The 144,179-nt window shown below is 40.3% G+C and overlaps 2 protein-coding genes across 2 annotated transcripts; one reads left to right on the top strand and one right to left on the bottom strand.

Annotated features, from left to right (window-relative positions):
• Nucleotides 1–17,831: 17,831 nt before the first annotated feature.
• Nucleotides 17,832–103,898, bottom strand: LOC124274125 (rhodopsin-like). Its single transcript, XM_046709447.1, has 2 exons — nucleotides 103,726–103,898; nucleotides 17,832–20,993 (listed from the first exon to the last, which is right to left on the bottom strand). Exon 2 carries the CDS (start codon nucleotides 20,798–20,800, stop codon nucleotides 19,676–19,678), a length of 1,125 nt encoding a protein of 374 aa, XP_046565403.1. The 5' UTR covers nucleotides 20,801–20,993; nucleotides 103,726–103,898; the 3' UTR covers nucleotides 17,832–19,675.
• Nucleotides 57,511–58,218, top strand: LOC124274551. Its single transcript, XM_046709917.1, has one exon. The coding sequence runs from the start codon at nucleotides 57,511–57,513 to the stop codon at nucleotides 58,216–58,218; it is 708 nt and encodes a 235-aa protein (XP_046565873.1).
• Nucleotides 103,899–144,179: the final 40,281 nt, after the last annotated feature.

The raw sequence follows: 144,179 nt of genomic DNA on the forward strand, positions 1-144,179 counted from the left end.
GTGATAAGGTAAAAAACTATATTACACGGTAGCACATGTACATTTGGGGAAAGAGCGAGTGAAGATTTCTACGTCAAGTTTATTACGAGATATGTAATTATCAGATGTCAGGGAGAAATCAGCCTTGATTGTGCGTTGAAACAGATTATACAGAAATCCATCTTCTATGCACGCTATCCCAAAGACACATCCAACACAAAACCAGTGAACCAACCTTCTTCTGTCCTTTCCATCCATTGATGACCCGTTATGTTTTACACATGAATCAATCAATCTGCTCAGATTGGCCAAATCAAACCAAGGGGACGTGACCAAGAAATAGGACATAAGTTACTGGAACATATGTATACTGATTTTCTTCCACTTATTCATTGACCGACAGTAACCAGGGAAAAACAATTAGTGAGACAGCCTCATGATATATTTAGATCTATGAATATAGATTTAGTTGTCAGTTAGGTGATCATTAGACTGCGTGACTAGTCCAACACGTGGCAGCGTTCGCATGGAAATAAGACAGATTTTACTTGTGTCCGTTAGGACGACCTTTAGCGCTAGGTGTGCTAAAGATGCTGTCAGGCCTCGATTTGGGGAATTAGCTATAGGGAGCGAGCCTTGAAACAAGAAAGGAGAGAGCTGTGAGTTCCTTCGGTTTATTCAAGCAAGTGTCTTGCATGACATTCAAAATACATCAATTCATACATAATAATGACATACAATAATAGAAATAGTAATCAATGATATCCTAATACAGTTTAAATCTAAGTCAGGTAATACAAGCAATGTGTGGTACAACAGGGTATGTACGGTAACTGCTTACAGAAACATAATACAAATAATACAACATTTCCTTGAGTAACTACGGTACTGATAAATAACATAACCTGACGGATAAATTAATCATCAACCACAATTGCAGAGGACAAGTACTGAGTGGAGCGCCCAACGGTTTAATTACAGTAGTGCCTAGTTCTTTAACTGCTGTACGGATTTATGACTATTACGTTATGTCGCGCCTAATGCGTTAACTACGGTACCGATTTATGACAATTACGGTATGTAGTGCCTATTGCGTTAACTACGGTAGGAATTTATGATTATTACGGTATATTGCGCTTAATGTATTGACTACGGTAGGAATTTACAACTATTACGGTATGTCGCGCTTAATGCATTAACTACGGTAACGATTCACGACTAGTGTAAGTAAATTTCAGTTATAAAAATACATGCCTTGAGCAAGTACGGTAAACGGCTCAAGGAGCTCAGGTTTGACATATACCATTTAACAACGGTATTGACTGTACGCATTCTAACTGTAATGTTAACATTTATTTTCTCATTACAATAATTTCGGCAGATACGGTAAGTGGAACTAGAGAGTGATATAAATATGTGTAACTACGGGGACAGACGATATAGTTTTAGCTAGAGTACTACTACTTTGTTCCATCCTGCATTATTTGGGTGACTACGGTAAATGTATTTCGACGGAGATGTTGTTATTGGCAACGTGCAATTTCGACATATGCGGAGTTAAGCCATGACCTAGAATATATGTAATGCAGTAGTGCTACACTTAATCAAGGGATGTACCCGAGAAGAAAGGCCGGAGCCGACACAGCCCACTAACTTCATCTTTGATTAATTAGTTAAAGGTTGGCGTGGACGCGTTTGCTAATTGCCTACTGCTGCGCTTAACATGCGGGCTATAAACAAGACAGACTATGCACAGCGACTTGTACCTATACAGATTTCCTTTGTTATGAATAATTTGTGAAAAATATACAAATGTATGAAGAAATATATGCACTATAATAGAAAGGAAGGCACAGATGCACTACTTTGCTTGCGGAGAAGCAATGAATATAATTTCCATGACACAATTGGGTTCACACGTGAATGGGCACTTCTCTGTCCAAACATTTGAACTTGTATATCGGTGATCGTCCAATAATGTTGACAGAACCAGTCTGAGTTGAGCAACAAAGAAACGAAACCATTCCGTACGATGATTTGTTTCATTGTTAGATCTAGATTCAGACTAAATATTACTGTCCATCAACTAGACCGTTTGACAAAAGAAACTTCAACTTTCCAAAAGTCATCTTACCCCTTATGCCATGAAATATTACAGCAGCTGCAGCCTTTGGTGTCTACGTTCAGGTACAACCGAAAGTGCTCTTGCCACGAGACTTTAGACTTCACAGAGTCTCATGTGACTGTAAGCTCAAACTTTGTTTGATGATGGTTTCACCATTCAAGGCCGTTGCAAAGAGTTTGAAAAGGGTATTGTAGTCATGTGCAGCACATCAACACATTTGACGTATCAGAGATCAAACGATGTCAATTTGTAAGGCGTGTTACCATATTCGTTTGTAGGGAAAAATTGACTTGGCGTTGAATGTGTTTGTGACAAGATGGGTCAGAACATGGTCACAGTACTGACATCTTTATCACTATGAACGATATTGTCGGAAACGCACACAACGTAACAACTACTTGTATACATACAATAAACTTACATGCGTTCACATGTGACCCTAAAATACATTCACCCCACCCATAAATACATTGTACGATTCAGTAAATAAGACCGCGATGAGGTTCCACATTAGAACTGGCATTGTGATAAGTACTTCATTAGAAGGTATACCAGTCGGTAATGGTCCATTATCAGCTTGAAAGCGTTACTAGAACCGATAATGGCCAATTATCGCCAGGCGTTCCTTCTAATGAAGTATAAAGCCATCTGTGTACTAAGAACGCATGAAAATCACAACATTTCGTCCCAAGCACGTATCAATAGATACCTCAGTCACGTTTCCCGGCTGGCTGGTGTTTTCATATTCCGATGGCTTCTTGGAGCTTCCTTGGACGCCATTTGTTCTTGTTGATTAAGATTTTGGAGGATTCCACTTGATTTTTTTGATGGGATTCTTGATAAATTGTTCAGAGATAGCTGGTTTCATGTCTGATATTTGCTGTACACAATATCATGATGCTTTTCACCATCTGCATTGTCCATACTTTGCTTTCCATTGTGATACAATATAAATGTATAAACCCATGAAGGTCCGGGTTAGAATTGATGTTCAGCAACCCATGATTGTCGTAAGAGGCGACTAACGGGATCGGGTGGTCAGGCTCGCTGACTTAGTAGACGCATGTTATCGTATCCTAATTGCGTAAATCGATGTTCATGCTGTTGATCGCCGGATTGCCTGGTCCAGACTCGATTATTTACAGACCGCAGCCATATAGCTGGAATATTGCTGAGTCCGGCGTAAAACTAAACTAACTAACTAACTCTAACTACTCACTAACTAACTAACTAACTAACTAACTAACTAACTAACTAACTAACTAACTCACTCACTCACTCACTCACTCACTCACTCACTCACTCACTCACTCACTCACTCACTCACTCACTCACTCACTCACTCACTCACTCACTCACTCACTCACTCACTCACTCACTCACTCACTCACTCACTCACTCACTCACTCACTCACTCACTCACTCACTCACTCACTCACTATGTATATGGGCCGATGTCCTGGATAGAATATAACATTTAGAGCCTTATCTTGATATAATGTTGTTAAAATTTAATTTTACCATTACGTCGAGTCAGAAGAGTGGAATAATTTTACCACATGTAGGAACTTTAATATCCTGTTGATAAATATTGTAATATTAATGTCACAACGGTTAAATACATATTTCCGAAACTGTATATAGCATCAACGAGACGACTTTGTATTTTGTTGTAAATATTTTTCCAATGTCTTTTCATCCGATTAATTCCTGTCATTTGGCGATGAAATTGAAAAAAACAATATTGATGGTTGTCTTTCGTTCGTATTATGGCCTGGACCATATTTTTTATTCACGAGTAAAATAATTGAAATAATTTGTACTTCGCACATCGACAGTAAAATAATAGCATATCTTGAAACAAGTTTGAGGTAAAATTTATTTTAAACTGTAACTTGGTTCAGTCTGCTATGTTTCAACATTATCTTTAGCATCTAGATCATCCGTATGACGTTTAATTTGATTATTTCTCTTTTCCTCTCTCTCTCTCCCCTCTCCAAACCCTCCCCGACCCGCCACACACCCACACCCTTCGCCCTCAACATTCAGCCTTATGCCTGGTTATGACTTCGTGTTGATGCCTGTCATGGACTGTGTTGTATTACTGTCATTACTGAAAGTATTACTTATAGAGAACTGGAATAATTCGGTTCGTCTTCCTGACCCATATTTTCATCAGTCATTGCACGGTATCATTAGACAGCGACTAGACGGTCGTCATGATTAGGACTCTGTAGGCAGAATTCCAAAACTAACATTAAATTGCCTCAATTAAAATCATAGTCAATTACTGTCATTGAACAAATTGCCGACTCCGCGAAAAGTAATGTGATTGGCAGTTTTTCGAATTCTTATCGAAACGTGCTTTTTCAAATGTTAGAAGATTGGTATGTTTCGGAGATGTCGCAGAGTTGATGCCCATGTTAGAATATGCTGAGAATATTAATTTTCAGTGTAAATTCCGCGTCACGTAGAGTGAAGTTTCTTTACGTCGAAGTCATTGGCATTATAGAGCTGCAGAATTTCGCGTCACGTTGAGAATAACTTTATGTCGAAGCCCTTGACATTATACAACCGGAGATATTCATAGTTCCATAGTACCAATGTTTCTGCTGGGTCCAATTAAAACTGTTCTCACTGAAGTTGCGGCGTCGATGTATTTAGGTTTGAAACGAGGGTCAGAAAGTGACCTTGGTCCAAAGCCGCTAGATCTGAAAATCATGACCATGCAAAAATATGCTGAGAATGTAAATTTTCAGCATGAATTTCGCCTCACGTTGAGAGGAACTTTATGTCGAAGTCGTTGGCATCATACAGCTGGAGATATCCATAGCTCCAGACTGCCACTGAGGGTTCTGCTGGGTCTAAATTCAAACACATCCTCAAGTTAACCGACTCCGGCGTGAGGTGTCACTGTATTGGAGGTGTGAAGCGAGGGTGAGTAAGTAAGCATGGCATAACGCCGGTATAACCTTTATCACGGTCCTATCAGGGCAAGACTTGCGACGAACACGCTATGTGATGTAGTAAGTGTTAGAGATTGAAACCAAGCCTACAAGCATGGGTTTTGTGCCGATGAAACGAGGAATGTTATCAGGGCCCGGGTCCTCAAAGCGATCGTAGCGCTACGACAGTCGTAAGTCTAATTCAAAGTTCGGGAGTTACAATCATCTTAGCGCTACGATCGCTTTGTGGAACGGGGCCCTGGACGAACATGGACGCTGGTGGTCAGCGAGCCTGACCACCAGCGATTGTTCACACACTGAATCCAGAGTGAACATTAATGCCTAAAAGTACTGACATGTGCATTTACAGATTTGAAATTCTTTTGTAAGAATCTTTTAAAGAGCCCTAGTTCAAAACGCCAAAGCTAGACATAGCCAGTCTCGGTTATCCAACGAAATATTGAGGGACCAAATGCCGCTTTGAACATCGATCGTTGCTTTATGTTGTGACGTTCCAGCTTAATGTGGGAGGTGATCCTAAAGCGATGCAAGTCTCAGCCATGTGTCATCCAAAACTGTGTTCCACAGGAGATATCGCTTGTGTGAGATCATATGATATCTCCTAGGAGATATCGTTTTGACAGTAGATTTTGTACAATGCCATGACGTCATCAACTTGATGTCGTCACAATGCTATGACATCGCTGCACTGCAAGTCTAATGGTAGTACAGTGTTGAGAGATGTACATTTTTCATTGAAGACTAATGAAGAATGATTTTTGATGATAATTAGAATCCCCCCTCGTGTCTACTGATATCAATTATATCAACACTCGTTGATAAAGGTAAAAATACCCTCGGCAATCCTCGGATATTTGTAACTTTATCAACTCGTGTTGATATAACTCATACAGTAGACACTTGGGTGAGATTTTCTATGTACCACTTTGATAAAATCCATGAGCGTGGATGTGATGTTGACAAACAAAGACACAATTGGACGAACCATGATTCTAGCCCGATGTCATATCTGATGGTGACGTGGGGATGATGTTGACTCACCCTGAAACACAAATGGATCGTACCAGGATTCAAGCCCAATGTCAATCCTACGGGGACATTTCCTTTTGGTATAGACTGACTGACTGAGTTTGGTTTTACGCCGCTTTTAGCAATATTCCAGCAATATCACGGCGGGGACTACAGAAATGGGCTTCACTCATTGTACCCATGTGGGGATTCGAACCCGGGTCTTCGGCGTGACCAGCCAACGCTTTAACCACTAGGCTACCCCACCGCCCCTTTTGGCATAGAAAATAAAATAAAATAGTGGTGAAAAATATAATGGCGGTGATAGGACAACTGACAATGTGGGAAGCAGTCAGGTGTTTGCAAAAAGGGTGAGCATATCCTTCCCTACTGACAGCACAGACAGCACACTCGACTAACACTTTGTCCATGAATATATAATATTGATAGTAACAAATACACCTATTTGAATGAAAAATGAGCCCCAGTGAGCTGGGAGATTCAGGACCTGGTTAAATCTAGACATGCTTCATTAAGGCACTTAGCATTGCAGGGAGGGTTAGGCAGTAGGGAAACTAATGTGGTTCAGGGGCTGTGAGAAAGACTTTCACCTCACAAACTGCATGAATAAGATTGCTTTGTACCTGCGGTCATATTGCACTTCTCCTGTTTCACAGGCCGGTGTATTCCAGTGGTCGAAACACCTCTTTTACCCATTTTAAACCACTGATGTTTACAGTGGTTTTTTGTGCACTTTTCCTCTGCATATTTATCACCAATAGATGTCACTTAGTACTTTTGTGTTTGAAGGCTTACGCTGAACTGATAAATGTTTTCTGTTTTTTTCATGCTTTATCCAGTTACTCTCAAATATATTTCACTAAGGCGATTTACTATAGCTACCAAGGTCATCAGCCTCACGATTCCATATGTCGTCCTAATAGCATTGCTGGGAGTGATAGATTCACACCATGCACGAAGAAGCACATTTAACACTGTGTGAAAAAGGTTATATTAAGTACTACTCTATATCTGTGACGTTGTTTCATCACATATATTGATGTGAGAAGTACAACAAGTAACACACCAATGAAGAAGCGATCAATTTCGGAATCAGAAGAATGATTCCAAATAAGTCAACTGATGTTGACTGGTTCGTTAACTCATTTTTCTGTCACAGATGTTTGGTACCAGTGGAACCATTAGTCTGGTAATCACTGGCTCAACGGTATCAAATATGACCGGTACGTATTCTTCGTGCCATCCTAAGAAACCCGTCAGGACGTGAACACGACACGAGGAGTCCAAATGAGGCATATTGGTGTTATGTTATTAACCTACGGCGTCCAGGTGATTCAGCTGCTGAGAATCTCATACATACTGTGATGTGCATGTCTAGGAGAACGTTGCATTGCAAAAGGCCGATTGACATGAATACATGTATCTAAAACCATTATCAGGTGTAGTTATCGCTCGCATGTGTCAATACTGTAGCGCGTGGTATTTGTGTATATCAATGAATGTACACGTGTGTAGCTTAAGTAGCTGATAAAATTGTGTGCAGACATTTCGTTTCGTAATGAGAAAAAAATAAATTTGATCTGAAGACGCTCTTTCACAGCACATTGCTTAGGGTTTTTGTTTCTATGTCTCATTTTTGTAGCTGCAAATGTTTGCTCGACAAACGGCAGTGATCGTTTCCAAAGGATAGGCACAAAAATCCCATTCTTCAATAGTTAAAATCCTGAAAGCGACACGCCCATCTCAGTAAAGGACACTAACACCCGATGGCATAATGTGATATTCAGCTTGTCTTGTAATAGCCCATTATCCTCCAGCTACCATAGGACATAACAACCAAAAGAATACACGGTAAACGTTTTAGTTGACTTAACGTCAGTTCAATAACGGATTCAACAAACACGCATGCTTTGTCTAATAAGCTTAATAAAATACTGACAAACACATTAAGGTTTTCCATTTCTAATTTCAGGCACGCCCCAGGAGTTTCCATGGCGACGTTTTAATCAGACGATAACATTGCCAATGCCGAATAGCCATAAGGACGAAATAAATAAATGAATTTTGGCGATTGTCTAGTTAGGTAAAACGCTGATTAATAGGTATAAATAAATGCAGCAATGACTACAAAAAGTATTAATGAACTGTGTCTAAGCATCCAATTGCAATGTTATACGATTTGACAGTATGAGTAGTTGTGGGCGCTCTGTAAGGTGAGGAACATAGACCGCTTTTCGTTGTGTTTAAATCTATGTTTGATTTAAAGTATGATCAACACATGTAAGACAGTTGTCTCAGTTGGCGTGATTGACAGTTGTCTCAGTTGGCATGTATGACAGTTGTCTCTGTTGGCATGTATGTCAGTTGTCTCAGTTGGCATGTTTGACAGTTGTCTCATGTTGGATGTTTGACAGTTGTCTCAGTTGGCATGTTTGACAGTTGTCTCAGTTGGCATGTTTGACAGTTGTCTCCGTTGGTATGTTTGACAGTTGTCTCCGTTGGCATGTTTGACAGTTGTCTCAGTTGGCATGTTTGACAGTTGTCTCAGTTGGCATGTTTGACAGTTGTCTCAGTTGGCATGTTTGACAGTTGTCTCAGTTGGCATGTTTGACAGTTGTCTCAGTTGGCATGTTTGACAGTTGTCTCAGTTGGCATGTTTGACAGTTGTCTCAGTTGGCATGTTTTTGACAGTTGTCTCATTTGTCTCAGTTGGCATGTTTGACAGTTGTCTCAGAGAATGTTTGACAGTTGTCTCAGCTGGCATGTTTGACAGTTGTCTCATTTGTATGTTTGACAGTTGTCTCATTTGTATGTTTGACAGTTGTCTCAGATGGCATGTTTGACAGTTGTCTCAGCTGGCATGTTTGACAGTTGTCTCAGTTGGCATGTTTGACAGTTGTCTCATCTGCATGTTTGACAGTTGTCTCATCTGTATGTTTGACAGTTGTCTCAGTTGGCATGTTTGACAGTTGTCTCATCTGCATGTTTGACAGTTGTCTCATCTGCATGTATGACAGTTGTCTCATTTGTATGTTTGACAGTTGTCTCGGTTGACATGTTTGACAGTTGTCTCAGCTGGCATGATTGACAGTTGTCTCATCTGGCATGTTTGACAGTTGTTTCAGTTGGCATGTATGACAGTTGTCTCATTTGTATGTTTGACAGTTGTCTCATATGGCATGTTTGACAGTTGTCTCAGTTGGCATGTGTGACAGTTGTTTCAGTTGGTATGTTTGACAGTTGTCTCAGTTGGCATGTTTGACAGTTGCCTCAAGAGTTGTACATTGTGTAGTTCATTTGCACAATCCCTCTCTGTCCGTGCTGTAGTACTTATCAAAGCAACTTGAAATGGAACACCGGAAGATTCATCTCTTTGATGTGTAAATATAGATTAATGAGATACCAATGTGTGAAGTATGTGATCGATAACTTGAAGCCAAAAGTACGATTACACGATTATGAATACCTTTTTTCTGACATATCCATTTGTTCATTGCACCATTAGTCCGTTTCCTCGAGACCCTCAGAACCTTGTTTCTTTCTTAAAAGCGCGTAGCCTAATTCAATCAATCACCCATCGTCGGCTCTTCTTAGACTTCTTACACTTGAAATAAATAATGATATTGGTGACGAATTTCATTATATGTTTATATGTACAAAAGGTAACCTCATCAACCTAGTATACAATTGCTCGATGTTCATTGCACCTATCATATCGTGTGTATATAACTTTAAGTTGTACATTCGTAGAAATGTACATGTTGTTTATGTGTGTCTTATGCTGCAGGTTGCAGCCTGAGTGAGTTTGAGTAAGTTCAGTTCAGTTCAACGTGCTTTACTGATTGATTGGTTCTGCTGTAAAAGTGACACTTGTTTAACTGAATTCTACAATGAATGTAGTGTGTACAGCATTGTGACAATAGACGTGTACATTATTGCTATCATCCACGTAACAGTACACATATTGTACAGTAGACAGCGGCATCATTATATTATAAGTTGTGCACTGGTCACGAGGGGGGCATGGGTTGATGTACCCTCGATGTTTGTTTATGTTCCCTGACCCCGAACCCATGGGCCCCGAGGGATCAGTGAACAACGTAATAATAGTATGACCAGAAATTATTGAGACTTTTAGGAATATGTTTATTTGGATTTCTAGTATAAACAACCTTGACAAGCTATCAAGTGCTTGGTTTCATTCAAGAGAGACAACTCCTTTAAAAAAATTCATTAGTTTGTGAAGAGTTACCCCCCTTTGTTTACTTGCTAGCAGACGACATGGATCAGTGATCCTCAGAATGGATGATATAGAGAATAGGAAGTTGATTTTAGAGTATTATAACAAGGACATCAGATCAGCTAAAGTGATTTCAAGTAGAACAGGCATCTCTTTGACCACTGTATCGTGTTTTGAAAAATATTGCAAATGGATATGGCATTGAGCACAAGGGAGGCGCAGGTAGGCCCAGAAAATTGGCTGTCGGTGACAGGGGGCGGATTGGTATTCTTGTTTCTAAAAACATACGAAGGGGTTTAGAAAACTTAAGGCTGGATATGATTGATAGAGGAACTGTGGCTGTCTGTAAGGAGACAATTAGAAGTGAGCTGCATGCAATGGGTTTGCAGAAAAGTCGAGGAATTCCATCACCGATCATGAAACCTGAACAAAACGAGCGAAGGTTGAACTGGTGCTTACAGCATAGACATTTTAACTGGGGCAATGTGTGTGGCTGTTTCCTAATACACTGAAATTGTGGACCAAACAAACTGAAAAACCTTTGTATCAGCGCCCAAAGTACAGTCCGAAAGTTAACGTGTGGGGTGGCATATCTGTGTTAGGGTCAACGCCCCTCTGTGTATTTGAAGGGAATATGAACAGTGAGCGGTACACAGACATTCTCGAGGGACATTTTCTCCATCTGCTCACGTGTTCTATGGAAATGTTTGGATTTTCCAGCAGGACAACGACCCAAAACATCGTTTAAAGCATTCACAGGCCTGGTTTCGGACCCAAAATATGACATTATTAGATTGGCCAAGCTATAGCCCTGACCTAAGTCCAATAGAAAATGTTTGGGGACTTATGAAGGAAAGTGTCAATAAGAAAAACCTGACAAATATTGCTGAAATGAATGAAGAGGTGGTCCGATATTGGGACAGCATGGACCACGACTTTGTAACTTCTTCAATCAGTAGTATGCCCCGCCGCATTGAAGCCTGCATTGCTGCCCATGGTGACTTGACAAAATACTTAGGAGATAACCTAGTGTGTTTGAAAATCAGAGGCATGCTTTACTGAATTGATGGCGACTAAATTTCAATTGGAACCGAACGCGTAGTCTCTGATTTTCAAACACACTAGGGTTATCTCCATTCTACCATGACCAATTTAAAATCGAACTTCCTCGCTCTGCGGAAGACACTGGGTAATCCGGCATGGGACGAGAGGCGAATTGAACTGGTCTGTAAAGGGAGCGGTAGGTGCCCTTCGTATTTGTTTAACATTACAACATAACAATATTCTGTCCAAAGAAATAAACTACTGTTTATTCAATGCAATTATGTAATACCCGAGATCTTGTTTTTTTTTCCATCCCAACTCCACACGACTAAAACCAGCCTATTGTTTTGTGTGCAGGGAAACTGTACCCCCCTGGCCACACTATAATGGAATCGTCTGACCTACTTATTTTCTTCGAAGTACACAGTTACGCAACAGTTTGAAATGGCGGACGAGCCAGTGTTTACATTTTGCGATAGGTTGAAATTTGAAGTGACAGTGGACAATACTTGACTGACTGATGAATCTGAACCCTGCAGAATCGAAGAATAGATCCTTTTCTGATCAACCTACGACCTGTAACTCATCAAAGACTGTTGATTTTTATGACCGGCCGATCATGATTTCACGAACTGCCTCCACCCCGGCATGCGACAAAAGAGTGACAGTGCTGCTGCTTAGTGTACATGCGACTAACTTGTGATTCCTTGGAACTTTGTTTTCATCGTTTGGGACTGGACTGTGTCCAAGCGTTTTTCAAAGTAGATGAACATAACAGTGACAACCTTGCGGGGGAAGCTGGCAGAGAGCAGAATTATTTTGTGAACGATGCAACGGGATATGATGGAGTATGACTATGAGTGGCATAGATGTGGTGTTTCGCCAGACCGTTAGATCTATCTTGCAAATTTCCCATTCTAAACGGAATTAAATATACCATTTACCAGGTAGGTAAATGTTTACTAATGTTTTGCTGCATATTTTGTATAGATAGGGATGTATTTTTACAAGGCTTTCTGATTTATATGTTAGATATTGTTTTGTTTATGTTTGGGGCTGTGTATTGTAATTGAGTTTGAATATTTTTATAATAGAAGGTAATATGATAGTGAGGTTCCCTCATAATGGGGAAATCATATAATTGTATTTTTCGAGTTTAAATAAATGTTTTATCAGCATTTCCATCACGTCTGTTCTGTTGATATTAGTCATGTTGGAGGTCAAGCTGAAGTAGTGCGGCAGTGTTCTATACGTGCGCAGTGAAGCGCAATGAAATCAAACGTATTTTTAATCCCCAAATTTCCAATTGCCTATGTGGAAAATTCGAAAGTCAGCGTCAAAATCCATGGAGTTGTTGTTATGATCCGCCATCATTGTGGTCAAACGGAAGTAGTTCTCACAATAAGATTTGTTAATGCGCAGTGAAGCGGCCTTACAATCAGATGAGCGTCAATTCACAATTGATGCCGTCTGATTTTTCTGAACAACAAATCAGAATCTAGTATTTTCTTGATTCATGGTAGAATAAGTGTTCACCTGTCTTTGAATCTGGAGTTATGTTCTGCTAATATTCACATTTAATACGTGAGTAATGAGTGAAAAAAACAACAACATTGCAATCTTTAATTTCTCAATAATTTCTGGTTGTACTGTATCTTACCGAACACCTTGATGTGAATTTTGAATTGTTTGAAGCACGGGTACAAATCTATTTGTAGCCATCGCTAGATTTTGCTGACAAGAAAAACAAATTTAGAGTTATCTCCCTTCCATCGATTTGCATTCGCAAAACATCGGTAATTCCCGTACATCAAACGTGATTCAATGTTATTCGAGGTAAATATTTACTACCACGAAGTACAGAATGAGTTGCCATTGACAGCGGGGTACATTGAAATGTTACTCGCTTGTAAGCGGGGTACATTGAAAATAATTGAAGAGCGCTCAGCCAATCAGAAAGCGACATTTATGTGTGAGGTAAGATAATGCATGATGTTCCATGACATCAGTAAACTTCACATTGATAACACTGTTGGAGCAGAAGTCAACATCTTGGGGTGGCCTTGACTACAATACAACGTGGACAGGAAAGCCTGTCGCTACACCCCAACCGTTGCCATTGATCAACCATTGTTTGCCGTATGTTCTTTCACGGGCCGGGCCTTACTAGCCCGTCCTGAATGCTTTTGATAGGCTTCAAGTCTGGAGACTGGAAGGCCAGTCCATGACGTCAACTCCGGCGTTACGTAAAGGGCTGTTCGTCAGAAGTGTTGTATACCTTGTTTAAGTATCAGTCCTGGACTACTCTGTAGATTGATGACTGACAAAAAGACAGGAGTGCAATCTTAATCCCAATAATGATCGCATACAGCATCTGTTTCACATTCTACACAATCTCCCACCAACTCTTCCCCAAAATACACTCAAGATCTACATCCTGGACTTCTTCAAAACCCTCATAATCTGCGCGTATCCTTACGGCCATGGACTTGTTCGCAGTTTTGCCGGACATATCGGACATTGTGCAGTGGCTGTACCCTTAGTGATGTTGACGATGCACACATTCAAAGATGGATCATCATCACCGCTGTCTTTGTTTGAAGACATCCTTGCCAAAACGTTATCCCTGTTCAAGACTTGTGAGAATCGTAACCTGGAATAAAATGCGATTGGCCGTTGGCACAAACAAACACGCTGCTCCCTCGAAGTCAGCCAACCACGAGCACAACAATGTATGTGTGTTTCCCACTCTTGCTATACACCCTTCTCTAAAGCCTTTTTCTACAACAACAACGATACTTTCAGTGCTTCCTCTGTCTTCCTCTTCCAGAGCACGAAGAAATCACAACAAGACACATACTATGATTAATATATTTTATTCAAGTATTGTATTAGAGAAAAGGTTATTCTTAATGTAAGGCCACGGGTGTACACGTCTGTAATATGAGGCTGGAGAATTACCAAAGGTTATTTACAACCCCGCGTTGCTACACATCCAGCTGCAATGCTCCTATTGCGTTAAGGAACATCGCAACGAACTTCACCGAGATGAAATAATATTGAATTCTGCGTTCACATAAATTCTGAAGCAACCCACACTGCAATACAACATCACCTTCATAATATTTCGAAGGTTGTACACTCTGATATAAACTTATTGTTACCATTAATTATGTGATGTTTTGGGCTTGTAAACACCTGATTTACAAGCATTGATAATTTAGTAAAGATATATATGCCTTTTTCGGATGGCGGTCGTTGTTATCAAAGTGACATAGCCCATAGTATCATTACTTGGCTAAATATCCGGAACACTAATATTATGGAGAATTATCTCAGGAATGTCATGAGCTTCATAAGACTTTCGTTATAATTACTTCATGTTTATACATCATCGTGGGCAAAATTCCTTTTAAGGGCTGATGCAAATACTGAGGCCTGGAAGCAATCGTAACAAGTTATATAACGTCGGATAAAAATAAATACTCTATCACCACGTATAGTATGCCATTAAACGTATTGAAACTGGAATGTAAATCCAAAGGACGTATAATAAATGCTTTGTATTATGTGCTGATATTGAGACTCGAATGCGTGTGCGGGACGTTGAAGCAACAAAGCGCATGCTACGTAGCATTAAAATACACTTTATGCAACTACAGTTACATCAAACTCAAAGAAACCCCTTAATTTTAGTTTGTAATGTAAATGTGAACACAAAGCCTGTATATCTTCTTGCCAATACATAATTAAAAAACTCATAGGGGACGTTTTGGCTATAAAGCTGAATTACCTGGCAAAGGAAAGTATACTCTTCAAAACTGTATTTGACAAAAAAGCACAGATGTTGTCCAAGCTATGCAAGGTTGAACACAGACGAACCCTTAAAGTCGAACTATAACTATGATCTTCAAAGTCATCACCATTCTATAACCCTATTTGTTTGTTTCAGTTTAGTCACCAACAAGTATGGGTGTATACTTTCTTTTCCCGAGTAGTATATTTCAGCCAGTCCTCCCCAGCGTCTGTAACACACAAATAGAAGCATTCGAAAAGCAACACCTTTACAAAATAAATCCCTGTGCATTCAGGGATGGTTTGCCGAATATTGGCAACATATGTTTGGTCTTGCAGATGTCATCTTAACCTAATAAAGAAACAGTTCACAAATAAGTACTGGGATTGTTTTCTTCGAGTGTGCACGTGACTTCGGAACGTGTTAAATGACACGTGTCGGGCTGACTGTGTTTCAGTGTATTATTAGACAGCTAGTTGGTTTTCAGAGTGGTCAACGAAGTCATTTGTTTAGATTCCGGCCTTCATATTAAACAATGTACAGTGAGTTACATGGATCAATGGTTGTATGGACCCAACTGTGCTGAATATGGAGCCACGGGAACGAAAGTGGAGAGGTGTACACGCATGTTAAGAAACTATGCATGTTAATGATCACGACACTACGCATGAAAATACTCAGCCAGGACAACACGTATGACAAAGAACAAGCCGGGACTGGACTATATGTATGAAAGTGATTAGCGAAGACACAATGCATGCTAATGGTCAGCTAGGACACAATGCATGCTAATGGTCAGCTAGGACACAATGCATGCTAATGGTCAGCTAGGACACAATGCATGCTAATGATCAGCTAGGACGACAATGCATGCTAATGGTCAGCTAGGACACAATGCATGCTAATGGTCAGCTAGGACACAATGCATGCTAATGATCAGCTAAGACACAATGCATGCTAATGATCAGCTAGGACACAATGCATGCTAATGGTCAGCTAGGACACAATGCATACTAATGGTCAGCTAGGACACAATGCATGCTAATGGTCAGCTAGGACACAATGCATGCTAATGGTCAGCTAGGACACAATGCATGCTAATGATCAGCTTTTACGCAATGCATGCTAATGATCAGCTAGGACACAATGCATTCTAATGATCACCTAGGACACAATGCATGCTAATAGTCAGCTAGGACACAATGAATGCTAATGATCAGCTAGGACACAATGCATACTAATGATCAGCTAGGACACAATGCATGTTAATGAACAGCCAGGAAACTATCAATTTCAATGATCAGCCTGAACATTATGCATGTTATATTAATGATTTGACAGGAAACTATGCAAGTTAATGATCAGCCAGGAGACTATCGAAGGTAATAATTATCTATGCATGTAATAATGCATGTAAACATTATGCATGGAAATGTTCAGCCACAATACTACTTACTATGCAAGGAAATAATCAACGATGCTCTTTATACTAATGATCTGAATGCTAATGATTGGCCTGGACATTATGCATTTTAATGATTTTTCACAACATTACGTATGGTAATGATTAGCGACAACACTATACATGCTAATGATCAGCCAGGACACTTTCAATGTTAATGCTTGACCACAACTAAATGCTGTATATGCATGCAAGTATTGCATTCAAGTAGTAATAAGTCGTCAGGAAAATATGCATGTTCAGATGGGATATTTGGCATGCTCATGACCTGTCAAGAAAGAAGTCTACTTGCAAATATTTTCCGAACGATATATTATAAGAACATTAACATTTACAGACGTTTTCAGACGTTTTCTTGCAGGTAAAACGTGTATTCGGTGTTATATTGACAATTAAAATTGTGTCTTTTATTCAATTCATTTGCTGTTTATCAAAAAATTGCTGGTCTGTAACGTGATACATATATTTCTAATACCATGATGCCGCTCTAATAATGTACTGACCGGTTCCATAGATATATTAATTAACATTTACAAAATTCAACATTGTTTGACTATCAAAAAGTAGCCGCAGGATGTGAGTGAGTGAGTATGGTTTTACGCCGCTTTTAGCAACATTCCAACAATATCACGGCAGGGGACACCAGAAATGGGCTTCACACATTGCACCCATCTGGGGCCCCTGGACGTAAGCCACCCACCAGGTTATAGTGCTGCCTCCCCGCAACAGCGGCATATACGCTGATGCTGCGTTAGGCAATATTCACTCACAATACTCTCCAAAAATGTGGCCTTCGTTTCAGTGCCCTGCCACGTTAAATGATTACTGTTATTTTTCCATTCCGCCATTACAAATGCTGTAGAGGAACAAGTGGTCACTGTCAAGAGGTCTTGAATGACTTGAATACAAAACGAAAATAGACTGTCAAGCCTTATCAAGTGAATATCATTCAAATCTTACGATATCATGATATGAATACATGAGCCTCGAGACCGACAATTTATATATCCTTTGTCTTATAGCAGTGATGTAATCCGCTTCAATCACAGAATATTCATATCTACCGCCGTTTGTAATCATAGAATATATGTACTTTTAAGGTAAATGGCTAACATTACGAACAATTGCTATCAGCTGAAGGAATGGTATAAATCCAGTTAGGGTCCATGCAGGAAGCAAATATACTGTACGCCGCGTGGTCCCTAGTATGATTACCTGCCTTCAGTTGTTGGCAATCTAGTTTTTATATTGCCTTGGCTTGTATAGTTAAAATACTTTAGATTAAATTAATATTTTTAATTTAATATCTGTGATAATCTTCGTTGACAGATTTTTTGCATTTACCTTCAATTATTATTAATCTATAGTTTGATTTAGTCACGATATGGCTTAAATATTGCCAAAGTGACTTTAAAACTTAACTCACTCACACAAATAGCATCTTCTAAACAATGCCAATCAAGCACACACGTGTAGTTACCTGAGATTCTCAGGCATAGTTAATGTTTAATATTGTTACATGGGGACTGGAGTTAATGTGGATCTTCTGACCGTGATGAAGGTATGTATATGACAATGTCATTGCGTGGAGGTGGCAGATGGAATGTATTTGTATCAGACTTTTGAGTAATTTTCGGTACAACTAAATAATTGTAATCATAAACATCTTGGATTTGACATTTCTGTGGAGAAGGACCAAAAATCAATTACGAAAACGTCATAGCGTTTTTGCGCAATAACTCAAAAGATGGTGAGTGGTGTTTGAGTGAAACATATTACGTAAATGTATTACCCAATCATGACATCTGTTGTGTTCGCATAGCCTTGAATATTCCCATTTAGTTGGGTGCTGTGTCAAATATATTATAATAATTACCTGTCAGCTGTATAGATATTCCTTTCGAGTTAAGAGTATATAAGAAATGTGCTGACCACGCTTAGAAAGGCAAACCAAAGGAAAGACATATATCTTGATTTAGTCACGATATGGCTGAAATATTGTCTATTTGACTATAAATTTTAACTCATTGACTTAAAGCAGTGACAGAAAAGAACTGTCAAGAAATATCATTAGCGAGAAAATTGATTGCACGGTCCCTTAATCAATGGTATATCACAGACGTCTTGTCAGTGCTCGTCACAGGAATGCTCTGTTGAGAGGGGTTAATGTTTAATACATAGCTAACACATCGGATGCATAGTATGTCTCATATTCACATATTTCCTGACTTAGTAGATGACCATTCACCACTCTCGGGGAACGGAGATGAGGACAATCATATCATCTTCCTTCAACTCCTAGAAAAATAATTTGATTCCTTGGGTTTAATCAAAATATTGTTTCACTGGATGTTTGGAAAAACAGCATTATGCTGGCTCCCAAAATTGTCTCGCTGTTCAGAGAAAACGTCTGAGGTTTCAAGTGCCGACTGATAATTATAATCTGTCTCAATTATAAATCTCACCCCGGCAGGTTTAAATGGTTGACAACTGACAGCCTTTCACATTCTTCCTCTGTGCATGCATGAGTCCATGTAAAGTAGAAATATCTAGCTGCTCTTAGTTGTGACCATTGCAATTAACGTCACATTGTACGTACAAAACTCCTTCTTGGTGATACTTCAAGTTGAGACGTTAGGCTGCAATCAAAATCGATCATATTGATAACTTTGTCTCGTGATGATCCTGATCAAAATCACAATCATAATAATCCTTCGAATTGATAAGATGGCACAGCAAATTCCTTGAATGGCACTCCATTACGCCTGTAGGCATGATTCAGCTCAAGCAGCTTTGCAGACAGAGTATAGGCTCAACTACAATTACCCACAAGGAAACTGCTCCAAAGAAATGTCCCAATTTTCCCGCAATAAATTGCTTCACTTGCAATATTATCCCACTGTTAACCTAAGCGTAAAATCTTGACTCCAGAAAAGTCCGCACGCAAAGTTATAGTTGATATAATCATACGGTCCAGATACCAGCTCAGAATGGCAGAATATATAATACGAACATTTTTGACCAGCAGACGGAGCTATAGATAGTTACTGGGACACATTGCTGCACTGTTAGTACTCGGGTTTCCACGACGTGAGCAGGTCAGAACCTTGAGGAAATTGCGTCTGAATTTCCGGGCACTTAGGAAATATAGATAAAAGTTGACGGCATGGCTGAGATCACAGAGAAGGTAGGCGACGTCCCTGAAGATGCTCTTCCATCCCTGTTGGACGCTGTATGGGGAGACGTCCCAGTAGACGTTCACGACGTAGTAGACACACACCGGCAACGTCAGCACCACAAAGACTATTGACGCCGTCAACAACATCGCTGTGATCTGGACGTTGAAGTTACTGCCTCTTCTGGAGTTTACGCTGTTGGTGAGAAGTGTGCGTGCTTTCAGGGAATGTGTAGTGTCGCGGATGATGAGGACGTTGAGCGTGAAGAGGGAGATACACGGGATGACGGCGTATACGACGGAGTCGATCCAGTGCCATATCTCCTCCACGAAGTATCGGTACTCCTCCGGTTCACCGCACCGCATGACGTTCAGGTAGGAGTCATAGATGTAGGAGTGGGTCCACAACACAGGGGCAAACACCCAGAACAAGATCCCTGCCTCCACGGACACAACAAGGACGGCTTTCTTCATCTTAAACTTCCGGGTAGATGTCTGAGAGAAAGGAAAATGTATGGCTATGAACCGTTCCACAGCAAGGGTGATGAGCACCCAATTCGCGAACGCCACAAGGAAACTTCCAAGAAACTTCAGCGACTTGCATCCGGATACTCCAATGGGAACATTGTACATTGCCAGTTGGTGATACAGAAGTTTCACCACGATGGCAAGGTTGTCGACGACGGCTAGCAGTAACACGTAGAAGGATGGCGTCCCCACATGGCCGACACGAAGGATGGTGAAGATGGTGGCGATGTTGCCAGGGAACCCAAAAGCGACAATGAACCACAAATAACGCTGGTCTATGTAGTACGATACTGTTGCCAGTTCAACCCACTCGTCATATTCTGCATACATTAAACGTGGGTCAGAGTAGGAGCTTGTCGTGTGGTTATCGTTCACAACCGTAGCAGTGACGTTTGTCTCCACCTCCGGGTACATGGTAAACTCATCCATTGGCAAACTGGTTCCATTCAGTATCATAATTCATACATCTCGAGTCTCTCCCTGGAGAGGACGGTTGGTAGAATATCCTGGCGAGTTTGCAACTTATACTACTTCAAGAACAGCCTCCGTGCACATTGGTCCCTGGTTAATCGATTGCATCTTTGTTGTAAGCTGCATCAACACTGCATCAATGCTTTTATTGGCGTCTGAACACGCCGGCAGCAGCCAACTGAAAAACACAAAGCAGAGATGAAAACAAGCTTGTTATCCTAGTCGCAGATCCGCGATAAACTTGCCTAGGGGCTGGAGGTTTTCATAAGTGTCTCTAACTCAATTTCCCTCATCATTTTTCAACTAGTATACACTTGGGGTGTTTCCATTTACGCTCGTGAAGACATTACTTTTGTGATTTTAAGCAAGCGATCACTTTAATTCCTACTCGCTGGCGTCCAGTGTCAACTGTCGATCGATCTCATACTCGATCTCAATCAAATATTAATGAAACACTTTCAGGATTGACAAGACATTTGTTGTTCAGTTCTCTTAATGTGTTACATATCTGTTAGTATTTACGATAAGTGATATTCACGATAAATCACAAACGCAAATGTTATCTCTGCTCGAAAGCTTCTTACGTGAATTTGTGAGGAATGCCCGATGAGATAAGTGATCGTTGGACACATTGGATTTACGCTCTGGCACTCACAAGATACAGTTTCACAGTGTCAAAAGGATGCACTGTTACACTATCCCATAACATATGACCAGTCACACACAGGGGATACAGTGTCACAGTCACAGACATGATACAGTGTCACAGTCACACAGGGGATACAGTGTCAGTCACACACAGAGGATACAGTGTCACAGTCACACACAGGATACATTGTCACAGTCACACAGAGAGGATACTGTCACAGTCACACACAGGGGATACAGTGTCAGTCACACACAGAGGACACAGTGTCACAGTCACACACAGAGGATACAGTGTCAGTCACACACAGAGGATACAGTGTCACAGTCACACACATGATACAGTGTCACAGTCACACACAGAGGATACAGTGTCACAGTCACATACAGAGGATTCAGTGTCACAATCACACACAGGGGATACAGTGTCAGTTACACACAGAGGATACAGTGTCACAGTCACACACAGAGGATACAGTGTCACAGTCACACACAGAGGATACAGTGTCACAGTCGCACAGAGAGGATACAGTGTCACAGTCACACAGAGAGGATACAGTGCCACAGGCAAACACAGGATACAGTGTCACAGTCACACACAGAGGATACAATGTCAGAGTCACGCACAGATGATACAGTGTCACAGTCAAATCTAGAATATACATCCAGAGACCGTTAAAACAGTGTTAGGCAAGTTTTCTATTAAAATAAACTTAATGTATGTGCGGAACATTTGATAGTCTGGCGCCCTTATTCCTCCCCACGGCGGATTCCGTCCCATCCGTGTATCAGCATTTATTACCAACATAAATTTATCGAATTCTGATTGGTCAATAGCCAAAGCATACGAAACCATCTAGGCGGATTTGCCCTGGTGTACGAACCGTACACCTCGTAAAAATTTTCGCAGGACACAATACACTAGGGTGCGTTCCTTTTGCACAAAGTGTTTCGTACGAGCGATGAATTTCCTAATCGAACGGCCCGAGCATCTCTCGCGTGCGTACTCTCGAGTGCCAAGAGGGCCCTCCTACAAAATCGAGGATGGCGATCGTGAGAGCTGTGGAAGTACGTCATTTGGCGTGGTGTTTACAAAACATAGGTGAGTAGGCCAAAGACATTCGACCTTACCGAATTACTTGCACCAATGAACAAATTCGTAAATAAATCAAGGTGTTGTTTTGGATCTTGGTTAATTGAATTGATCAACAGATGGTCGCAAATGGCTGTTACAGACCCGTACGAGTCATATTCGGACATGCATCATGTTTATATCTGCAGACCACTATTATTAGCAAGAAAATAATTTTGCAGACATATTTCAATTGGCCTAAAATTATTCTCACACTCAATATGAGCTTGTAAGCAGTTAACCGAGTGTGTCACCCAGCTGGGCAATGTGTCGTTCGCGCTGTAAGACCCTTGGAACTTCCGTAGTTCCTGAGGCGCCGTCTTACAGTCCCGCACTCCCTTTGAAAACGCCGTGGAACTAAGAGTGTATGGATCTAAAATGGTCAATTTCCATTCAATCATCGTTGTTGTATTTCCAGTCCGTGAGTTTGGTGAAATGTATACCGAGAATATAAAGCGCCAGCCTATTTCAAAACTAAGATGTGAAGCTGTGAAAATGTTAGACTAAAATAATTGGGAAGATCAATCAATATATAGAGAAGGTTCATCTGGTAACTGATTTAGAGATATCATGATCATTTGTATTTACAATTAAAGGAAATATTGTTAAAGATATGATGGCACTGCTTTTTAAAGCAAAATAACTATTTCTATTCTGCTTATAGAACACTTTTAAACTTAGGTTTCACTTGTCAAAAATGACAATCATGTGACCATAGAGGGAGTCATTTCTGATTTTCACTTTTCAAAAGAAGGTAACCTTTTTGAGGAAAACAAAATGCATGTTTTCCAAAAGCGCATACATCCTGTTCAAAGTAAAAGATAATTTCCATAATGGTTTTGTTTTAAACTAAAAGTATTCAACCAATTATGATAGTTGTTTTATTCTGAAAGATATATACTGGGTTGCGCTTAACTTTTTATTCACAGTAAATATTGATCCACCGAAGCTCACTTGAATTCGAGATATAGATTTTCTTGACCCTTCATGATATTCTGTTCAAAGCCCAAGCGAAATGACATTTAGCTTGTGTAAAGGCTCTCGACTTCAAGAGGTTCCAACTTCAGACAACATCGGCCCGTGGCTAATACACGCTTGATTCGCGACTACACTTCAAGTAGGGTGAGTGAGTGAATGAGTGAGTGAGTGAGTGACTGATGTTCGTCATTCGATGGTAGGCCTTGGTAGGGATCATATATTCCCAAGAAACAAAATTACATCACACAGCTTAGGGCCCAATGCCTTAAATCCCCGAAACTCGTTCTTAACTTGGTTTCAGGAAGGCAAGAAAATGTTTCTTTCATCTCAGCTGCCCAGGCAACTTCACAAACAACCTACTGGAGACCAGGCTAGCGCCAGAGGGAGACACTCAACCCGTCCAAGAATATCCTGGTAACACCAACTGAACTGTACACGTCTTCAGTGTGCTAAATCAAGAGAATAGCCAGACACTCCACGAGCGGATGGCAAACTATTAAAACAGTACCAGAACACAACCATGTCCATGTGTGAGCTAACTGTCGATGCTCCCGTGGGCTGACAAAATGAAATCCCTGATGCTTGCCTCGAAGATTTTAGGTTTTCTCCCGAATCTTAGCCCTTGTCTGTCAATGGCATCTCTAATGTTTTCATGTCATTGTATTATCAAATCTGTGATTAACGGATTGGGAAAAAGGAAGGCCAACTGAAAACTTAAACAAATAATTCTCACAGAGTCACTTTGAAAGGTTACAAGACATTTTTTTTTGCTTGATATTTACTGCTGGTCCTCGAACACTGGAGGAGCTGCATAAAGACGCCAAACTAAAATGGTTATATAATAGAAAATCCACAAAAGTAAAACCAGTTCCAAACTGAACTAACTGAAACAAGGAAAGATATATCATGGATAGGACTTTACTTTAAATTACGTTCCCTGGGGCAATCAATTTTAAAACATCAAAAATCGATTTGGAGAATAATCTAAATCAAATTTTAAGGATAAAATCTAAACCAAAGTATTTGATGCCCTGAAGGGAAAGTTAAATATATGGACAAGACCCACCATGAATTCCAAAGTTTTTGAGAGCAGTTATGGATTATAACCAGGAGCGGCAACCTTAACAAATTAAAGGTTGAGTACAGGATTACAAATGAATGAAAATGTACATGGATAAAATATTATCTCTGTTTGTGCTTTTCTTTACGTCTGAGTCCCTGGAAGAAGTAATTAAAATGTCAAACTCAGATGCGGGACCGGGGTCTGATGGTTGATAAACCGGTAAATCTGCTCCATTATGTACTAAAAAATATTTCTTCACTGTTTTAATTCCTTCGTGAATACAGGGTTTGTTCTACTTTGATTTTCCTCCAATGGCTAAACACTACTTCTCACAAAGAAAGGAGTCCCAAAACATTCAAAGTCAATTTAAATCAATCCAACCTTTTTAATCGTAGAATATGTGTGTTTTTAATATATGGCTAAATGTGTCTACACCGCTAACGGCTGAAGGGATGGTGTAAATCCAGCTAGGGTCCATGCAGGAAGCAAATGTACTGTAGGTCCCCATGGTCCCTAGTATGGTGATCTACCTTCAGTTGTTGGCAATATATAGCCTGTTTTTACCGTGTATTGTCATCTATAGTTACACTGTTTTAGATTTAATTGCTAGTTTTAAATTCGAATCTGTGATAATCTAGTTATTTTACTGTCCTTCGTTGACAGGTTTTTACAATGTAGCATTTATTACTATGTATAAAATTAATTGTTCTCGTCACGATATGGCTGAAATATTGCCGATGTGACGATAAATTTTAACTCACTCACTCACTCACTCACCAAGAAAGGGATTTGACTGTTTCTGAAAGGTTTCGTCCGATTATTCAATATTTAGATGTTGAATGTCATACAGAGCTTGTGTCATCATATTTTGCTCCAATGACATGTTTTTTTAAATGCACAGAACGAGCCAGAAAGGAGCGATGCTGCGTTTGCAAAGATGACTTCTTGAAAACATTATCCTTGAAAACCGTAACCTCTTAATGCGTTTGCCAGGCTACACTAAGGTTTAAGTATCTGTACCTCATGTACGCATTTTGAGGTTACTGGAATATATTGACCTTCCTAGGTGCACGATGTTTCTTGTATACAAGACAAGGCCTCATTGTCCACAGTACAAATGATAACAAATAATACAGAGTTAAGTGTTTGGGTCGGGGGCTTTTCAACACACCCAAAAACAACCATAAGGAATTTTACAACATTTAACAGTTGATTGGCGACTGTTTAATGAATTTACGAATACTCATAAAATTATCGATATTTCAATTTAGAATATCCGCCATATAGCTGGTATATTGCTGAGTGCGGCGTTAAACAACAAACCAACCTTTATAGAATAAACATTTCTCAATCTTTCGCAAATCGTTTATTATATGCAGCTCCTTTCCAATAGCATTGCAATGTTAACGTATAAAACATTAATCATTAATCATTTAATCATTTTAATCACATTTAAACATCGTTGAAGTTTGTCTCTTCATGTGATTTAATATCTAACAGACATTTTTCGCAACTTATTTTCTGGAGATTCGTCTATTAATACGGCAAGATTACTTACACTACCCCAATTTCATTAATGCATAGTTGGTTTTCTAGTGTAACGCAGACACCACCTAAAGTAAGTCTTTTTACCGTCTGTCTTTTTCGCAATTAGAAACATATCATCGATCCATTCAAGCACATGTTGGAAACAAGGAGCAATTTCAACTTGCAAAAACAGAGCTAGACTTCCAATATATTTCTGCTAAGTTTCTTTTCTTTGGAGATTGGAACCCATTCATATTTCAGGGAGATTCTTTAAGTCCTCTGATTTTCCGTTTTCCACTAAATCCTTTGTACTTTTTTGCATATAAAAGTGGAAGAATTTATTCTCACAGTTTCATTTTAGGGTACTCAGGGATATATGTCCTCCGGAAAACTCAAGGCGGGTTCGATTAGGCATCGATCGCTTCCTAGGATTTGCTGTCTGGGAAGGGGGCAAGAGCCCTAACTTTGGGATAAGCCTAACAAGCCTGACTGTACCAGGGAGTACCCGAACAATCTCTACTGCATCTATTTTAATCTGTGAATAATACAGTAAGTGAATAATAGTCCAAAACTGGTTGTTTGCTTTTTAGGGGAAAAAAAATGTGATATGCTAATACTTCCCTGAGAGAGACACTATTCGCTCTAGCCGTGTAGAGCTGGGTTACAAGTTATCTTCAGCCACCCATGCTTGTCACTAGGCCACTAACGGGATCGGGTGGTCAGATTCGCTGACTTGGTTGATACATGCCATCATTTCCCAAATGGGCCGATCATGTGCTCATGATGTCAGTCACTGGACTGTCTGGTCCAGACTCATTTATATAGAGAGGGCCATCAAGCAGCTGTAATATTGAGTGAGGATTTTAGCAACACGCAAGCAAGTTATTCGCGCTGTTGTGTTTCTGATGTGGTGACGTTCGTCCAAAATAGGTTTGAGGGATTGGAGGTTGTAACAGTAGTCAGTTCATAATTTTACCCAAATCTATTAAACTCTGATCTGATCTCTCCCAGTATTAAGTAACTGCATAGAGTATAACAGTGTTAATGACAAATCTGCGAGTTTCTGATCAGATTAGGAACAATTATGGCCCCTTGACCCTTCACATTATAATACACTCTACAGAGGATATCAGAAGGGTTATCTCCGCGTTAGGATGTGCGTTAAACACTGACTGGCGTTTCGTAAATACTGTCTCCTGCAAAATGTGCGGAAACAGCCGACAAGGTTATTCAGCAGATATTGCGATCAGTCTGTGCTGTACTTCGAGGCATGGTCAAAAAGTACCATATTTTAATGTCATTTGGTATGACATGGCCATCAGTTCAAACAACCGACCTTCCGCTCCTAGACAGACGCTCTGGCCATTATTTAATGAAGGCAGCCTTCCTCCACAAAGAGTAATCCAAGACTGTGTAGCTAAGGAATCTGCAGTTGATAGGAATGATGCATCAAAGGTATTGATCAGCTAGAAGACAGGTTAGTAAAGATATTTTGTAGCGGATTTCTTTTAATTTAGAAAATAAATAATTCCATTTTGTAAGTACCGTATGCCCCACGGCTCCTTGCAGATACGTTCGGATCACGATGCATCTCAAATTGATCTCCCTCCTTACTCTTTCGGTTCTTAGCCTCTCGCTTTTGAAACGTCTGAAGTGAATATATTCAGACGGTGTACAATATCCCCTCTTAATCGGTACAAAGGTACAATGTAATTCTTATTCTGAGGTCCATAAGTTGGTTATAAAGGCCAAGACATGACCATTTCTGTATGTCCACAGGTATTTAATTTCATATGTTCACTTTAATATAAGAGAATAATTTGAAGTGCTTCATGTTCTCGTGTACAGCGAGCATAAAGAAAATAATACATCGAGTATCCAGTACCATGTCTCGGGATAACAGAATTCTTTCACCTCTTTATTTGCATCTTCGGCTAAATTACCTATGTCACCTAACAAACCGTACAATGTTCCTTTACAATTTCTCATCAGTTATGAGGTATGAGACCTTTATCAAAATGAGATCATTTTCAAGTCTATATTTTTCAGGATTTATAAGCAGTTTCGTCCAGGGAGATTGGCATGATAATCTCCTCTTCCTATGCACACGATTTTCCACTGGAACTGAGTGAGTGAGTGAGATATTATTTAACGTCACATCGGCAATATTTCAGCCATATCGTGACGAGAACATATGTGACATTGAAATGGAAAATATGTATATTATACAAACCTGTCGACGAAGGATAGTAAAACAACTAGAATATCACAATTACAACTAAAACTAGTGTGGAAAGTTAAAACTGATACCACTATTTGGACAATACAATATGAAAACAGGCTATAGATCGCCAACAACTGAAGGTAGATCACCATACTAGGGACCATGGAGACTTACAGTACCTTGCTACCTGCATGGACCCTAGTTGGATTTACACCATCCCTTCATGAAATGTTAGCCAAAATTAAAATAACAAGACTACTACGTTTAAAAAGCATGGTAAGTTTGAATTGACTTTGAAAGTTTTGGGACTTACGTACCCCACTGTAACTGATATATGATCATGAAAACTACAAGCAATACAGACAACATCTAATGCTGTGAAAGTTAACCCGGAAGGTGTACAACAGTACATACCTGTATCTGTATGATATAGTGACTGTGGCCTATCTGTAGTGCGAGATAATTGCAGCATATTAATTGATAGCTTGCTTTCCTTGTCGTTATTCGTTAAATACTTAATGAAAAACAACCATTACAAAGGAACACAATCGACCGACAGTACATTTGAGGATGGCTAAACATGTTTATTACTTATTATTTATTGCTTTCATTGTATATTGTTGTATATTGGGGATCCTGCAATTATTGATTATGAACAAATTGAGTTTTCTGTCAAAACCTTTTGCTCACAGGTGCGTTCCTCAAGAGTCTGTGAGTGAGTTTAGTTTTACCCCGCTTTTGGCAATATTCAATACCCCGAGGGACACCAGAAATGAGTCTTCCCCGTAACGGTGTTCCTTGGATACACCCGGAGCCAAAGAGAGTGGATTCCAATTACCAGGTGATTCTTGGGCTGAACCAGAACTGTAACTAAACCTGCACCACGTCGAGTTATATTAACTAAATCAGTTGACATATCTTGGTACTACTGTGATAGTGTTCAACGCGATTTTAAACGGAGCATATTTTGCTGGGCACTAAGCATCTGTGAGTGAGTCTAGTTTTACGGAACTTTTAGAAATAAACAATACACCGAGAGACAGCTGAAATGGTGTCCGCGCACTGTACCCATGTGAGGGATCGAAATCGGGTCTTCGGCGTGACGGTGTCCCTTGGATACAACCGGAGCCAAAGAGAGTGGATTCCAATTACCAGGTGATTCTTGGGCTGAACCAGAATTGTAACTAAACCTGCACCACGCCGAGTTATCTTCCCTAAATCAGTTGACATATCTAGGTATTACTAGAATACCGTTAGACCTATTCTAAACCAAACTCTTCTGTCGCAGATATCCCGCCGTGATATTGCTGGAATATTGCTAAAAGCGGCGAAAAATCCGACTCACTCACTCACTTTTAAAGCAAACATATCAATCGCAGATGCACGGTTTTATGGTAATGTTCATACCTTAGCAGAACAGTTTACAACAGTTTTTAAGATTTAATTTCAGCTTAGTTCAAAGAAATCCAATTATATGACAAAATATAGAATTTTATCTCACTAGTTAGGTTATATCTTTGAGTGTGATCTTTGCCTTAGATTTTTAGTGAATTACACGATCACTCTTATTTGTATCCTTCATATATTGTAATATACGTATTTCTCGCCACGAATAGCTACAAAATTGCTCATGCGGCGTAAAACATTTTTCACTCACTCACACTATCGCAGATATCATTTTGAGTCTTTAGCAGAACATGATCGTAGGGCCATCTACCTCCTAGCTCTTAGTTGGCATTGATGAATTATTTGGAGAATGTAGTTCTGTGTGTTGATCCCTTGCTACGGTCTCTTACATCACATTCTTCATAAATATTTTGTCTGTAATGTGCTACATTTCCCGGGGGTCGTTAGTCATTTCTTTTGGCAACGAGGGCGTACATATATGCCAAACATAAGGTAGAAAATCAGGCCCATGGGAAATCCTTGTGTGTGCATGCATAAAAATATTCCAGTACCGATATATCATCATTTCCTTCTCACTGCGGATGTTCCACAGTTCCGAGATTTAGAGACACTAAATAGAATCTGGGAGGTATAATAGCGGCCAGAGGATATTTGGAAACGGGGAGGTCTTGCCATAAATATGGATACTATAATCCAGTCCATATCACGTTTTCGACGTTATACTTACGAAGTATAAAACACTACGTGTTGTCAGGCTTGGTGGCTGCTTGCTGTCCTGCATTTGTATCTTGACGGTGATGTAAGTGGCCCGTCACATCGAACAATTGCCTTGACTTAAATGCTGCCAGCCTAAAGTACTAAGTGTGAGTGAGTGAGCGAGTCAGTTTAGTTTGACGCCGGACTCAGCAATATTCCAACGGCGGTCTGTACATAATCGAGTCTGGACCACACAATCCAGTGATCAACAGCATGAGCATCAATCTACGCAATTGGGATACCATGACATGTGTCAACCAAGTCAGCGAGCCTGACCACCCGATCCCGTTAGTCGCCTTTTACGACAAGCATGGGTTACTGAAGATCAATTCTAACCCGGATCTTCATGGGTCAGCGCTTTGTTTAGGTTCACTGATGGATCGTGAATCCTATGACGTCCATGTGAACTTGTTCACCCACCCTCCAAGAAGAGGCGTGGAAAAGTCCATGGGAAAGTCCACCTAAAAGATCATATTTATATATGTGTACAGACTCCAGTCCATCGTAACGGCACATATATCGTTACCAGATATCATATGTCCCAAACGCAAAGAGATGATGGGATGAAATGGGGTTTAACGTCGTACTTAAGAATATTTGAATGACGACGTGCATGTATGTATGGCTGCTTCTACTAGCCTAGACTGAAGCTGGTTTTATAGTGCTAGCCCACTGATATACCATGCTGAAGTTAAGCATGAATACCCCACTCAGACACATTATACTGACTCCGAGCCAACCAGTCCTTGTTGTACCCATTAATGCCGAGCGCCAGGCAGGGACCAACAAGTACCATATTTTAACGTCTTTTGGTATGACGCGGTCGGGGATCGAACCTGCGACCTTCCGCTCTCCGGGCGGACGCTCTAGTCACTACACCACGGAGGCGGTCTCACCGCACTCAGCAATATTCCAGCTATATGGCGGCGGTCTGTAAATAATCGAGCCTGGACCAGACAATCCAGTGATCAACCAATGACATGTGTCAACCAGGTCAGCGGGGCCTGACCACCCGATCCCGGCAGTGGTCTCTTACAACACGCATGGGTTACTGAAGATCAATATTCTAACCCGGACCTTTACGGGTCTGCAGCTTCAATATTTCTGAATGTATGTAATCGCCATTAAGATCATTTTGTCACATATAGTGAAAATATATGGTTCAATTTGGTAAGTGTATGAAGCAAAACATGAAATATAGGTTGTACCAAAATGTTTTTAGACATATATGAAGTGAAAATATAGTTATAAGCGTTCACTATTTCTTTTTTTCAGTTACAATTACAATTATAATTACACATTTTTTCTGTAACAAGTAGAAAACCGAATATTATAAGTCGAAGAACTTTAGACACTGTGGCGTAGTAACGCCCACAAGAACTAACACGCTCCCAACCCCCAATCTACGTCATTAATAGGGCGACACATATTGTCGTAAAATGATCATTGGGAAAACGAATTTCAGAGTCGCATAGTAGTGTTAACCTAAACAATGAGTCAGCTAATATACCATCTGAACGAAATACACACGCTTGCTGTAGTCTTCCTCTAAAAATACATGTTTTACATGCTTTAATATTCACTTCAGTCTTATTACCGATAAATGTCGCATTTTAACAGAATACACAGAACATGATACAAAATTGTCTAGAGCCGTCAGTTGCTCAGGTTTTCATGTTGGCCATGTTCAACCGTAGGCTTTAATCGAATTGTCAGCCGAATTGTAGGGACAACAAGTGCGATACAAATCAACCGCCATTTGCTTAAACGCGCGAGGACGGATAACGATTGCTACACCAACAAGGGTCATAGGTATGGTAAATACAGGATTCGAACCCAGAACATGCATATGTAGGCACGTCTCGGTTATGTAGCGGCTTGTTGTGCCTTGAACGAGTTAAGTCTTCGTGGTGTGATCAACAGTAAGATATGTTTGAATGCATTATACGTTTTGTAGATAACAACTTCTTTTTTATTCTTTGTACGACGTTTCAGAGCTAATTTGTGCTCATTCATCAGGTGAATGCTGAGTCAGTGCACAGAGTGAATATATATATATAGAAAAACATGTTATGCAAAATAATTTCAGTAAGATATGGAGTTCACTCTTCAGTAAACAACCCTTGATCAATTTGAAATTATAATTTTTATTTTTGTCTGTGTATATACTGTGAAAAAAACAAGGTTGGAAAAGTGTTCAGGTGAGTGTTTAACCCCTGGATTAATTGGATTTCACTGTATGTCAACTATTGAGTATAACTGATGACAAGTCAAGCGTTCGCACTCACCCGTCTCGACCATGGGTTCACCCAGTTTAACTTTAAGATGGCAGTGCTGTTACCTAAAATACTATTTCTGGGTTTCTGCGAAAATTGCGATCATTTAATGTAGACACTAATATTTTAAAATTATTCTACCAAACATTCATTAATAGTATTTTAACTTTCTGCTTTCATGCCTGGTATGGCAATCTTCCTCTTACACAGAAAAACAAACTTGACAAAATTGTAAACATATCAAGAAAAATTTGCAGCTTCAATTTCGAACCTCTACCTTTTCAGTCTGAGTCAAAAGTTAAGAAGAAAGCTCTGACCATTCAATTGGATCCATCACACTTTTTAAATGAATGTTATGAACTTCTGCCTTCTGGCCGCCGTTTCAAAATCATGCATTACAAAACTAATAGAACTTCCAAATCATTTGTCCCATACAGCATAAAACTTCTAAATCTTCCTTCAAACTTGTAATAGTGAAATCTACGATGAGGCACGAGTGATTATTATATCATGAACTTTGATTATGTTATAATTCAACATTATATTCTGATTAGCTTGGCATTGTGTACATATACTTTAAATTATTTGTTGTTATATGCTTGTATTGGCTCTTTGAATGCAGAACAAATTTCCCTTGCGGGACAATACAGTTTATCTTATCTTATTTTAGTCACATGTTGACATATTTATAACCAGCAGGACGAGCATCAAAGCAAGACATACACATCAGTGACATCCAAGATTCAATTATCAGCATCGTTGAGCCAATGATAAAACATGAACACAGACTCTTGTTTGGGATGGGCAGTTAGGGATGGGCATGTGCAAAGAGAACAAGATGAAAGCATAGTTCGCTTTAAGAAAAACCGTTGTTTATGTGTTTAAGGCAACTATCGAAGCGTTTATACTCCAATCACTCTACAGATACATGTCTGAGTCTACATTATACAATCACTCTACAGGTACATGTCTGAGTCTACATTATACAATCACTCTACAGGTACATGTCTGAGTCTACATTATATCACAATCATGTCTCTACATTATCCAATCACTCTACTGGTACATGTCTGAGTCTACATTATCCAATCACTCTACAGGTACATGTCCGAGTCTACATTATACAATCACTCTACAGGTACATGTCTGAGTCTACATTATCCAATCACTCTACTGGTACATGTCTGAGTCTACATTATCCAATCACTCTACTGGTACATGTCCTGTACATGTCTGAGTCTACATTATCCAATCACTCTACTGGTACATGTCTCTACAGACATGTCTCTACATTATCCAATCACTCTACAGGTACATGTCCGAGTCTACATTATCCAATCACTCTACAGGTACATGTCTGAGTCTACATTATCCAATCACTCTACAGGTACATGTCTGAGTCTACATTATCCAATCACTCTACAGGTACATGTCTGAGTCTACATTATACAATCACTCTACAGGTACATGTCTGAGTCTACATTATACAATCACTCTACAGGTACATGTCTGAGTCTACATTATCCAATCACTCTACAGATACATGTCCGAGTCTACATTATCCAATCACTCTACAGGTACATGTCCGAGGTACATGTCTGAGTCTACATTATACAATCACTCTACAGGTACATGTCTGAGTCTACATTATCACTCTAATCATGTCTCTACAGGTACATGTCAGTGTCTCTATAGAGTCTACATTATCAATCACTCAATCACTCTACATTATCCAATCACTCTATAGATACATGTCTGAGTCTACATTATCCAATCACTCTACAGGTACATGTCTGAGTCTACATTATACAATCACTCTACAGGTACATGTCTGAGTCTACATTATCCAATCACTCTACAGATACATGTCCGAGTCTACAGTCTCACCTTCTGGTGCATTATCCAATCACTCTACACAGGGCCCTGTGTACATGTCTGAGTCTACATTATCTCAATCCAACGATAAAGATATTGTTAAAAGCTAAAATCAGATATTGTTGCGAAATTTGATATACTGAATGCTAAGTTGCATGTCAGGTATATTGATGTTGTTTCCACGAGTGAATGATTAATCTGGGCTTATGTAAATTTTACAGCATTTTAGATATATCATTTTCTTAATGTTTCTAAATACTCGATTCGAACCGATTTGTTGAACGCCAAAAGCATGTCTATATTTATAACATACCAATGGTTATAACAGGTGAAAATCTGAGATTCAAACTCAAAACAAGCGGAAGGTGACACGACGAGGTAAGTTGATACAGAGGAAGTATTAACAATGGATTATCATTAGAAATATACCCTTAGCATGTTTACAAAACATTTGAATTTTAAGCTACTTGTTGAAAAGGATGGATGAAAGCTGCTTTCCAGTAGACGGATTCCAAATATGCAAGGACCAAATTCCACTGCTTCAGGTAAAGCTATGTGTTATCTAAGGGGTACAATTACATGCCACACAATGACCATTATCTACGGACTAGCATGTACATGCCCCATCATCTCCATTGTCTAAGGACTTGCAGGTACATGGCCAATAGTCTCCATTATCTATGACTTGCAGGTACATGCCTGAAAGCCTCCATTATCTAAGAACTTGCAGGCACATGCCCAATATTCTCCATTGCCTATGGTCTTTCATATACATGCCCTACTGTTTCCATTGTCAAAGGAGATACATGTAGTCTCCGTTAATCTAGGACCTACATCCACATGTCCAATGGTCATCAAAGTTATCAAAGACATACAGCAACATGTCATCTAAGTTCCTTATCTGAGAGCTAAAAACTGCTTAAAACAATACTCCCTCACTTATTCTACATGCTTGCCACTTACATAATGGTAGAATTAGAGAGTGAGAAATGTTAATAAAGTAATTCAGACAAGCTACTAGACAGTAATACATGCAACATGCATTAAAAAAATGGACAGAAACTTGCTGCATGGACAGGATTGAGTGAATGGGTTTGGTTTTACGCCGTTTGTAGCAATATGCCAGTAATATCACGGCGGGGCACACCAGAAATGGGCTTCACACATTGTAACCATGTGGGGAATCGAACCCGGGTCTTCGACGTGACGTGCGAACGCTTTAACCACTAGGCTACCCCACCGCAGGACACGACATGTAGATCTGAACAACAATATGTTAATCGGTGTTCTTATATGAATGTGTTACATTACAATCAAGGAATACACCTTCCTGGGAATTTCAAATGAAAAAATACATCTAATAATTTTCGTAATTATTGGATCTTTCGAGAAATGATAAGCAAGGTTGAGTGACCTCTTTGAGCGGTATTATAGAAGTAAGCAAGCACAATATAGACTAACTTTATGTCTTGCAACTTCTTCATTTTGCGAGTGATACGATTCGACACAGATTCTTGTACCGCTGTCAAGCAGGAAGGTTGAGTGAGATGTGTTAACTGCATTCCGTAAATCATAAAAAAAAATGCCTGGACAAAAAAGTTCTAAGACCTTTCAATTTTGTCCCACCTTTCGTTGTTGCTTAATGCCGCACGCAGTAATACTCCCGCAATACGACGGCAGCCGTAGATAATGGAGTCTTGACCGTCCAATGATCAATATTGTGAGCTCGATCCACGCGTTTGGGGTACGACGACAACCAAGGTATCACACCGAACGGTCCGGTCTAGTTCTTCTCCTGTTGTTCCCCAGGAGCGAAGCGTAACAAATGATTTTCCTTTAACACCACTAAGAAATGTTTTAACGATTGGACGTCGTCTTTCAGCACCACGTGGAAGGGAAGGCGAATTGATGCATATATTATGTGTTTACCACTATGGTGAAACCCATGCTGGACTAACACACGATTGATGTTGTCTTGGACGACGAAAGGACACCAGTGTGATCCGCGAAATTCGGCGCCATAGACGAAAGGGTCGAGCATGCATTTCCTCACAATCCCTCCAAATTCTTGACTCATACGAAAGCATCATGTTTCACTTTGGTAGCCTAAATTTCTTTTTAATCTGAATTTGTCGTTATTTCAAATATTTAATTGGCTTTTATTTTCATTATTTTCTGACAGTTTATATTTTCGATTATCCTTCTTCAAGTTAATTCCGATAACTCGAAATTTCAATTGTTTGCTAGTTGCTTCGATTATGGTTTTCTTCATTTTTCAATCATTTATGTTTCGAAATTTCTTTTCAAGTTTCTTTAAGTTAACTTTCGATATTTTAAGTTATATTTTATTACTTCCTACATTTCGTCGATATTTTAAGTACCTTTCAGAATCTGGAAATTTCAAGCATTTGCTCGTATTTGCGATTATGTTCTCGAATTTTCCAATTAAACTTGAAAAAGTAAAATAACGGTTAATATAATTGAAGTTACCGGAAAGTTTAAATAACAATAATATGATCAAAGCAACGAGAAGAAATTGAAATTTTTCGCACTTTTGAATAAGATGCGATTCAAGATTGCCTTCGAAGTAACACGAAAATACTCGAATTTAAAAATGATAATACATATTTCCAAAGCGGCACCATCAAGCTGACCGAATGTAATACGCTCACACTCAGGGCCGTATATTAGACTTCTAAACGTTTGCTTCATGTCATGTGTAGATGTAAATCTAGTATATTATAGGGTGTTTTAGAATTTCAGCTTCATTTCCAAATCATGTCACTGGCCTTATCAGTTTTAAACAAAATCATCGTCCCCCTGAGAAAGACGCTCATTCATTTAATTGTTCCATTTAACTTATCGCGTGTGACCGCCATTTGCATTGGCACATGCAGTGCAACTCCTCCTCATTGAGTCAATAAGCTTCCGAACAGAGCTCGGGGGGATGGCATTCCACAACTGCAATAGTGTAGCCTCAATGTTCCTGGATGTTTCGCATCTGTTGTCGCCGCGAAAGACTTTGATCAATTTCGGCGGGATGGCATTCCACAAGTGCTCAATGGGGGATACATCTGGCAATAGTACTGGCCAGTGAATTCCCTGGATGTGTTGCAGCATGAAAAGACTTGTTGTGTACGCTCGTGCGTTGTCCTGTTGAAAAGTATGGACATTTTGGTTGTGATTGCAGAATGCTACGACGTGATTCTGAAGAATCTGCTCACAGTAGTAAAGGGCATCAACTCTCCCTTGGCAGACATGAAGGCAGTCCTGTAATTGTAACTTATTCCACCCCAGACCATGGCACTCCCACCACCCCAACGGTCTGTCTGAACTCCACACCCATCATAACGTTCACCACGTCTACGCCAAACAGGTAAGAGGCCGTCAGCATTACGTAGATGAAGACGTGACTCGTCAGTGACTACCACACCATGCCATTGTTGTAACCGTCACTGAACATGCCTGTTAACCCATTGTATACGCTCATTACAGTGTCTGTCAGTCAGAATTGGTCCAACGCAAGGACGTCGAGCATGGAGCCCTGTAGCGTGTAGACGGCATCGCATGATGTCAGCGCTGAAGACCCCTTGAACTAGTGCAGCAATCCTGGCAGTCGGCAGTATTCGATCACGGATATGGTCAAGGTCAATATGGCGATCCTGACGGGGCGTCGTGACACGTTGTTGCCAAGGTCGTTGAGGGTCACTGATGCTGCCTGTCTACTGACGTCGTCTATGAAACCTAACGATGGCGGAGTGGCCAAGTCCAAGTTGTGACAATATCCCTGCTGCTGGTGCCAACCTGAATCATGCCTGGTGCCAATCCGAATCATGCCTAGTGCACGTTCTTTTCGTGAGGTGTTAACCTCGGCATCTCTGTACTCGTTTCACAATCGTTAGTGAAGCAATGAGAATCGGTTCTCATACACCTGCTTTTATTGTCGCAGTCAGAATGATTTCAGAATGAAATCCGCGCTTTTTCATGGCGTGGCTGCATGTTGATGCGTTTTGGGAATTAAGAGTCATACGGCGAACAGGAATTCGTTTCTAAAACATTTTGATCCCTGCATGCTGAAATCCATCTTGATGAAAATTTGGACAATTTTAGACTTGTGCGTTTTCAATGTTGGTGAGTATATTTAGATTCACCGCCTTCTTAATCGTAGAAAAGTAAGTGATTCCATTTGTCAGGTGTTGTTAACTTCTTTCAAGTTGCAGAAGTTCTGTATGGTGGCCGACTTTTGACCTTTTATCCATTTATAATATATTGTGGTATATATAGAAACATGTTTTATGGTTGCATAGCTGTTTTAAAAAGACATCTGTGCAGCAAAAGAGAAATAAGAAATAGGATATTTCTGGCCATAAGGAACAAATAGGTGATACATGAAACGATTGTATATAATGAACGGCAGTAACTATAGTTCGTCCCCTATTACCTGAAGATTGTTTAGCACAATTTTTTCAGGAATACGATTTGCGTCAAAGGTATTTTGTATCATTTTAAATATAATACCTGTTATTTGACCTTTAATGTTCACGATGTTTCCAGTAAGTAATGTAAATCGACTCAACAATGTCGTGATGTGTAGATATTGCCAGTTTTGGCTTAAAAAGTCATGATCATTACGTTTATAGCGTGCTTGTTAAATTAAGGTAATAGTGAGTTATTTTTCTAGAAAAGAGATGTGGTGCGACATAACAATTGAGCTATTATTGTATGACACATTAAGCCACATTTTCCAACTGAGTGGAAAGGAACAAATGTTCTGAACAACATATGTTGCTCATACGTTGGACTTGCTCCAGCCAGGTACATTTGAACTCAAATGACGATATTTGGATTTATATACGGTTTAGAATCTCTGCAAGAAACTGGACGACTGACAGCTACATAGTTAGTATGACTAATGACTGCATGACGAGTGTTGTCCATGGCTATGGTGACTAGGACCAATGACTGCATGACGTGTGTTGTCTAATGGCTATGGTGACTAGGACCAATGACTGCATGACGAGTGTTGTCCATGACTATGTTGACTAGGACCAATGACTGCATGACGAGTGTTGTCCATGGCTATGGTGACTAGGACCAATGACTGCATGACGAGTGTTGTCCATGGCTATGGTGACTAGGACCAATGACTGCATGACGAGTGTTGCTAATGGCTATGGTGACTAGGACCAATGACTGCATGACGTATGATGCTAATGGCTATGGTGACTAGGACCAATGACTGCATGACGCGTGTGTCCATGACGATGGTGACTAGGACCAATGACTGCATGACGAGTGTTGGCCATGACTATGGTGACAAGGACCAATGACTGCATGACGAGTGATGTCCATGGCTATGGTGACTAGGACCAATGACTGCATGACGAGTGTTGTCCATGGCGATGGTGACTGACGAGGACCAATGACTGGACATGACGCATGACGAGTGTTGTCCATGACTGGTGACTGACAATGACTGCATGACGAGTGTGGTCATGACGAGTGTTGTCCATGGCTATGGTGACAAGGACCAATGACTGCATGACGAGTGTTGTCCATGGCTATGGTGACACGGACCAATGACTGCATGATGAGTGTTGTCCATGGCTATGGTGACTAGGACCAATGACTGCATGACGAGTGTTGTCCATGACTATGGTGACTAGGACCAATGACTGCATGACGAGTGTTGTCCATGGCTATGGTGACTAGGACCAATGACTGCATGACGAGTGTTGTCCATGGCTGATGGTGACACGGACCAATGACTGCATGACGAGTGTGTTGTCCATGGCTATGGTGACACGGACCAATGACTGCATGACGAGTGTTGTCCATGGCTATGGTGACACGGACCAATGACTGCATGACGAGTGTTGTCCATGGCTATGACTGCATGACGAGTGTTGTCCATGGACCCAATGACTGCATGACGAGTGTTGTCCATGGCTATGGTGACACGGACCAATGACTGCATGACGAGTGTTGTCCATGGCTATGGTGACACGGACCAATGACTGCATGACGAGTGTTGTCCATGGCTATGGTGACTAGGACCAATGACTGCATGACGAGTGTTGTCCATGGCTATGGTGACACGGACCAATGACTGCATGACGAGTGTTGTCCATGGCTACTGGACCAATGACTATGACGAGGACCAATGACTGCATGACGAGACGAGTGTTGTCCATGGCTATGGTGACACGGACCAATGACTGCATGACGAGTGTTGTCCATGGCTATGGTGACTAGGACCAATGACTGCATGACGAGTGTTGTCCATGGCTATGGTGACACGGACCAATGACTGCATGACGAGTGTTGTCCATGGCTATGGTGACTAGGACCAATGACTGCATGACGAGTGTTGTCCATGGCTATGGTGACAAGGACCAATGACTGCATGACGAGTGTTGTCCATGGCTATGGTGACTAGGACCAATGACTGTGACGAGTGTTGTCCATGACTATGGTGACACGGACCAATGACTGCATGACGAGTCCATTGTGACACGGACCATGGCTGATGAGTGACTAGGACCAATGACTGCATGACTGCATGAGAGTGTTGTCCATGACTATGGTGACACGGACCAATGACTGCATGATGAGTGTTGTCCATGGCTATGGTGACAAGGACCAATGACTGCATGACGAGTGTTGTCCATGACTATGGTGACTAGGACCAATGACTGCATGACGAGTGTTGTCCATGGCTATGGTGACACGGACCAATGACTGCATGACGAGTGTTGTCCATGGCTATGGTGACAAGGACCAATGACTGCATGACGAGTGTTGTCCATGGCTATGGTGACTAGGACCAATGACTGCATGACGAGTGTTGTCCATGGCTATGGTGACAAGGACCAATGACTGCATGACGAGTGTTGTCCATGGCTATGGTGACACGGACCAATGACTGCATGATGAGTGTTGTCCATGGCTATGGTGACACGGACCAATGACTGCATGACGAGTGTTGTCCATGGCTATGGTGACTAGGACCAATGACTGCATGACGAGTGTTGTCCATGGCTATGGTGACAAGGACCAATGACTGCATGACGAGTGTTGTCCATGACTATGGTGACTAGGACCAATGACTGCATGACGAGTGTTGTCCATGACTATGGTGACACGGACCAATGACTGCATGACGAGTGTTGTCCATGGCTATGGTGACACGGACCAATGACTGCATGATGAGTGTTGTCCATGACTATGGTGACAAGGACCAATGACTGCATGACGAGTGTTGTCCATGGCTATGGTGACACGGACCAATGACTGCATGATGAGTGTTGTCCATGGCTATGGTGACACGGACCAATGACTGCATGACGAGTGTTGTCCATGGCTATGGTGACACGGACCAATGACTGCATGATGAGTGTTGTCCATGGCTATGGTGACACGGACCAATGACTGCATGACCAGTGTTGTCCATGGCTATGGTGACAGGACCAATGACTGCATGACGAGTGTTGTCCATGGCTATGGTGACAAGGACCAATGACTGCATGACGAGTGTTGTCCATGGCTATGGTGACTAGGACCAATGACTGCATGACGAGTGTTGTCCATGACTATGGTGACACGGACCAATGACTGCATGACGAGTGTTGTCCATGACTATGGTGACACGGACCAATGACTGCATGACTGAGTGTTGTCCATGGCTATGGTGACACGGACCAATGACTGCATGGCGAGTGTTGGCCATGGCTATGGTGACTAGGACCAATGACTGCATGACGAGTGTTGTCCATGGCTATGGTGACAAGGACCAATGACTGCATGGCGAGTGTTGTCCATGGCTATGGTGACTAGGACCAATGACTGCATGACGAGAGTGTTGTCCATGACTATGGTGACACGGACCAATGACTGCATGACGAGCATGATGAGTGTTGTCCATGACTATGGTGACACGGACCAATGACTGCATGATGAGTGTTGTCCATGGCTATGGTGACACGGACCAATGACTGCATGGCCGAGTGTTGTCCATGGCTATGGTGACACGGACCAATGACTGCATGACGAGTGTTGTCCATGGCTATGGTGACTAGGACCAATGACTGCATGATGGCTATGGTGACTAGGACCAATGACTGCATGACGAGTGTTGTCCATGGCTATGGTGACAAGGACCAATGACTGCATGACGAGTGTTGTCCATGGCTATGGTGACTAGGACCAATGACTGCATGACGAGTGTTGTCCATGACTATGGTGACAAGGACCAATGACTGCATGACGAGTGTTGTCCATGGCTATGGTGACAAGGACCAATGACTGCATGACGAGTGTTGTCCATGGCTATGGTGACTAGGACCAATGACTGCATGACGAGTGTTGTCCATGACAATGATGACTAGGACCAATGACTGCATGACGAGTGTTGTCCATGGCTATGGTGACTAGGACCAATGACTGCATGACGAGTGTTGTCCATGACTATGGTGACACGGACCAATGACTGCATGACGAGTGTTGTCCATGGCTATGGTGACTAGGACCAATGACTGCATGACGAGTGTTGTCCATGGCTATGGTGACACGGACCAGGACCAATGACTGCATGACGAGTGTTGTCCATGGCTATGGTGACAAGGACCAATGACTGCATGACGAGGTGACAAGGTTGACGAGTGTTGTCCATGACTATGGTGACTAGGACCAATGACTGCATGATGAGTGTTGTCCATGGCTATGGTGACAAGGACCAATGACTGCATGATGAGTGTTGTCCATGGCTATGGTGACACGGACCAATGACTGCATGACGAGTGTTGTCCATGGCTATGGTGACTAGGACCAATGACTGCATGACGAGTGTTGTCCATGGCTATGGTGACTAGGACCAATGACTGCATGACGAGTGTTGTCCATGGCTATGGTGACACGGACCAATGACTGCATGACGAGTGTTGTCCATGGCTATGGTGACTAGGACCAATGACTGCATGACGAGTGTTGTCCATGGCTATGGTGACACGGACCAATGACTGCATGATGAGTGTTGTCCATGGCTATGGTGACTAGGACCAATGACTGCATGACGAGTGTTGTCCATGACTATGGTGACTAGGACCAATGACTGCATGACGAGTGTTGTCCATGGCTATGGTGACTAGGACCAATGACTGCATGACGAGTGTTGTCCATGGCTATGGTGACAAGGACCAATGACTGCATGATGAGTGTTGTCCATGGCTATGGTGACACGGACCAATGACTGCATGACGAGTGTTGTCCATGACTATGGTGACAAGGACCAATGACTGCATGACGAGTGTTGTCCATGGCTATGGTGACACGGACCAATGACTGCATGACGAGTGTTGTCCATGACTATGGTGACAAGGACCAATGACTGCATGACGAGTGTTGTCCATGACTATGGTGACTAGGACCAATGACTGCATGATGAGTGTTGTCCATGACTATGGTGACACGGACCAATGACTGCATGACGAGTGTTGTCCATGGCTATGGTGACACGGACCAATGACTGCATGATGAGTGTTGTCCATGGCTATGGTGACACGGACCAATGACTGCATGATGAGTGTTGTCCATGGCTATGGTGACAAGGACCAATGACTGCATGACGAGTGTTGTCCATGGCTATGGTGACTAGGACCAATGACTGCATGACGAGTGTTGTCCATGGCTATGGTGACACGGACAAGGACCAATGACTGCATGACGAGTGTTGTCCATGATGAGTGCTTGTCCATGACTATGGTGACAAGGACCAATGACTGCATGATGTCCATGATGGTGACTGGACCAATGACATGATGAGTGTTGTCCATGATATGGTGACAAGGACCAATGACTGCATGACGAGTGTTGTCCATGGCTATGGTGACACGGACCAATGACTGCATGATGAGAGTGTTGTCCATGACTATGGTGACACGGACCAATGACTGCATGATGAGTGTTGTCCATGGCTATGGTGACAGGGACCAATGACCAATGACTGCATGATGAGTGTTGTCCATGGCCATGGCCATGACTGCATGACGAGTGTTGTCCATGGCTATGGTGACCACCAATGACTGCATGATGAGTGTTGTCCATGGCTATGGTGACACGGACCAATGACTGCATGACGAGTGTTGTCCATGACTATGGTGACTAGGACCAATGACTGCATGATGAGTGTTGTCCATGGCTATGGTGACAAGGACCAATGACTGCATGACGAGTGTTGTCCATGGCTATGGTGACACGGACCAATGACTGCATGACGAGTGTTGTCCATGGCTATGGTGACACGGACCAATGACTGCATGATGAGTGTACGGAGGAATGTGACCAATGACTACATGTACATGACGAATACACGGATAACCACTGCATAACGAATATCCCAGTGACTGCATGATGTGTATTACAGATGACTGCTTGAGTGTTACCAATGAATTTGGTGAATATTAACAACGACTGTATGAACAAAAACAAATGTGACTATGGTATTGACTACAGTGACAATGACCAATGATTGAATGGCGCTGTATCCAATGACTATGACGAGTATAGAGAATGATTACATAGCGAATACGACGACGGTGAGTATTCAGAATGAGGTGATTAGTGGACTGGCTTGATTAGTGGTGGCTATGGTCAATGACTTTGGTGCGTATGACCAATTACCTTCTTAAGTACGGCCAGTGACAATGATGAGTATATTGAATGGTTGCAACAAGGACAATGACTGTATAGTGAATTTAGTCAACGACAACTGTGACTGTGGCACCAGCTTAACCCATGACTGCATGGCGAGTATGATCTATGTGGCCAGTGACTATGGTTTGTATGGCCAATGACTGTTGTCAATGGTTATGACTTAAATATAGTGATATACAATGACTGCATGTTCAGTTAGACAATACTAGCTTGTTGAACATACACAGTGACAACTGTGACTATGACTGTTGACAATGACTTTAAGATGAGCATGATCCATCAGAAGTATAGTCAATGGAGTATAGCGAGTGGGTATATGACTACACGATCAATCAAGATTTATTCACATCTTGATGGAAGCCTAACGGTGATGCTTTACATGAATGTGAGAATTTGAATTGTAAACTTTAATGGATCTTGACAGCGGTGTAGTTTTTTTTGAACGATTGGCGTTTACTTATAAACTAGGACATGTTTCCAGTGGAGGAACGAACAAAAGAACAACATTAAACGTTTTTTGTGCACTGTAAGTTTTGTTAGTTACCTGATTACGGTGTTTTCTCTCAAAACCTCTCCAAGAATAAAAGATTGACTCCGATAATTGATATTTTGCTTTTGTAAATATACAGGGCTGGATAGGTTCGGAAGAAACTAATATAAAAAGAATTTTCGCTTGAGACTTATTTGCGAAAGACGGAATGGTAAGCATTTTATCCTATTTGAATGTGAACATTTCTACACAATGCACCGATATGGTCGAATCTAACAATTGTACAATCCAAGGTATTTCTGCTCTACACCAAGGAAAACATACGTACACGAGAGCTACAGCGACATTTCAACTGAAAATATATCAGCTCAGTAAAAAAGGCATGTCAATGGTAAATAGGCTTGTCATACAGACGTGAAAAGGATGTCTTGACTTCCATATTGCTTATACTCTGACAGACATGTAGCTGATATTCAACCAAAAAAAGGTTTTAACGAAAATCTCCGAAGCTCTCTAAAACATAGGTGATCCTTTTTGCAAGATTACGAAATTGATCCTCCTATCCTGGAACTCGATTCGACCGAAATTCTACCAGGAGTTTATGTTTCAGTAAATATACATGTAATTCAAAATGTCCGACGACACTGTAAGGGATAACGATCAAGGCGGCCGGCCGGCACACAAAACATTTATTCACGACGACTAGACAGGACAGAAGACAAGGGGAGACTGATGCATACATGCAGCACGGACGACCCGCTAACAATACTCAGACCTGATTGGCTCACCGTGTCACGTGTGCGATGCACGGGTATTGCAATACTCAAAGGGACCATCCGTCTCATGTTTACATCTCACATTCCTCCCCTCCAGTGGGATTTAAGATTACAAGATCTTTACTAACCAAAATATTTCTGCGTCGTGTAACAGCTGTTTTAGAAAATCACCAATTTTTTTACTCACAACAAAACCCCTTTGAAAATGTTTCTTACGAGATTTAGGACCAGTTAGAACTTTAACTGCAACGTTATCACCTATTTCAAAGTTTCTCGATTGTCTGTCACACGTTTCTTCTTGACGTTCATGTTGGCCTGAGCATGTTTCTTTGAACACAGTTCCCACAGACAACTCATACCTGGTACTTCATCCCTTCCAGAAGGAACACTGCTGTAGAGACGACACACGTCACTTGATCTGCCAAACATGGCGAAATAAGGTGATACTCCAGTTGTTCTATTTGGACACGAGTTATGACCCAACACGATCTCGGGTAACACTTTGTCCCAATTCTTGTCACTGGTTGCAGCTTTCACCATAGATGATTTCAAAGTTCCATGTGCCCTTTCCACTGGATTTGCTTGAGGACGAGATATCGGGGTAAAACTGAGCACAACACCCCAATGATCCATGAAATCCTTGAATTCAGCGGACGTGAAAGTTGAACCATTATCAGTGTGTAGTGTATGTGGCGGTCCAATGATGGAAAACAGTTTTTCAAGCGCATACATTGCTGACGCAGAGGTAGCTGATCGTACGGGAAACGCAAACACCATACGTGTCAGATCATCCAAACATGTCAACACGTACTCACAATTTTTCGATGACGTGGGGAGCGGTCCGACAAAGTCACAGTGGATAGTTTGCCATGGTACTGAAGCTGTCCGAGTTACACCAATGGGACTCCGGGGCACGCCATGAGGGCCTTCTATACATGCTGAACACTGACTAACGTATTCTCGAACTTGGTCTCTGTGTAATGGACTTGTCAGTCATCCTTGCTAAATTTCATGTACGTATCACACCAAAATGAGCAAGATCATGAGCACGCTTGATAACTGCATACTGTTTATCTGTTGATAGGCACATATAGGCAATTCCTCTGAATCTTCCATGGGAAATCTTGACAGAATGTCACTTGGAATGCTATCTTTCCCAGGTATATATTCCACATCAAACTGATAATCTGAAAGTTCTAAATACCATCTTGCGCATTTATCAGATTTTGGTGACATAATAAATGTCAAACGCCTGTGGTCTGTTTTGATTACAAACTGCCTACCATTAATATATTCCCTAAACGTCCGTACTGCCCAGATAAGTGCCAAAGCTTCCCTATGTACAGTGGAATAATTCCGTTCAGTTTTTGACAACTTTTTCGAAGCATAGCAAATAGGATGATCATTCTGCAGAAGTACCCCTGCTAAACCCGTTTTACTGGCGTCTGTCTCAACAACAAATGCAGCAGCATTAGGACTAAAGTCAGGATGTGATAACACTGGCGCCTTAGTGAGAACAGTCTTAACTCTGTCAAACGCACTCTGTTCACTTTCATGCCAAACATACGTACGAGATTCTACCATGCGACTGAGTGGCAACACGAGATCGGAAAAGTTGGGAATAAATCTAACAAAGTATGTAGCCAAACCAAGAAATGACCTCATTTGCTCCCATGTACAAGTAACCGGATAATTCCGAACCGCCTCAATACCTGTTCTACCAGGACCAACTCCATCAGTAGAAATTGAGAAACCAAGATATTCTATAGTATCCATAAAGAAATGACATTTGGAAGGATTTAATGTCAAACCAACGGACGTCATTCGCTCAAACACCTCACGCAACATTGACAAATGTTCATCGGCCGTGAACGAATGGACACACACATCGTCCAGATACACCAAAACGTGATCTTTCGACAACCCACTTAAGACAAGATGCATAGTGCGTTGGAATGCTAAAGGAACAGTTTTTAAGCCAAAACACATACGTGAGAACTGCCAGACACAAGACGAGGTCTCAAATGCAGTCAAGGGCCTAAAAGTTTCATCCAAAACAATCCGATTATAAGCAGAGTTCATGTCAAGAACACTCATTTATTTTGAATTTTTGAATCTCATCAGTGTCTCATTAGGAGTCATTAAAGGGAAACGTTCGTCAAGCAACTGATCATTCAAATTTCTCAGGTCCAAACAAAATCTTAAGCTTTTATCAGCCTTCTTAACCAAAACAATTGGTGAAATGACAGTTGATGTACTAGGTTCCACTATACCTTGATCCACCATTGATTTAGTTTGTTCATCAACAATCTTATCTACATGAGGACCAAAACGTTTGCGACGCTGCGTAACCTTACTCAAATCTGCGTTCGGTTTAAGTGTAAGCTTGAATGTATGGCCATTCACCTTGCCTAAACCTGTAAACAGTGTGTCTTTGTATTCTCTGAGCAATGTTATCAACTTTTCCCGGTGTAAATCATCCACTGGTCCTATGTTAAACTCAGGATAACTTAACTCCCTCTGTTTTACAGTTGAAACTGTATCTGAACACACAGATTCCTTACACTCCCGAGCCTCACCAAGAGTCTGACATCTCTACAACTTCTTACTCACTGGTTCTGGATCATTACCAACGCACACAGATTCCCTGAACTAACAACAGACCTGGCTACAAACAATCCTGTCTTGGTTTCAAAATTCTCATTACGTTAAATCATCATCTGTTCACCATCACTCAGGTTCCGACTAACAGACAACCGCAACACTTTCTGACACCTTGGTGGTATAACGACACATTCAGTCAAGTGTACTGTAGAAACCCTGTCACCAGACTCGATGAAGTTACCCAGTTTGACTTCATTATGTTTAGGTACCAGAGTAACACTGTCAAATTTTGATAAGAAATCCCAGCCAAGCAGAACATTCTCAGTACTGTTTTCCAACACATGGAAAGTACCCTCGTAGATACTACCGTCAATACGGACACGCGTATTAACTGTACCGATAGCATCTAATGACTCGCCAGATAAACTCTTAAGCTTCGACTTCGTTTCCTGTATGGACACACCACTAGGAAAAGCCTTCTCCAACGAGCTAACACTAATGCATGACACACACGCACCTGAATCGATGACTGCTTGCGTACTGAGCCTACCAATGTCAACAAGTTTGGATGGTGAAGCAAAAGGTTGTACGACATTCACTCTCTTACGACAGAATCGTGCAACGTGACCTCGCATTCCACCCTGGTAACACTTTCTCTCATCTTGCGTACCTCTCCTGGAACTCGCTGCACCACGTGACCAAAGGACTGTGACATAACACCAGAATGTGTACCCACGTGACTAGAGGCTAAGCGTAATTTAGCAAATGATCAATAAGCCTCGTCTACGTTTAAAGACAAACGATGCGCAAATTCATCAATGGTTTCAGAAACCTTCTGTGACAAAGTATGGAAATCACTAGCTGCATTTTGTTTACGTTCAACAGTTCTGTCAATTTCTTTTATCAAATACTTCTTGAAAGTTTCATAGTCAGATTTTGACACCGTGTCACGTGTGTGATGCACGGGTATCGCAATACTTAAAGGGACCATCTGTCTCATGTTTACATCTCACAACACATAATAATTATATGTTATTTACACGGATGCGAATGTCATCGAATGTGTCCTTGTAATGGACGTATCTATTTCTGATGCAGCTGCGACACTTCTCCGCAATATGTTGTCATTTAAAAAATTATAAACAAACGTCATCAGACACGGTAAGTATAAAATATACAGGGGAGAACTTCTGTCAGATCGTTGTTGATGTCTAACATTTCATTTGTATTAAAATACCTTCGGATAATCGAGGGCTGTAAGTATCATGATGAGTTTATCGTCAGGGGAAGTACGTTTGCTCAACAATAGAAGGAAGACACATCATGAATCAACTTTTCCTTCACCTACTGCATCTGAAAGGACTGTTTCGCAGAAAACCGAACTCGTAGTGTTTCTTTCGGTAATTGATTCAAAATGTCTTTTATGAAAACACTCCTGCTTTGAAGCTTCTATATGTCTTCCCATTATTGCGATTGGATAAGAGCAACTGTGCTAAATCATCCCCAAAGTGCACTGGCTTGATTTTACCGTTTAATACTGATTCATTTGCAAGACATCTGATCATAATAAAACCTTGTAATGAAACCTTGCAATTAAAACTGCAACGTAGCACACAGTAACCTCTCAACGTCATGCTGCGTTTCTAACATAAACATTGTGATACCCGTAGGGTGCAATGTCATGCGGACAAAGGGATCGTTTGCATCCCACATAATCATAATAAACAACGCGTTTGGATACTGCCCATTTATGATTTTGAAAGTGAGTGAGTATGGATTTACGACGTTTTTAGCAATATTCCAGCAGTATAATGGCGGGGACATGGCATGGGCTTCACACAGTGTGCCCACATAGGGAATCGAAACAGCAGCTGTACAGCGTTGTCTCAACGACCATTCGACATGGCAAAAATGACCTCTTAATATGAAATATTGTGTGAGTGAGTGAGTTTAGTTTTAAGCAATATTCCAGCAATATCACGGCGGGGCACACCAGAAATGAGCTTCACACATTGTACCCATGTTGGGAATCGAACCAGAGTCTTCAAAGTGACGGGTGAACGCCTTAACCACCAAGCTACCCCACCGCCCCCACGCCTGGAAGAAGGGGAGGGTTACCAGTTTTGAGTTTTTAGCTAGTTGAGGTGACTCACCGTGAACGTTTTCCAGTCACGTGTGTATCATTGTAGGTTAAATAATTGATAAAAGTGAGACATATCTGAAATGTATAAATGTTTTTTTTTACATTATGACTTTTTAAAATTATCCGGATTTTAACTATGTAAATGCATGTAATGTAGAGTTTGTGACAGATACGAAATGAATGCAAGTTTTCAAATTTATTTTTTCAACAGACCTAATATGTTCCATAAATATTTGAATGACGTGAAAAAAACACATAACATTCATAAACATATAATTCCCATTTCACAGGTAAGTTTCACATATTGTTCTTGAGGTTGTGGTGTTTAATGTTCTCTGAAATATTGGGCCATTTTGGCTATCGAAAAATGGGGTCGTTTCGGCCGTTTTGAGCAAGTGTGTTACTTACACTCAAACTCAAGCAAGCAAGTGACGAATTAGCAAGCAAGTGACGAGATCGCAACACATAATCAAGAAGAAATATTATGTGAAATTATTCACAACTGAACAGCATTATTCTTCCAATTTCGTTTAAAAAAATACTCTTCTGATTCGTGCCAAACTTCGCAAATTGTATATTTCATTACGTTGGGTGCACCAGAAGCCTGTAAAACGTGACATCGTTGCATATGTCGCGTCAAGCACTAAATTTACCGTAACCAAAGTAAAAACAGAGCTCCAAGCACCTATTCATGAATAAAACGCCTAATTCACCATCTGATTTAGGCACCCATGAAGGTCTGGGTTAGAATATTGTCCTTCAGTAACCCATACTTGTCGTATGAGGCGACCAACGGGTTCGGGTGGTCAGGCTCGCTGACTTTGTTGACACATGTCATCGTATTCCAATTGCGCAGATCGATGCTCATGTTATTGATCACTGGATTGTCTGGTCCAGACTCGATTATTTACAGACCACCGCCATATGACAATATTGCTGAGTGCGGCGTAAAACTAAACTCACTCACTCTCATATAGGCCACCGGTGAACAACGTGTTTCATAGTCCATCCTAGCAAAGTTATCCGTGCCTTAATGTCTCTTAAGTAGCTCCATTTGTACCATTCTGTTCAATATATGAGTAATGGGGCTGTATTGTGGATATAATTCTTTTCCACAGATCTACTTATTGCTTTCCTGGGAAATGCCAACACTGGATTTAATTACTGCTGTGTCATCAGGAAATACGGTGATGCTCGTGATCCACTAACCCCGAGGATACATATACGGCGTAAATACATTGCTTCTGGGTATTCAAAGGGGAAAATAATCTTAGATTAATGAAACCCATACTGCTTGAAATAGATTCATACAAGAGATGTTGATGAGGCGTCTCCCATAGGTGTTGACATGGCGTCCTCTTGTATTTACATAGCTTATGGTTGGAGGCATGGTCATGTCCTATATTTACTTGTGTCCAGGTTCACTAGTCACGAATTATCAAGAGCTGATGGCATGGCCGTTGATGTGCCCTACTTTAGATCAACACGATGTCATGGCATGGCCGTTGATGTGCCGTTCTTTAAATTATCCAGATTTCATTGCATGACCGTTACAATGCCGTACTTAAGATTATCAAGATTTCATGGCATGGCCGTTGATATGCCGTATTCGTGATTATCAGTGGTTGATGGAATCTAAGTAGCATATGTTATATTTGGTATAGCACTTTCTTACCAAAGTACAGATTCTAGTACCTTTTGGGTTGAGTCCCATCCGGGATTCGAACCCACACCATCAGAGTCAGACACCTAATCGCCAGCACACAAAGTCAGACGCCTTGACCGCTCAGCCACCGCGGCTTCCACAAAAATGGAAGTCGGACAACTGGTAGTCTAGACTGCGGACTTTGTGTACCCCTCTGATAAGTGTTAATTGGCACGGCTCCCACGGCCGAAAGCTATGAAATACACAATGCCATTATAGAAAGTGGTGAAATGTAACATATTCTATATTTGGGATTACACTTTCTGGATGGATTCAACGTTGTGTATTTTAGATCACCAAGGGAATTGATGTGTGTGTGTTTTTATTATCAAGGGTTGATGCCGTTTTTCAGAATGATAATGGCATGGGTGGCGATGCGTGCATGATGTTCATCAAGGGTTCATGACACAAACGTTGATGTGCCTTACTTTAGATTATTAGGAGTTGAGTCCCTGACTGCTGATGTACAGTACAATAAAATATAATATGAAAAGTTGATGGTCTAAACGTGGAGTGCTGTATTTTCGATCACCAAGAATTGATGGATTAATTTGTTATGCAGTACTTTCGATACACTAGAGCTGTTGGCATCTTGGCTTTGACGAACCGTAATTTAGATTATCAATAGCTGGTGACATATTTAGTTTGATTGGTTGTGCTTCATGTTAATCATCAAGTGTTGATGGGCGATGATGTGCCATCTTTGTGGGTGTATGCACTGACGTTGATGAGCAGACTTCCGGGTCAATGACTAGGATGTCGGATTGCCTCCCCACTATATGGCCCATGACTGACAGTAAGACGTCGTCTTTCCGTTTTGGCTAAAGACTAGGCTGGCGTCAATCACAGAACAGAAAATTTACAGATCTACGTACGGCTGGATAGGACTTATTACATAGTGCTGGATACAGAAAGTACCAAACCACGAGAAGCACACTTATATCTCCTCGAAAGTAAAGGAAGGTTTGTGGCGATTGCATTGTCATATTGCACAGTCGTGATGACGGTGCCTCTGTAAATGAATAAGAGTTAGTGATGCCAGTATGTTGAATATCCTGGAATGGGAGAGGTGTGACAGACCAAATGCTTACATGTACTTACACAACCCAACAATTTCGTTCGAAATGTATATTTCTTTAAGAAATAAGAAATTACACATATCAAGATAAGACCAAGGAAGGCACCTGGTGCGACATCCCTACCTCACCTAGACAGGCCACCTTCATGTAGGACGACTGTCAGCATCAACAACGTTGCAAAGTGTCCCTATGACTTGATTATATCAACTGCATACTGTTATGAGAGAGTGTTTTTTGTAATTTGTATTATCATTGATTAGCGACACGCCTTTTTGATAACGCTTCAGAGTTACCTCCCTCAGCTGGCTTTGTTTTGTTTTGACTTGCGGGTCTTGTCACGTCATGTGTTTTCCATGTGGTTGCATGGCATTCTGAGAGAATAATGATGCAGCCTAGCTTTGCTAGAATGCCCGAGAACTGTGTATGAGCTATATAAAGGCTGGATGGTGAGTTTTGTGACGGGACTTATCACATGACTGCATTTATACACATCTGTCTGCCAACATCAAGTTGTTAAACGTGCTTGTCTACTCAACTGCTGTCGTTGTAAACAACCTTCAATCAGTACATCTGTTCTCACTGTAAATGTCAAGACTGGTGAGTTTATATTTTATATTTGTGACTCAGTTGCATTGTACTAGAAATCTGTGTTGTCATTCATTGTAGTTTGCTAATTGTTTATTCAATATATTAGTGAATATTTTAGACTTGTCTGTGTTCTATTTTGCTGGTTCAAAGCAAACTTTTAAACCTTTTGCCACGGCAAATTATTAACCGTAACAATACTACAGAAATAATTTGGTTGACACATATATTATTGGGGAAACCAGGACCACAGGAAAGACTAAAAACATTTGAAGGATGCAACGTGTAGCTGATTCGACAGAAATACACATATCACAAATGTGAGCCGCTACTCCATTCAAGCAACATATGAATTTTGTTCTGCAAAAAAATCATCACTAATGGAGAAGTGTAAGAAAGAGACGAAATCCGAACCTTTTTTAATCTTGTTTTTTTCAGTAATTCCAATCTCCCCTAAGCATTAATACACAAGCTGAACACTGCCAGTGGCATTTCCGTTATATAGGTGCTCTAAAAAGACTACTTTTTGTAACCAAATGCTCAAGGAATCAACCAATTTGCCCTAAAAGCATCCCTCGCTTTCAACATGTCGGAAATCTTAAATTTCGAGATTAACAGTTTTTTGCATGATATGCATGTACATAGTGACCTGGATATCTTTGATGTAATTTAAGTATGATGACGAGTGTTCGCATGCTTATCAACCGATCTACAAAGTCAGAATCTCATTCTCAGACGAAAACCGGAAATAGCTCCTTGCTCACAACAGGGGAGAGGGTTGCAATTACATTACTGAATAAACATATAAACGAAATGTCCGAATGAAAGTTAAACGAAATAGAAAAAATCATTCTAAATCTACGTAAGCACATATGATTAGGTTTGCGTCCTGCGTCAATCAATGCTTTGGCCCGAATACCGCGTACCCAAATTGGGTCGTCTGCCTGGCGTGGACACAATTTGGCGAAGCTGCCTTACTGCTCTGTATTGTAAATGAGAGAGTAACTTGACTTTAACGTCTATCGTTAGCTTCAATGAAGACGTATTATACTGAAGTATGTAAGTTAGTTGCGTGTAAGGAGATGTCAGGTTGATGTACGAGAAAAGCCCAAGGCGATTCAGGTCGGAGGCTTTTACCACTTTGATCCGTGCGTGAGTTTAGTCTTACGTCGCACTCAGCAAGATTCACCGCTATATTGCGGCGGTCTGTAAATAGTCGAGTCTGGACGACACAATCCAGTGATCAACAGTATGAGCATCGATCTAAGCAATTAGGATACGATGACATGTGTCAACCGAGTCAGCGAGCCTGACCACCCGATCCCGTTAGTCTCCTCTTACGACAAACACGGGTTACTGAAGATTAATTCTAACCCGGATCTTCACGGATTTTGATGAAAACAACGAGCACCGGCGTAGTTCTGTCAAGCATAGGAACATAGTCAGGACAAACTGGGATTCTAGCGTTTCTCGCGTGCCCAGTTGACGCAATTCTTGAGAAAGAAATTGAATCCCTTCCACGAGTTACCCGTACTCAGCTGCACCGGAATAAAACAGAAGGGTGCGTTATCTTGCCGTACAGTTCTGTTATTTGAGGAAACGATTGGATAACCTTCTGGGTAAAATGTTCGTTCGTTAGGAGGAAGGTCCGTTCCCAAGGTCTGGATCGTTCCGATACGTTTAACAAATTGAATATGGGACATCACTTAATTCAACGTGAGTGCTATATAAATGGGTATAATGTGTGAAACTCATGTCCGTTGTGGGCCACCTTGCTGCAGTATGACCTAACGAGGCGTAAAAAGATATTTATTCACTGTCAGTTACCAAACAGCTAGACATGCAAGATGAGATAGGAATGTTCAGTACGAAGAGACTGTTTACTTCAGCAACCGTAGGGCGTTATGTCTGTCCAGCGAATCACTTTCATTATCGATGGTTATAGATCCAGCACTCAAAACGTGGATTTTGCTTTATGAAGCCTCACAAAAATATTTCATTTCATTTTAGTAGTACTAACTAAATTGAAATGTTATTCAAAAGTTCGTTCATCAAGGAGGAACTGGCGTTTGTAGATGAACTGTGTAAAGCTCATATTCTTCATTACTAAAAACGTCGTAAGAGTGACTCAAGCTGGCTGAAAATGAACAGTTTTTTCAGTTGCAGTGTTTGACAATATTCCAGTGGTATAAGGATGCTACCAGGAGGGCGGGCCAGTTGTATAAGAATGCTTCCAGGAGGGCGGGCCAGTGGTATAAGGATGCTACCAGGAGGGCGGGCCAGTGGTATAAGAATGCTTCCAGGAGGGCGGGCCAGTGGTATAAGAATGCTTCCAGGAGGGCGGGACAATGGTATAAGGATGCTACCAGGAGGGCGGGCCAGTGGTATAAGAATGCTTCCAGGAGGGCGGGCCAGTTGTATAAGAATGCTTCCAGGAGGGCGGGCCAGTGGTATAAGGATGCTACCAGGAGGGCGGGCCAGTGGTATAAGAATGCTTCCAGGAGGACGGGCCAGTGGTATAAGGATGCTTCCAGGAGGGCGGGCGATTGGTATAAGGATGCTTCCAGGAGGGCGGGCCAGTGGTATAAGATGCTTCCAGGAGGGCGGGCCAGTGGTATAAGATGCTTCCAGGAGGGCGGGCCAGTGGTATAAGGAATGCTTCCAGGAGGGCGGGCCAGTGGTATAAGGAATGTTCAGGAGGGCGGGCCAGTGGTATAAGGATGCTTCCAGGAGGACGGGCCCAGTGGTATAAGGATGCTTCCAGGAGGGCGGGCCAGTGGTATAAGGATGCTTCCAGGAGGGCGGGCCAGTGGTATAAGGATGCTTCCAGGAGGGCGGGCCAGTGGTATAAGGATGCTTCCAGGAGGGCGGGCCAGTGGTATAAGGATGCTTCCAGGAGGGCGGGCCAGTGGTATAAGGATGCTTCCAGGAGGGCGGGCCAGTGGTATAAGAATGCTTCCAGGAGGGCGGGCCAGTGGTATAAGGAATGTTCCAGGAGGGCGGGCCAGTGGTATAAGGATGCTTCCAGGAGGGCGGGCCAGTGGTATAAGGATGCTTCCAGGAGGGCGGGCCAGTGGTATAAGGATGCTTCCAGGAGGGCGGGCCAGTGGTATAAGGATGCTTCCAGGAGGGCGGGCCAGTGGTATAAGGATGCTTCCAGGAGGGCGGGCCAGTGGTATAAGGATGCTTCCAGGAGGGCGGGCCAGTGGTATAAGAATGCTTCCAGGAGGGCGGGCCAGTGGTATAAGAATGCTTCCAGGAGGGCGGGCCAGTGGTATAAGAATGCTTCCAGGAGGGCGGGCCAGTGGTATAAGGAATGTTCCAGGAGGGCGGGCCAGTGGTATAAGGATGCTTCCAGGAGGGCGGGGCAGTGGTATAAGGATGCTTTCGGTTGCTTAGTTGTTTGTTTGTTTGTATTTGTTGTTTAAGGCTTCACTCTGTTGTTTGGTCCTAGTGAGTATCCTCCCAAAACAATTCGGTGATCCGCTTCGTGCGTATGAATCATCCCGTTTCAATGAGAAACATCTACCTTGTGTGTTTGTTTTGGCAGTGCCACTGTGTGAACTTGCACCCTTCGCCATTGACCCTATAAAGAATTGTGGCTGGCGTCACGTTAAAACGCTTTCAGAGCCTGTCCTGCCTGTCCTGCCATTGTGGTTGACCGATGAATACCAATAGGGTTTGTAAAACAACAAATTGTCATGTTAAAAGTTTGGATCAAGGCATAGAAAATTCAAAATCCCTCAATACTATTCTGGTGTCAAACGTAGTTGTATTGGGTTATCGACATTTTTCTGGCATTATCTGTATTCCCGTTTTTGTGAAAAGGTTTAAATATGATACCTCGTTTTAGTCAGAATCAAGAATTCTTCAATTCGTGGAAGCATCAAAGGCGCCAAGTGAACTTTATCCAGCGATAAAGTACAACTCTTAAGTGACATCGTAATGGGCAACCGTCAGGTTTCCATTCAAATTATTTCCCCCGTGATCTATTGTATCCCTGGTAACGTCGTGCGTCTAATACTGCCAAACATAATGGCATATCCATATCACTTATCGGTGAAACATTTTCTTTAAATTTGTCAAATATTTAAATTTTATACCAAGGATGGGTAATAGGGCAAGATGATGTCAACCGTCTCTGTCCGCACCACAGAAGCCACGAAGTTGTTCCATTTGATGCTGGTGCCCCAGGAATAATGGTTGTCTCTGGACACAGAGGAGAGGTGGTATAGCCTAGTGGTTAAAGCGTTTGCTCGTCACGCTGAAGACCCGGGTTCGATTCCCTACATAGGTACAATGTGTAAAGTCCATTGCTAAAAGCGGCGGAAAACCATACTCCACTCACTCTCGACACAGTTAGAAAAAAAATCCTCAAAGATTTTCATAACCACATACATCACGTGCTCGGTATATAAAATTTAGCAACATAATTACTGCACGACAAAATGAACACCGTAGCTCTTAGTCCGTCATATTTGTCTGTCGCCATGTTAAGCCAAAAGTCCGTGGATTCACGTCGGCTACGGTGTCATTTAATGACAATTAGGTATACATGTTATTACATGGTTTACATTTGCCAGCTAGCGGTTGTCAGCGTAGGTATCGTTGTCAATATCAGTCCATGCATGAGTACCTCTGTTAACACCTTTAAACTGACTGACTCAGTTTGGTTTTACGCCGCTTTTAGCAATATTCCAGCAATATCACGGCGGGGGACACCAGAAATGGGCTTAACACATTGTGCCCATGTGGGGAATCGAACCCGGGTCTTCGGCGTGACGATAACACCTTTAAAGATCCTGATTAGAACTAATAATCAGCAACCGATGCTTGTCGTAGGAGGCGACTAACGGGATCTGATGGCCAGGCTCGCTGACTTGGTAAACACATGTCATCGTATTCCAATTGTGTAGATCGATGCTCATGCTGTTGATTACAGGATGGCTGGCCCATGTTCGATTATTTACAGGATGCCGTCATAGCTGGAATATTTCTGAGTGCGGCGTTAAGCAACAAAACAAACAAAACAAGCATCTGTTGACGCATAAGACTGAGTACAAATGTATTTGGCTGGAGTCATATTAATCAAATACGCCTTCGGTTCCTGACAAACACAATGTTGATAATTTAACGGTGAATTCTTTCTTATACAGTTATATCATGTCTATCTTGTTAGATGTTGTTCTGCACACGGTGCTAATACAGGCAGTATGGCTGGCTGTCGAATCTGTTTTCTTGTAGATTTGATAAAGATGATGCGCATGTTTGTTGCATATAGTCATTGATTCAATATTTGTCAGAGACATGACGCCGTATGGATAAGCTAACATCCAAGATATACATACATAGAGCATCATGAAAGCCAAAATATACAGTCGTTTTGTTGAGATTAGTATCTCATAAGAAATGAAAGAAGCAGCATGTCCACTGAAAGATCGAAGAGGTTATGCTCATTATGTCGTTCAGCTATCGAAAATGAAATTCGTTTTACTTTTGTATGTCCATTTTGTTGTAATCCGAGAAACTATACCAGAACGATATCTGTCAAATTATCCTGCATCTTCTTTCATTGCTCTTCTCTCTTCAAAAGTGAAGTTATTGCATAAAAACCGGTTATATATGTTAAAAATGCAATGTATCCAAGATACAACTTTTTAAACATTACTATATATCCGGGGCGGTGGGATAGCCTAGTGATTAAGGCGTTGGCTCGTCACGCCGATGACCTGGGTTCGAATCCCCATATGGGTACAATGTGTGAAGCCCATTTCTGGTGTCCCCCGCCGTGATGTAGCTGGAATATTGCTAAAAGCGGCTTAAAACCAAACTCAGTCAGTCAGTTACTATATATACGAATAAGTTAAACTATTTAGATGTAACTGCTTTGTATATGGGCCGGAACATGCAATAAATATATTTCATTTCATTTGATGTCAACCTCATAATATTTACTTTGTAAACCCACAGGACAAAAGATATTTCATCAAACAGAAGCAACAAAAACAAAATCCTTAATGAAAAGACATGTCTGCTAAATATTAATTGTGCAATTCCAACTACTGATAGTAAAAAGTCAAGCAACCACATAATTGTCAGACGGTATGGAACATGTACCATTTTTACTGCCAACGCTTTATGGTGACACACACATTGATGGATGTCTATCAACCAATACTTAAAGGTACTAAACATCATTACAAGACATTACAAGACACACTCCAGTCATTATGGTGTACTTTTAATCTGTATAATGTTGAAATGGTAAATGTTTAGGCAAACAAAGATCTAACAAATTTGGGGCACACAGGCAAACTTTTAATCGTAAAGTGGGGTGTGTGACTGTTCAGCATTAACTGTAAACTATGGACTGTTTGATGACAAGTTTTCACAAGGCAAAATTGACATAATGACCGTCAGTAATGGGTGTAACGACATCGGCTGTTTATCACCTCCGGACATCTTCGCCTCACAGAGAGGACCAGATTACGCATAAATCCCATTGGTAAGTTGTTCCATTCAGTACAGCATTTCTAAGCTCTTGTAAGAGGTCGATCACGCCGGTTTACTTGTCTACAAGTCTCATCCCATACATGCTCTATCGGGTTGAGATCAGAATTCTGAATTGGCCAAGGAAGACACTCAGTTCTGTGCTCTTGTTTGACTTCCTGAATTACAATAGCACGATGTTGACTTCCTGAATAACAATAGCACGATGTTGATTTCCTGAATAACAATAGCACGATGCGGGCCAACATTGTCCTCTTGGTAAATGAATGCTGTGTTAGGTTTGGCGTGATGGAAAGGAATAATCGGATTGCGATACTTTACCTCTGTCATTGTTCCTTGGACAACCTTAATGTCCACGTTCTCGTTATAATTAAATCCGGCCCATACCATTACCGAGCTGCCCCCGGCGACAGTAGGAAGTACACCCATAGGGGTTTAGCTCATCCCTGGTTGCCCGTCTGGCACATAAACGACCGTCAGCTACGTACAAATAGTAGCGTGACTCATCCGCCCAAATTACTCGTCGCCAAGTTGGAATGTTCCAATTTTCACGTTGTCTAGTCCAAAGTTTCTGGTCTCATTCTGTTTGTTGTGTTTGATTGAAGAGTTTATGTATCTTTTTATGTGCAAACCCACTGGGCTCAAATCTAATTACCTACGAAGAAATCAACATGTACATACAAGGTTGCGTGAAGATCACATATACTCTAGGGGGGCACAAATACATAAATAACTAATTGGCATCGTTATAAATGAAACCCCGTCATTAAAACTACTCATTACACCCTTTAATTAACTTTTTGACAACAGGGCATAATTCTCTCCCGCGAACGAAATTTCAACCAATCAGAGGGGCGCGTCTCCGTGACGTAATGTGAGGTATACATACGACGGACACTTTAGAATTCATGTACATTTCCGGGGGTAAATTATCTTGTCTACGGGTTTGTCTAAACCTGAAATCGTGACAATTGTTGTGAAAAGTGAAAGCTTTATGTTTTCACAATCTACTGTCATTTAATTTTGTCACCTTCTTTATCTTGCTTCCGAGTTACTTGTTTTCGTAGACGATTCTGTCAAAATCGCGTGTTGTCGCTAGGCCTTATTTAGTCGAACCAGACGCTAGTGATAGTGGCAACGATGATCAGCTTCGCCCATCACGGTTACAGGAAGAAGATCGACTAGTATCTACATACTGGTGAGTGGACGTTAACCACGTGAATGTAGCAAGAAATTTATCGCGCAATATTGTCACTTCGACCCCCACCTCGCTTCCGTGGAAGAAATCGATATGTTAGAAGTTTTGTCATACAAAATGCTTTAGGTCATGATTCAAATACATATTTAACTACGAGTCGAAGGTAGTTTTGATTGTGCTAACTTGATGAAAACAAAACCATAATCTCATTGATTCTCGAACAGACTTTAGCCCGTGACGTCACGATTTTTTAAAAATGGCAGCGCCCTGTCGTGAACATCCGCCAGTCTGAGAATAAATGCTATTTAGGTTTGTTTTCACCGAGTTACAAAATCATACCTACTTTCTACTGGTATTAATATATGTATTTGATTGATGGCCAATAGGAATTTGCATGACATAGCTTATAACACAACAATTTCTCTCTTGGAAGCGAGGTGGGTGTCAACATAATACTACTTACAATATTATTGTCACTTGGAGCACAACCTCGCTTCCGAGGAAGAAACCGTTATGTTACAAGTTGTGTCATGGAAAGGCTTTATGGTGATCAATCATATACATATTTTACTACAACTAGTACGTGAAGTACGAGAAGTGATCTGAACACAAGTAAAATATCGTTCCAGGCTTCCACAACGCTCGCTTCGCGCTCACAAACATAACCCATTTAGCACGAACTGCGAGGTTCTGTGGAAATCTGTGCATGGTGACACCATGACCCGACCCCTGGGAGCAATTGACGGCAACACAACGATTCGTGCCTGTCTTCGTTGATGCCGAGAAATCAGCAAAATGACGAGCTTGTTACACATTTTATATACAGCTAACTGAAAAGCCTTCCTCACAAAACGTCACTTCCGGTTCGCTGCAGTAATCTGGCGACAGAGTTACGTAACCTCTCTGTGGTTTCGTTGGCGGGCGAGAGTGACGCAGACGAATTTTTGGCAACTTGTAATCGCTCGGTATTAATTAGCCACAAGCTTTTTAAGAATGAATTTGGTGTTCCGCCTAATACTAACCACATGTCTTCCATATGTAATGATCAAAAGAGTACAAAAAACAAAAGTGTATTCCACTTTTTACCATCAGTATATATCACAAGCAACTATTGTATAAACCACGAAGCATTTAGGAAACTTGGAAATATCTGTTTTGCATCAGACTTTGGTCTATTCGTCCGTTAAAGGTCACATGCAACGTAAAACACAACTTTGCAGATTCTGATACCTTTCGGTATGGACGTACCGAAACAAATCATCAAAAATGATTCAACAGTGGTTTCAACAGCTGTGCTGTGCTCATAGCACATGCGCAGTGAGATAGGTTCGCGCAGCTTGGAAGCGGGTTGTCCGGTGGATACTCGGTGAAGGCTTTGGTGTGGGCTATTTTTCTAATGTTTTGTTGATATTTCACGGGCGCGAGCTTTTTATATGTTATGACAGTAGATTACCGATGTAACTGTTAATATAATTTCATTTGTCTATTTCAACACACGTTCTTGTTGCCAAGTCACGTTCTCAGTTCGATACTTAATAGCAATGTCATTTTTTAGCGTTGACAGAATTTCTAACTGTGATATAGATATGTCGTTGTCACAGAGAAAACTCAATGTCTGTTTTATTGACACCTATGCTAATGACAAAATTCAATACACCACTTCGATCACTGACCACATGCAATTTGAACTTAACACCTATCAGGCTATACACCATAAACAAAACGCATTGATTTATGGCCCGAGTTCGGTCTCTGTCACATTATGTAATTACACAGACAGGCAGGTGTGATACTTGTACACATGACATGTTATGATGTCTGTTGATTGTAAAATGTTATACACAAAACATGAGCATGTATTTACAAAACCCAACATCTATATATATACACACACAATGAGCCTTGAGGGCATCTGCAAATGAACCAGCCGTTACACTTGAGTGCACACCCACCTGCTCTGACTGGGTTCGGTATCCCGCCTGCTTCGTTTCTTGGGAAGTCAACCCAAGTACAAAATATTGCACTTTTTGATTTGCGAGTGTACGCTTATAATTTTGTTTATATGTTTTTTCATATTCAGCAATGTATATTATATGTTATGAATAAGTGATAATTGTGTTTTAATTATGTTTGATTGTTTGGTTGCATGTGACCTTTAAAGTAAACGAGAGCGCACTGTATCTGTAAATACTTAAGCAAGGAATAGACTTTTTGAACATATTGCACAAACAACGTTCCCATGTCTCATTCAGTACTCATTATAGATATGACTAAATCAGTGTCATTGAGAAATATATGGTCAGTCGATCTTTATAAGAATATGACTTTGCAATCTTTACATTAATCCAAATCGCGACGCGATACTCTTATATTTTCTCTCCAACCTTCAAGTAACTGACGTATTGACGTCAGGGACATTTTTCATTCAAAGTTGAAATGAATTTATACCATCGGTTTGCATAGAAAGAGATGCAACTTAAGCCTGGTGTATTTAATGATGGCTCAAAAGGCTTCAGTGATCAAAAGAATATCTCGTAGTCAAGTGGATTTCCAAGCTAGTCATATTAATGAACAAGCGACATTTCTCGGTTATGTTTCTCTGTGTGATTTTGTCCATGCATATATTTAACTTGCCTTTGTATCTGTTTGGTGTCCATGAGGGACCTTTACCCGAAGTCCTTGAACCCTGTGTACTTGATATTGATCATAAATACATAGTCAAGTCGACTAGGACAATGAGTTGTACTTTGTGCTGATGTTTTCAATGGCAGTGGCATGGGGTTTGCCATCAACATTTAGATAGAAACCATTGGGATCTTAAATGGTGCAAATAGTAATTACATATATCTGGAAAGTTGCATATGTTTCTTGCCATGCGGTATTTATATGGAGCTAGAGGTAATGTTGTTTACGCCTGTGTCTACTGCTTAACATCCACATTGCAAATGGAAGATGTGGTACAGACAAGGGTAAAGGTGACTATACCTTTATAAGTCACGCAGGGTGTAGTGTGATTGACTATGTCATCGGGTCAGCTACAGTATTTAATCAGATATCAAGATTTGATATTGTCTCCGTCGTAAATCACAACATCTTCCGATATCGTTTTCTCTATTGTCACAAACATGGCAAACAGCTAGCTACAAATGAAGTGTCTATAAATACACTATTGTTAAGTACACCCGGAAACCCGAAAAGGAAGGCGAATTTGTTTCGAATCTTTTGAACTTGTCAAGCGAGTTGGAGAATGCAACAGAAGTAATGTGTTCTGACTGTGAGCTTGGTATACAAAGTTTAGTGATGTAATAGTCAAGTCTGTGGAGTGCATGAAGAGCACCATTACATCGTCAAAACGAAACACAGATTGGTTTAATTATACATGTCTAGCACTTAAACGTCAGCGATGTCATTACCTTAATAGATTTAGAAAGCATAAGGACACACCTTCTCGAGATTTATATATTTCGTCAAGAAATATCTACAAAACTGCGTGTAGAGATGCAAAACGTAAGTCTGAAAACAGAAATATGAGTGAGCTCTAAGACTCAATTACTAATCCCCAATTATTTTGGCGAAAGCTAATATACATCTCGTGTTCACGTCAAATTAAAAATAACATTACAGTAATTTCATGGCACGACTACTAAGAATCTCTTTGATTGGGACTCCATTGTGACTTACTGTAGAGCTCTGAAGAAGATGGTAACAGCATATTTATACCTGAAAGCCAGGCACATGACATAACTAACGATATATTCAGTGCACCCATTAGCCAGAAGGAAATCCAGTCAAGTATTAATAAACTTAAATATAATATATATATATAACTGCTGGGGAAGACCTTGTAATCTGCGAGTTCTTTAAGTCCTCTTGTCATATCATCATACCTTACCTCGAAATCATATTCAACACATTGTATGATAATGGATCATTCCCTATAAAATGGACAAAAGCAATAATTGTGCCAATACATAAAAAAGGCGATATAAACAAATCCAGAAAATTATCGGGCCATTTCCCTTTTAAGTATTTTTGGTAAAATTAATACAAACATTTTAAATAACCGCTTGGTATTCTGGTCGGACAGTTCGGATATGATAAGTGAAGAACAAACAGTATTTAGAGTAGGCTATACTACCAGACAATATATTTATTCTTCAATAAGTAATTTGTAAATATGTTTCCAAGAAAGATGGCAAACTGTGTGCATGTTTTGTAGATTTTGCCAAAGCATTTGATTGAGTACAGAGGCACAAATTACGGTACGCCTTTAATAAACACGGTCTCTATTCAAAAAGGAAAAAAAACAAACTTTAAAAAGTATTTATGAAAATGTTAAAGCCTGTGTTAAAGCCCTTTCCTATTTTCGTTTTTTATCAACGAACTATTGTCTGAGATTAACCGTTCATGTTCCACTGGTGTCAAATCAAATTATATCCTGATCTTATTGAAATATTTATTTTGATGTTAGCCGATGATGTGGTGTTTTTCTCAGTGTCAGTAATTGGTCTACAGAGGCACATTAATGCTTTAGAAACCTACTGTAATAACTGGGCCTTAAATGTTAACCTTGATGAAAACTAAAATTATGATTTTGACAAAAAAGATCTAAACTGTCAAAATCATTATCAACTACTCTTGAAGTTACATCCATACATTCACTCCTAGTCAAAAAGGTAAAATACGCGTTGGGAAACGTCGTTCCGGAAGCCAAGGTTTCTGGTTCCGTTATTGTTTGAAGATGTTATTGTCCTTGAAACCGTCAGCTTGTTTGTCAAACAAGGGCTTTAGCTTGACTTAACAAGTATTCCCAAACCTTTTTCCTGTCACTTGTCTGGTAAAACTTATTAGTACGTGAACGATACGTCCAGGACATCGTTCACGTAGACAACTGCAACTGAATTCGGTAACATTTAGCAATACGTTGCCTTCCAGCAACAAGTATATCTTATGTCACCATCAGCCAAGCGATCAATCTCACAAACATTAAAGGCTGCTCATGATGGAATCCAACAATAATTGGAGATCGGGATTGCAACAAAACAACATCCATCATTTTCAATGCAAGAGATGCGAGGCGACTTGACTATTATGTCGTTAATTGGCATCCTTTCAAAATTCCATGTCATTTTCAACACATTGTATTATAGCTGGTACATGCTGTCTGTACGTGTAACTGTTCTTACCTCTTATGCGTCTTAAAATAAAGACAGGCAATTTAGTTACTACGTAAAGTTTGTTCCTTAACCCCTCTGTACTAATTCTGCGTCCTTGTGGTAGATTACGTTTTCACAGTTGAATTTTTCAGAGAATAATGCAGAATTATCATGAAAGAGGAAGCGATAAGGATATCAAAGATTCCGTTGTTGGTGAAACCCATTGAATGTTCTAGGCTTTCAAGACAAAAGCAAACCTGTTTCTTAATGGTGGTAGAACATAAAAGAAAGAGGTTTGAATGGCTACATGTAGGTGTTCATTGAAGCTTAAATAGGGATAGAAATACATGTTCATAATACCATTATCGATGTAAACTTTAGCAAATTCACGAGTTGGTTCAGTATGCAACAGAAGAACATAGCAAGCGTTGATATGTTAAACGGTTGAAGGAAAACGACGCTATAACGAGACGTCGAGAAAATATATACATGTACATATATCATAGCATGGGGTTTAATGAAATCGTCAAGATTAATGTGGAAGTAAGATTCCAATTAACATGACTGCGTGGTCACCCTGGAACGTATTCCAACAGTCAGGGTGATCTTATATCAGGACGCAGGTTTATGATCACAGGATTTAGGTACGCCACTACTCTGCACAGAGAACTGTATGGGTGAGATGGAAATGATTGGTGTGGACATATGGAAACTTAGTAGCAACACTTCATGCTATACTACTGATGCATTGCTACATTTTACTTCAGTTATTTCAAATAAACATAACATGTTCCCAGCAAAGGGAAGCGACAAATTCATCTCCATATTTATGCAAACATTTATGCAAAAGCCCTGATAAAGAATGCAGAATAGAGTTTTCAACTAAAGTGAGCTCTTTTGTCTTCTTTAAACATGCCTTGAAGACATGACACTATCTATGATAGGGCTGACCTTATCATATTACCACACGTCTTATATACTCATTGAAACAAATAAGGGAACACATGGAAGTACAAGTGTTCCTTTATGCTTTTCCAGGTTTCTTCACAAGGTATGTATTGCACTGTGGGTGAAATTATGGTAATAAATAAAGGGACACTTGCACTTTCATGTGTTCCCTTATACGTTTCTATGAGTATATGAATATGCCAGTAAGGGCAACTGCCTAGCTAAATATAGTAGTATTCCGTTGTCATTTCCAAACGAATCCTTTGTGATGTGTCAGACCTATCTCTGTACCGTATCATTTTGTTAAAGCTGTGTTCAGCATTGTAAGTCGTCAATCAGACAATCCTATTGTGTAACCCAGAAGCTAACTTAAGTTATCTCTGTCAGAACCAGAACTTCACGTGGGATGAGGAACTAAGTGCACTTACACAGACTTTAAGATGCGCCTAGCAGTTGGTTAGAGTGTTTTTGCTTTTGGTCAAGGATTGTTAAGTGGCACAAAAAACAATATTCTCTTTCATTGGAGATATTTAGATAATCTGACTGATTTGAGTCAGGCATTGAGTTCAAAGATGCGAGGTACTTTATGATAAATGCCCTGGTACGGTCTGGAACAATTGGATTCAATTGTAATAAATCATTTCATCTTCCAAATATCTCGGCTAGTGCTCTTTTAAGGGAAATGTAGATTTGGACGTTTTCGATATGGTACTTGTGCGAATCAATTTCAAATACTTTCAATAGAAATACATTAAAAATGAGTTATATCATTCGCAGTTGTATTATACCATGTTAGAAATCAATAACCCGTGAAGATCCGAGTTAGCATTGGTCTCCAGAAACCCATAAAGTCATTTTCGATCTTGTCTGTGTCCACTGTAAAAGGATTTTGTACATGTGTCCAATGTAAAAGGACCTTATGATCTTGCCTGTAGACGCGTCTTGCCTGTGTCTAATTTTAAGGCATCTGCTCATCTTGACTGTGCTCATTGTAAAATGATCTTGCGGTCGTGTCCGTGACCATTTCAGTGGAATCATGTGATATTGTCTGTGTCCATATGAAAGGCATCTTTAACAAGCTTATAATCTGCTCTGTGTTTATTGTAAAAGTATCTTGTCATCTTCTCTGTGCCCACTGTACCGTGAGTTTGTCTCGACCAATTATGGTGTGATTTATGTGAAGTTTAGGGGTTACTGGGTACCAATGTTCCAGCTCATAAACAGCTAGTTTTCAAATGGACTAAATCTCCTTTCAAGCTTCCGTTCAGGTAACGAAACCAGAACAAACGTAACTTTTAATATATTTCGACGTTCAAAGAACCGTGTGCTTTGTCTGCGTCAAGTTCGAGTGCTTGCATATCAACAGCTTTAATGTTTCTTTGATGATGACATAAAAGTCACAAAATCAAACCGAAAACCTTTCAGATCGATGGTTGCACTAAATAAATGATGAGAAACAACTCCAGTGTTGAAAGATCTGGATAGTGAATATATATTTGCAACACTGAAACATTGTAAACTAACATGAACCTGTAGGAGGGACGGAGCGCGCGCTCGTGTGTGTGCATGCGTGTGCGTGCGTGTGTGTGCGTGTGCGTATAGGAGTCTGTGTTTACACCTAACAAACCAAGTGTGGTTCTAACATCCTGTAAAAGATATTACTAGAAAATGTTAAACCCGCAAACGCATTATGAATCATTACTCATAAATGTCCAGCTCATTAAAGTCTCCTTTGCAAAACTGAACGAATCGTAACACCGTGAGTTCAGAAGGCCCAAGTGAATACATGACGTGACGATGAATCAATGTTCAATTTATCTCCCTGAGCTGCTATTGTTCCAACAAAAATATGCTTCAATTACCTAATAACTTTTAAGCATTCCATCTATTCCATTACCGCGAACTTCAGCTGGTAATCACATACACTTTAGAACCAATCCTGTATCGATTTCAGGTAAAATTAATCTTAATGGGATATTAAAGAAATATTTTTATGAAACACTATCCCGCATCTTCGACCTTCATCCAAGCTATGGAATATCACCGTTACATAATCAGGAAATGGTTGCATAGTTTCTCTTGACAAGACGTATAGCATAAAATGTTCCATTCCCATATGTAAAATTCAGATACTGTAATGATATTATGCAAACATGAATCCGTGTGGAGCTCACTCACTCACTCACTCACCCACCGACCCATAACCACCAATCCACCGACCCACTCACTCACCCATAACAATCCACCCACCCACCGACCCACTCACTCACTCATAACCACCCACCCACTGACCAACTCACCCATAACCACCCACCCACCGAACCACTCACTCACTCATAACCACCCACACACCGAACCACTCACTCACCCATAACCACCCACCCACCGACCAACTCACCCATAACCACCCACACTCCGAACCACTCGCTCACTCACTCACTCACTCATAACCACACACCCACCGACGCACTCACTCACCCAAACACCCACACACTCACCCACTTCCCACCCACTTACCCACTGATTATGAAACATATTCATGATATAGTGTGAAGGTAAAACGAGCTGTCATGAACTTGCTGGTGTTAAGCATGTCAAGAACACGACTCTCTGATGTCAGTACACTATTGCTGAGATAAATGTCGCCATTATAGCTGAACTATAGCTGAATGCAGCGATAAAGAAACAAAGAGTTTGCCTAGGCGCTCCAGTATGTTTTGACATAACGTTCATATGAAAGATCGTAGCAAACGTTTCATAACAGCAGATCGGTACATCAGGCAATTACAAAGTCAGTTCATGGCATCAGGTCAAGCATATTGGATGAGCCAAGGTACCTTCGTGAACCTTCCAGGACAAACGATGAAGTCAATTATTTTAATCCTAACATACCACTTCATAACCCCTCGAGTTCGTGAAACTTTAGCAATACAATGCAGTGTCACAATGACCAGATTGCATGACTTTTCATCCATCACTCTCAAAAGTAATTGTACAACCCAATCCACATCTATCGACGTCGTTATGATTGATGAAATCATTTGAGGCAACTACCATTGTATGACGATTTGCTAGCAAGACCTGCGCTTATTGGCGGATCGTAGTCTCTGAAGATGAAACCCTATTATTGCCATGTGACACGAGGTACTGGGATGTTGAAGCTTGGTGGAATCAGTTGTGATGGCACTGATCGTAGCGCAAAGTGGAGCTGGAGACCAGTAATTTGGTTAATTCTGGGGATCAGTACAGGGTGATGATGCAGTACAACCTACACACACGTCAGCAGCCAATCGTCCTCTTCCGGACTCGACTGCATCATACTGTTAAGAACTCAAATCGTTAAGAGGTTTCATGGAGATGGTTGGTTGTTGTTTAACGCAGCACTCGAAAGGTCGAAGACCTCAGGCCGAAAGCTAAATTGTGAAACACGGATTTGAATAGCGAACAAAACAATAATTCTGATTTTACTACACATCGCATATTGCCTCAGTACATGAAGTTGTTCTTTAACTATCTGCCCGTTTATGACAACCTAGATTTCTTCAAGGTGAAGGATTTGCTTGAAGTTTTTACGATTTCAAAGAATTTGTTATTGTGTTTGCTTTTTAACGCCGCACTCAAAAATGCCCGAACTATATGGCGGCAGTCTGTAAATAATCGAGTCTGGTCCACACAATCCAATGACCAACAGCATGAGCATCAATCTGCGAGACTGACTAGCCGATCCCGTTAGTCGCCTCTTACGACAAGCATGGGTTGCTGAAGATTCTAACCTGATCTTCACTGATCCTTCATGAAGAAGAGGACGATCATTGTCAATTGAATCTATGCTGAGATTATTTCAATTTTATATGTTGTAGATGTCAACCTTGGTGACTCATTAACGACTACTTCATGCTGCATCTCCAACAGGTGAGAGTTGAATTTAATTAAAGGCCGTGTTTAGTTTAATGAGGAGCTATACCTGAAGTGATGCACGTTGGCGGAGCCAACGAGTGCGAAAGTGGTGCTGACATCCAAGGTCTGTCATCTGTAGTAATCTGGAATTCAAACTAACGGTAAGCGGACTCCAGCAGTGACTCTGTATTGTTTAATATGGCGTCTTAAAATACTGGACCCATTGTAACTGTTTAATGGTCCTTTGGGATTCCTGGAATGAAGCACTGCCTTCAAGTTATTTCGCCACGGAGAATATTTAATTAAAGTCATTTTGGCTAATAATCTTAACGTTGCTTTTACTAAAGTACCAACTAATACTAGTATTCAAAATAATACTCGCAAATAGCACATTTCAACGTGTTTTAATACTAACATAGTGTTATTTGAGACGTAATGTTTCAATACAATGAAACCACCCTGATCCCTCAGACAGGTTAATAATAGAGACTTTGTACATCTATGTCATATATTTCTTCTTAAAAGATTAACAACCTCCGCAACCTCACATGGCCAGAATTTCACGTTATATATAATGAAAGTGCAGTAATGTTGAAAGGGTCGCTTTTGATTTATGATCGTTAGGCATGATAGGAAGAGAATACTGTCTAGCTCTGTCAAACAGCTCTGGAATAAATGATGAGATGTTAGTAATTACGATACCAGCCGCACTCATAAATAAATGGGCTCTGTCTAATGAATATATTCCAAATATATGTTGAAAATCACATTTAGATTTGTATAGATCAAACAATGATAAGTCGTGAATACATAGAATCATTTTTTTTCTGTCTGATAGAAAGGAATATTCCTTCACACAATTAACAGAAAGGAGACCAATTGCACGTATGGCTACGTGATCAAAGACTCATGGTATATAGATGTTTAAATGTATATCAGAATATCCACAACCTTTCACTTGATAAACGACTTGGGAAAGTAAACTGGGTTAACACGTAATGATAATACGTTTGAAACAATAAGGACAGAAATGCCATGAATAATGATAGGTACGCATCTTGCTACAACTATCGAGGTTTAAGGATTAGCTCGTCTCTTTTAATCTTGAATGTTTAACTTGTTTTAGTCACGATATAGGTGAAATGAAGAAGAGACCAGAAATCCTAAAGTACATGACAACTTGTTTGTCAGGATGTTAATTCTGATGTCAAAAGCATACCCAGACTCGAACATTGTAGGGATCAGATTTAAAAGACAACACAGCGATGCCCATTAAAGAATGGAACACTATAGATCAATGACGACACCAGATGTTTCAATCTCCTGATGTTACTGTAACTCCTGCCAGTCACAAGAGTGGCATTACAACAGTACGTCTCTGTGAATGTTAGCTGCTATTCAGACTTGCACTAAAGCAGTAAGTTATACTGAGTAACCCCCGCCAGTCACAAGATTTGCATTAACACAGTAACACAATAAACAACTGGAAATCAAACAAGCTGCCCCAAATGAGGTACATGTCAGTGTACTGAAAGCACGAACGGAAGACAAATCCTACAACTCTTCGATTTGATACAGTGACCATTCTCCTGGTTGTCAGAAAATGGTAGATTCCATACATTCTCAATTGAGAACAGCGCAACAATAATGATGAACTCTGATATAAGTAAAGATTTGTGAAGTTATGTCAGTAATGCCAACAGGCATGTGTATGAAGTAGAGAGTTAATCATTAACTGTTAACCTGAGAAGTCATTTGTAGTGTTACTTTAATAGTTGAAACTAGTTTCTAGTGTTCGTTTAATTATTGTGTTATGTTATTGGACTGTTGCTGTTTTTCATGATAGTTCCAATGTAACATTAGTTTGCAAGAAAACACTGAAATGTGAATTTAAAAGAATATTTATGTTTATTATTTCTTGTGCTAAAAAGAATTATAAACACTTATGCATAATAATAAAGAATTAGTTTTTCCCTACCTAAAACACAAAGCTTATGAATGGTATTTTGAATGTGTTTAACCTTTTTCTCAAACGTCTATGACTTCAGGAGGAATATGATGGTAAAATCAAATTCAAAACTCAGCATTGTAATTCGTTTCATTTGACAGCAGGGATTGACCATGAGCATTTTGAAACCTTTGGGAAAAGTTAGTTGTGAATTTTGGTGAATTTCTTTATCATGTTGAACTCATGCATCTATCATGATTCTAAATAGCATTAATATTCAGTACTATTATCCATTATTCAGTATGAATCATGTAGATTTTGCATTCTTATGCATACTTGTATTCAGTTGAATATTTCACGGGATTTTTCGGTAATGCGGCATATCTGATCTTTTGAGCATTAATTACCCTTCCTCCAAACCCAAGAATATACACTTCAGTGACTGGTAAATGGGTTGTTCCATTATTTTGTAGGTTAAAAATCAATTCCCTTTCCGCCTACAGTAATTTTTGTAGACAAATTGGGACTGAAGGCAGAATGGGATTTACCCTGTCAGATTGATATCATACTTAAGATGTATTGTCAAAAATGTTAGCTAATGTTAAAACCTTTCTTTAGAGGGAGGGTGATGTGGCGGTTATGTCAACCCGTCATGTGTATTTCCTACTTGGATGCATGGTTTTTGTGCTGATAAATATACACTTTGCTATTACTTTTCCGTTATTATGATGTGAAAGGGAAGTAACTCCAGTTTTGGTTTATCGTGAGACTTTGGCCCAATGTAACAACACTCACTCAGAATAAAGAAGAATGTTACTCCCAAAACGGTTGAGGTGTATTTAGATACAAATGATACAGAAACACAGCTGTCACAATATCGTGAATTAAAGAGTTAAACCAAACATGACATAATAAAATCGTAAATAAATAGAAAAACGATTGTTGTTCTGTTGGGTTTTTTTCACGACAAGTGCCAGAAACCTGACTCCAAAATGAATACTTGCGAATGATGGCGGGGGTTTAAGTCCACCGTACTGGGAGAGCCGTGTTGCACCAATAATGTTAGCTGTCAGTATAGACAATCATAAGCGTAATCTGGAAGGAGAACCGTTTAATCATAGCTGTAACGTACCAGTGTCGGTTTCCTAGCGGGAATTCAAAAGAGTCATGTTAGTACCACAGCTGCGAGTATCACTTGGTAACAATCAATTATCTCAAACGTGAGGCCATTTGATTGTTTGCCCTAAAAAACAAATTCATATTTTTGTCATCGTTTCCGAGAGTATACATGTCATGAATTTGTGTCGAAGCCTATTCACATGAATATTACGAGAAACATTGTCATAAAGTATTTCAGTACTGTGTCATCTGAAGACAAGAATAGTCAATATCTTGTGATTCAGTGTAATACTAGTAATATCTGTCTCCTTATTAATCTGTACCATTTGCAAGTATCACCTTCATTTCTTGTGTAGGGACGGTGGGGAGCCCAATAGTTAAAGCGTCCGCTCTTCACGCTAAAGACCCGGATTCGGTTCCCCACATACACGATTTGTGAAGCCCATTTATGGTGTCCCCTGCCATGATATTGCTGGAATATTGCTAAAGTAGCCTACTCAAACACTCAAGTCATACTCACTCGCTCGCTCATATTAGTGTGAGCAGGTATAAAAAAATGGTTTTTTGTGTGTGTGTACCTTTAATAAAGATCCAGTCTGAGATCAGTGGTGCTAAATGAAAGTTCATGTTTATCATTATATCAATAACAACAAAGAAGTAGGTATATAGAAAATGTTGTTTTTGTTTTTTTCATCTGTATGAAGATCCAGTCCGAGATCAGTGGTGCTTAATGTCTATCATTATATCAAAAACAACAAAGAAGTAGATATATTAAAAATGCAGTCACAAACGAGTGACGCCGTGTATGGCTTTGCACAAACATTTCTATTGGTTTTGGTTTGGACAGTTTGTCGAAACAAAATCGAAAGAATAAATAAATCCATGGCTCTTACATTATGACGGGAATGATGTCGGTTATTGCGGCTACATGCGTGACATTACGACATCTACATACATAACTAGTATCAACAACATCTATTATACTGTGAAATCATAATGTAATATTAGTATTTGATAGTCCCATTTATTTGTTTATGGATCAATAAGCTGAGACACTGTGCTCATGTAGCCCAAATTCCCTTCGGGACAATAAAATGTTATCTCCCCATCCGTGGATGTACAATTCTCATTGCGTTTGGAAATAAAATTGTTTTTTTACATGCCATAGACACGCGATGCCTTCGCTTCCGAATTCAATTAAGCTCCGACAAATTGATGTTTATCATCTGAATATAACTAACTCCCTCGGGGACGACACTGGAAAATGTTCCAGAGGCTGTCATTGTTTTAATTGTGTTTACTTTTAAAGGCGTTATCTTTGATGATGCTTGTTGAACGAATTTAGGTTAATTGAGAACATTGAAAAATCAAGACACATGTCATAAAGATGAAGGAAAACAGTTTGGAGTCAACAATGGTGATAAGATTTCATGTCATAAACTCATCAACGAAGGACGACGTGTAATTACAGATGCATATCGTAACAGAAGGTAACATGTTTGCTTCATCTGATATATCATGTTTCTGCATCTTTTTCATCTGGAAACTCTCATGTCCTTAATAATTGAATACCTTGAAGCACTCGATGGTGTGAGCAAACCCGTGGTGAGCGAGCTGGCTAAGGCGCCAGGCTAGTAATCCAGCGAGCTTGTGGTGCCGGAATCGAGCCCACCTGTGACTGGGACTCTTGATAATAAAAATAATAATACTTACNGAGTCAACTTTGTGGGAGACTAACATCATATAGATGTATTGCTGAGCGCGGCGTTAAGAACCAAATCAAACAAAACGATGTTGTAAGCAGGAGTCACGCCGTCGGGATGAGATGCCGCGCAATGAGCGAGGTCACCAAGTCTCGCCAGCTAAACCATTTGGATGTCTTTACGGCTATGGTAGATTGCTGGGGACAAAAGGTATACCCAAACCCTCACGGGTCCCGAACGATATGAACGCCTACATGCGCTGTTGTTGCTACAGATAATCTACCTTGGAATATCCTAGAGGTTAACCTGTCTGAGAAGTGGCAACAGGAATATTCGTTTTTATGCCACTTTTTTAACAAGGTGTATACGGAAATTTGTATTGCTGCTCCTATACAATAATGTTCTTTCAAAACTTAGAAATAAAAAAATATATAAATGATTACCCTTTTTTCAAATAGGCTATGCCGTTAATAAGAAGGTACGACAGGTCCAGCTACATCTAGGGGCCCAGTGTTCATGAAGAGCAAAAAGTTTTTATTACTTTTGCCTGGAACAAAGATAACTTTGCGATTCTTGTTTTGTTTCAATATTGGCCAGAAAGTGTTGAACATAAAGTTTACAGGTCTTCATATCTGTTGACAATGCGATATTTTCAAATCCTCACAAAGACATTTACATCCGAATGATGTCTAAATTTGAATTAGGTATAAATGTACACCCATTTTCATTAATGTACTTAATTTACATCCTTGTAAATTTTGAAACGTGTATATGTTGCTGGTCATATAATACTTGTGCTGAATGGTGAGAGTTGTGTCCCTTCACCCTTGTCAGGATCCTAAAACCGTGGGATCAGTGACCGATGTAATATGGTGACCACATTCAGATCAAGGGTCTGTAAATAATTGGAATGTGCCAGACAATTCCGAACATTGACGTCATAAACATCGATCTTGTTATTTGGATACACAGCATGAACCAAGTCAGCATGTCTTCAACCCTCGATCCCATTAGTCGCCGTTCATAATAAGCATGGGTCCGTAAATACGAATTCTAATCAGAGGTGGAACGCCGTGACCATACAAAGGAATGAGTTTAAATTACGTTTGAGTCGCTCAAAATGTTGCATGATTCCCTAGTTAGCTAGGTTTACATAACAATCTGTGGAACACTGATTCGGATACCTCCCCGATGGGAACATAACACAGTAAATATTAAGACGTGTCAGCTTAAAGTTGCATATAGGCGAATAATATACGGACTTGTACTAGACTTGCTTAGTCTATGTTAAATCTGTCTTGTTACATGCAGCCTTGTTTTGCCTTGTGCAAACATATGAATAATCGAGTCTGTCCCAGTCACTATAGTGACAGGAATCATGATTATTGGACCTTGCAATTAGACTAAGAGTGCAATTGTTTAATGTTAATGTGATAAAATATTAATTTATGTATTAATGATAATATTAATATATTGAGCAATATACATGTCAGCTCTTTCTTTATCGTTATTACACAATGGATCAGCTGGAAATAAATTACGTTTTCAACTCCCTGGGGAGTATGCAGCACACTTTGATGGTGAACAGAAGCATCTCTTCAAATCACTATAAGTCTTGCAACATGTGATTCAGTGGAGGACTTGACTTAAGACGGTGCATCTAATAGCTTCCCCACCGCGATCACTTCGTGGTAATCGTCTCTAAAATGGAGATGCTTCGAAGCTTCATTCCCAGAACAAGGCATTCATCATCATGCCTTTCCCTGCCCGGCAGTTACAACACAGGCGACTCCAGGAATTAAAAGCTCTTTGTTAGTTTAGGTCCTCAACTCTTTTGGTATCTATCGATGACTTCGCTGATTAATGATCTCTACACATTTGATCTGCTCTAAGATTGAGGAGCCTTTATACCCAAGGCTGCAGATAGTCGATGTGATGAGAGACATCAGAAAAGCGATTGAGTAAGTTTAATTCCTAATCGAATATCCACGTTATTGAACGCGAGTTACTTGATTGGCAGGGCAATTATTTTCATATCAGACTTCAGAAGGGGGTAACCAAATGGAAATAGATAGCAGTGAATCTTACGTTAAAACAGTCGTGCAATATTGGTTTGGGTGTTTAACTTAACAGTCGCAACGTTAAAGTGTGGAACGTTCTGGTACCTGTGACCTTTGAGTTATTTTTGCGTAAGGAAGAGAGGTATTTGGATGTCATCTTTTGTATCAAGGGAAACCCAACATTTCGGAGTATATCCGTACTCCTTCATCAGGTGAGTGAATGGTATGAGGCAGAGAGCATATATATGTACATGTAAAAGTAATAAGTTAAAGACAACAAAGATGCAGGCTAAACAATGGAAGCCAGCAGTTAACTGGCGTTGGCAAAGGACAAATGGAAGCCAGCACTTAATCAAACAGTTAATTAAGCGCTGAACTCGTTGTACTTGCAATCCGTTGTACGTTTCCGACCATATCATAAGACTGTGGAGAGGTGGCGAACCTGCCCCACCGCTGTCGATCACAAATCCATACAAAGGCAAGTCAGTTGTTCACATATCGGCGTTCTTTTGTATAATACATATGTACATATCATGAACACTGTTCGCTCGTCTCGCTGGTAGTCCGAGTTCTATTCTCAACATAAACGGTAGATGTGTAAAATCCATTCTTAAGACCTAACCGAGAAACAAGTTTGTCATCACAAACATCAGAACAAAGCTATTTCTAGAGTCTAAAACAAACCGTCTGTTGTACCATGAATTTACTGCATTCATGCACGACGGACTTGTAATCCGATTGTGAACAGAGAAGATGTGGGATAATCGTATCAAAATTCATCCCAACAAAGTAGACAGAAGGCATCTGTAGTTTAGTAGACGTAAGACAATCGCCTGATGATGATGATGATGATAATGATGATTTTTGGAGATTTCAGGTGCAATCACTTATTGTGGGAACATTATACCCTTCTCAACAATGACGCGCTGTGACGTCACATGGCTTCAAATGACCATTCCGCAATTAAAATGGCTCAAATTGCAAATGTAATTCTATACTCATTTGTGATATCGATTGATAGGCATCATCTTTATCTCCCATATGGCAATGTCAACTTGGGTGACACGCCAAATATCTCATGTTCGACAATTGAATTGTAAACATTGTGTTTACGCAATAGTACTTACTTACCTACTTTGAGAACTGTGGCTTGATTTCGAGTAATAATGTGTTCAGTCAAACACGCACAAATGTATTCGGTCGCTGTCCACGTATATTCTCAGAAGAGCAAGTAGTTCTTGCTAACAGTAGACGTATTTATTACCTACGAGGACGAAAATATCGGGGTTCATATTTTTCATACGATGCCCTAGGGCAAAATATCACTTTGTCATGGTGACGTGACGTCATGAAAAGTGCTATGACGTCACGTTTCTTCTGTGACGTTGCGTTCTACCTGCAGCGACGGCGGGTAGCCAGTCTATGTTTCAAAGTAGATTTGAGTTCATGTTCCTCAATTTGACGACTTCGGTACTAAACAGAATATTATATGAGTGCCCATATCATACTACGTTTACGACAATTGTGCCTAAACATCGGTATATCCCTCGCTCTCACTCGGGAAATACCAACATTTATGCACTCGTGTCGTAAACATAGTATGACATGGGCACTCATATAATATCCTCTATATACTATACATGATTAAATAACGAAACTAAAGTTCTGTCCTCGTCATACGCAGTCCCTAATACTGATAATAGAATTCACATTGCAGACTACACAAAACAGTGGTTGTCGGACGAAATGCTCAAGTTTTACACTGGCCTAGCTACAGCCCAGCCTCTACAGAGAATGTTAGGGGACTAATGAATGACAGAATAAACCAAAAGGGACCGAACACTGTATGGAGATAATTTGTATTTTCCAGCATGAAAACGACCAAAAGAAACCCACTGCGGTCTGCACAAAACAGTAGTTGTCGGAGGAAAATGTTGAAGTTTTAGATACAGATGCAGCCCAGATCTTAACCATATTGAGGATTTGTGGGGGACTAATGAATGACAGAATAAACCAAAATGGACTTAGAAATATTGAGGATATGAAGAGTGAATTGCTCGAATATTGGGATACGCTGTCACACGATTACCTACAAACTTTGATCGGTAGTGTACCTTGGCGCATTCAGTCGTGTATTCCATGACAAAGAGTTCTCACAAAGTACACTTAGACTGTTAGAGTTATATCTCAGTATATTCATTTAAGTAGAACTTCTATTAGATATTTGCCGAAACAACTTTCTCAATTATTTCTGGGAATACTATAACTGTTGCCCTTCTTGTTGTAGACTTCAAATAATATATACATACATGTAATTGCATGTAATCACGCTTTGATTTCTACTGTAGTTTATGGGCATGTGTTTAAACGATAATACATCAACAGACAAAAATGTTCAAGTAGCAAAACAGACAGCTGGATTACCTACAACGTTATCAATGACTGTCAAACATACTACGACTAGCACAAGGAGCGCAACTGTCCTCGAAAGCAAAGTTAAATGGATGAGGTAAAATCATCGTTCTGTACAATGATTCCATAAAAAACCCAGGCCGATATAAAAACCGAGAATGAAATCCGCGGCTCGTGCAATAAGCCCAGATTAGCAAAAGATGTTCCCATACTTTAATGGGCCTCGGGTTGTAGTGATATTTAAATAGAGGTTTTAGCAATGTGCATATGGGTGTCTATTAGCCGTAGAGTGATCAGATGTGCCTTTCTTCGTTCGGTCAATCAGTTCAAACTGATGGATGGATTCATCATATAAAAGAAGGTCAACACTGCTGATGTAAATACCAGGAGGATGCCAAAGATGATTTATTGCTCCATCAGATACACGCAAATTGAAAGCAATACACCATCAGACACATAATTGGAACCCTATTAGGCACACTTTTAGTAGGCTACAGGTTACAGAGACCGGCTATGAGTAAGCGTGTTAGGCGAAGTAATTAGAACCATGTTAGCGTCAAACTAAAACCTTAATAGGCAAACTTTTAGCTGAGTATTTCCTGAGAAGATCCAGCTATGGGTATGCGTGCTGTGGTAGAGACTGGCGTCGAAGTGGATTAGATTGCACGATAAATCAGGGTCCATTTGAACCTAGAATGATCTACATTGGCTTGACGAGAGAACGCTGTCTCATTCATAACTTAAGGCCGTGTCTCTTTTACTGAGTTATTTATTTCATGAACATACATACAGTATCGTTGTCACGATCGTCGTTGTCATCACCATCATCGTCATTATCATCGTCGTCATCCTCCTCCTCATCGTCGTCATCATCATAATCATCGTCGTCGTTGCCGTCTTCGTCATCCCCATCGTCATCCTCATTCTTTATCTTCATCTTCTTCGTCATCATCACGTATAGCATTATTAACTCCTTTCACTCGATAGTTCATAGTCTTCACTTGTGCACTAGGTGTCTCCGAGGACACTGCGTGGACTTGAAACTGCCCATGGGCATCACTCTTCCCAAATGTTAAAAGAAACCATCATGTATCCTGCAGTCTACTCTTACATCTATAGATAGGTCTGTTCGAAAACTTTTATCATGCCGGTTACTGTTTACTTTGCTTACTGCCAGGTGTCGAGAACAAATTTGTGGATAGAGCATGGTCTACAGACACTACTGCATGTCCAAGTGATAATGCAGAATATATAGTGTCAAGATATCACAACCTTAATGATCTGTTTGATTGGCATGTTAGAAGTTGATGTATAATAAGAAAGGTATGATACTTTATGGATGACAACGTCTATACTAGATTATGATGCGACGTTTCAGTACATAGAATTCCCAGGAATTATTGAGAAAGTTGTTTCGTCAAATATCTAATACATGTATATAAACTCTAGAAGTTTTACTTAAATGAATATGTTGATATATGGTTCTCTTACAGTCTACGTGTATTTTCAGTACCTTGCAATTGTGAGACCCCCTTGCCCTGCAATACACCTAGGTACACTACCGATTAAAGTTTGTAGGAAATCGTGTAACAGTGTATCCCAATCTTCGACCACTTCTTTCTTCATATCCTCAATGGTTTTAAGTCGTTTGGGGTTCATTCTGTCTAGTCCCCACACATCCTCAATAGAGTTGAGTTGTGTTAACGATAATACATCAACAGACAAAAATATTAAAGTACCAAAACAGACAGCTGGGTTGCCTACAACGTTATCAATGACTGACTGTCAAACATACTACGACTAGCACAAGGAGCGCAACTGTCCTCGAAAGTAAAGTTAAATGGATGAGGTAAAATCATCGTTCTGTAGAATGATTCCATATTTAAACAGGCTGATATAAAAACGGAGAATGAAATCTGGGCTGTAGCTGGGCCAGTCTAAAACCTGAACATTTTCTTCCGACAACTACTGCTTTGTGCATATCGCAATTATCTCCATACAGTGTTCGGGACGTTTGGAAGCAGATGATCATTTAAGATGTCAATATATCGTTCCTTCGTCAAATTTCCAGTGAAAATACACAACGGCGTCACTCCACGTGATGATATACCGCCCCACATGTGAAATTACGGGATATGTTTTGGGCGTTGATAGATAGGTTTCTTTTGTCCAAACCGAAATTTCGAAAGAAAAGAAAACATAATCCCAGTCCTAATTTTCATGAGCCCTACACCTGTTAAACGCCTTTCTTTTTGTGCATCTTTCATCAATGGTGAGGGCATTTCGCGCTTTATCATCCAGTTACATCTTTGTAATTCTTGTGTAAGGGTTTTATTACATACCTGAGGACTTCCTCTGTTAATCATCTCATTTCTGATATTCTCAACGATTTTCAATATTCACCTACTCACAATCTGATCAAGTCGTCGGCGATCCGTAGTACTGAACTTCCTTGCCCTGCCCCAGTCTTGTGCTCAATCCCAACTCCTGACTAAATATTCTTCAAAGTTCTGTATACTGTAGACAGAGGAATGTCATGCCCACCAGGTAACTCTTTTGCATTAGTCACACCCCTTTCAAAATCATCATCTACAACCAGCTTTATTTTCTCTTCTGCTGTCAAATCTGCCATGTCAACAAAGGAAGCCGTCTGCTACACCAGAGGAGATAACTCTTGATGTAGTAAGGTTTATTCTTAAGCCTACAAGAGTTGCCTCCCATATTGAGCACCTTACTACATACCGTACCACTTATCTAAATTTCTGTTATCAGTAGTAGGAAACAAAGATTTTCTCAATGATTTCTGGGAAAACTAGATTCTTATACCGCTGTCAAGCAGGAATGACGTACTACAGCACAGAACATACTAATTTACATCAAACAGAGATTATGTAAGAGAAAATGAAGGTATGCATCAAAGTGATTAATGAACAACAATGGATAGCGGTAATAATGGAGTAACAATGAAAGAAAGCCAACTGTTCACGAAGCGGAAGGAAATCTACCTGGCTGACAGGATTAATCAGCAATTTATCAGCTGGAGTGCTTTGCTCTGATTTGTAGGCGGATGGGATGAGATGGCTCACTTGTTTTTGTGGAGACCTGGAGGTCTTTTGATAATATTTCTACGTTGTGATTTGGACAGTTAATCATATAGATTAAGATGGCTGAGTTTCGGTTGATTTTTTGGTAGATGACAAGAACCTGTACTGAAACGTCTCCTCGTAATATAATAAAGAAGTTGTCTATAAAGTATCATACCTTCTTACCTTAATGTTCCTTTCCCTGGATACTATGAAATGAATTACAATACGAGAGTGGTAAATAGAAGGACATCTGTCTGGAGTGGTGTCATCCATCAATTTTACCGTAGGTCTGAATGTTATTTAGCATTTCAATGTCTACATATCATGTACGGGTGTGCGGTCTTGTGCATATAGCTCAGGTCACAAACCAGTCGAAATTAAGCAACGTTGGGCACGGAGAGCCTTGGATGGGTGACCGTGTTTGGCAGGTTGACTCCTGAGAGTTTCTAGGACTTCAGTCCTGCCCTACAACGAAGCACATTTGATACATGTGGTCTCTCCCCAGTGGGATAGGTCATGTGACTATTAACCTTGCGCTTCACAGGCAGCCTGGGTTATCTGGGGGTAATAATAATCAGATTGTGCAGGATATGAAGCCTGGAAACGCGCGTTATAATCATCCTTAATTATTCTTATTATACAACAATGTATAGATATATTAGGTGTATGAATGTAGCAAATGAATTAAATCTAGAAGTCAAAACATACATCAGTTCATGCGACACACTTGGTAACGAGCGAAACTGTCCAAAATGTACATACATTTACATAAAATAACATCAAAGTTCTTTCTTGTCACAGCTTTGATCCTTCACAGGTCGACAGCTTACTAGTAATGTAAAACAACCGAGTGTCCTCAAATTCCTGTTAGTGTCATATGCAGCTGTATGACGACATTGCGTAAAACAATTCAGTACCGGTGACACGTGTACTTCCCTCACCCGTTCAGGTGCCAAATAATAGTTTAAGTGTGTTGTGTCCCAGTCGATCAACAGAATCAAGTAGATTGGATACATGGTGAAATTGATCTTTCTTATATTAAATCAGTTGCGTGCAAAAGGTTTACAATGTCAAATAGTATAAAGTGAATGGTTGTCATATAATGAAATGGCTTCACAGCACGTCAACACATGTATCATGCCCCAAATATTTAATGTTCCAATCCATTCACATATTTGGGTAACCCCGAGAAAGTACGATGTCCCGACCAAACTCTTCCATTACGAAATGAGTAGTGGTCACTGAGCAATTACCTGCATGAGACGATGGAGTGAGCAAGCACAGATACTGCAATAAGAGCACATGATCAAATACTTAATGCTCTTCCAGCTAAATAAACGAGGAAAGAACTGAGTGAGTGAGTGAGTGAGTGGGTGAGTTAAAATTTCTCGTCACATCGGCAATATTCAGCAATATAGTGACGAGAGAAAATTATACTGTTGTGAAGATGTTTGTGTTAATTAAAATGTCACATTAATTGGCTTATTATGGGTCACAAACGTTTAAAACGCTTTGTCTGTGTTCTATGTTGCTGGTTTAAAGGCGTCTCACAAGAATTTTTGTCGCGATAGTTTCTAAATCGTAACAATAAGTCAATAACAAATGCATGAACAATATTTAAAGGGTATAAAAGCCTGTCGTAAAAGGACAATATAACAACTAGATTATCACATTTTATTTAAAACTAGTTTGGGACCATACAAAATAGTAAATGGCAAATTTACAAATTGACTTCAATATGAATATGGGCTATTCTAGGGACCATGGGGACTTACAGTACTTTTGCTACTTGCATGGACCCTAGCTGGATTTATATCATCCATTCAGCCGCTGGTGATTGCAAATTTCGCCTTAAGGCAAAATGACAAAATACTATATTTTAATTCTACGGAATTATGCAGTGAAGTGAGCTCAGCATCATAAACATAGATATATATATCAGAAACAAGCAGTTCTTTCTAAGGTCAAATAATCCCCCGCCGTAAATTATCAAATCAAACGTGAAGGTCGTAGTTTAAGATCACGTTAGATGTAAAAGAAACAAGAGAAGTCTTGAAAGTCAATGAAGAAATCAAGTGAACCGTTCTTGAGATATCTTGCTGACGATCTTAACATGCTGAAATATTCAAAGTGTTGCTGTGACCTTGAAAATAAGGTGAAGGTCACCAAAATAAACTGGGCCCTTCCCCCCCCGACAATCCAGTGAACGGTTCTTGAGATATCTCGCTGACAAGGGTAAAACGTTAAAGTCCTCTTTTGACCATGAAATGAAGGTCAAGGTCACCAAACCCGACTGGGACCTTGCGCATACTGTAATGAACGTAGGTACCAAATATGAAAACAATCTAGTCAACAGTTCTTAAGACATTCCAGTTCGTACTTATGTACGACCGGCCGGCCGGGGCTTAATACATTCCCCCCCGCTTCAAGTTGAACGCGCGGCGGGAGATAGTAAAGATTGCTCTACCCCATTTGTAGAGTCGCGAGAACGCTTGCATTAATATGCTTAGGCGTTATGACGTGTGAATGCGAAGACCCGGGTTAGAATTGGTCTTCAGTAACTAACTTGTACGAGGCGAATAACGGGACAGAATGGAGTGTCTCGATGATTTAGCTTAGGCATTGTCATCGTATCCCTATTGCGTAGATCGATGCCCATCACTGGATTGTCTGGGCCAGACTTTTTATACGCCGAACATGTGCAGCTCCATTATTGTTCAGTGCAGTGTTAAACACCAAGCCAAGTTTTATGCATGTTTGGGCTAAGTATTCGATGTGGGAGTTGGTTGACATCATCTTTCAAAAAAGAAACTATTTACTTGGGAGGATGAAAAATATGAGTTTAGATTTAACTCTGAAATGGAAAGAAAAATATAGTGTTTCGTTTAACAAGATGAAGTCTTAAACGTTTTAAAGGTCAGTTAAAGGTTTCTAATTTTGTTTGATAAATCCGTAGCTGTTTTTCCTTCACGTGATTGACAACACATGATATGTTTTATCAGACCTATTGTTCGAAACTGTTTCATCGATCGCTAACATTGATATGGATGCACCTTCATTACTGGACAAGAAAGACAGAACAGTGCTCCATAGGATACGTAAATCGCGGTGTAGGTACTTTGAACAGCTTCCTGACGTCAACCAATAATGACGTAGATGACAAACATACCTTTTTCGCAGGATAATTTACTGCTAGCTCCTTTGATCTTACACATCTTAGACATATAAATAGAAGGTGGATGTAGAATACGGACCTGGCGTAAAAAAAACCTACAAAAATGTCAGGAACACCTATAATAAATAAAACTGTCTGTGATTTAATTACAGACTTTCGCAACGCAAAAGGTTTCCAATCTGTTGAAGGCATGCGTTTCCAGAAACATTACAAAGTTTTGGAGGGTATATGCAAACATATCAGATTTGAACTTCTGCCCATTTTTTAAACTTAAACTTGTGGCGGCGTGTGGTCCTGTGCACAGAGCGCTGGTCACGAATCAGTTGAAGTTAAGCAACGGCGAGCTCGGACAGTCCTTGGATGGGTGTTTGATAGCTTGACTCCAGAGACTTTCTTGGACTTCCGTCCTGCCCCACAACGAAGCACATGTGATACATGTGGTGCAATCTTAGGCAAGTGAGTTTGTTAAAATTGCCTCTGTTCACCCAGTGGTACCCGGTTGGATAAAGTCATGCGACTTTAACCTTCTAGCGCCTAACAGGCAGCTTGTGTTATCCGGGGTAATAATAATCAGGGTGTTAGCGCTTTGATCATGCTTTGTTGCGTGGAGATTAGCGCATTATAAGACTTCATTATAATTTATTATTTATAGGTTTTGGGTGTTCGGCATGAATTTCTACGTTCGTTGACGTCGATGACGTCATGGACGATATACAGATCCTATTCTGTGATCATAATTATATTTGTTTATTATTATGACAAGCTTTTGGTACATTACATGACTAACCTCATATGATTTCAGTAGAAAAATAAACGTGATAAAAGCAACTGGATTTAGCTTGTTTCTGCTTCTATGAATACATCGAAGTATACAACACAACGCTATGAAGACTGTGGTTGATGTTCTCTGCCAATGCACATTTCAAATGATACATCATGTTGTTTTAGTTAAGCTGACTGTTTGATAGTACTGACATCCAACTAACATATTTCGGCAACAATCACGAAGTTGGTATTTTTTGTGACGTATGTACTATCAGCGGTATACATGCTGAAATGTTTGTCAGGACCCAAAGAAAGTAGGAGCTCAAAGGCCATATACTGACAAGAATCATCAGCTAGTCATGCATCAGATCGTTTGGTAGGTGGATAGTTTTAAAGCTTGTTTAATTACATCAATCCGTATTTGTGCATTTGACGTTTGACGTCATTTTAGAGCTGCATTGACGAAAAAGCTAACAGGCATTCAAGAACATCTTTCTGATCTCGCCAAGTGAACCACACTCGCATCTCAACCTCCAGCTCACACACAAAGTCCACCGCCACATTATCCACCCACATCTTCCTACACAGACGTACTGATTTTGTTCTGCATCTGGAAGAATGTATGCTTACATGTACAATAAAAAAACCAGGAAAACGTTATGCATATTCGTCCACGCAAGTACAAAACCAGACCCGTGAACATGGACGATTGTGTTTTCATGTGGTCCATTTATGTGGCGAGGGCGGGGAAGACGTCTTTGAAAGCATTTATGCAATATGTCTTAACAGGGAGAATGAGTATTGTAATTGGGGATAGACAAGCAGCTCCTTTAACGACAGCCATCAACATAGGCGTTGTACTTTCGATACATATTTTCATAAATATTCATGAAAGGATTGCCTCGTGCGCTTAAACGAAAGACAGTTTCCCTTCAACTTAACTGCCTCTGCTGTAAAAAGGATGGTATTGTGTCGATCGTAAGAGAAGTTACTGTTCGAGAATCAAAAGCAAGGGTGTAATGAGGTCTTAACGAACTTAATTTAGTCTATAGACTTCGTTATGACCCTGCTGCACTGTACAGAATTACTTATATGGAATATTATCAGTATTAATGAATTTTAAATTACTCTGTATAACAACCTCCGTCCATTCCATATACGTTTTGAAATATTTTGCAGAAAATCTACGAAAGAAATTCCTTAAAACCATATATCCAATCCGTGGAATGTGTAGAACTGATTGACAGAAACAGCCATACAAAAGACGCAATCCCTGTACTGTTTACATCGTATTGACATGAACCAGATTTTCATTTGACTAGTTCATCACTTAAATCACATTCAATGGATGTAACATGCTGTGTGGTATACTGAGTCGGTTTGAAAATGGAAATGCCTACATTGAGGGTAGTAGTCACTGCAAATAGTATTTATTAATTACAAACCACAGTTGATAATTACACGTTTCCGTCTACATGTAAGTAGTTCGCAATGTCGTCACTCAATCAGAAACCACTGCCTACATTTACGTTGTTGTTTTTGTCACTTTCAAAGCTATCATAAACAGAAGCCTACTAATATAACCAATTTGTCGAAATAAAACTTCCTCACATTATCATATAAAACAGGACTACATTTACGTTACGATAGGGTCGGACTCGTACAACGGTCTCATACCATAGAAGAGGCATTATATTACATGTATTGTTTCCATCATTTGCTACATTAGCCGCAACAGATTACCGTTTACGATACTAAATAAAACCAATAATAATGATATGGATTCTTATAATGCGCTAAACTCCGAACCAAAGTGTGCTCAAAGCGCTAACAGAGTTCCAGAGTTCATTATTACCTCGGATAAGCAAAGCTGCCTGTGAGTATATACAAGGTTCAAGATATGTATCTTGATCTTATTTATCAAACCGAAACAGTAAGGAATATTACATGGGTGAAACGACACAAAAGAAAAAAATATATCTAAAAACCGAAAAAAATACAGTTACTGGCATCTGCCAATGCTTTTACCAAACCATCCTAAGCGCACGACCGGCCAAACATTGGTGTTAAAACCCACCACTCTCTCAACATCATCGCCTTGTCCATGTACAATATGGCGCCTCCACACTTACACACTCGCAGCCGCCAGAACCGTTGTCCCGACCGGTTATTTATTGTTTCATGTCATTAATAAATTGCCAACACATCTATCGAATTTGAATTATCCAGCAATATGTGAAGTCTTAGGTGTTTCTTGTTTTACAACCGATCACCTTGCTTGCACAATGGAGACACATGTATGACTTACGCAAAGTTAGTCATCTTTGATCCAATTATATGTAAAATGAATACAGTCAGCATTCATACAATAGTACGATTGTCACATTTGTCATGGGAATTGTGTTCATACTCTATTATTGGTGTTTAACGTCTAGTGCCAGCTTATCCATCAAATGTTGGGACTGCGGCACACATTCTCGTTGTTTGGTTATTGTTTAACGCGCATTATTCAAGCTATATGGTCTGTAAATAATTGAGTCAGGGACCAGACAATCCAGTGATCCACAGCATGAACATCGGTCTGAGATACGTTGATATGTGTCAACCAAGACAGCGAGCCTGACCACCCAATCCCGTCAGTCGCCTCTTACGACAAGCATGGGTTGCTGAAGGCCAATTCTAACCCGGATCTTCAACTTTGAGTATCTTTAGCATGGGTTGCTGAAGGCCAATTCTAACCAGGATCTTCAACTTTAAGTATCTGTAGATGAACTCACGATAGAGCCTATCAAACGTGCAAGGAAGGCTTGTGGGATGTCACGCCAGATTCTCTCAAGTTCTGTTGCAAGGTCAAGGACATTATCTGGCGGATGAGGAAGACGGCGTAGAAGTCGATCCATCTCGTCCCAAACATGCTCTATCGGGGAGAGATCCGGTGAATTTGCAGGCCAAGGCAGTAAGTCAACGTTGTGGTGTTGCAAGAAATCCATAGCAACCCTTGCCGTATGAGGGCGGGCATTGTCCTGTTGGAATGTTAACCCAGGGCCTTGTCGTTGCAGAAAAGGAATTGCCACAGGTCGAATAATCTGATCCCTGTAGCCCACACCACTTAAGTTGCCCTGAACAATCACCAAAGGAGTTCTTTGGCGTGCTGTTATTGCACCCCAAATCATCACGGAACCACCACCAAAGCGATTCCTCTCCAAGACACAGGCCTGTGCATAACGTTCTCCCGCGCGTCTATAGGCACGTTGACGTCCATCACTATGGGAAATGTTAAACCTGGACTCATCTGTAAAAACAATATTTCTCCACCAAAACAAGGGTCTGCGGACATGATTTCGGCACCACATTCGGCGAGCTTGTCGATGACGTTGTGTCAGGATAGGCCGTATGGCGGGACGTCGGGGTCTGATCCCGTAATGACGTAAACGTTGTCGAACTGTGTTGGGGTGGATACGGCAAGGTCCTGGGATGGTTTGGGCAGTCATCACTGCAGTCTGAAAGCTGTGGCGAAGATGGGTCACCCTTATCCATCTGTCCTGTCTTGGCGTTCTTACACGTGGACGTCCAGAACGTGGCCGATCGATGACGTCATTTGTGTTCTGGTAGCGTCTCACCAGTGCAGAAATGGTGTTCCGGTGGCAGTGGAAATGTGCAGCCACTTGTCGTTGAGACATTTCCCCCACGGACAATCCCAATGGCCTCATGACGTTGTGCAGACGTGAGCCTTGGCATGCTATGCGTTTCAATAGCCGTTTAATTTTTTGAACGATCGCAAGGGCAGGGGTTGAGCTTTCCAAAGTGACAGTATTGTGTGGCATTCATTTGCTCTGTTTCTCTTTCCGATGCACGTGCAACAACGTATTGCACGTCTCAAGGACGAAACCACTGACGTCACGGAACGTGGCATATGCATGCATGTTGGATACATGTCACTAATTTTAGATTTTAAATTTTTGTATGCACAGTTTCTTTATGTGCCTAGTATACGTTGAATCTTTGGTACTGTGATCAATGATACTTTTACGTCACTATTGTTCAGTCACCCGTGCTTTCATAGGTACAGCTCTTCATCCTTTCTTGTAGTGAGGTACTATTTACGTTACTATTGATCAGTCACTCGTGCTTCTTTCGGTACAGCTAATCATCCTTTCTTGTAGTGAAGTTACAATTTCGATGTAACTGCTTTGACAAAACACCGATTATCTTTGTGTATTGGTTCAGTAGAGAATAAAGTGAAGCTTGTCATCTTGAATTTACATCTTATTATAAATTTGCCGTAGTACATTTAGGGTGTTGTCTGCCATCTTGAATTAATGGGGTTCTGTGTAACTGTAGAAGCCTTGTGACAAGACAAGAAGAAACAGATTTTCCAAATATCCAGGGAGTCAATCAAAACCAACACAAAAACCCATGACTGTGTTGCAGATGTTGTGATGTTTATAGTCTGCTAAGCTAGTTTCAATCACCGTTTGGAGAGAAATCCCCTGATAATATTACCCTTCAACTGAAATTGCTGTCAGTATTGAGAAAAAGACATTGGAAATCCTTATTGATTTTCAACATAAACAATTCTACAAATTTGTCCAGAACACACTGTTACACAGTCCTGAATTTTGCAATTACGATATGTAGAAATGATGGATGTTTACAATCCACTTTCAAAGGAACACGGAAATGGAATGAATCTCGACCCCTCGAATATTTTAGTCGATGTATATGTAAGAAATATATATTCCATTTAGATTTTCCGGGAATGACTAAAAAGGTGACTCGGGTAAATCAAGACCGAGAGTACATGTACTGAGAAAAATCGTCACAACCAGAGAATAGTCTCGATTATCCGAATTCTCTTCATTGACTGCAATTCCATCAGTGACGCTTGTGATTCTACCCAATTACTCAGTGAACCTTAACATGTTGTTTTTTTTAATATAAATTTGTACTCAAAAGAACACTGGATAAAAACCACCCAACATATTCTTTTATTACCAACATATGTCACAAATACATTTAGCTTGTTTTTCTCCCGCAAAAATGACCTATTTAAAATGAAGTATAATCTTAACACAGCCGCCCAGTCAGGTCTCAGTGGTATCAGAGACTTTGAAGATGCTACATACTATTTTCTTTGGTGGCATCTGCATCCTGTTTCGACATAATTAACTGATGGTGATGGAATTCTTGTCTTGCACACTCTTGTCCTCAAGCAACAGACAACGCCGAATTCATTCCCATGAGAAACAGCAAACGTCCACAACAGACTTTTGATTTTATACCACAGACGATGTGGCGTAATTGACACTACAATCGTGTTTTCTCTTCAACCTACATGCATATACTTTAAGGAAGAAATAGTCCTGATGTTATTTTTGCTATGTAACGTTTACCACTTTTGCTTAATCGAAAGTGGTTACAAGCATGTGATGGTAACTGGTAATTGACGGTAACACTACTGATGGATGTTGACAGCCGAGGACTTATTCTGTTAGTGGGTGAGCCTGTTTGGTTTGCCACCACTTAGCATTTCATTAACATCAATGCAGCCCATTGAGGACAGACAGCTGAGCGGATGCTGGTGTCATCACAATGACTGACCTGGGAAAACATCCAAAGCAGATCTGAGATTGGAACCAACGATCAACGATTCGGAGCCCGTATAACAAAAGTGACCACTGTGATTCTATAGAAAACGCACATTGTCCTAGAAAACTACTGGAACAAATATGCTCCAAATTGCTGAATAAAATGAGTAAGTGACTGAGTTCAGTTCTACGACGCACTCAGCAATATTCCAGCTATATGGAGGCGGTCTGTAAATAATCGGGTCTGGACCAGACAATCCAGTGATCAACAGCATGGGCATCGATCTGCGCAATTCGGAACCGATGACATGTGTCAACCAAGTCAACGGGCCTGACCACCCGATCCCGTTAGTCGCCTCTTACGACAAGCATGGGTCACTGAAGGCCAATATGCTAACCCGGACTTTCATGGGTCCTGAATAAAATAAATGTTACCTGATACAATAGGTACATCATGACAAGTGTATACCTTAATAATATATTTATGCTCATAGCGTTAGTAAGGAATATCTTGCCTCACAAAATGCCTATTTGAATTGTACAGATACAATATGTCACATGTAATGCATTACATTTGTAAGAGTTATTATAACCATTCCTGATATTGGGTTGAGGTTTGTAAGTTATAAGTTTGTAAAGTGTGATGGTGCATTGATAACGATGCAGTTCCATCTTACCAACTCATCAAACTTCGTTCCTGTTGAGCTGTCATATATACGTTAAGAAACTTTAAACGCATCGTTATAATGAGAATGTTAACTATTTTTCATGAAATAGCAGTACAAATGTACTATCATACCCATCAAAAGTTTAGACTCACTAGTGTAAATGTAGCCACTTACTTCAGTCATCTCTTCTAAACTAGATTTTGAATAATATTCCATACTGTTAGGCACTGTTGACACATGAACTGATGTATTGTAAAACAAAGTAGTCAAGTTGAAAAGATTATTGTCATGAGTTCAATAAATGATGACTGTCATGCTCACTGTTTGAAGTAAAACCCGTTTCTCTGAAAATCCCACGATTAACGTTTTGTTACTTATCTTTTGTTACATTCAGAAAGCAAGAGCTTAGCGATTAGAGATACAAACTTTGATATGGACTATCGAGTGTCACTCTGTTAGAATAGAGAGGTAATGGACCAATTGCCACAGCCCAATTTCAACTAATGCTCTATTAATGACCTCATTATATCAACCACCCAAAGCCGTACTGATATACTAGCTGTTTTCCTACTCAAAGAATAAAATGATCTATTCCTTAAATACATATCTAAAAATTAAAGTCGTAAACCATAGCAACATTTTTCTATAATTGGTATATAAAGATGACAGTGTAAAGGGTTCTGAAAATACTCTTAATGTTACACTGTTGTTTTTCAACTCTCGTAAGGTCAGCAAAGCAAACAGGTGTACCAAACAGTGGCTCTGCCATGAATGTGCATGAAACACATGCATTGCTAAAAGACTATTATATCACAGTTTATTTATTTCTTTCATAAATTTAATATTATATTTGACTATTAGCCGTTGCTTTCACACGAGGTTAACCGTGAAATCTGCATGTATAGAGCAAAATGGTAAAATCGGCAAATGAATATACCATGAATGATCAGTACATATATCAAAACAGGTATAACCTTACAATATAATGAGCAGTTGTAAAAACGTCTCTGCAGAAATTAGGTCTTATGTTCAGAGCTGGAACGGAATATTGTTCAAAGCTGGAACGGAATTGGCGTTTCAAATATGTATCAGATGCACTCATCACGTAAATTTGAAACAAATCACGAAGGCCCCAAATCGACACCATTGGCATGTACTAGTCTTTACGCGTCCAAAACAAGGGCAGATAACTCTCGGATTGTAAAAAAAGGTTTGGGAAGCTCATTTTACTGTTGGAATATGCCTTCGACAGTAAGGGCTAACTTTCAATTGTCCAATCACGTACAATCGCTATTACAATCTCACCTTCAACGGAAAAGTTTTCAAACAGCACTCGGTTAAACGAACAGGCATTGCCTGAAAAACTAAATTAATTTTGCTGTTTGTTGATGAATTACAACTTAGTAATCTACGATAATTTCATTCTTTTAGCTTTTGGCAGATTCCATTTTCGGTAAATGGCAAAAACGCGGTGAAAGTGATATGAATGGTCCACCTATGTGACCATTGGCCAGATATGTGATGAGATAAGGTGTTCACAAAACCAGGGAAGTTGATGTCGTTAGCGTCTTCGTGTACCACCAACACCTATGATTAAATCCTTCTAAATTTCAAGCAGTGAAACTTGACCTTCTAACTCACACATGACCAACTGAAACACCACGACATGAAATTCAACCCTCGCTCAGATTCACATGTTTTGATCAAATCCTTTCAAGGAACGTTTCCTCAATACAACGACTTTGGGGAATACGCTTAAAGAGCACCAGCGTGTCAAAAAATACCGAATACTCTTTTGGGGGCAAGGGAGCAACGCAGTTGAAAATGACCAGGTAGATTTGCCATTCCAATTCTGGTTAAGTTTTCAGGAACTTTTTCACGATGTTTTCTTACCACCTGAAGTAATTATATAATAAGTATTATAAAATGTGAAACAAACTGACGCAAACTACGCTGATGTCAAAATTCTTTAACACTTAAATGAGCAACAGTGGGAATATCATGGGCCGATCCCATCACTTGTTCGAGAAAATATCCCTATGTATGTACTAATCTTTACTCATCAAAAACAAGGGCAGATGACTCTCGGATTGTAAAAGAAAGGTTTGGAAAGCTCAGTTCACTTTTGAAACCTGACTTCGATATATAGTACTAGGTAACTTTCACTAGTTGTTCAGTCACCGACAATCGCTATAACATTTGCAGCCGCTGTATCGCAATTGTCACTTTCTCACTATCATAATCTCATTTTCAAGGAGAAAGTGTTCAGTCATGGGCCGATTCCATCAATTGTTCAAGAAAATATACCGAAAAGCCTTTCATGCTTCTTCAGCAGAAACGTTACCTATTTTATTACCAAAACACCAACTTGGTAGTAGAAACAAACAGGCACCCACCTTTTTTGAAGCCGGTACTCATCTTAAATATATATAAGGATCGTCAACCATGGAAGAAATGAGCTGCCTTCGAATCAGTACAACGTCAGTAAGATTAGGAGTACAGCTCCAAAAAAACACACTTTTCAGGGTATAAAACAATAGTTCAAAGTTTGATTAACTGCTTTTGACATGTAAATATTGTGTTTGAAATGACAAATAATCAAGTCGGTTATTCTTATTCGATATGCGCATCTGTTGGACTTCAATGCTACATACATAACACAGATACTATATAGTTTTAATATCGGCCAGGTATGCATTATATTATGATGAAGTATCATCTGTGTCAGTGCCATACATGTTTTTCAAAATGAACGTCATTTATCATAGCATATAGATCGATATATGTCACGTTTGAATTGTTTTGCATTTTTATAGACATAAATTGAACAGATGGGGAATTTAATGAATACTAAATAGGTTATTATGAATATCATCGTCCTGTCATGACGAACATGCGGCAATTCTGCTTTTCATTTATTTATAGGAAATAAATAAATTATGCAAGGAAGTTGTAAAAATATAGAAAATAGCATTTTACATAAGTGTAGATGTGCAGACATCTGCTTCATACACATTTATCTGTGCGTGTCACCGCACATGTAGGTCAGTGACATCGTCAAGGTGTCTACGCAGCCGGACATTATTTCAGACATAGAATGCACTGACACACAGACTAGCTGAATTGTGTCATACGTTGAAAGCAACAACACCCTTGTTGTGTCAGAATCGACAAATATATTCCGGCAGAGGAACGACCGCGCTATCATATTACTTGGTGTTTTCAGTAATGTTTTTATGTACATGATCAACAAAATACTCTGCCATGCTGATTCAAAACATACAATTCAGGAATAAGAAGTAGGCTTTGTCTATTCAACCACTGCAATCTGGTGCGTAGCTTAAGCACCACCTGAATCGAAGGGCAATTTTAAGAATTATACCACATACTGGAATGCAGATGCAAAGCACGTGCTCCATTAAGTATCCCAAAAGCTATGGATCGCCTATCACATTGGGATAAAATTTCACAACTGTAAGAATGTTCCCGACAGTTTTCTGAACCGATTTAAAAGGCCACAGTACTAGAAAAAAAATGTTCTTGACATGGCAAGGCACAGATTTTCAGAAAATGCATGATGTCAAATTACTGGCATTCGTGTTACTTGATTTTGTTTATTAAAACGGCTTTTGGCGGGGGAAAAACAAGGCTAATTGACGTAGAGGATCGTCCAAGATATGTAAGACCAAGGGAATCATGACCGTGACGGCCGAGTTCTAATTATTCTGGCAACGAATTACGTTAACCAGCCACTGTCTAATGCTAAATAAGTCATGGACAGTCTACTGCTAAATCAGCTATGTGTGCCGCGAACAGACTTATCCGAAATCAGCCATGTGTACCATGAACAGGCACATGCTAAATCAGCCATGTGTACCATGAAAAAACAGTCGAACGCTAAATCAGCCATGTGTACCATGAACAGTCGAATGCTAAATCAGCCATGTGCACCATGAACAGTCGAGTGCTAAATCAGCCATGTGTACCATGAACAGTCGAACGCTAAATCAGCTATGTGTACCATGAACAGTCGAATGCTAAATCAGCCATGTGTACCATGAACAGCCTAATGCTAAATCAGCCATTTGTACCATGAACAGTCTAATGCTAAATCAGCCATGTGTACCATGAACAGTTGAATGCTAAATCAGCCATGTGTACCATGAACAGTCTAATGCTAAATCAGCCATGTGTACCATGAACAGTCGAAAGCTAAATCAGCCATGTGTACCATGAACAGTCTAATGCTAAATCAGCCATGTGTACCATGAACAGTTGAATGCTAAATCAGCCATGTGTACCATGAACAGGCGAACGCTAAATCAGCCATGTGTACCATGAACAGTCGAACGCTAAATCAGCCATGTGTACCATGAACAGTCGAAAGCTAAATCAGCCATGTGTACCTTGAACACTAATGCTAATCAGCCATGTGTACCATGAACAGTTGAATGCTAAATCAGCCATGTGTACCATGAACAGTCGAATGCTAAATCAGCCATGTGTACCATGAACAGTCGAATGCTAAATCAGCCATGTGTACCATGAACAGTCTAATGCTAAATCAGGCATGTGTACCGTGAACAGTCTAATGCTAAATCAGCCATGTTTACCTTGAACGGTCTAATGCAAATTCAGCCATGTGTACCATGAACAGTCGAATGCTAAATCAGCCATGTGTACCATGAATAGTCGAATGCTAAATCAGCCATGTCTACCATGAACAGTCGAATGCTAAATCAGGCATGTGTACCATGAACAGTCTAATGCTAAATCAGCCATGTGTACCATGAACAGTCTAATGCTAAATCAGCCATGTGTACCTTGAACGGTCTAATGCAAATTCAGCCATGTCAACCATGAACAGTCAAATGCTAAATCAGCCATGTGTACCATGAATAGTCGAATGCTAAATCAGCCATGTGTACCATGAACAGTCGAATGCTAAATCAGCCATGTGTACCATGAACAGTCTAATGCTAAATCAGCCATGTGTATCATGAACAGTCGAATGCTAAATCAGCCATGTGTACCATGAACAGTCGAATGCTAAATCAGCCATGTGTACCATGAACAGTCTAATGTTACGTCCGTCATGAATCGACAATATCGTGCGTGCAGAAAGGTGATGCGACAAGATGGATGCAGGTGATGTGACCTTGTCAAGCTCTAATATATGTCCTACGTGACGAAGAGTTATGCCTGCAGGCAAAATGATGTCCACCGTAAATGGGTTTTTGGAGCACAGTGATTTGTAAAATAGTGCTTCCTACACATGACAGAAATGCTTTGACAGATATGCACTGCATACATTTGAATAACACCGACTACATCTAGTTTCAATAGCAAAACGGAACACACAATACTATAGAAATACCGAACTAAATAGAGAACATAAACTCATTACATATGCTCCACACTTCCGATGCAGCGCCCTGAATGGAAGTTACAGGTTCCTGTGATGTAAGAGATATGTCCAGTTGGGCATTTCAAAAAGGGTAACGTAATCAAGCACCGGGGAGCCTGTGTCAAAGGCTTCACTCTTGCCAGCTATTATCAGACACGAGATATTCAGTCCTTTGAATGTCTTGCAGTCTTAATTGTTCCGAGTATTGTGTCGTCAACTAATGGATAAGAAAAAAATCAGCAAACTGCAATGCATCACAATAAACGTCAGTGGATTTCGCCTCTGACTAGACGTTCTTCTAGTTTAGTTTGTGTTCGGCGAACGTCTGTCTTCATCGAAAGTCGTCAAACTCTGTATTATACATGTAAAATGATAAAAGAAGGTACGAGCTTTTCTCTTGTTACCATCAGCCATCAATCTTCAGCAGGCGTTAAGCGAAGGGAAGAAGAACACGTATCGAACGACCGGTTTAAAGCGCTAATGTTTCTTCTCCCCCAATTCTGCCGATGGATATTTACATACTGCCATGGCTCCATTATGAAATTTGTCAACTTGTTTCACACTCCTTCCATACGATCTAGTGCTACAACAGCGGTATTTCCGTCTGGGTCAAGATAAACGCAGGAACACATTAATCCTGCTTCTTGCCTTCAGATGGCTTGGTCTCAGGCAAACAGGGAAATCTGCATAATTGTTGTATAAGGGTCCCCTATACAACACATCTTTCCATGTTCTTACGGAAGCCTCTTGATACCATAACACCAAACCTTGCACGTCATTCAGCTCGATAAATGTCAGTTTAGACGAGGGTCTTGAGAGGCATATATAATTTGGTATTCAAGTATATGGATGTCAACTTCTTACACAGAACGTTTCTGGGCTATTCCTTGCCCGTTCGTCATTCACCTGACGAAGGGACAAGGGCTAGCCCTGAAACGTTGTGTACACAATAAAGACGAAGTTGACATCCATAATGTTTTGTCTTTTAGTCAGTTTAGACGTTTCGAAATAATGAGAAAAGATAACTTGACTATGTAAGCCTTGCCTTGTTATTGAGAGTTAGATGACTGTCTGAAAAAGCGAGCATGGCAGATGTTTCTACACAGGCCATGTTGCTGATGATGCAGATGAAAATATTTCATCCATCTAAATGGTTTGTCGAACATAAAATTATCACTTAATTGTCATTAGCAGATTCCATTTGCAGGTGTTCACTTCATGCAAAACTACAACAAACGAGTAATTGTTGGTCCCTGACTAAGTATCCTTAATTTCTCAAACATAAAATACATCCCAGATTTATAGGGAATCAGTGATGACACCACACTTTAAAGTCACGGGTTCTTTGGCCTTCCTTATACGTTAAACTGATATTGTACTGTCCTGGTAGGGGAAACCCACGGGGATCCAAAGACTAATCCCAGGAAGCCAGTAAGTGACTGGCTGGGTGGTCAGGCTCGGCAAGTTGGACGATTGCATACGTGTTGCTTATCACCACATTGTCTAAACACCCGGGTTAGAATTGGTCATCAGAAACCAATGCTTGTCGTAAGAGGAGACTACCGGCATCGGTGGTCAGACTCACTGACTCGGCTGAGATTGACACCTCCACACCATTCCCTTTCCCGCCTGTAAACAAATCCCGACATCGGTTCGTATGAGCGTTAGCGCAATGATCCGTCAATAGCAGTTTTGTGAAACTCATTTCGTTATATATGAAATGAGCTACGTTTGTCTTGATGAGGTTCGACAAGGCTCAGAGTTGAAAAACATCATAGGGGACGTCTAACATCATTGATGAGTTAGCTTCTTTGAGAGGAAACATGTGTCGATGGCAAACCTAATTAAAATGACAGATCTCAGCAGCTGAACACTGTCCCTATCATGATCAACAGCTGAAACAGCTGTATGGTGAACAGTTACAAATGGCGTTTTAAATATATGTGACCAGACATTTAAGCATTTGTTAAGAACATTATCAAAATATCTTATACCCAAGAAAGGAAGAATGTGTTCCTTCGCAATTACGTTGTTTCTGTCCAGACCTCTAACCAAGCATTTACAGAATGTGACCCACACAAGCAAACTGTTTGAACAACGTGCTGCAAAATGTAAACTATGTGTACCTACACTTTTATTGCATTGGTAATGATTCAAGTAAAATATTTGCAATTACACATTTAAAGTATTGACGGACAATTAAAATACCTTTCAGAAAAGCCTTCAGCTTCTGACAAGTTTTGCAACCAAACATTAAATAGTTATGATATATTCAAACTATTGCAACCACACAATCAAATATATGTAATGAAATCAGTGAATTACAATCATTGGAGTAAAATATCTGACACAAATTTGAAGTATTGAAACCACGCAAATAAAGAGCCTGTTTCAGATTTGAAATATTTGCAATTGCATGGGCTTGTTTGAAAAATAATTTGCCATAAATTGTATTTATTTCGAAGAACTGCAGTAAAAGAATAATCATTGCATCTGCAAGGATAGTAGAATAGCTGGCATCATGGTGTTATGCTTCGCTATCTCGTTATGGTATTCGAAGATTGATGCGATATCAGTGGTAACTAGGATCAGTGCGTCATAGTTTAGTAACAATGTTAAGTCAGGTATCTAACGTAAGGAGTGGATCAGCTAAAATGTAATAAAACGATATGCGAATAACAGTATCACACTCTCAGTGAGAAGGGATGAAGGAACGCATACCAATATGAGGATGTGACACACATGAGTCAGTGATTCAGATTTAGTACAGATTCACACATTCACTCACACAGTGTACACGTTTCTAACACTGATAGAAAGTATGCATATCGTGTGTTTGTTTAACTGAACAAGAATGATTTTGTTTCGTTGAAACTTCTTCATTTGTGTCATTTATGTGATGGGTATACTACAGCCATGCAAGTACATAGTTCTTAAAACTAATGCAACATTTAATATATATGTTAAGGTAAGAATTAGCGAGTTAAGTTTATAGTCACATCGGCAGTATTTCAGTCATATCGCGACTAAAAATAGTTACAAATTCATGATAAAATACATAAAGTTTACAAACCTGAAGGACAGCAAAACCAACTAGAATATCACAGTATCAAGAACAGAAATTAGCATCTATCTCTACAATTGGATTTCAAATGAGGAAAATACAATTTAAAAACGGGCTGAGTATCGCCAGCAGCTGAAGGTAGATCGCCATGCTAGGGGCCATGGGAACTTACAGTTTAAGGTAAGAACATTTGTTACATGTGAACTAATATGAGATAATGAAACCCCTCACCTCTTATTAACTGAATTAGAAGTGAGTCCCAGGCTGCATGCTATCCGTGTTTAAGAGCAATATACGTCACTGTGCTGTCAGACTGAGATACCGAGGTCTTGTCCGTACGACAAAAAATGGAATGGCTTTATCCGAGCATGCAACACATGTCCTTATAGAGAGGAAGCTCACCATCACCTGCCTACACTGGCTAAGAGTGACTACAGAGAACTGGTGTTCGCTCAGTCACCATCCGGCATCCAGTTCAGCGATCAATAGAGCTCTAGTGACACCGCGGCGGGATTGGGGGAATGAAAATAACTCGCAAATAAGTGCGGATTTTATTTCCTTGTTCTAAATGCGTAACGACGGCCAATCAGACTTCGTAAGGTTCTTTGGTTGGTTGGTTTGTTGTTTGGCGCTGCACTCAACAATATTCCAGCTATATGGCATTGGTCTGCAAATAATCGAATCTGGACCAGACAATCCAGTGATGAACAGTGTAAACATCCTTCTACGCAACTGAGATACGATGACATGTGTCAACCAAGTCAGCGAGCCAGACCACCCGATTCCGTTAGTCTCCTCTTACGGCAAGCATGGGTTACTGAAGACCAATTCTAAGCCGGATCTTCATGGGTCACTTCGCCAGGTGTATGCAAGCAGCGAAGGCGTAATTGTTAAAGGTTACCATCAAACTCTGGTCCCAAGAGCTGATTTTCACAAAGCGAGTTTTACGTTATCGTCTTGTTGTACAGCGATAAAGTGTTTTATTTTTTGGCATGATCTGTTATTTGGTAGTTCTGACACTGGCGTCATGTGAAGGTGTCAAGGGTGTTGTGTTCAGATGAGGAGAAATCGAATTCAGTGAAACGGTCACGTGTTACTTCAGGTATTCCAACCTTTTGGTGCCGATCGCTGACTTCCTAACACGTATATATTCGTCCTGTATAGAAACATGAGTGAGTCGGATATATCAGCGACAGAAACGTGGCAACACATATTCCCACTATTCCTAACAGCATATATTTTTTTGTTTAGGAAATTCAATTTCATTGTGGTTTCTCCTTCTTTGTTCAATGTATCCGACGTATCGCAAACGGCGGTACTTCATGAGATCAGAAGTTTCCCTTCCCATAAGTGTATCCTTTCTGATATGGTACATGTATCCATCTTTAACGGATACATTTACGGACAAAAACGATGTATTTCTAAGAGTGAGTTAATAACGCATATGTGTATATGTGCTCATGGTATCGATAGGGAACATGTAACTCTCCATGAACGACGTGTAAAATATAATGAACTAAAAGCAATGTAACATAGTTGACTTTACTCGTCAGATTGTTTGCTGAAAAATGTCACTTTTATTCAGATGAATAGGAAAGCGAAAGAGTTTCTTCCATTTTAAAGAATGCAAGTGTCAACCTGAGTTATGGACATTCAAATCTGTTGATAGACTGTCTACGTACGATTCTTTATGATATTTATGATATTTTTCAACATGCAAGACATTAACCTGCTAAACAGTATGACAACTGACGCTTCCGTTTGTAACGTTATTCGACAGAACGCTGGCGATGTGTTTGGCTTAATACCCGTGAGATGTTCAATATACGTTTCAATCATACTTTTGCAAACTGTTCACATGGACAATTTCCAGAAATTGACGAAATGGTGTTAATGTTGGTAGTCTTCGAAACGCATTTGAGACCCAATACCCTAACTTGTTCAGATTGGGTATACCAAAGATTGTAAGGCAAGGTTATGATTGATGTTTGTACAAAATGCATGCCCGAGGTATCTGTAGCAGACCTCGGCAAAAGATAAATATATACATCATATAAGTATATAAGTGTTAACATAGCAATGCCATTTCCATTTCCCGTACCTTTTATATTGTATATTCAAACACGTGCATTTATATGCATAAACACAGGCGAGGTTTTACCCTGTTTTCAGATAAGTCCTGCAAAGAGTGACGCAGGTGTTTCAAGAGTCTTCTTTTAAACGTGGCTGTGAGTTAGAGTGAGTGAGTAAGTGAGTGAGTTTAGTTTTACGCCACTTTTAGCAATATTCCAACAATATTACGGCAGGGGACACCAGAAATGGGCTTTGTACACATTGTACCCATGTGGGGAATCGAACCAGAGCCTTCGGTGTGACGAACGAAAGCTTTAACCAATAGGCTACCTCACCGCCCCAGTGGCTAAAGGCCGAATACCTTAGACCGAAAGCTAAATTGTGAAACACGAGTTTCATTAGCAAACAAAACAGGAATTAATTCTGATTTTACGACACATCGCTTATTGCCTCAGTACATGTATGTTGTTCTGAAACTATCTGCCGTTTGATTACAACCTTGAATTCCCAAAAGGTGAAGGATTTACTTAACGTTTTACGATCTCACAAAATGTGTTGGTTGTGTTTGTTTTCCAATGCCGCACTCAGCAATATTCCAACTGTATGACGGCGATCTGTCAGACAATCCAGTGATCAACAGCATGAGCATAGATCTAACAGTTGTGAAACGATGACATTTGTCAACAAGCCAGACCACCCACCCGATCCCATTAGTCCCCTCTTACGACAAGTATGGGTTACTGAAAACCAATTCTACCCTTTCTTTATAATCTCGAAACTCTATAATCACTGAACTATGAAGTTAGGATGAGTTATCCGGACACCAGTCGTAACGGACAACCCTCAAGCTGGTGTATGTACAGTATACGCTGTACAACTTCAGTAAACAACAATATAAGTTGTTCACTGGTCACAAGGGGGGCATGGGTTGATGTACCCTCGATGTTTGTTTATGTTCCCTGAGCCCGATGGGCCCCGAGGGACCAGTGAACAACGTATTTATCTTACCGAACACCTTAATGTTAATTTTGAATTGTTTGAAGCACGGGTACAAATCTTTTTGTAGCCATCGCTAGATTTTGATGACAAGAAAAACAGATTTAGAGTTATCTCCCTTCCATCGATATGCATTCGCAAAACATCGGTAATTTCCGTACATCATACGTGTTTCACTGCTATTCGAGTTAAAGAATTACTACCGTGAAGTACCAAATGAGTTGCCATTGACAGCGTGGTACATTGAAATGTTACTCGCTTATAAGCGGGGTACATTGAAAATAATAGAAGAGCGCTCAGCCAAGCAGAAAGCGACATTTATGTGAGTGAGTGAGTGAGTGAGTTAATATTTATCGTCACATCGGCAATATTTCAGCCATATCGTGACGAGAACAACTTATAATTATATTAAATATCAATAAAGTTAGAAATTAAAAACCTGTTGACGAAGAACAGTAAAACTACTAGTGTATCACAGATATCCATTTAAAACTAGTAACTAAATCTAAAATATTTCAACTATAAATGACAATACAATATAAAAACGGGCTATAGATTGCCAACGACGAAAGGTAGATCGCCATACTAGGGACCATGGGGACTTACAGTACATTTGCTTCTTGCATGGGACCTAGCTGGATTTACATCATCCCTTCAGCTGGTAGCAATTTAGACAAATCTAGCCATATATTTAAAAAGACACATATTCTACGATTAAAAATAGTGGAAAGTTTGAATTTACTTTGAATGTTTGTGGACTTACCTACCCTCTCAGAAGTACAATAATTTTACAATACTTTAACCCCCTTTGAGGATACAGCCACTAACAATCTGAGTTACTAATTCAAACTTCCAATCATAAATATTTATCTACTTACAAATCATTTATCAAATCTAATTATTTTAAATATGCAATAATTAAATGAGAACTGATATTATTAAAAAGATCCTTCATACTTCGTGATTTGAAATCGTTATCCCTTGTGATGGAATATTGAACACAATCACGCAGGGCATGCTTGACCGTGATTCTTTCATCACAAGGGATGCAAAACGGAGGATCTTTACCTTTCAATAAGTATTCGTGTGTATACCGTGTATGGCCAATGCGACATCGTTGCATAATGACCTCTTCAAATCTGGACTGACAACCCAAGTAAGTGTAACCAGTATAGGGTTTTATTGCATGTAATTTATTTATACCTACTTGGGTGTCCCACTTCTTCTGCATCAGAAATTCGGATGTAGGTTCTTATGCTAGCTTTGTAATCAGAGTATGGGATAAGAAGTGGTGTCACAGATTTGAGGAGTGGTGCCTTAGCAGCAAGATCAGCCATTGTGTTCCCAGAAATGCAAACGTGGCTGGGTAACCAACAAAAGACGATGTCGCATTGGCCAGTAGCAAGCTCATTATACAATTCAATAATTTCTAATAAAAGTGGATGTTTACAAGAAAACAAATAAATGGCCTGAAGGCATGAATGAGAATCGGAAAAGAATATGTATTGTTTATGTTTAGTGTGTTTATTAATATGTTTAAGAGCCGTTAAGATGGCGTTTGCGTCTGCTGTAACAATAGAGCTGTTATCCGGTATTCTAGAAGATATTGTTCTGGATCCAGTGACAGTGGCACATTTGTTATGAATACACATTGCCATTTAGAAAGTGGTCAAATGTAACATATGGTATATTTGGGATTACAGCAATGTACAGATTCTACTACTTTTGTTGGGTTGAGTCCCAAGCGGGATTCGAACCCACACCCTCAGAGTCAGGCATCTAGTCGCCAGCACACAAAGTGATCCGCCTAACCCGCTCAGCCACCGCGACTTCCACGGCGACCGGATTGTGAAATTGTAAGTATTTTGTAGCAGAGTAACCCAATCTGGAAAATCAGGAGTTCAGGCCCGACAACAGGACTCAGGTGACTTTAAAGATGGAGGTTTAATCGACATGGATTTTCAGCAATACATCACCAGGCGCATATTTACAATATGTACAATAACAGGTATCTAGAGCTGAGGTACGCTATGACTGGTGGGGAGTCACCGAGCTGGAGTCAGCCTTGCCAGTAAATACATGGTGCATTTATACTTGATTTCTAGAGGAACGGTCACAACCCTCTTGACCGTGTGTTTCCGTCTATTCCTATTGTTCTCGTGGTAAACATTTTGTTTGTCTCCACAGTGTCTCCTTCTCGGACACTACGATCTACTGATCAGTTACTTCTTAAAGTACCCCAAACCCGCCTAAAAAAATATCATTTGCTTACATGGCCCCGACTCTGTGGAACGATCTTCCCTTGGGAATAAAGAAATCCTAATCATTGGCAATCTTTAAAAGCTGCACAAAGACTCATCTCTTCCAAAAGTTCTATAAAGATTGAAAATATAGCACCTCTACTGCAGTGTATTTTAATTTTGTGTAGCGCCATGAGCAGACACCAAGTGCCTGGAGTTTTTGGTGCATAACAAATCTCATGTTAACATTAGAAGATTTGTTGACAATTTATTGGCTGGTCTGAGTTCAAGTATATGACATGATTATCATCATGAGATGTGTACCACCGGGTTCAGCAGTTTTACAGCCCTGTTGTCATTGTCTGTGTATCAAAACAAGATGTTTGTCCAGGCTCTATGTGACCGTTGGCCTTATCACCCATGTCTTCAGTGAACAGGTCATTCTTATTCCAGCGTAAACATGACTGTGTTACAATTTTATCATCACTAAAGAAATTAAATACATGTTTAACAAATTGGAAATTTTAATATAAATTGTATATTTATATACTTATCCTATCTCACGACTTGCACCTCTCTCTCTTGCTTCGACTTTTAGTGGAACGACTGTAAATTGTTTTCCATAGGCCTCCTTCTCCATTCGCCCGTGCACTCCATGCTGCTCTCCTTAATTAGCTTCCTAGTTCCTAATAAAGCTTGCAGCATGCTCCACTAATTGCCCACATGACTACCTCATCTTGGAGCCAACGTTGTAATCTGAATAGTGGGGAGGCCGGGCGGGCATCCATCGCGTGAGATAGGATAAGTATATAAATATACAATTTATATTAAAATTTCAAATTTTTTAAACTTATCCTATCTCACGACTTGCACTTATCCCATGGCTGGACGGCGGGCCGCAGATTACCCTTCTGTCAGGACAGTGCAAACAGCTGGTCTTGGAGCTGTGTGGACTGATGACAACCGTAGATAGCGATGTACAAGGGAGGCCTGTTACGCATGCACGCAGCTCCTATGCTTGTAGTGGGTTCTCCCTTGGCTTACTAAGCGCAACTCCCATGGAGATGGGTGCTCCCGAGTGATGTGGTGTTCGGCCGCAACCTTGTACAAGACAAGGGACGCAACTGGGCAAGTAAGCCTCGCCTCGCCACGATTTACAAGGTACCCCCGTAATTAAAGTCTTGCGACTAGAATCGGGCCAGCCCCTGCTTCAAGAAGGCCCCCCAGACACCGACCGAGGCGGGTGGAAGAAAAACACAACTCGGCATCTCCAAGGTTTAACTTTCAGTTCCGGGCAGCATCAAATTGACCTTCACTCGTTTGCCTAAGCTTAGTCAAAGGATGTGCCCGGCTACTTTGGAGGCAGAACGCAACGAAATCCACTGGAATTCGGGAGTTTCACACTTCACTGATGTAATTGCTCCATGGAGTAGAGGTCAGTAAGCGTGAATGTCGAACGACTCTGCATCGTCATACTGATTTATGCCTCAGGTCCGTAGGGCCACGCTAGGTGGCCGTATTCCGATGCCTTGGTATGGAGGCCAAGTGGAGTAGTTCTTAAACCCATATAATGAGAACAAAAGGTTGAGATCCAGTTCAACTTTCATTCAGTATATAGAAGGAAGTAGTAACGTGAATGCAGAACCGTCCCTCATCTGCGTTGTTGGGCCGATGTAAGCTGCTGAGCCAGTACAAGAGGTCCGAACTGGTGTAGTCCCTGGACATCAGTGACAGACAGGTCTCGCAGGTAATGTGAAGAGAAGACTGTATCCTAACGCCAGAAGCAACCTTCCATGATAGCGGTCAAGGAGCAGTTGCTATGGAGGGCCATCATCGAGGCTAGTGCACGAGTCTCATGAGGATTGGAAGCAGCTGGAGGAGGCAACCCTGCAAAGGTGTAGGCTCGTAAGATTGTGGCACGCATCCACAAGGCCAATCGATTTCGGGAAACCTCAGTTCTTGAAGCGTTCAACAAGGGTATGAAGAGGCGCTTCCGTAGCTGTCGACGATCCTTGGAGGCAGCAAGGTAAATGTGTAGAGCCCTAACAGGGCAGAGTGTCAAATCTTCATTATCATCAGGCCTAAGAATGGTGGACAACGGGGGAATGGTAAACATCCGGTCCGGTTGCCCTGGCAGTTGGTTTTTCGCAATGAAGTCCCAGCGGAGACCTAGGAAAGCCTTGACATGCTTCTTCAGCCCGAACCGCACCCGGTTGACATCAAGCGCATGCAGTTCAGATATACGAGCAGCGGTTGCCAAAGCTACCAGGAAGAATGTCACTTGTTCGAAGTCCCTGTCTTCTAAAGGTTTATAATCTGTAGAAATCATATGACGAAGGACAACGGACAGTTCAGAGGCCGTAGGTCTGAACTTCCTGGACTGGTCAGAGAGTCTATAGGAGCGTAGTAGACTCTGCAACTCGTGAACAGTGGAAATCTTCGTGCCCGTGGTGGTAGCCAAAACCGAGTTGATGGCGGCTAAGTAGGTAGCTAACGTAGTACCCTTGAGTTTCTTAGTAGTGCGGAGATGCTGGAGAAACTCAGCAACGACCTGAGCCGAGGTGGAAGTGGGAGATGCAGTTCCCTTAAGCTTGCAATAGTCTTCAAACTTCTTCCACTTGTTGTCGTACAAGGAACGGGTCGAAGTACGTTGCGCTGAAGTGAAAGCTGTGGCTACTCGGTGAGAGTAGCCCTTAGCTATGAGAGACCTCTAAAGATGCGTCAAACGTGTAGATTGAGGGTCTGAGGTGACCCGTGGCGCAGTTCCGAGTGAGGATGAAGAAGTAGGTCGTCCTGGTTGGGAAGCGGTACTGGGTTTGGCTCTGCCAGGCTTCTTAGGTTGACGAACCAACTCTTTGCTGGCCAGAAGGGTGCGACCAAAAGCAGTAGTATGTTGCTGGTGGCCAATAGTTTCTGTATTACTTTTGGTAGCAGAGCTGGAGGGGGGAATGCGTAGGCCTTGAGACCCTCCCATGATATTACCAACGCATTGAGGTCCCACGCCAAGGAGTGTGGGATTGGTGATACGAACTTTGGAAGATGGTTGTTGAACCTTGTGGCGAACAGATCTATTTGAGGCCGTGATAACGGTTAGATCATCGATCGGTTGGATCGGGACAAGGCATCAACGATCACATTTTTTACCCCGGGAATGTGTCTGGCTCTGGCTACGATGTTGAGTGAGTCGATGAGATGGAAGAACCTGATCGCCCATTGTAGCAGATTCGCCGAGCCTGTCGAGCCTAGATGATTTATATACCAAACCACTGTCGAATTGTCTGATTGGATCAACTGACTGGTTGATTGAAGCTCTGTTGCCCAATGTGAGATGGCTTGAATTACCGCCTTTAATTCCAGCTCGTTTATATGAAGTACCCATTCGTCGGATGACCACAGCCTGGCCACTTGGTGGTCAAGGAAGTGAGCTCCCCAACCCATGAGGGATGCATTGACGAATAGGTGATGAGTCGGTGCAAAGGGCATCATAGAGACTCCGGCGCAAACATTCCGTTCGTCGAGCCACCATTGAAGGACTTGACGAAGCGGTTCTGGAAGGCAAATTAGTTCCTTGGGGTTGTCGGCCTCAAGGTACGGGCTTAGAAATCGCTGTATCAGCCGAAGTTGGAGCTGGCCTCTGTACGTTAAGGCTTAAGCTGACGTCAGAAGGCCCAGTAGCTCCTCCCACTGACTTAAGGTTCACGACTTAAAACTGTCGTGAGGTAAAAACATCATCCCCTGACGAGTGTCGAACAGTGCTCCGATGAATTGGAGTTTCTGAGTCGGTATTAGTTCCGATTTCACGATGTTCAACATCCACCCTAACTGTCTGAGCAGTGTGGTGGTGAAGTGTAGCTGGCGAAGCAATACGATCTGATCCTGTTGAGCCTGGATGCAATCGTCTATGTAGCTTTCGAAGGTGATCCCTTGAAAGTGGACGAAGCTTGTAATTCAGGTAAAATTGTAGGACTTTCCTTTGGTAATGATTCCCGTTGCACAAGAAGCGAAGGTACTTCCGGTGTTTTGGATGTATCGGAAAGAAAAGATAAGCATCCTGAAGATCTAGGCTGATGAGAAAGTCTCCCTTCTTCAGGATGGTGCGTAAAAGGTTGATCGACACCATCCTGAAGTGAGGCGGTGGAAGCAGGAATCGGGCATTGAACAACTTCATATTGAAAATGAGCCGGATTTTGTTGGAATTTTCTTTGGAACCAAGAAGATGGGGGAGTAGAATCCTGGAGTGACGGGCGATGGACCTAGGAGCTCTATCATGAGTTTGCCTAATAGCGTACCTATTGTGGATTGCAGAGTCTGAAGCTGGTCCACAGGATATGAGCGATGAGCCGGATGTGACATCAGAGGTGGACTGCCAATAACGGGTAGCTGATTGCCCTGAAGTAGCAGGTTGGTGACGTACGGATCTTTGAGGATGGTCCAATTCGGGGGCAAAGATCTGCAATCTTCCGCCTACTGGAGTGTTGTAAATCGGAACGACTGGGGGCGGGAGGTCCCAATCGTGCGATTGTCTCAAGCCGTCACTGCTTCCCGGCGCTGGTACCTGGGCAAGAATTTGTCCTGGAGGGGGGGAGGGGGGCGACGGGAGGAACCACCACGGCCAGATCTGTTTCCTCTGGCACGGCCTTGAGTGGATGCACCACGAAAAAGATTGCGTAAATCCGGATTGGTAGGGGTGAACTTTGCAGTTCGACGCTGTTTTAATGAGTCCTGGAGCTGTGACTTCTGTATCTTTAACAGTTCAATCGAGACTTGAAAGTGGGTTTCTTTATCAACTTTATTAGATTCTTCTTGGATGCTACCATTGAAGAGGGATTCAGTAAGCCAAGGCTGACGAAACAGTTCTGTTTTAAATCGCTCCTCCAATGAAGAGATGTTAAGGGGTCCACGTCGGTGAACAGCAAGAGTGTAGCCTAAAAAAATGAGACAACTGATCCAGGATAATTTGGAACTGGTCCAGAGCTAAAGTCATGCATCCTCGGATGTAAGCGTCTTGATCAGAGCAAGTATACTCCAGAGCAGTGTTAAAAGCGTCAACTGCTGCAGTCACGCAACTAATAGATGGCAACGTCTTTCGCACGGCTGAATCCATGTGAGCCAACTCTCGGCCCTCAATAAGGTAGGGCGAAGCAGCTCGTTTGCCACACAGTGTTTCAATATCCTCATCAACTGTTGGAGCCGTAGAGATTTTTGTTAGGCCGTGGACATGAGAGGTAGAAGGATTATATCTGGGAGCAGAGAATCCGTCCTTAATTCGTTTCAGGCTCTTGAAACCATCATTTAGTGTACTGGATAATTTCAGAATACAAGGTCGAGGTGGTAGGGTGATGGTAGACCAATCCCGGTTCCTAAGAGAATAAGAGTGATCCAGGTCATTTGCTGAAGTACTCAAAGGAAGTTGGAGCTTCTCAACAATCCAAAGGAGTACCTGAGGTGTCTCAACTGCTGCAAAGCTACCCCCAGGGGTAGATAACTCAGAGTGAGCGGGAGATGCAGCCATGGCTATTTGGACTGGATCAATCTCAGGAGGTGGACCAGATGAAGAGCCAGGAGCTACCGAAGCCGGATGGGCTGGAGAAGACGGCTGTATTTGGTTCCAGGCTGAGGTTATGGCCCTTATCATCATATTTAGATCCGGAGACGCTGTAGGAGTGGAATTATTATCAGGTTTCCATGACTCAGTGATGATCCTAGAGTGAGTCGAAGGATTCTCAGAGCATGTAGACAGATCATTGTAAGAGACTGTAGGCCTATTAGTGGTATCAGAGCAATGATCACTCGAACGTCGGTCAGAGAAACTGTGTCGAGATCTCGACGTGGTAAGTACCGAAGTAGGATGGTAAGCCGGTGATCTGGATTCCCTAGTATGGCTAGGTGATCCGGTATGATATGAAGAACTAGTCCGGGTCGCTGTAGTTCTAGTTGGTGATCTGATTCTGTTTGGAGCTCTGGTTCGACCATCTGAATAGGATCGGCCATGAGATGTGGATCTGTACAGTGATCCCGATTGGTCAATGGCTCTGTAAGGTGATCTAGATCGTATAGGTGACCTGGGTTGGTAAGATGATCTGGATTTGTAAAGTGATCTGGATCGATTCGATGCACTAACTGGAAACTGTGATCGTGATCTGGATCGAACAGGTGATCTGGTTTGCAATTGCAATCTGGCTTGATTTGGTGATCTGGATTGGTAAGGTGATCTACTTTGATGTTGTGATCTGGATCGGTTCGTTGATCTTGATCGGTCTGGCGATCTACTTGGATGTTGTGATCTTGATCGATTAGGTGACCTAGATCACACCAGTGATCTGATTCGAAGTTGTGATCTGGATCCATTCGGTGATCTGGATCGGTCCGGTGATCTGATTCGAAGTTGTGATATGGATCCATTTGGTGATCTGGATCGATTAGTTTATCTGGATGGGTCCGATGATCTACTTCGATGTTGTGATCTGGATCGGTTCGGTGATCTGGATCGGTTAGGGGATATGGATCTGTCCGGTGATCTGATTCGAAGTTGTGATCTGGACCCGTTTGTTGATCTGGATCGGTTAGGTAATCTGGATTGATCAGGTGATGTGGATCGTAGTTGTGCTCTGGATTGTGACTGTGATCTGGATCGATCCGGTGATCTTGATCGGCACGGTGATCTAGATTGGGCTTGTGATGGTGATCTGGATCGTGAAGGTGATATAGATCGTTGTGGTGATCTAGAATGATGTGGCGATCTGGATCGGCGATTAGGTGACGAAACCTGAAGTGTTGATTCATGATGAACGTCCCCCGGGGGACGCTGTTGTAGCTCCGTCCGGTTCAATAAGCTGTGGCCAGGCTCCAAACAAACTGAGACAGTCGAGGGGATATGTACCGATGATCTGGATGATGATAGTGTCGATCTAAGGTCCCCTGGTAGTGTAGATGGGACAGGCAACGAAGAATTGTCGATCACAACCACCCGCGAGTGATCTGACGCTATGGAAGGAGGTGATTGATGCGTACGTAATAGGTGCCGAGCGTCATCAGATAAGTAGGAATCTGTGTATGAATGAAGAACTAGGTTTAGTCACGATACGGCTGAAATATTGCCGATGTGCCTTTAAATCTTAACTCACTCACTCACTCAAGCATGCAGGGGAACAAAACCTCAGTCTCAGTACCGGTCAATAACTGGCCTATGGTTTGACACAGTCTGGCTTCTTGTCACTCGTTTTGAATGGGTTGGTTGCCCACAGACTTAATTCACATAATAAAATATATTGATGTCATTTTTTCGCCTTAAGAGTTGTTCATATATTGGTGTAAATGCAAAAGGTAACATATGGTCATCTCTTTCTTTGGTACGTCTATATCACGAAGTTTGAGTAATTACCTGTCGTAGGTCATTTAGTGGACACTGCACTCCCCTCAAAAGTGATAATTACATTTGATTAATTGGCTGCCTTGGGAACTTGTCGATTGTCTTGTCGATTGTCCTGTCAAGCAGTGATTATGACATGGTAATAGCTGTTATACCGTCGTTTTACTAATAAGGTTGAATGTTTGTTCATTATTTGTTAATCAGCGATCGTTTGTCAATGCAAATTGAATTTTGATCGCCTAGTTCGCCTGTCTTTGGCTACTTTTAGCTGCTAATAATAATACCGTTAACGTTTCCTATGTTTCCAGAATTACTTTATTCTTATTAAATGAAACCATGGTCTCTGGAGTTCAGCTCCGTCACGGCTACTGTGTTACCGCTTGATCTCAGTTATCTGTTCGGGCAAATGGGGATAGATATGAATACGATGAAGTTTTTTTTTTCGCTTGTACTGTTGCAAACCCACAACCCATGTAATAATAATTACATACGGCGACATTTCAGAGTAGAGGCGTGTCATTATAGACAACAATGATTTTTTTTGGATGATTGTACCTTTTTTGCTCAAGGTCTGTAGTGTCAGTGCAACTTACCATGTCCTTATGATGTGAAGGATTTACCAGGAAAGCTGTATGAAACTCATCATTCGGGCGGCTACAAACACTTTCAGTCATTTGCTGTTGTTGTTTTTTGTCTCTTTTTGGGGGTGTTCATTACTTTTAGCGACATATTATGTCTACAGTAAAGACGTAAAAGAAGTTCATTTGTTTTCTTTATGGACCCTGGAACAACTTTGAACTTGTCCCTCAGGACCGGCGGGTAAGTGATCCTAAGTGACAAGGTAATTGCCCAGTGTAGGCCCTCAGACTTTCTTTACATAGAACATGACACGAATATAAAGTAGCTTAGATAATAGTGTGGCAACTTAAATAGTTACTGGTACATGTATTGACGGAAGTGTTATCTCTGGTAAGTCTTCATCTCACGGGTGAAGAATATGTCCATATAGTTGAGACATGGAAATACATTAATTCATCAGCTATTTTGTGAAGTCCATCGGATATTGTCGACAACGTCGATAACAAAATTCAGGTGTTAATTTAACTTTACTTCACTTAACTTTACTAAAATGTTATCTTGATAGCGAAAGAACATTATATTGTGTCACAGATTTTCATATGGTAGAGAAATGGTCATTTCCACAGAGGTCGTCATGACTGGCCGTTCAAATTCACTCAGTAAATTGGAATCTACAACTTATACGTCCAGACAAGAGCATGCTCCGGTCCAAGGATGTCGATACGTGTTCGATCCACCATAAAATATACAAGCATCGTTGGTTAAAAAAAATCCTCTTGTGAGTTACCCTGTGTATTGCTGTCATTACTACCCAAATCGTGTTATGGACATTCAAATCTCCTATGATGACAAACTGCTTGGGCAGCTGGTCATAAGCTGCCTCAAAACCAGACTGTCGAACAGAAGCCGACGTTGGAATGTATGAAGAAAATAATGTAAGAAAATGATTGTAATGTACACAGCAGCAACGGCATTTAGAAGAACGTGATTTTGACGCCTTGCGTAACCTTAACAGTGGGTAGAACAATATACAGATGGTAGAACAATTGGAAGGCGTCGTACATTATTGTATCAAATATGTCAGTGGTTTTGAGGACAGTTTATTGTAGGCAAAGTACTGATACTTAAATCAGGAATAAACAGATGACAATCATACGATTCCTGTATGTTACTTTTGGAAAGCAGCACGCTTTGGATCGATTGGTTGGTTGGTTGGTTGTTGTTTAACGCCGGACTGACAAAAAATCGAGTCTGGATAGACAATCCAGTGATCAGCAGCTCGAGCATCGTTCTACGCAATTGGGGTACGATATCATGTGTCAACCAAGTCAGCGAGCCTGCCCATCCAATCCCGTTAGTCGCCTCTTATGACAAGCCTGGGTTACTGAAGCTCAAATGGAGATTGTAAGCAAAAGGAAATGTTCGCTGTAATGGCAGTTATGGAGTAACCTCTATATCCAGAGGTTCAAAGGTGTTATTAAACTCCCGAGGAACAGTCAATAATAACGCCACCTCAGCATGTTTGAGGACCCTTTCATATTTGTTCCTTTGGTTTTCGGTTTCCTTTTTTGCAAGTGCAAATCAAATCAGTAACGGGTTCAGGCTGAATTTCAGGCTAAGGCATAGTTTTTATTCATTATTTCAGTTTCTGATATAGGTCTACAAAACTAATGATGGAGAAGGCTCGACTTCAGTACCGAATTCAACTTAATAAAGAATGGCGTGTACCCCGATTTGGCATCCATGGTCACCCTTTGGAAGTAAAGGAGACACTGCAGCAGAAATTGTAGAAATGAGAGCGGTAGACTCCTCTACTAAGTTATTTGCATCCATAAAAAAAATGGGTTTGGAGTATTTGACCACAGGAATTATTTTTGTGTCACAGGGGCATGCTTTTGAAAAGGACATGTGGTCTCTGGTCATCGGTGCCGTTTGGACATTTGGTGATAGCGGTGCCGTATGTTCTGGCTGTGCTTTCATGCGGGAGTATAATAGGCAGTTGCGGCTAGATGTCCAGACTGTTGACATTTGAAACACCGGAGTGGGTTTGGCATATACACATCCACTTTGATGTTGAGGATTAAAGAAAAAAATCTTTTATATTGCAAATGTGATAAGGTAAGTGTTCATTTGTGGGTGCTGAGAACATTCTACCTGGGGTCCGCATGGAGGAAGAGCAGTTAGGGTTACCGCGCACTCACCATGTGGAGGCTGATCTTCTTTAAAGCATGATGTTGCATCTTATATCACATGTAACTGTAATCGATCCTTACATAATTCATAAATAGTTCCAATGATATGATATTCCAGGTTGCGGATACGCAGATAGAGTGAGTGAGTTAAAATGTATAGTCACATCGGCAATATTCCAGCCATATTGTGACTTTAAAAGTTATAAATTAACAATAAACGTAATTAAATTATTATAAATCCTGTCGACAAAGGACAGTAAAATAACTAGATTATCACAGAGAAGTAAAACGAGCAAGTAACTTTTAAAATCAGAGAAATAGTACAGACAATACAATATAAAAACGGGCTGGAGATTACCAGCAACTGAAGGTATATCACCATACTAGGGACCATGGAGACTTACAGTACATTTGCCATCTGCATGGACCCAAGCTGGATATACACCATCCCTTCAGCACTGGTGATTGGAGACAAATATAGCCATAAAGTAAAAACACACATATTCTACTATTATATATGGTATGTTTAAATTTACTTTGAATGTATTGGAACACGCAGGTTAAAGTTCTGGTGACACGCTGCCAGAGGTTACCCGATGCTGCGCTCTTTGGGACCACGAATAGGAACGCATTGCCAATAGTGGAACCACCACGATGCAGGAGCTCCAGTACCAACAGACACCAGAGAGCTTGGAGGTCGTCTTCAAAAATTAGTTTCCGAGGCCTACTATCAATCTCCAAGTCTGTCAACTTCCTGAGATCAGAGCGGAAGAACTGCGACTCATTAATGCTCCAGTAAGAGGCAAGAGATTCCATAGAAAACGAAGGTTCCGACAACTTAAGATCAGATTCCAGACGTTAAAGGAGATATGTAAAACGATGGATTTTCATGATGGAATTTACGGACGAGGTTTCCTGTTTTCTTCATCTTGCCTAATTTTGATGACGTCTGTTTGCTGGAGTACACGCTTTCACGTCGTCATTGATTTAGAATGCATACACGTAAATACATACATAGATAACACTTCATACTGTGCGAGGAATCTTCAAATACTCTGGTAGTATTATGAAACAAAATATGGTGTCCTTTGTACCAAATGAATATTTGATGATTCACCTTTGATGTTTAGGTTGATGTATGTTAAACCGTTTTTTTCCTATTATAATGTACTTTTAAATATACTCTACGGACACAATTTTAACAGTCAAGTAATACCGAGAAGGAACCCTATAGTAATCCTGTATCCCATTATTCACATAATCCGATGTTAACAGAGTACATGGCTGGGGTATCTCCAGGTCCACCCGTAGTCTGTTGGTTTTGTCCAAATGCAATATATGCCCCTTGGCACCTGACTGTCTTTAATCGCAAATATATATCACATAGTGTATTGTTGACATCCAACAAAACATATAGTCATGTCCATGGTGTGGTACCACCCGTAAAGATCCGGGTAAGAATTGGTCTTCTGGAACCAATGTTTGTTGTAATGTGCGACTAACGGGATCGGTTGGTCAGGCACGCTGACTTGGCTGACACATGTCATTGTATTCCAATTGCGTAGATTGATGCTCATGCTGTTGATCACTGGATTGTCTGGTCCAAACTCAATTATATACAGACCGCCGCCACATAGCTAGAATACTGCTGTGTGTGGTGTTAAACAACCAAACTACAAACCACGGTGTAGTGCAGACTTTTTTGGCGCTATTTGATATATCAGTTACTACCACCTGCAATATGTATTACCACAACAGAAACAAATACGTTCAGTAGAAACAACAGATCCAGATGTCAACATTTATTGGTAATATTGTAAAATTATTGAATACTCTGCTTCCAGTTACAACTGCGATAATGTCACCTCCCATGTCAGTCATTCACGATCCATTCTGTCTGCCACATGTGTTACGATCATTTCGCATATAATTATGCTATCCGCTTTCATGCATCATACCTTATGTACGTGACATTAATCATGGCTTTGTGTCTTGTCGCTCTGAAAATTGTATGTCGGGAAATTGGAATGCTGTTGCTTGTCCAGGACGCGATTTAATTAGATCTGGTGCCATTATTATTTGGGAACATTTACGTCTTATCAATACAATATGTACATTGTTGGTCGTACATTAGTGTATGGATAATGATCCAATCTCTGTAAATGTATGTTGGGACTGTCAAACTCAAAACAAATTCTATGCTCGTGTAGACGTGATTTATAAACCTTTTATTGTGAACATTCCCCCTATAAATTGTGATATAACTCTTGTACACTTGTCACTAAACTAGATGCTGGTTATTAGACTGTTATCAAGCTAAATGTGACTACAACCAAGTGATGGAAGTATAACAGTCTGTTTGTCCGTGCAAGCTGGCATCTGATAATGCATTTGCTTGTAGGAGATTCGTTTCGTCGATATGTGTCGATATAAAATTTAAACCGACTCACTCACTATTTATCACCATGGGGACCAGTATCTAATAATTAGGCAGACATCGTTCCAACTGGACATTGTATGTCAAGACCTGATCACATTACCTCTTCCAATACATCTTACTAAATCCAATAAAGTGGAATGCAGTTTACGGTCATTCTGTCGTGAGTTTTCTAGTACTGACGTTTTATGTTCGAAACGGGGATACCGTAGTTGTTCGGATTTGAAAGTTATAGCACATATAGTAACGATCGATAACGTGTGTTTGGATGTAAGAACTAACAGGCACGTAAATAGACTATTTCGCAAATATGTGGTTTATCGTTACCAATAAAACAAGGTCAAATCAACTCCCGTCTTCTTCTGGTTGCACTTCAGGGAGGATGGTGTAGCCTAATGGTTAAAGCGTGCGCGTGTTACGATAAAGACCTGGGTTCGATTTCCCGCATGGGTACAATGTGTCTCCCGCCTTGGTATTGCTGGAATGTTGAAAAAAGCGGGTAAAACCATACTCATCTGATTCCACTTTATTCATCAATTGTATTTAATACCGAAGAACCAATAAAGCATGCAGCGTGTAAAAACATACTCACAAACAACAACAAAACTATGTACGAGAATACTTGGTTTTCATGGATGTTGTGTAAATATTCATTTCTCCTGCAAGAAACACTACTATTTCTAAACTGAATACATTGGCTCGGCTGTTCTAGTCACACCGATGTTCTCTCTCAAGCAAACGTTGAACAGAAGACAACTTGAATCTCGGATGCATAGTCAGACACCGATTACCGCAAACAATAGACATTGTGTGGTTTCCTGGTTGAATCTGCTGGGTTAACATCCCGCCATTATCACTCTGGAAACGGAAATGCAGTGTTATCTGTCGGAACTCAATTTGGAATGACTGCTGTCATTTATGGCTTCAAACTAAGGATAAGGTCACAATTCGAATAATAATCGATAACCGTCAAGTACAATCCGGGTGTTAACTGTACTCTGTGTATCGTGTACGTGTGTATGGTCACGATATTATAAGTTAGAAACTAAAGAGGTCTATTTGACCCGTATATTACCGTTCCCATATGTCTCGTAGACGTTGGTATGACCAGTAAATTACTTCTCACATGGTCTCCTAGACGTATGTATGACATGTACATAACTTCTCACATGGTCTCCTAGACGTGTGTATGACAAGTATTTACTTCTCACATGGTCTCTTAGACGTATGTATGACAAGTATATTACTTCTCACATGGTCTCCTAGACGTGTGTATGACATGTATTTACTTCTCACATGGTCTCCTAGACGTGTGTATGAAAAGGACATTACTTCTCACATGGGCTCCTAAACTTATGTATGACAAGTATATTACTTCTCACATGGTCTCCTAGACGTGTGTATGACAAGTATATTACTTCTCACATGGTCTCCTGACAAGTATATTTGTTAATGCAGAACACAAAAACTGATACTCGCATCAACAGGGTTTAATGTATTGATATTTAAGAAATTACAGTTCATAATAAATGGCTGCGGCTGTGGACTTGATGAATATTATTGCGTTCACTTGAAGAGTAAAGTTGCTGATGAGCTGATGAGGTTCAGAAAACTACAACAAACAATAGCTTTCGATGAAATTCAGAAAATGTACAAATTTCATAGCACATAACATTCAATGTTTCATTCGAATGATATGTGAATGCATTGAAATTGCAAAAGTAACAACTACAAATTTACAAATAATTGTGTGAAATATATTAACAATTTTTGCACAACCAATTAACATTTTGGCATATATACAATTTCCTTGTAATTTAGAGATAGTACAACCTAGCAATGAAAGGGTAAAGTACTCACATATGTGTCTTTACATAGTTCAGCTTACAGTCAGCTGGGTGACAGCCAGGCAGCATGGAGGTCCAATACACACTGGCAAGCATGTGCTCCAAAATGCATGAGCTTTGGAGAGGTCATGATGTGACCTGTGACCTTTGACATCACACATGAAGGTTAAGGCCACAGGGTAATGGAAATTTACTGGGCCACATTGTTTACACTTTTGACTGATAAGGATTTAAATGGAAATGAACTTTAGATATTAATTAAGTGTTTTAATTATTGGACCACCATGGATAAAATACTTAAAACCAATTGTCACAACTTAGTAAACAATTTCATTTGAAAGAATTTGTACATTGAAATGTATGTAAAGAAATCTTGCATTTACGATATTACTTCTCACATGGTCTCCTAGACATGTGTTTGATGTTTGACATCACGTTTTATATGTATCTCGTGGACGTGTGTATGACCAGTGTATTGTCTTTCACATGTATTTTCTAGACGTGTGTTTGATCAGTATGCAACCTGCTAAATGTTTCTCCAAGACGTTCGTTTGAACAGCATATTATTTTCTTCACAGGTGTCACCAAACACAATCAGCATATTACCTTTCATATGCATTTCCTGGACGTGTGTTTGAGCTGGTGTGTCTGACCAGCATATTACCTTTCACATGTATTTCCTGGACGTATGTTTGGTCTGTTTGGTGTAAAGCAAAGACGAGACGATGTTTATGACCAATATAGATCTGGTATGTCTATGTTCTAGACGTGTAGATGACCAGTGTATCACATGTAATATGTATAACCAAGATGTTCCTATAATCAGTATGACTTGTCACAAGTATATTTCAACGTATGTTTGATCAGTATAATAACTATAATTATAAAGCATGGCTGGCTACGAAGTTCATAATTCAGTAGCATTTTTAACAAGACTGGTGTGAATACTGATCGGCTGTGATAGTCCAGCATGTAAACAGTGAATTCGGACTGTTTCCGTTAATCATTAAAAAAACTGACATTGGCTGAACGTCTGACTGTGAGGTTCTGCTGACTCTGTCAATGGCATTCAATGATCATGACTGCAACAGAAATTATGCATCGTTGCTGCCATGGCAACTAATGTGAAATGTGGAGACTGGTGTTCCTGACCTCTGTGGAAATTCGATAGTTTCGGGGCTTGCATAATTGGGAACAGCAATACGTATTTATCAACTTGTATTTGGAAATATGATTTGATAATATACTGATGGCGACTGGCATGAAGGTGTTTTTGGCTACATTCGGAAAAAAACCCATCTATTCAGTGAAGCGATTATAAGCATGGAGAAATGCATTTACAAATACTGATTGATGAAGCATGATACTAACTAGAATTTCTGACATGATCGTGCTTTACGTTCTTCCGATAGTGAGGATAGACAAAGCCAGTCGGTATGCAATTGTCTATTTTAGGAATCTCTGTCTCTGGAAGAGCATCTTGAATCATGGGCTATGTGTTAAATGTGATAGTCGTGTCGATGCAAGTTATATTTTAGAACCAAACGTGCGACTGAACTTTGGGTAGCGAGAAATGGCAATATATGTCCAACATATGTTAGTTGTACCTAGAGTGACATTAGGATGCTTCATAATTCAAAGCATTACACTGTCACAGTCATGTATAAAGAATGCAAGTCGCTTCACATTTAGAATTGACACAGGGTTGACTATTACAAGAAGGAGTGAGATACGAGTTCACTAAAATAGTTTTGCCATTGCTCTTGAACATCAGTATTTCTGTCCTTGTGTTTGAGACTGTAAGAACCCATTCTAATGTCAATGCACAATGAAGCCAATATCCCTCGACTAAATGAAGCCTTTGGTCTATACAACCTGATGCCGATGTTGCTCTACAATCTGAAGCCAATCGTCCTATAGACCTTGGGGAACAATACGCGTGTACAAACTGAATCCATCAGTCCTGTACAGTTGAAGCCAATATTCTTTGTACAAACTGAAGTCAATAGGCCTGTACAACTCGATGCTAATATACAATAAAACACAAGAAAATATGAGCAATTTCATTTAATCTTGACAATCTGACACGTGGTATGGCAAAGAGGCTATTTTCGAACTACATCTTGAACATGCACGTGAAACGTTAGCTTACGTCACCTGTCAGACATTACATCAATTGAACCCACGCCCGGAATGAGTTGATCAAAACAATCACGAAAAATAATGACATCTATATAGGTCACGTTTTAATAGGCGTGACATGAAAATAAAGTTAAGTCACGGAGAAACGTAAGGTACATGTAAACACTTTACATTGAAACGTATAACAAAAAAATATTTGCAAAACATGCAGTCCAAAAATGGCCATAGTTATAAACAAGAGTGAGTTAGTGAGTTCAAATTTGAGCCATATAGTTACGAGAAATGTTGTGCATACACAATAAATACAAGTAGTTAAACAACCAGTCATCGACGGACTGTAACTAGATTATCACAAAAGGAGTTACAACTAGCTAGCATGTATCTTTAAAAGTAGAAAACTATTTTAGACAATACAATGTAAAAATGGGCCATTGATCTTCAACAACTGAAAGTAGATCACCACTCCAGGGACCATAGCGACTTACAGTACTTTGGCTACCTGCATGGACCCTAGGTGAACTTATACCATCCCTTGAGCCAATGGCGATTGTACTGATATTTATCCATAATAAAACAAAAAAATATCCTACGATTAAAAAGATGTGTAGAGCTAAATTGACTTGGAACGTTTTGGGGCTTACGTACCCTCTCAGGATGACAATAATTTTATAGTACTTTAACCCTCTTCGATGACATAAACACGATGTTCGGCAACTGTTAATCACATTGTCAACATACGCAGTATGTTGATGCGTTCTTGGCATATGTTTGGCATCATTAATAACGGGGTAGCAATCAGTACTGGTCGTTAGAGGCGATTTAGCGATTTGCCTGTCCTTTCACCCGACGTTGGGGATCTTTCTTAAGATACCGATCACTTAGTTTCTGATCCAGACTCGATTATTCACTCACCGTCACCCCTAGTGACAAAAAGGCAACACCCCAACATTTATTTGATGTCTGCTCAGATTATGTTGTAACCATGTGCAAATAAACTATGTTTTTCCTATTTCATTAAAAACACGAATGACGCAAGTGACAAGCGTTTGAACTTCAGTATCGCTCAAGTCCCACAAGTTACAAGAGCATCAGTCTCAGGATTAAGTGTATTTTAAGACGTCGGCTCGTAGCATCAAAGAACTGTAGCTGTGTTGAGTGGTTTGGTTCGCTCATCAAAATCCCTGGAGACACTACAGCTCATGTATGTAGGCATAAAGGACTCAACTCATTATTTGCCGTGAAATGTCAAAACACCAAGGCAACGACAGCTGCATATGCAACACCAGAAATACATGAAATAGACAGTTCCACTTTTAAAGGGTTTTAGGTCAACAAGAGATTAATCTACATTAAATTCAGAATATGAGTGAATACGTTAAATTTATTCATATCGACATTGTTTCAACCATAACCAGCCAGGATGTGATTATAGACATATACGCATGTCACAATTATAAGCAATTGATCGGTGAGTGAGTGATTGGTGATCAGTATGTTAACCATTCGATTTCCCACATGGGTACAATGTTTGAAGCCCATTTCTAGTGTCCCTAGACTAACAACTAGAAATGAACATATTTTACAGAAGAAAACTTCACACTAAAAAAAAAATACCTGCTGGGTCTGGCCTGCCTCCATGTGCCCAATGACGTTGTGACGTTTTCTGAAGCGTTGCGTTTTGTAAATGTCAGACACCTTCACACCTGACGTTGGTACACTTGAATGCATGCATCATGTGAACTGTCTTTTCTCGCTCAACATTCTCGACAGTTGTGTTTTGCAGATTAGTTGTTCAGCCAGCTATTTTCGTAACGGTCACGCGTACAACGAGGCAGCTGTCAGCTGTGGGTGAATAATTGTACACCCACACAGTATTTAGGGATGTAATTGTACATCCACACAGTATTTATTGTTGACCATGCTTTTCAGTGTATAGTTAATTCATGTATTTATTTTATTCATTTATACATATTTGTATAGCGCCAATATCCACATGACCTGCTCAAAGGCGCTTTGTTTTCTCCTCGATCATTGGATGTCAATCTCAAATTGCACGTTGTATTATCAATCTCACCTCCCTGGGGATCATACAACTCTTGCAGCCACTAGGCGCACCGAGTACATGTACCTTTTCCCATCCTTACGAGGTACCCATTCACAGCTGGGTGGACTGGGACACATAGTCACGGTACCTTGTCCAAGTTTTACTGCACGTTACTCTACCCGCAACTAGGTGTTTGTACGTATTCATGTGGCCACCATCTGGTCATATACTAACGGATTCGTGGGTTCTTTTAAGTGCACAGGGTTGTGTACTGTACACTCGGGGTTGTAACAACACTGAAAGAGTCTGCACACAAAGTTGACTCCAAGGTTTTTACACTCGGTCACAGGTGGGCTCGATCCCGGCACGTAAGCTCACTGGATCACTAGCCTGGCGCCTTAGACAGCTCGCCCACCGTGCCCCTAATGTCATCACTTATTCTGAATGTGAACACATATTTGTTTCAAGCGACAGGTGCCCGACTTGGCTTGGTGTGCCAAATATACACAAGGGCCCGGCTATGCATATATTGTACATGCATTTGGTTTGTGTGTTTCGCAATGATACATAACGTTAATGTAGTGGGAACGCATTTGGTTGTGTCTTACCTGAAGTCCATTTTCACTCACTCACTCACTAATAATAGACAAACATTAGCCTACCTTGACAAAGAGGTACCTGTATTGTTGTTGTGTAGTAGAGTAGAAGGGGTCACAGAGCAACAGATAACGTTTTTGGCCACTGGGTTATGAACTCGCTTGTGTTCATCTCAATTGGGTAATCTATCCTAATATTCATTTGAGTAACCAAAATAATTGTACCCACCTCACTCAAACTGGGTATTTGTCATTTTCCATTAGAGCTAAGAGTTGACATGTTTGGGGCAATGGACTTAATAGGAATTGTGTTTTCGCATACATATTTGCGTAATTTACGCAGATACGCAGCTTATCTGTACCTCTGCGGCCATGTTAAATACATAGCCTTTAGTGATAATTTTCATACGGATCATGTGTGGAAATAACAGTGATTTCGGTTTTAGCTGAACGCAAAGCTTACCGCTGTATTGAATGTTGTTTGAAAGCGTAATTTATCCATGATCAAAACGTCCTTATGTAAACAGGATGAGCAATCGCGAAATGGATTGTGCCAGGTGCGTTTTTTTATCAGATGTCAAACATGTGTTTCTTTTTCTTTGGACTGGTTGAATTTTCCATCATAAGGGATAAATATTTCAATGTAAAAACTGTTAAGGATCTTTTTACAAATGCTAATTTTCATTCAATTATTGGTTTTTTAAAAGATATTGATTTAATTGATTCATTTCCATTGGTATGTTTTGTAGGTAGATGTATTTTATAATTGGTATAGTTTAAATTAGCAGCTGAGATTGTTCGTGGCTGTATCCTCAAATGGGGGTTAAAGTAGTGTAAAATTATTGTCCTCCTGAGAGGGTGTGTAAGTCACAAAACATTCAAGGTAAATTTATTCTTACCACCTTTTTAGTCGTAGAATATGTGCCATTTTTTATTTATGGCTAGATTTGACTGAATTGCTAACGGCTGAAGGGATCGGGTGACTCCAGCTAGGGTCCATTCAGGACCATGTAAATTCCCATGGTCCCTAGTATGGTGACCTACCTTCAGTTGTTGGCAATATATAGCCTGTTTTTATATTGTATTGTATTTTAACTCACTCACTCACTTTCTCTTTGGAAATCCAAGGAGTAATATTTCGTGTTTTACAAAATGTCTATGATAAAGGATTGTAAAATACTTAACTAGCAATGGGACTCTCGGTTATTCGCAGATCCGACATTACCACATCGTAGATTCTTTTGATAATTCTAGTATTGCTGACCTTCCATGGCGGGTCTTTGTCGAAGTGTGTAATTTCAAGAGTGTAAGAAATGCGAAAATATACCAACAGTAATTATCAGTCATAGCCTGATGTCGGTTCCGGTAGTTCTCCACGAATGCTCACAGATTACCCTAAGGAAGAACCACTTTAATACTAATATTGTAAGCAGCCTCCACAGGAAATGAATTTTCACCTCCCGTGACGTTAAGGCGACAAACTGCATCCTGGAGCCTTTGTAGTGATGGCATCGGTAGCATACTTTCTCTGAACTCTAACTATAAATGTCACCCACTGGTCTGCAGGATTGAATTGAGACAGACTAGAATAGTATAATGCTCGAGCTATGGATTTCCTCGTGAATAAAGGTTGTCAGTCCTTAATTATGAAGTTCTTTTGGACAAGAACTCAACAACGGAATCGTGTGTTTCTTGCGAACAGCCTCTCCGACGTGGACGTCATCGGAGTTATTCATTTGTAGAGTGGCCTACAGTATCGTCAATACAACGATGAGATATAGCAGATATATTTGATGCATTTGAATGGCAAACGAAGCACAAAAACCACCAGTTCTTGTTCATAATTTTATTATTGCACTATTGCGATATTTCAACGCGTACTAAGTGACGCTGAATGAGAGTTCTGGTTTGCGTTCACATGCTTGAAAACGGTATAAGAGCCTTTACCGAAACGTCGCCGTTGCCCAAATAAAGGAGTTGGCCATCCATAAAGTCTTAACTTCTCTATAGTTCAACTTCTCGAATGCCACTCAAACAAATCATTCATATGGGTGTTTTGTGACAAGGAGTTGTGATGTGAACATTTCAGTCTATCTGGCAGTTGGGAAAACGTTGACAAGCTGAGGGAACCCCCTTTCTGCACTGAATGAAGACACACATTAAACTGATCAGGAAAGGGCAAACAGAACACGTTTCCGTGTGTGACAGATGTCCTATCAAGTTGTCGAAGACAGGCATTTCATATTTGATTCCAGAAGATTATTGTGTATCAATGCCAGATATACATTTTATTACTGAAAGCGTCAACTAGCACAGATGAAATAGAACCCAAACAATCTGGACTTATACATCATGGCCGCTGTTTTATCCTGTGTTGCAACAACGTTGACGGAAACAACGGGATTTTATTTACAATTTACTGAAATGAATTTCTCAGGACAAAATAGTCTACCGAAATCGGAATCTTTATTTGTGATAGTGTTTTGACATACCGGTGAGCAGAGTTCAAAATCAGAGTCATCAAGTAACCTACATCTCTCAATATATATGGTCACTATATAACTGAAACAGTGTCGTTGCGAGATCAAATTTTAAATCTCACATATGTCAGCCAAGTCAGCGGGCCTGGCCGCCCGATCCCGTTAGTCACTTCTTACGGCAAGCATGGGTTACTAATCACCAGTTCTAACCCGGAACTTCACGGTTTTTCATCCAATAATCAGCCAACTGGGCAACAAACAAATGACGTTAGAGACAGTCAGCGTTCAAATCAACCACGAGTAGACGAGTAACCTCCTTGGAAGGTTACTATCTTTCTACGAATCAAAGCCATCATCAGTTCATGTCAGGAGGCGTGTTAAAACAATGGGTTCTACATCGTCGGATAGAAATGCCCATCTGCAGTCGTGTATAAGGAAAACAAGAATACACTGATTTGTAATTGATTCCTTGAAAGCAGTGTCATAGTTTATATTTGATTACATAGTCAATGGTTTTGTTAAAACATATAATTGAAACACCTTTTAATAATAGTGTATAAGCCAAAAGTATTAGCTGCAGGCGAGTACCCAGATCTGAAAACTTCTTGACACTCTTGCATTTTGCCGTTTATAAAAACTATATATTTCCCTTGGATTAAGATAGCTGACCTTGTCGACATGAATGTTGCAACTGACGCATATGGATAATATTTCATCACAGTTGTTTACTGAAACACTGTTAAAAGACTCATAACACTCATTCACGCACCCACTCATATATTACCATTAGTATATTTCATTTAGCAACACAAAACTGATGAGCAAATCGTGATCAGTTTCAGTTTCTTTCCCAACGTGAGTAACTATATCAACGCCCAGAATATACACAGTATGTCAGTGCTGATCTAGATGATTAGTTCACTCTAGAGACATCGCTTTCCCGAAAGGACAAAGGTACAACAAGCGACGGAATTAGATTTGCCTTGATGCCTCTGAAAGGTCATGTGCACATTAACATGTCATGCTGCGAAATTCAGAAAAAAAAGTTTGTCAAACCGTTTAGTTATTCGACATGTGTTATTGATTCTACATTCAGATCAGGACACTATGAACTTATGTATCTGAAATTCCACTTACTCTTCGAAGAGGGCAGCTGTGGGTTTAAACATTCCCCGGCTACGATTCACTATTCAATCAACCAGCTGCCAGACAGGGACATGTGTTACCAAAAACATGTAAAGTAAAGGTTAGTTGGCTACCTCGATGTGCAATCACATCAAAGAAAGCAAATATTGCGTTTTACCGAGCAGGTTTATAGGCCTTGGCCCAAACCAATACAGGATTACAAAATGTTTATTTAGTCATGAACCGACATCACTACTGGTGCTTACCACAAACAGCTGTCTGTGAATACCTTGGCACACTTACCATGGCAATGCATTCCTTGTATAGTTAACTGTGATTTATTTGAAAGCCTTTATGATTACATAGATCTGAGTGGGTGTGATTTACGCGGCTTTCAGCAATATCCGAGTATGTCAGGGCAAAAAGGACGCCGGAAATTCACTTCACACGTTATACCCATTTGAGAATCAAACCCGGGTATTTGGCGTGATGTGCAAACGCTTCAACCACAAGGCCACTCCACTGCCCACATGGTTCTAAGTGATTAACGATGGTTTACGCCAGCAATATTCCAGCAATGTCACGCCATGGGACGCCAGAAAATCGTTTCACACATTATACCAATTTGGGAATCAAATCCGGGTCTTGCCGTGATAACCACAAGACCACCCTACCACCTGAATCCAGGAACTTTGGCCACAGGAACTTTGGCCCACAGGGAACATTGCCCACTAGGAAATCCGCCCACCACAGTTTGTACAGAGGAGGACCTTTGCCTACAATATGATTTTGCCTACCTTAATACTCACCTTAATACTCACGCACCTTAATACTCACACTGCTCGGGATATTCTCAGAACAGAAAGACTCTCTCAATGTGCTACATTGTGCCTTTTCTGTGTAGTTTAGTGTAATAATACATACTTATTTTATATAATGTTGTATTATTATGGTGGGCAAAAGATGAATATGGTGAGCAAAGGTCCACCCCTGTAAAAATGTGGTGGGCAAAGTTCCTGAGTTCCTGTGGGCAAAAGTCCTTGTGGGTAAAATTCCTGAGTTCCTGCGGGCAAAGGTGCAAGTTGGCAAAGTTCCTGAGTTCCTGTGGGCAAAGTTCCGTAATATCGAGTTGATTGCAAAGGTAGAGGCGTGATGCGGAAAAAAACAACTAATGAAGAAAACCACTCCTCTTCACAATGATGATTCCGAAGAACGTAATTACAAGGTTTCAGGTAACAGTGATGTTTCAATTAAAGAGACAATCTGAAGTAATGATTCGGTGTCAAATCTCAACTGATGAGATGCTGCATCGTGATGAGACAATAAAACATATCCAGGTTGCGACAGATAATTACCCCGTGTCAAGCCATCATACTGTTTCACAACGGCGTCAGTTATTGAGACAGAAAGTAGTGAGGTGGTGTCGAGTTATGGGACAGTGTCAGCTAATGAAGTGCCAAATAAACGTGTCAAGCTAGAGTCAGGTAATTACACCGTGTCAAGCCATGATATTATAAATACAGCAACAAGTAATGATTTGGTGTGGAATATTAGTGTCGTGTTACGAACATAATTATACACCCTGCAATAATTCTCTGACGTGTAACAAAGGAATTTCCTCGATCAAGGGTCTCACTCAAACTGAAATATGGAAAGTTGAATAGATAATTATCTGAGGAGATATATCTTCCATGGCATCAGTTGTATCCATCCATGGTTTTTGTTTTGGTCAATTTAAGTATTTAGATAGATCTATATATTTCATATTTCTGTTTCAACGTATCTATTAGTACTAAATGAATTATAAATGTGAATAAATATACATATATATTATTCTTCATTCAGTAATTTGCATCATTACACAGAAATGGAGTTTATTAGTATTTTATTTTTCGAATCAGTAAGAATGCATTACACTGGACACATCAGCCATTTTCGGTCAATGTATTCTATTGATTAGGATTATTTCGATGGGTTAGGCTTAAGGGTTAGGCTCAAGGTTTAGGGTTAGGGTTAGGGTAAGGGACCTAATCCAACATAGGAGGTAGATGTCCGGTGTAATGCATGAGTACCATTTGTTGTTTTTCCTTTTGCATTTTTATACTTTTTTTCACACAAAAACGTCGAAAGTACACTATGAACTGGTTTAATGTAGAAATTTTGGGCTAATGGAAATTGACCTCGAATTTGCACTCAAGCATCTTTCACACGCCTCATTTGTTCAGTGATGATTCGAAGGCTAACTCATCCTCGTTCTGTCACTAAACATGCTCATGTCTCCCCCCATTCTTTAGTGCGATCCACATTATCCTTACGGTGTTCCCTACAACACTTTTCTGTCACAAAATCACCTGATGGTTTTATTAAGGCACGTCATTCATGGATGTTCCGTGAAATCTGACGCCTGACGTCAACAACCGTTTTCAGTTCGGGGCACATCGGCTCATTCCACACAACACGGTATCTTGTAGATTACGGAATGGAACGCGTGTGCCAAAATCACCAGACACCAAGTCTACCCGTAACCTTCGTAATTGTCCGTGACCTATTCGAATCTTTCCGTTCATTTCCACAACGTCACAGGAATTATTAGATACATTTGCAAAGTATGTGGACGTAGCTCAGTCGCTTAGCTGTCGGGCTACCAATCAGAAGGTCGCGGATTCGCGTCTGACGGATTCTCACAAAAAAGGTTGCTTTGTCTTAGTGACATGTTACCTACGGCAGAGGACGTCCTCACGAGAAGGTGTGGTGCTGAATTCTAAAGGTGCTGGGGGCGGTGGAGTAGCCTGGTGGTTAAAGCGTTCGCTCGTGCGTGACTACCGTGCAGGGTCCCTTTTAAGGTGCAACACGTCATGTCAGTTATAGTAATATTTTAAGCGATAACTGGATGGTTTGATTTAATCATTCTAGTTTGGATTGACCGAATTTCATCCAAATAGTAGTTTTGAAATACCCAGATCATGATTTAAAATTATGGACAATAATATTATATATATGCTCCTCGCAAACGTATTTTGGTAAGGTCAAAGGTCAGTTTTAATAGAAAGTGCATTTGATGGGAAAGGTATGAGTTAAACTTTACAAACTAAGTAAAATGTTACCACATTTATGTTTTTTCTAATTCAGCTGTATCAGTTGAAAATCATATACAGGCGAATCTGGTAATTCCGCCTGTCCGGTAATTCTGCGCAGCTGCGATAGCGTACTTCCGTATCGAGGTAAACATCGTCTGCTACCACATTTACGCTTGAAAGCGGGACAATTCTACAAGGGCTGGCTTTTAATCACTAAAGGTAAGTAAATAACATTAATTGACAGATAAATTGACAGTTTTTTGAAAATTCGTTTTCATCGGACTTTTAAACCTTTTTCTTCATTATTCATAATTGGATTTAATATGAAACACTCTTCCTTACATTAATGAAGTGATTTTTGAAAATAATCTGACCCTAATACGCTTCCATACTTCGGATCTCCATCTGGATGTTATGCGCATATGTTGCTGCGCAGAATTACCGGACAATAAGCGATGTCGTCAGAACGCGGTAAGGTCAACCGTATGGCATAATGCAATGTTAGAGTGAGTGAGTGAGTGAGTTAAAATTTATCGTCACATCGGCAATATTTCAGCCATATCGTGACGAGAACAATTAATTGGTACACATAGTAAGTAATAGTAAATTATAAAAGCCTGCCTACGAAGGACAGTAAAATAACTAGATTATCACAAAGAATAATTTAAAAACTAGTAATTATATCTAAAACAGTTTAACTATAGTTGACAATACAATATAAAACCGGGCTATAGATTGCTAACAACTGAAGGTAGATCACCATACTAGGGACCATGGGGACTTACAGTACTTTTGCTTCCTGCATGGAACCTAACTGGATTTACACCATCCCTCAGCTATTAACAATTTTAGATATTCAAGCCACAAATTAAAAGAACATATATTCTACGATTAAAAATAACTGTAGATTTAAATTTACATTGAATGCTTTGGGACTTACGTACCCTCTCAGGAGGACAATAATTTTACCCTACTTCAACCCCCTTTGAGGGCACAGCCACTAACAATCTCAGTTATTAATCTAAACTACCAACAATAAAATATTTAACTATTTACAGATCAGTAAGCAAATCTAATTCTTTTAAAAATTCAACTATTAAATGATAATTAACATTATAAAAAAGATCCTTCAAAGTTTTGACATTGAAATACTTATCCCTTGTGATGGAATATTCAACACAGTCAAGCAAGACATGCTTGACCGTGATTCTTTCATCACAAGGGATGCAAAACGGAGGATCTTCACCTTTCAGTAAATACTGGTGAGTATATCTAGTGTGGCCAATGCGACATCGTCACATAATGACCTCTTCAAATCTGGACTGACAACCCAAGTAGGTGTAAGCAATGTAGGGTTTTATTGCATGTAATTTATTAATACCGACTTGGGTGTCCCACTTCTTCTGCATTAGATCGCGGATGTAAGTTCTAATGCTGGCTTTATAATCAGAGTATGGGATAAGAAGTGGTGTCACAGATTTGTTGAGTGCTGCCTTAGCAGCAAGATCAGCCATTGTGTTCCCAGAAATGCCAACGTGGCTGGGTAACCAACAAAAGACGATGTCGCATTGGCCAGTAGCAAGCTCATTATACAATTCAAGAATTTCTAATAAAAGTGGATGTTTGCAAGAAAGATTTTTAATCGCCTGAAGGCAGGAAAGAGAGTCAGAAAAGATTATATATTGTTTATATTTACGGTGTGAGTTAATATATTTTAAAGCTGTTAATATGGCGTTAGCTTCCGCCGTGAAAATAGAACTCTTATCAGGCAATCGAGATGATATTGTTTTGGACCCAATGACAGTGGCACAAGCTACAGCGCCACCATCCTTGGACCCATCTGTAAATAAGGATTTATATGTATTATATTTGATTTTTAATTGATTGTATTCTTGTTTATACTGTAATTCATTAGTTTCAGACTTCTTAAACTTTGTCAGAATTAGGTCAACTTCAGGCCTCACCAGTTGCCAAGGAGGAGAAGAAAGAAGACGGGAAGGAGATATATTATCCAGTTCGATGCCGGCAGCAGAAAGAAATGGTTTAATTCTGTGCCCAAGAGGTGGAACAAGAGAAGGCTTTTTGTTGTATAAATCCTCATAGAGGGGATTAAAGACGCAGTTATATGCAGGGTTAGATTTGTTTGAGAACAGTTTGGTAATATACTGTAATGATAATTTGATACGGCGTTGTTCAAGAGATGGCTCATCTGCCTCTACGTAGAGGCTGTCAACGGGCGAAGTTCTAAAAGAGCCAAGACAAAGTCTCAGACCTTGGTGGTGGACAGAATCTAATAGTTTTAGGTTGCTTTTGCAGGCTCCACCATAAACGATGGAACCATAATCAAGTTTGGAACGTACCAGTGATCGATATAGACTGTAGGAGGGTAGCTTGATCCCCTCCCCACTTAGAATTGGAAACGACTTTCAACAAGTCAAGTGCCTTCAGGCATTTAGTTTTAAGTGCTTTAATATGAAATGTTAGAATCTTATAGTCGTATAATATAATAAAACTTATATTTCTAGGTAAATATGATGCATACCAGCATATCTGGTCACGTAAACCACAAAAAATAAGAGACGTTAGTTGGCGTGTTGCGATCGATGTGCTTAGGTGCGCGGAATTACCGGTCGGCATTGTGTACGTTTTATTGGCACTCTAAGCATTACAAGGAAATTAAAGTTCTTCAAATTGTATTCAGATCGGCAAAATGTTACATGATGTCTGTTCAACAGGAGCAGCTCCATGCTTTACATAGTGTCAACGATACTAAATATGTTGAAGATACTGCTGAACTATCATTAAAATCACACACAATAAAAGCTAGCTCTGAAATGTATAATTCTATTATTTCAGACAAACAGACAGAATTTATTCCATCTTAAGGCCTCAGGCCCATACAACATACATAGGAGTTTGGGTAAAGATTTATGCATGCATAGTAACAGTTACATTGAAACATATTGATAAAGCGGTGTTAATTGTGTAGCTTTAAAACATTACTGAGATATTACTGAGTGTCGGTGGATAGCAGTTGTTATCTGGGAAGCAGAGTTGTCGTTCTTGGCTGTACTTTTCACAAACCATCATTACATGATATTCATCCTCAATGAGAGATATATTTTTAGTATAACAATAGGTGCACAGTCTTTCTTCACGTAGGGTATTGGAGTGTCGCCCAGTTTCTATGGCTAGTCTGAAGTTGTTGCATCTAAATCTTGCAATGGCTATTTTATAGTATAATAGTATTTCAGGTGAAAGCAGATATTTTTCAATATTTTTTGTGTGTGAGTCATAAATGCATTTGAAAGATTCTGAAAGAGATAAGTGCCAGTTCTGAGTCAGACAGTCTTGTAATCTTTGTTTAATATTATATATAGAGAGATATGGATTGTCGGTAATCCCAGTGCTATTATAGACAACACACTGTATGCCGCCAATATCAACTGGTCTCTGTATAAGCTGTACCTGACAAAAGGAAATGCAATTTACTAAAATCACTATCAGCTATTCAATACACGCACAGACGTTGGCACAGACATTGGCAGACGTGTAAGATGCATTAGATATAGTATTACAAGGCCTTGTAAACGTACATACATCTTGACGAGATGAACCCTACCCAGCCGGCTGTCGTCAACTGCATTGCTTCAACAGAGATTACATGGTCACCAGCTGTGATTAGCACAGTGTGTGTTTATTGAAGGAAAGCTTGTACTTGCTCAGATCAATGTTTCCTGCTAAAGACTTAATGAACAATGTCCAGCGCTTTAAGACACTGAAGCTTCATGGACAAGTAATTGGTTGATATGGTTAGAAAGATTCACCTTTTCCCTTCGACGTGTGTGAACATATATATTTCATAATACGAATACTAATATTAGTTGGAGATTTGGGTCTTAAAATGCGGTTTCCTCTTTGAGCGAGCCACTTCCGCTCTGTATCGCGGGGACCTTAACGTGCCAGTAGTTTGTCTCATAGCCCAAGCTTTCTGCCCAACTCTTTCTGCACTGCAGAAGTCGAAAATGAAGCAAGTCTGGTCTCCCACTGGTTCTGAATCTCCGAAATCACTGGGGCTAGTTCAGTTTAAATGGAGTACCTATTTCTATCAAAGTTTCCTATCTTCAGAGATTTAGGGCTTTGTATAACGTGCCAGAATTCTATAGGTATGGGTCATGCCCAGGAGAAGTTTAATGGTTTTTCACGAACATACCTAGATTTCTCCCACATTGGACAACTGGTGATAGATCGAATATTGAAATTCCACGCTGTGTCGTCTTTTATGGTATGTCTTGTATGTCGATGCTCATGGTGACCATGTTATGTGTAACACTTTTGTGTATATCATTAGATATACTGAGGCCAGCATATTTTTTTATGAACGTTATGGTAGAAGCAAAATGTTAATATAAATATGTTCTAGGAATACCTTTGAGTTGTCCATAAAAGTAGGCACTCAATTAATGTTTTTTTATTTATAGCAATACGTTTCTGTCGTTATGGATCTTCATCAAATATTCCTCTGTGATAACATGTCAACTGGGAAATACACGATGACTATTAAGAACAATAGATGCGAATTCATAGGAAGGAAATGGTGCTTGTATTATGATGGCATGACTGACTCATCATATCTTGATGAGCAAAGAAAACATCTGAAATAATACAATTATACATTTAAGAGCTTTCTTTATGCTGTGTGATTTTAATGATAGTCCAGCAGTATCTTCAACATATTTGGCATCGTTGATACTATGTATAACAATCTAGCTGTTACTGTTGAACAGACATTATGTGATATTTTGCCGATCTAAATACAAAGTGGCAACTTTCATTTCCTTGTAATGCTGTTTCATGCATACAGTGCCAATAAAACGAATATATGATCTTCAAATGATATAGCTGAATAAGAAAACATAATTTTGGTAAAAGTACCTTTAATGTGCAAAGTTTAACTCATTTTTCTCATCAAATGCACATTCTATTAAAACTGACCTTTGACCTTACCAAAATCTTTTTGTGATGAGCATATATATAATATTATTGTCCACAATTTCCAATCATGATCTGAGCATGCCAAATTTACTATTTGGATGAAATTCGGTTAATGCAAACCAGAGTTATTAAATGAAACCATCAAGTTATCGGTTAAAATATTACCATAACTGAAATGATATGTTGTACCTTAAAAGGGTCACTGCACGGTAGCTGATGACAACCGGGTTTAAATTAGAGCTAAATCATTCCTGATTGCGACAAATCACATCCCATTCACATTTTCACCATTTTGGTGTTCTGGCGTCTAGATAAGCACCAGCAAATATCAGCACACTCTCATTGACGATCAGGGTGACAATGACGGACAATCCAAATTCGACCTTGTATAGCCGCTTAAAACTATGAAATTACAGATCTTTCTTTATCACAATTGGTACATCTTTCCGTACAGCACATAACTGAATGTCAGCAAAAATAGACAAGGTCTGTTATGTTCCTGTATATATATTTGTATATAGTGTGTATACATCGTTCGTCTATCCCTAATGGTTACACGTAGTGCATGCATATGAATGCGAAAACTGATAAATGGGTGTTTCCGTTGAAAGGATGAGAAACAATATGCTGAAAAACATTCAGTAAGGCTGTTTCTATTGGAACGGAAATTGTGCATTAACACTACAATGGTGGTTTGTTATTTTCATACATTTCACTAAATATTGAACTAGAACTTGCTACCTGGAAGAAACCTACAATCAATTTGAGTCAGACACATGTATTTTAACGAAAGCATATCGCTATCGTTCCGTCATCACAATTTAAAACCTGAAGGTAACATAGTACTGCACTGTAGTAAGATCTTCAATGTTCTATATCTGAATTCATAGTAGTTTATCAAATTCATGCATTAAACAACAAAGACTACACATCACACAACATCCTACATTTGCCATACGGCACGACACACAATACATGCAAAATACACCCATAAATAAACATAACACATGGGTGACATCAACATATGCAGCACAATTTAAAGACAAATATACATACCTCTACAGCACACCACATTGTGCAACACAGGGGAAAGCAATCATCACACAAAAACAATACATCATGACACAGCAAGTTGGACATAGTATAAAGTACAGTACGCGACATGTTTAATAATTCATATTTATGCATATTTATCAACGTCATACCAAAAAACACAACCTACATTATAATATAAAACATAGATCACAATATGCTACTAGCACCACAATGCACAACAAGCTCACTATTCACAACCAACATCGGAATACACTACCAGCATCACGATGCACGTCATACATCACAATATACACCACAGAGCATGGCAAACAGAACATGGCAAACAGAACATTATACAAAGCACACTACACAGTGATAAAGACACCGATATGTCATTGTGACACTCGTATTACCATGGTTTTAGTAGACATGAAAACTCCATTATCAACACGTGTCGGATATATACTACTCACACTTTGATAAGGATCACAAAAGTCACAACTTTACTTCAACGTAGATTTATAAAATGAAACTGGGTAAATAATAATATGGTAACCCTTCTTGGCAGACAGCCAGGTTATTCTAACATTATGCATATGATACATGAGTAACCATAAGAATGGCTTTCATAGCACCAATCAGCCATTTTGCAAATCACGGAACAAGTCATTGACAAATAAACAACACCTGTCAATAGCAGGTATGGGATCCAAAAGAAGCAATGACATGCTGAAACCTAGGAACCATGCTTACAATAAGCTTAGATATATAAACCAAATTTGTCCCCACATCATAGTTTTCTATTGAATCCATGATTTGGTCCTTAGCAAAGTGTGAATAGTATACATTACTGTACTGTACTCCTTCCGTGTACGGCCTGTGAACCATGCTTCGTTCTTGTTGACAATGTACAAATCAGCACAGGTGTATAACCCCACAAATGACAACTCACAGCTTTGCTTCCATGTTTCATTGTGGGTCATGCATCAAAATGGCATTACTTTATTACTCTGCATTTCTTCCAAACAGCAGATGCCAATCTCAGACTGTACTTAATTGAGGTTTCCCGACGATTGCCCGGTGTACTTGCCATCACCACATTTGGTTTCACATATTTCGCTGGACTTTTCACTCAAGAGACCACCGCGACGTGTGATCCACCCCATGACGAATGACCTCATGATTACCTTTTCAAAGGAAGAGTGCGACGGCCCTGAAGTACACTACAGTTCCGGTTGGATCTTGTAAGCTTATTCCCGCGTCAACGTGATCACAAGTCTGAGATCTCTTTCCACCGTAACACGGTAACAATGCTTTTAAAGGATTTGTTAGCGTTGAAACAATTCCCGTAGTAGACATTGCTGACTTCAGTCAAGCTGATTCCCTCGAGGTAAAGACAATCTTATTTCTGCCAGCAAGCCGGTACAGTGACACTTAGTCCAAAAATAGAGTTGTGTTGCATAAAATATACATGCACAAAATATATTTAATTAAATCCAAAGGAACAGATAACATTTCTTCAGTGACTAAGCAAAATCCAAGACTCTAATTTGTTGGATTTCCTGTAATCATGTCAGTGACTACCCTCGTTTGTTAGCTTCCACTCCTAATCTGCCTGCATAGTTAGATCCAATACATGACTCTTCTTTGGCACCACTCCAAGTAACACAACCAAACATCTTGCTGTTGTTGGTTTACCAGGTCTCTCTTTGTACATTCATGATGCAATTTCAAGAGCGAGAGATTTTCCATTTTATTGAACAAATTAGCACACCTCTTCCATTCGGGTCAATTTCTTTTCTGGTTAAGACGGATTTGTTTAACGTTGAATTCCAAACACTGCAATTATTTTTTTCTTTTCTAGTTTCCCGAACACAGTTGCACTTATATCTGTGTGTGAAAATGAATTTTGTAATTGATCATAGAATGCCTGGAGATTTAACCATTAAAGAACCGACGGAGGAACAAAGAAAGAGCACAATGTAAAAAAACATGTGTAACGTCATTCTTGCTGAAACAGCGTGGAAGGTTGACGTTTAGTGGGACAGGGCGATGCATCACTCCCTGTCTTACTTAACAGAAGAGCCTGTAGTTGAAAAAGATGTACAAGCTGTTCTGACGTAAGTAAACTGCATCTGTTTACTTTGAAGACGTTTCTTGCAGACGGAAAGCTAATGTTATAACTTCTTAGATCAGTAAATATAGAAATGAATCGTACATTATACAATATAAATCCTCTAACATTCCACCGAATCGTTGCTTTATATAATTATTCATTTTCGCCAAACTATTATAGTCCTACGATGCAGTGAGTGAGTGGGTCAGTCTTTGGCATGGACAAACGGCTATATAACTTTCATGCCGTCTTAGACAATTTGTTGTTTTCGAATGTATATCTATTTGCAATCTAATCAGTTTGATTTTGCAGTAAACGGACGATGCCTGACTGGAATTGTGATAAGGTTGCTATCGCGAAGTATCGATGACAACAGCGTGAAGTGCATATACAGACATAGTGTGACAGCTATCTACTCTGCAGTTAGACACCACAGTTCAAACAGGTTTATATCCTTAGTTCGGATTCGAATCATTGGATAACTATTATTTATTATATACATGGACATACATTTACATTTGTTAGAATAAAGATTAATATGCCTATGATACTTGTGAGGCCACAGTGAAGTACCAAGTATCCTCAAGTGTGATTCCAGACAGCAATCGGGTACGCTCATGGTAATGCCAGAAACACCCATCATGAGCTCCCTGCACTGTGTAGTCTCTAGGTAAATTCATGCATTTTAGGTATTCATTCTCGTGTCCTTCGTGGGAAATATTATTGTCCAATTGCGGAAGTATTAGCGACTTTTCCAGATTCATCAATGTCTGGGATAGCACAAATAGCACAGTGCATTCAGGCGAATTTGTTCAGAGGTCGTCAATCTAATGCCCTAGCCATGTCATAGCAAAAGACGATCAATGATGGTCATCCGATGACTTGGAATCAGAATAACGTGTCTGAGTGTTTGTCGATGTTGAAATGAGGCAAAGTCTCAAAACTATAAAACCTTCTTAATTAAGGACTATGGCTAGTTCAGACAAGCCACACACATTTGCATGAAAGTCAATTTCCCTACCATCGCAAGCGGCTGAAGGGATGGTGTAAATCCAACTAGGGTCCATGCAGGTAGCAAAGGCACTGTAAGTCCCCATGGTTCCTAGTAAGGTGATCTACCTTCAGTTGCTGGCGATCTATAGCCTGTTTTTATATCATGTACTATCGAAATAGTGCTATTAGTTTTAACTTCACACGCTAGTTTTGACCCGTGACGATCCGGGGTAGAATAGGTCTTCAGCAACCCATGCTTGCCACAAAAGGCGACTGTGCTTGTCGTAAGAGGCGACTAACGGGATCGGGTGGTCCGGCTCGCTGACTTGGCAGGCATATGTCATCGGTT

Source organism: Haliotis rubra, unplaced genomic scaffold (assembly GCF_003918875.1).
Source record: "Haliotis rubra isolate DU_JTF1 unplaced genomic scaffold, ASM391887v1 Scf104, whole genome shotgun sequence".
In the NCBI taxonomy this organism is placed as follows: Eukaryota; Metazoa; Mollusca; class Gastropoda; order Lepetellida; family Haliotidae; genus Haliotis; species Haliotis rubra.

Coding starts and splice junctions, on each gene's coding strand:
- LOC124274125 (XM_046709447.1), bottom strand. CDS start 20,800: ATGATACTGAATGGAACCAGTTTGCCAATGGATGAGTTTACCATGTAC.
- LOC124274551 (XM_046709917.1), top strand. CDS start 57,511: ATGCTTCCAGGAGGACGGGCCCAGTGGTATAAGGATGCTTCCAGGAGG.